Source organism: Colletotrichum graminicola, assembly GCF_000149035.1.
Source record: "Colletotrichum graminicola M1.001 genomic scaffold supercont1.27, whole genome shotgun sequence".
Lineage (NCBI taxonomy): Eukaryota > Fungi > Ascomycota > Sordariomycetes > Glomerellales > Glomerellaceae > Colletotrichum > Colletotrichum graminicola.
In genome coordinates this window covers 132,524-267,300 of record NW_007361031.1, presented here as the reverse complement: position 1 = coordinate 267,300, position 134,777 = coordinate 132,524, and the positions used below count along the sequence as shown (strand labels likewise).

General features: G+C 54.7%; 33 protein-coding genes across 33 annotated transcripts in view; 14 read left to right on the top strand and 19 right to left on the bottom strand.

The window, feature by feature from the left end:
- The window catches only part of GLRG_06709 (endoribonuclease L-PSP), a gene marked incomplete at both ends in the record, with an annotated part of 665 nt that extends 346 nt beyond the window's left edge, over positions 1-319 (top strand). The window contains 2 exons of the mRNA XM_008097563.1: positions 1-131; positions 224-319. The exon at positions 1-131 is cut by the window's left edge and continues 22 nt beyond it. Of these exons, the coding sequence (XP_008095754.1) occupies positions 1-131; positions 224-319 (227 nt within the window). The remainder of the gene's footprint in view (positions 132-223) is intronic.
- A 326-nt stretch (positions 320-645) lies between these two features.
- On the bottom strand, positions 646-3,366 carry GLRG_06708 (RNA recognition domain-containing protein; the record flags this gene model as incomplete). Its single annotated transcript, XM_008097562.1, has 3 exons — positions 646-1,844; positions 1,899-2,078; positions 2,133-3,366. 3 exons carry the CDS (start codon positions 3,364-3,366, stop codon positions 646-648), a joined length of 2,613 nt encoding a protein of 870 aa, XP_008095753.1.
- Positions 3,367-4,586: 1,220 nt separating this feature from the next.
- GLRG_06707 (peptidyl-tRNA hydrolase domain-containing protein) lies at positions 4,587-5,271 on the top strand (the record flags this gene model as incomplete). Its single annotated transcript, XM_008097561.1, has 3 exons — positions 4,587-4,819; positions 4,869-5,129; positions 5,187-5,271. The coding sequence occupies 3 exons, from the start codon at positions 4,587-4,589 to the stop codon at positions 5,269-5,271; spliced, it is 579 nt and encodes a 192-aa protein (XP_008095752.1).
- A 1,954-nt stretch (positions 5,272-7,225) lies between these two features.
- Positions 7,226-8,581, top strand: GLRG_06706 (uncharacterized protein; the record flags this gene model as incomplete). The annotated part of the gene is made up of 2 exons (XM_008097560.1): positions 7,226-7,411; positions 7,493-8,581. 2 exons carry the CDS (start codon positions 7,226-7,228, stop codon positions 8,579-8,581), a joined length of 1,275 nt encoding a protein of 424 aa, XP_008095751.1.
- An 835-nt stretch (positions 8,582-9,416) lies between these two features.
- On the bottom strand, positions 9,417-10,939 carry GLRG_06705 (acyltransferase; the record flags this gene model as incomplete). The annotated part of the gene is made up of 2 exons (XM_008097559.1): positions 9,417-10,520; positions 10,589-10,939. 2 exons carry the CDS (start codon positions 10,937-10,939, stop codon positions 9,417-9,419), a joined length of 1,455 nt encoding a protein of 484 aa, XP_008095750.1.
- A 1,419-nt stretch (positions 10,940-12,358) lies between these two features.
- Positions 12,359-14,896, bottom strand: GLRG_06704 (peptidase family M3; the record flags this gene model as incomplete). The annotated part of the gene is made up of 5 exons (XM_008097558.1): positions 12,359-12,605; positions 12,725-12,922; positions 13,011-13,314; positions 13,419-13,542; positions 13,598-14,896. 5 exons carry the CDS (start codon positions 14,894-14,896, stop codon positions 12,359-12,361), a joined length of 2,172 nt encoding a protein of 723 aa, XP_008095749.1.
- A 10,155-nt stretch (positions 14,897-25,051) lies between these two features.
- GLRG_06703 (PAP2 superfamily protein) lies at positions 25,052-26,473 on the top strand (the record flags this gene model as incomplete). Its single annotated transcript, XM_008097557.1, has 2 exons — positions 25,052-25,473; positions 25,528-26,473. The coding sequence occupies 2 exons, from the start codon at positions 25,052-25,054 to the stop codon at positions 26,471-26,473; spliced, it is 1,368 nt and encodes a 455-aa protein (XP_008095748.1).
- Positions 26,474-28,242: 1,769 nt separating this feature from the next.
- GLRG_06702 (WD domain-containing protein) lies at positions 28,243-29,842 on the bottom strand (the record flags this gene model as incomplete). Its single annotated transcript, XM_008097556.1, has 3 exons — positions 28,243-28,958; positions 29,023-29,785; positions 29,837-29,842. The coding sequence occupies 3 exons, from the start codon at positions 29,840-29,842 to the stop codon at positions 28,243-28,245; spliced, it is 1,485 nt and encodes a 494-aa protein (XP_008095747.1).
- Positions 29,843-30,552: 710 nt separating this feature from the next.
- GLRG_06701 (NACHT domain-containing protein) lies at positions 30,553-31,894 on the bottom strand (the record flags this gene model as incomplete). The annotated part of the gene is made up of 3 exons (XM_008097555.1): positions 30,553-31,355; positions 31,404-31,505; positions 31,855-31,894. The coding sequence occupies 3 exons, from the start codon at positions 31,892-31,894 to the stop codon at positions 30,553-30,555; spliced, it is 945 nt and encodes a 314-aa protein (XP_008095746.1).
- A 109-nt stretch (positions 31,895-32,003) lies between these two features.
- GLRG_06700 (pfs domain-containing protein) lies at positions 32,004-33,101 on the top strand (the record flags this gene model as incomplete). The annotated part of the gene is made up of 2 exons (XM_008097554.1): positions 32,004-32,206; positions 32,309-33,101. 2 exons carry the CDS (start codon positions 32,004-32,006, stop codon positions 33,099-33,101), a joined length of 996 nt encoding a protein of 331 aa, XP_008095745.1.
- A 374-nt stretch (positions 33,102-33,475) lies between these two features.
- Positions 33,476-33,820, bottom strand: GLRG_06699 (uncharacterized protein; the record flags this gene model as incomplete). The annotated part of the gene is made up of 1 exon (XM_008097553.1): positions 33,476-33,820. One exon carries the CDS (start codon positions 33,818-33,820, stop codon positions 33,476-33,478), a length of 345 nt encoding a protein of 114 aa, XP_008095744.1.
- Positions 33,821-33,930: 110 nt separating this feature from the next.
- GLRG_06698 (DNA-directed RNA polymerase I subunit) lies at positions 33,931-36,516 on the bottom strand (the record flags this gene model as incomplete). The annotated part of the gene is made up of 2 exons (XM_008097552.1): positions 33,931-34,985; positions 35,037-36,516. The coding sequence occupies 2 exons, from the start codon at positions 36,514-36,516 to the stop codon at positions 33,931-33,933; spliced, it is 2,535 nt and encodes an 844-aa protein (XP_008095743.1).
- Positions 36,517-37,019: 503 nt separating this feature from the next.
- Positions 37,020-39,495, top strand: GLRG_06697 (uncharacterized protein; the record flags this gene model as incomplete). The annotated part of the gene is made up of 5 exons (XM_008097551.1): positions 37,020-37,068; positions 37,138-37,420; positions 37,499-37,604; positions 37,653-37,940; positions 37,993-39,495. The coding sequence occupies 5 exons, from the start codon at positions 37,020-37,022 to the stop codon at positions 39,493-39,495; spliced, it is 2,229 nt and encodes a 742-aa protein (XP_008095742.1).
- A 692-nt stretch (positions 39,496-40,187) lies between these two features.
- GLRG_06696 (FAD binding domain-containing protein) lies at positions 40,188-42,610 on the top strand (the record flags this gene model as incomplete). The annotated part of the gene is made up of 8 exons (XM_008097550.1): positions 40,188-40,339; positions 40,393-40,472; positions 40,532-41,039; positions 41,096-41,130; positions 41,180-41,393; positions 41,449-41,522; positions 41,580-41,860; positions 41,915-42,610. 8 exons carry the CDS (start codon positions 40,188-40,190, stop codon positions 42,608-42,610), a joined length of 2,040 nt encoding a protein of 679 aa, XP_008095741.1.
- Positions 42,611-45,878: 3,268 nt separating this feature from the next.
- On the bottom strand, positions 45,879-46,527 carry GLRG_06695 (uncharacterized protein; the record flags this gene model as incomplete). Its single annotated transcript, XM_008097549.1, has 2 exons — positions 45,879-46,155; positions 46,454-46,527. The coding sequence occupies 2 exons, from the start codon at positions 46,525-46,527 to the stop codon at positions 45,879-45,881; spliced, it is 351 nt and encodes a 116-aa protein (XP_008095740.1).
- A 3,244-nt stretch (positions 46,528-49,771) lies between these two features.
- GLRG_06694 (uncharacterized protein) lies at positions 49,772-50,185 on the bottom strand (the record flags this gene model as incomplete). Its single annotated transcript, XM_008097548.1, has 2 exons — positions 49,772-50,045; positions 50,148-50,185. 2 exons carry the CDS (start codon positions 50,183-50,185, stop codon positions 49,772-49,774), a joined length of 312 nt encoding a protein of 103 aa, XP_008095739.1.
- A 5,092-nt stretch (positions 50,186-55,277) lies between these two features.
- GLRG_06693 (uncharacterized protein) lies at positions 55,278-55,511 on the top strand (the record flags this gene model as incomplete). The annotated part of the gene is made up of 1 exon (XM_008097547.1): positions 55,278-55,511. One exon carries the CDS (start codon positions 55,278-55,280, stop codon positions 55,509-55,511), a length of 234 nt encoding a protein of 77 aa, XP_008095738.1.
- Positions 55,512-58,204: 2,693 nt separating this feature from the next.
- GLRG_06692 (uncharacterized protein) lies at positions 58,205-58,644 on the bottom strand (the record flags this gene model as incomplete). Its single annotated transcript, XM_008097546.1, has 2 exons — positions 58,205-58,341; positions 58,539-58,644. 2 exons carry the CDS (start codon positions 58,642-58,644, stop codon positions 58,205-58,207), a joined length of 243 nt encoding a protein of 80 aa, XP_008095737.1.
- Positions 58,645-63,530: 4,886 nt separating this feature from the next.
- GLRG_06691 (uncharacterized protein) lies at positions 63,531-63,859 on the bottom strand (the record flags this gene model as incomplete). Its single annotated transcript, XM_008097545.1, has 2 exons — positions 63,531-63,726; positions 63,813-63,859. The coding sequence occupies 2 exons, from the start codon at positions 63,857-63,859 to the stop codon at positions 63,531-63,533; spliced, it is 243 nt and encodes an 80-aa protein (XP_008095736.1).
- Positions 63,860-68,372: 4,513 nt separating this feature from the next.
- GLRG_06690 (uncharacterized protein) lies at positions 68,373-68,939 on the top strand (the record flags this gene model as incomplete). The annotated part of the gene is made up of 1 exon (XM_008097544.1): positions 68,373-68,939. One exon carries the CDS (start codon positions 68,373-68,375, stop codon positions 68,937-68,939), a length of 567 nt encoding a protein of 188 aa, XP_008095735.1.
- A 3,003-nt stretch (positions 68,940-71,942) lies between these two features.
- On the bottom strand, positions 71,943-75,060 carry GLRG_06689 (uncharacterized protein; the record flags this gene model as incomplete). Its single annotated transcript, XM_008097543.1, has 3 exons — positions 71,943-72,685; positions 72,743-74,841; positions 74,942-75,060. The coding sequence occupies 3 exons, from the start codon at positions 75,058-75,060 to the stop codon at positions 71,943-71,945; spliced, it is 2,961 nt and encodes a 986-aa protein (XP_008095734.1).
- A 518-nt stretch (positions 75,061-75,578) lies between these two features.
- GLRG_06688 (H+ symporter) lies at positions 75,579-77,604 on the bottom strand (the record flags this gene model as incomplete). The annotated part of the gene is made up of 5 exons (XM_008097542.1): positions 75,579-75,654; positions 75,721-76,892; positions 76,948-77,058; positions 77,118-77,288; positions 77,347-77,604. 5 exons carry the CDS (start codon positions 77,602-77,604, stop codon positions 75,579-75,581), a joined length of 1,788 nt encoding a protein of 595 aa, XP_008095733.1.
- A 5,133-nt stretch (positions 77,605-82,737) lies between these two features.
- Positions 82,738-83,376, bottom strand: GLRG_06687 (uncharacterized protein; the record flags this gene model as incomplete). Its single annotated transcript, XM_008097541.1, has 2 exons — positions 82,738-83,008; positions 83,135-83,376. The coding sequence occupies 2 exons, from the start codon at positions 83,374-83,376 to the stop codon at positions 82,738-82,740; spliced, it is 513 nt and encodes a 170-aa protein (XP_008095732.1).
- A 4,449-nt stretch (positions 83,377-87,825) lies between these two features.
- GLRG_06686 (uncharacterized protein) lies at positions 87,826-90,035 on the top strand (the record flags this gene model as incomplete). The annotated part of the gene is made up of 2 exons (XM_008097540.1): positions 87,826-87,958; positions 88,480-90,035. 2 exons carry the CDS (start codon positions 87,826-87,828, stop codon positions 90,033-90,035), a joined length of 1,689 nt encoding a protein of 562 aa, XP_008095731.1.
- A 1,838-nt stretch (positions 90,036-91,873) lies between these two features.
- Positions 91,874-94,742, bottom strand: GLRG_06685 (UDP-galactose transporter; the record flags this gene model as incomplete). The annotated part of the gene is made up of 4 exons (XM_008097539.1): positions 91,874-93,561; positions 93,613-93,943; positions 94,000-94,140; positions 94,200-94,742. 4 exons carry the CDS (start codon positions 94,740-94,742, stop codon positions 91,874-91,876), a joined length of 2,703 nt encoding a protein of 900 aa, XP_008095730.1.
- A 6,721-nt stretch (positions 94,743-101,463) lies between these two features.
- On the top strand, positions 101,464-104,121 carry GLRG_06684 (capsule biosynthesis phosphatase; the record flags this gene model as incomplete). Its single annotated transcript, XM_008097538.1, has 4 exons — positions 101,464-101,799; positions 101,912-102,105; positions 102,182-102,644; positions 102,715-104,121. The coding sequence occupies 4 exons, from the start codon at positions 101,464-101,466 to the stop codon at positions 104,119-104,121; spliced, it is 2,400 nt and encodes a 799-aa protein (XP_008095729.1).
- Positions 104,122-105,694: 1,573 nt separating this feature from the next.
- On the bottom strand, positions 105,695-108,660 carry GLRG_06683 (piwi domain-containing protein; the record flags this gene model as incomplete). The annotated part of the gene is made up of 2 exons (XM_008097537.1): positions 105,695-108,185; positions 108,245-108,660. 2 exons carry the CDS (start codon positions 108,658-108,660, stop codon positions 105,695-105,697), a joined length of 2,907 nt encoding a protein of 968 aa, XP_008095728.1.
- Positions 108,661-109,272: 612 nt separating this feature from the next.
- On the bottom strand, positions 109,273-109,537 carry GLRG_06682 (uncharacterized protein; the record flags this gene model as incomplete). Its single annotated transcript, XM_008097536.1, has 2 exons — positions 109,273-109,458; positions 109,523-109,537. The coding sequence occupies 2 exons, from the start codon at positions 109,535-109,537 to the stop codon at positions 109,273-109,275; spliced, it is 201 nt and encodes a 66-aa protein (XP_008095727.1).
- A 1,133-nt stretch (positions 109,538-110,670) lies between these two features.
- On the bottom strand, positions 110,671-113,998 carry GLRG_06681 (mRNA 3'-end-processing protein RNA14; the record flags this gene model as incomplete). Its single annotated transcript, XM_008097535.1, has 4 exons — positions 110,671-111,683; positions 111,733-112,750; positions 112,803-113,234; positions 113,291-113,998. 4 exons carry the CDS (start codon positions 113,996-113,998, stop codon positions 110,671-110,673), a joined length of 3,171 nt encoding a protein of 1,056 aa, XP_008095726.1.
- Positions 113,999-115,262: 1,264 nt separating this feature from the next.
- Positions 115,263-116,315, top strand: GLRG_06680 (ASF1 like histone chaperone; the record flags this gene model as incomplete). Its single annotated transcript, XM_008097534.1, has 4 exons — positions 115,263-115,371; positions 115,465-115,504; positions 115,561-115,869; positions 115,934-116,315. The coding sequence occupies 4 exons, from the start codon at positions 115,263-115,265 to the stop codon at positions 116,313-116,315; spliced, it is 840 nt and encodes a 279-aa protein (XP_008095725.1).
- A 1,344-nt stretch (positions 116,316-117,659) lies between these two features.
- GLRG_06679 (uncharacterized protein) lies at positions 117,660-120,006 on the top strand (the record flags this gene model as incomplete). Its single annotated transcript, XM_008097533.1, has 2 exons — positions 117,660-119,504; positions 119,581-120,006. The coding sequence occupies 2 exons, from the start codon at positions 117,660-117,662 to the stop codon at positions 120,004-120,006; spliced, it is 2,271 nt and encodes a 756-aa protein (XP_008095724.1).
- Positions 120,007-122,654: 2,648 nt separating this feature from the next.
- Positions 122,655-125,161, bottom strand: GLRG_06678 (GTPase-activator protein for Ras-like GTPase; the record flags this gene model as incomplete). Its single annotated transcript, XM_008097532.1, has 4 exons — positions 122,655-122,815; positions 122,869-124,462; positions 124,519-124,901; positions 124,960-125,161. The coding sequence occupies 4 exons, from the start codon at positions 125,159-125,161 to the stop codon at positions 122,655-122,657; spliced, it is 2,340 nt and encodes a 779-aa protein (XP_008095723.1).
- Positions 125,162-132,784: 7,623 nt separating this feature from the next.
- Positions 132,785-133,519, top strand: GLRG_06677 (uncharacterized protein; the record flags this gene model as incomplete). The annotated part of the gene is made up of 2 exons (XM_008097531.1): positions 132,785-132,803; positions 133,380-133,519. The coding sequence occupies 2 exons, from the start codon at positions 132,785-132,787 to the stop codon at positions 133,517-133,519; spliced, it is 159 nt and encodes a 52-aa protein (XP_008095722.1).
- Positions 133,520-134,777: the final 1,258 nt, after the last annotated feature.

The window sequence follows — 134,777 nt, the reverse complement described above, 5'->3', positions numbered from 1 at the left end:
CCGCCGTCCTCGAGGCCTCGGGGAGCAGTCTCCGCAACGTCGTCAAGGTCAACGTCTACATCACCAAGATGGCCGACTTCGCCACCATGAACGAGGCGTACGACGAGTTCTTCACTTTTGACCCCAAGCCCGTAAGTCTTCTTTTATGTAGCCCCTGCCACGCTCGTCAGTCTGTGGTGGTACCCTCCGCGGGTTTCCGAAAGCAAGCTGACCTCGGGGGCAGGCCCGGACGTGCGTCGCCGTGTACCAGCTTCCGCTGGGCACCGACGTCGAGATCGAGTGCACGGCGTTCCTCAACAAACCTGCCGAGAAGCTGTAAGGCTTCTGCCAGATTTTCAAAGCCTTGCTGAGTTACTTGTTTTATTCAAGAGGTCTGAGAGAAAAGTGTCATGTACACCTGTATTTATGTAATCAGCCCCCCCCACACGTAGAGTGCATGGGAGACGACTCGCCTCAAGTGGGCTGAAACAAAAGCATTTGCGAAAGTCTAGAACACCATTTTGCCCACCTTCCTCGTGCAACCGATGCAAGAACCCCCACATTCCACGTAACGCCGGGTAGTAAATACAAATGAACCCTCCCCACGTCGTCGTGTCTTCGTCAAGCCTCTTCAACCCCTTGGATAGACACCTCATCCGGCGGGCATCACTGTCGATATCTAGCAAGCTGTGCCATTATGTTCTCAACCTGCGCGGCTGAATCACCTGTGCCGACTGGTGCGGGGTGACCACTTGTCGGCGGCTGGCCGTTGGGAGCATAAGCCTGCCCCCCGTACGAGGCAGGCTGAGTCTGTGCCCCAGGCGGTGCCGTCTGCATACCTCCCATGAGGGCATGGAACTGCGCGCTTGCAGCTCCGGCGGCGCTGTTCGCGGCGACCGAGCCAGCGCCTTGGGAGCTCATGCTAGCCAGCAGCCGCTGGAGGGTCGCATTATCGATGCCGCTCATCAAGCTGGCGAGATCCGCCGGGTTGACGGCTGGCTGCTGAGCGGGAGGCGGACCACGCGGAGGACCTTGGGCTCCAGGGTAGGTAGGCGCATGAGGCGGTACAGACTGTCCATACGGCTGGCCGTATCCTTGGTACTGCGGCTGAGGAGGCGGCGCATTTTGATAAGGCGCTGCCGCCGGAATCGCCTGCGACTTGGCTCGGAGGACGAGTTCTGCCGCGATAGGGGGGTCGATGTCACGGTAATCGTCATACCGGGCACTAACGCCGCCTGAGCGGTCGAAGACTCGGATCGGGATCTTGCCTATATTCTGCGCGTGCACGTCGAGGTCCACAATGGCGTGGACGCCCTCAATCACCTGTCTTTGGATGATTGCCTCACGAGGGAAGCTCGGGTGAAGGAACATAACATCCACCTTCAAGCCTCGATCGGTGAAGCCACGCTGAACCCAGGCAATGAAGTCACGGCTGAGCTCCTGGAGGAGCAGGAACTGGACATCGGGAACTTGGTTCCCGTACCGGCGTGGAATGTCAAGGCGGTCATCCGCTGCAGCAGCTCGGTTGAAGGCGGGCGGACTGGGGGTGCGTCTGCGGTAGCCGTCCTTCTGACGGCCGTAACCGTGGGGAGAACGAGATCGGCCACGCGACCGGTCAAGGGCGTCGTGCTGATACCGATCGCGGCCGCCGTGACTGTCTTCGCGGGCGTGGCCACCGTTGCGTCTGGGAGGCGAGGAACGTCCCGGTCGGTAGTCGTCACGGTTGCGGCGATTGTCATGGTGCGAATTGGCCCCATCCTGACGTTCTTGACGTCCTGCCTGTCGGCCCCCGCGACCACCGCGCTCTGGTGAACGGTTACGTTCGTTGCCGTCCTTCTTCTTCTGAGCCCGCGAGATTTCCAGATCTAGTCCATAGTCAGCACTCTTTGCCCCGTCGTGTTCGATACCACGCCACTTACGAATCTTGCGACCCTTGATCTCGATGCCCTGCAGGTTGTCCATGGCAGCCTGGGCGTCCTCCAGGTTGTGGTACTGGACGAAACCGTAGGCCGACTTGAGCGAGATCTGGGCGAGGCGGCCGTACTTGTGGAAGATGTCAAATACATCGCGTTTCGAGACTCGTTCGCTCGACAAATTGCCTGAAAAGAAGTCAATGGCGCCGTCAGGCCTGCCTGATGAGAGAGAGCGCGAACCAATGAAGATGCGTGAGCCATCGGGGAATCTATCCCACTTGGCATCTGCCATGTAGCGACGCTCGTCGTTGACAAATGTTTCCCAATGCTTCTGGCGGTCAGTAGTCTCATCCGGCTGGTAAGCTGCATGGCCGACATTGTTCGGGTGCGGAGGCGCAGTCATGGATGTGATCGGGACAGTCGCATTCAGGCCGGTCGCGGGAGGAGGAGGAAGGCCGCCAAAGGCGTCGGACGTAGTGCCAGGGGCACCTGGAGCACCCGCAGACACATAGGTAGAGGGCTGTCCCGGCGTGGGCGGGGCGATCATGCTGGAGGGGGCCTGAGGGGCGCCATTCTGCTGGTGGAAGGCCCGATAGTCTTCAGGAGGGAACGTGGAAGCCGTCTGCTGGGGCATTGGAGGTCTGGGAGGAAGAGTAGCAGACGCGGAGGGGGTCAAGTTGGACGATGACTGGGCATCATGGTTCTGGGTAGAGCCGGCAGGGCTTTGGCCGGCGCTGGACTCGCTCGTCTGGCCGGTCATCTCAGCGACGAGGCGAGAGATGTCAACGGCGTGATCATCCTCGGGGGCATTGTCATTGCGTGCGTTGGACTCGGCGATGCTGGCAGTCGAGTTGTGCGCGCTCGAATCAGCTCCTGGGTGGGCGGTAGCTGTCGTGGAAGGCGCGGGATTGGTGGGAGATTGGTCTGCAGCAACAGGAGCAGCGCGGGCCGACGAGGAATCAGCGACAGGCGGAGGGACCCCTTGGGCAGGGCTTGTCAGAGAAGCAGAAGCGGCGGAATAGTGCATGGATTCTGGTGCCTTTGATACATCATCCTGATCAGCGCCATCCTCATCCGCATCCCGAGGAGGAGAGTCGAAGATCTTGAGATAGTCATCCTCGCCGGCGTCTGGTTCCACCTGTTGTTCCTGCACCTTGACCGTGTCTGTCTCCTCTTCCTCTCCGTAGGCATCATCCAGACTGTCGACGTCGTCATTGTCGCCATTTGCATCGCCAGGTTCGGCGAAGGCGTACGGGTCGGTCGGGGCAGACTCGACTACAGGAGCGGGTGCAAAAGCGTCTACGCCACCGTGGGCAACTCCATTAGTTTGGGCGGACATTGCATCAAGGATATCGGCAGTGTCCTGGAGAGCAGGCACGACAGCTGGAGCGGCGGAGTGGAGGGGAGATGGGCAGTGGGGCGAGAGGTCGGCGGCAGTAGCCTCGAACTCCGGGGTGGCTTCTGGCTCTGGCATCAAATTGTTGGAAGAGGGCGCACGTTTGTTTGTTTGGTGATGACGATAGGCGAGCAGTGCGGCGATAGTTTGGAGCCTTGCTGGTGCCGACGGCGAGGCTGGCGCAAAGAGGCAGAGAAGCAAGCTTGGGAGAGAGGAGACAGAGAGAGAGAGAGAGAGAGAGAGAGAGAGAGAGTAGCTGCTTATTGAAGAGGGAGAAAGGCTGCGAGGCGGAAGTTGGGCTTTAAGTCAGGCTGGGAGAGACTGATGGACAAGGCAACCGGACGCCTTGTTTGTTCTCTGCAAGTTCAGTTGAGCAGCAGGGAGTTGCCATACGAGGGCGCGCAAAAGGCAAGGCGATGGTGAGGGTGAAGCAAGCAAGATTGGCTGTGATTGGGCTGAGAACCAAACGCGGGAGGAAAGTGGGAGGAAGGTGGGGGTGGGAAGACAGCAGGCGCGGCGCGAGAGTGTTAAAAACGAGAGGGAAAAAAAGGAAGAGAAAAAAGTAGGTCGCGGATACGGGGAGTTTCCGATGGAATGGACGATGAGTGCGCGCGGAGAAGAGCTTTTCGCGAAGCTGCACAAAAGTTTGCTTCAAAAGAAGTAAAGGCAGGTCAGAAATTTCTCAGAGCTTATTCTCTTGAGCTGCGTAGGTGACTGATTGGACAGGACGAGGTCGGAGACTGTCGGGCCTTGAAGCCATGGGCGCGAGGTGTCGTTGCGGGCGGAGTGTCGGTGTGTCGCGCGAAAGTGTGTGTGCGGTAGGGAAAAAGGTTAAAAGGTTCGGAGAGCTCGAGGACCCAAGACTGAGGGAAAGGACTGTGTACCGGTAGGTGCCCACCTACTTCTTCGCATTGTGGCCAAGTTGATCTCGGGAAAACGGGTTTTCGATCCACATTAAACGCTAGCCGTATATGGCAAAGGAAGTACGTAGCTGACGCAGCGTGTACTGTATCAATAGACAGTAAAAGCCGTCAATCGGCACGGCCCTTCGTCTGCTCCGGAAAGCCCCACTTCCACTTCTGTTGCTCATCAAGGAGCAGGCAGTCAGTCTGTCTGAGTCTGAGCATGGCAGCGACGTGAAGACCTGGACACGAAAGCTCATTGCACCGGTGCTTATTCAACGACCAACACCCCCAATGATTCTATAATACTCTTTAGCCAAGGTTCATCGCCGTCAGAACTGGCTTAGTCCAAACCTTCAAACTGTCGACACCGGGTTGATACTTCGGTTCTGCACGATGAAGCTGACTACAGGCTTTCTAAAGGCCGTACGGCCAACCCTGAGAAATCCTCTCATACGGGCCCTGCAGCCTATTCGCTGGGTGAGGTATCAAGCGTTCGAGTCCGATTTCGACCCCGAAGAGCTCGACAGGGCGAGGTCATGGCACAAGACTTTTGATGGCAGCCAGCTTCCCAGGGGTCAGACAACCTACGCACGCTCAAGCGGCCCGGGTGGACAGCACGTCAACAAGTAGGTGCTGGCCAGCTATCAAGCGAGCTTACTGCTAACCTCTCCTCAGGACTGAAAGCAAAGCCGTCACTGTGTGGCCTGTGAAAGATCTTCTGCCGGTCCTGCCGAAACTGTTGCATCGGAGCATTAGAGAATCCAAGTATTACACGGCCAGGTCGGATGCTCTGACGTTGCAGGCCCAGACGCACCGGCATAGAGAGGCCAATGTGGAAGAGAATCACCAAAAGCTCATTGACGAAGTCAAGAGGATATACCAGGAGGCCGTCCCCGGCGAGACGAGCCCGGAAAAGAAGAAGAAGCATGCGGAAATGTGAGTTGATATGCACAAGTCTGCGACGCCAAGTCAGAGGTTGACGTGTTTGCACAGAGCAAAGTCATTTAACGAGGGGCGACTCAAGCAGAAGAAGCATCTGAGTTCCAAGAAGCAGAGCCGAAGGCCATCGTTCGACTGAGCGGTTGAGAGGAGATGGCATGGTGACGTGCGTTGCACGAGCCATCGATATCCATCAAAAGGCGCGAGTAATGAACTATCCAGCCCAAAGGTTGATGCTGCACTGCGGCATCAAAACTTGTTGCTCAAACTTTTTTTTTCCCTTCTTTTTTCGCCCACTTGGCTCAACTCAGCAAACTTGATTGGGACATGCAGCCCGGTACCAGGCCAGCCTGCTGTGAATGGACGCCGAGAAGAAAAAGGGAAGAGGTGGGCAGGGTCCATACTCTGGAATCCAAGCCAAGCGCGGCAGGCCGGCAAACGGGGGCGACCCTGCCTGGACCCTGAACTTTGACTCGGGAAATGGTACTTGGGCTGCAGGGCTGGAAAACATGGTCTTGGCGTTTTCCAACGGGAACCGCCTCCAAGATGGTTAAGTTCAGGAGACGGCAAGGATTCGCGGAGACGGTTGCTGGGGCATCAAAAAGATGCACGACGAGGGGCAGAGAAAAGCCTGAGGCAGAGAGAGAATGGAGGAAAACGATATATGCTGGTGTAAGATATGTATACGCATGAACAACTGTTGTACCTATACGAGTACCTTGGGTAGATGAACACAGATGCCCTGTGCAGCCCGATGCATTGTCCAAAAGCAGCCGCCAGTCAGGCCGGCCGCTCTTGATGAAGGAAACCCACGACTTCTTTGCCATCGTTGGCCCGTGTGCGTGTCTATATCTGGACGGCAAGAGGCAGCCTGGAGGACGAGGCTTGAGCTGACTGCCGAGTGTCAAAGAATGGAACGGACGAAGAGGAACGGGGCTGGTGGGCGGCGCCTTTGAGTGCATGGAACCGGTGGGGGGTCGGGGACTGCGGGAATCTCACGTGGGACTCCTGGTTTGGGCCGGCGGCTTTGTAAGGCCGTCGACATGCTCATTTCCCTTGCTCAAAACTCCGTCACCATTGGGCTGTCATTGTCTGAAGGAACTTGGTAGGCGAATAAAGGGGTAGAAGGGGCAGATATCTCGATGATGAAGCGGGGAACAATCCTTAGATAAGCAGCGGGGGGTGGGGGAAGAAACCGCGGAACACGAGGTCGAGATGGGTCTGTCTCCCCCTTAATCCCTAATGTGTCCAGCTGAAAGGCCCGGCTGGAACTCATCAGTGCCTCCAACCGAACCCACTTAGTTGTTCGTCTCTCCTCCGTCCATTCCTGTTCAATCCTCGTCTTCTCTGTCTGTCTTTGTTCATTCTCCCATCATTGTCCGTCATCATCTCTGTGTCTATATACCCTCCATCGCGTGCCCGACGACGTCTTGACCCAGCGGGATCTGCGAACCAGTGTCATATTGACAGCGCATCATCCCCCCCCCCCCCCTTCATCTATCAGTTGGGACTCTTATGCCCGTCTGATCCCTGCCTCACTCACACTGGTCCCGCGGGACCCCTCAATCACCTCCACCTCCAACCAAAGGGTAAAATCGGCTCGCACAGGGACCGTCGATCATCAAGTCGACCCAAAAAAATCAATCCAGGCATTTGCCGTGCCCACTTTGTCAGCTGCTCGCTCTTCTGAAGCCGTCTTTGCCAGAATATCCGATTGAGAGCCTCATTTCATTGCTCTTTTCTTTCCTAACCGGGAACATTATTGCTCTCCGTTTGCGACCTCCTGCTGCAGTCGCACACTGACTGCCCTGTCTCTTTGCGACCAAACTACCTGGTCATCATCCGAACCAACGACGATATCGCCCCCACCTCCTGGCCATCACCAAAATACCGACTTTCGCTGCCTGCTTACCCCGCCAACCTCACTCAATCTTTGGAAGTCGCGACCACCACCACCACCACCACCAACAACCACCCAACCGACTTTTCCCCTTTGGACAATCGCCAAAACCTTGACAGGAGGGCGACATTTGCGGCATCGATCCCCCCCCCGCGTCCCCAACATCGTCCTTAAGACCTGTTGCGCCGCAGCCATGTCTTCCACTGGCTCCAACGGGGCCTCCCAGCAACCTCAGGTCCAGCCCTGCAGGTACAAGGTCGGCAAGACGCTGGGTGCCGGATCGTACTCCGTCGTCAAAGAATGCGTCCACATCGATACTGGTCGCTACTACGCCGCAAAGGTCATCAACAAGCGATTGATGGCCGGCAGAGAACACATGGTGCGCCCTTTCTCGGTCTATACTGGTAGACCAATCGAGCAGCCGAGCTGACCAAGCCTCTTCCTCCCCCCCCCTCTGCAGGTTCGTAACGAGATCGCAGTGCTGAAAAAGGTCTCGATGGGCCACCAGAATATCCTAACCCTCGTCGACTACTTCGAGACCATGAACAACCTCTACCTCGTCACCGACTTGGCTCTCGGCGGTGAGCTCTTCGACCGAATCTGCCGTAAAGGTAGCTATTACGAGTCCGACGCTGCCGACCTCATCCGCGCCACCCTCTCCGCAGTAGCTTACCTGCACGACCACGGCATCGTTCACCGTGACCTGAAGCCCGAGAACCTCCTTTTCCGCACACCAGAGGACAATGCAGACCTCCTGATTGCCGACTTCGGCCTGAGCCGCATCATGGACGAGGAGCAGTTCCACGTCCTGACCACGACATGTGGTACCCCTGGCTATATGGCCCCTGAAATCTTCAAGAAGGTTGGCCACGGGAAGCCCGTCGATATCTGGGCCCTCGGCGTCATCACCTACTTCCTTCTGTGCGGTTACACGCCGTTCGACCGAGACAGCGACTTCGAGGAGATGCAAGCCATCCTAAACGCCGACTACTGCTTCGAACCCTTCGAATACTGGCGTGGGGTCTCCGACCATGCCAAGGACTTCATCCGTCTCTGCCTCACCATCGACCCGAAGAAGCGCATGACGGCGCATGACGCCCTGCAGCACCCTTTCGTCGCCGGCTACCTCAATAGCGGCGAAGGCGAGGGCCAGAACCTACTGCCAAACGTCAAGAAGAACTTCAACGCGCGCAGGACGCTACACGCTGCAATCGATACCGTGCGCGCCATCAACAAGCTCCGCGAGGGTCAGGCCAACCTGATGGATGGCGCCAGATCGCGCGAGCCTGCCCGGGGCGCCGCGGCTATGAAGGCTCAACCCAACTTGAGGAAAGACGACAGCGCCATCAGCGTGGGCAGCCAGCGCGATAAGGATTCGGGCTATGGCACACAACCTAAGGCTGACGCTGACAGCCAGAATGATGTCGTAATGACAGATGCCGGACCCACGCCGAGCAGTGTGCCAGCAAGCCTGCGGCCAGGCAACGAGCAGAACAAGGTGATCGAGACGAGCAAGGGGCTCTGGAGTGGTCCCGCGTTGCGACGATAGTCTCGTCCAAGTAGTGTACCGAGCGTAAAAGTCACGGTTTTCCAGGACACTATGCACAGTGTTGGCGAAAGTCCCCCTTGTGCATCACTGGAGCTAGCTGAAGGGCTACGCCTTCTCACCCTCGACAGTCTGAGGAAGGAGAATCTGAGGGGTGCCTTCACGCATATGCGAGGAGGTCGGGCAGCAAAATTTGGAGAAGTCAAGGTAACGGCGACGGTTTTCCCTCTGCCGCGCAGTAGCATTGTACCCAGTGGTACAGACCTGTGTGCAGAGAGCACGGTCGGGGAGATGAAGCATGCAGGAGCGAGAGAGACGGTAGGAGAACAAGATACCTTGGGTTGATGCCCACGGCCTGGCTCCGTCATTGGGTGGCATACACACGTACTCGAATAACGGGTCGGGCTGATTCGTGGCATCATCACCCTTTCTTTGCGGTTTTTTATATACGTTCGGGCGAGTTTCCTACAGTCATATAAGAACAGGCCTACGACAACACAGCCCTTTTAGTAGATCGATACAAGACATACAGCCAGCCGTCCTAGAGTAATACCCAGTGGGACACATTCACGTTTCATGGGCGTGAGTCTGTTGTCGACGTATAAAAGAGCAATAGGAAATACTTGTGCCCTCTGATTCGGGGACATGCAAGTCGCCGCAGGTTGTTGGCTTTGAGTAATATATGGCTGGGCCGTCGATGAATCGTCTTGGTCAATTTGGTTATTCTCTGGCGGGTACGGGCGCTTACTAGGATTTTTTCAAAGCATCTCAAGCCATCTGGAAGTAAGTATATTGGCTAACGATGAAACCCTAATGCTAAAGATGTATGGTCCGATTTCTATATGCCAAGCTTCTTGCTCAGCCAGTGTGAGAATCGCACCGATTTCTTGTCGACCAGCCTCCAGTTTACGTCTCCAAGCCAGATGGAGAACACCAACATCATGACAAAGGTGACAGTCCAGGCGCAGCTCATGCTGTAGCCCGCCTGCAACATCCGGTGCTTGAGGCTACAGGTGAAACTTCTGCTGACAAGCCAATGCACCAGGTACATACCAAAACTGATCTCCCCCAGGTACAACATGCTGTGCGAAGAAAGGCCCCGTTGTAGGACGGGCAGGTTTTCCAGCGCCACGACAAGCCCTACAGCCGCGACAGATGGAAAGAAGTGCTTGGGTTCCATGCCGAAAACGGGCACCCAGACGAGCCACGAATACCCGACGGCCGTGTAGCCGTTACCATCCAACGGCCAGCCGCCCACGAAGAGGCAGACCACGAGCAGCATCCACGAGGCGGCGCTGGCGGCTTTGCGCTTCAGCCCCTTGAGAGGCGGAAGCTTCTGCCGCATCTGCCGGATGTCGCCGATGATCATGCCCGCCAGAAAGAGGCAGAATTGCCAGTTGGCTTGATGGAGGAAAAAGGCCAAGAGCGCGAGCACGCAGAGGATACGCACCAGGGCCGGTATCCGCGCAAAGACCAAGCAGCACGTGAAGACGAGCAGCGATCCTTGAAACTCGGTCGACAGCGTCCAGGCCGGCGGTATTATGGTATTGATGCTGCTGGTCGTGATGATGGCAACCAGCGAGCCCCAAACGAACAGGACTTGGGACCAGACACCGCCTGCCACGGGCCCCACGAGGCTGATGCCGTTGTGCTGGTAGAATCCCTGGTGCTGGATCGCTACGGTTGTCGCGACTAGGGTGGGGATGACAGGCATGAAGAGCCGGAACGGGCGGCGGAACACGCTGGACGGGAGACTGGCGATGGCGTCGGCGCTCTGTCCGACGTGGCACTTCTTCAGCGGGCTATACGTGAGCGCGAAGCCGCTCAGGACGAAGAAGACGCAGACCATGAAGACGCCGCTGTAAACGAGCCGCACAAACGGGAGCTGCGCCAGGTGATAGTCGGCGGGCGTCTGTCCCCAGCTGCGGTTGACCCACATGTGCTGCAACGCACGCGGATCTCGTTAGTTGACGGGTAACATTCCACTTTGATGAACGCCGGGGGACTCACATCGCTCATGTAGTGGGAGATTGCGACGAGCAACGCTGCGAGGCCGCGCAGACCGTTCAAGTACGAAGTCGAAGTGGCCGCGGGGATTGCCGCGTCCTCGTCGACGTGCCCGAGCTTGCGGGCCAGGAACGACGGCAACAGGAACAACAACGCACGCCGTATGACGTATTTGGAATACCGTCCGGCGCCGTAGCCCCGCGCGCGAAGCGACGACAGCGTCGCTCCATTCTCATTGATTGGCAGCTCCGCCGAATCGTATCGCTCATCGTCTCCGGCCAGGGCGATGTACGATACGTCCGAACGCGGCCACGAGAGCTGGCCGCGGATGGCCTCCAGCGACTCCTTGTACATCGTCAGAACCGTCACCCAGGGATCAGAACCCTTCGCCACGTTCGTCCGGGCTCTTGTCTGGTAGCCGGCCGGCGGTCGATTCTGATGTTGTCTTTGCCAGCGGAGAGCCGATTTCGTCTCGGGGGGGGGGGGGGGCGAGCCAGACGGACGACTTTCTCCAGATCCTTCGGTCGGGGAGAAGCAATCACCAACGAGCGCAGGAGGTGAAGCAGTGTGAAGTACCGAGCAAACTGGTAGCCAGAACAGGCACAAACTCTGTACTGATGATAGGCATCCTGTGAAACCGTTCCGTAGTTGGGAATATCTCTGGTTTATATGACAAGCTGATACGTGCCGAAAGCAGCCGTAGCCGTAGGCTATGAGCACGGAGAGATACCCCCGCTCAGAGAAGGTCAACCGTGAACCCAGGTAAGCAGCTTGGACTGTTCTTCGTCCGTATCTTCACTTGTCCCTTATTCGGCTTGTTTCGCTGCTTGCTTCACTGTTCTGCGTACAGCGTCATTGGGCGACGTAGGTGGGCGCCCCGACCGGTCCCCATCACAGTCCGTTACAGCCTATCACATCCGTTAGATCGATCATGACTGACAGGGCAGCCGTGTCGATACGTGGTGATCGTACTTCAAGGGCTCATCTGGGTTCCGAAAACAGAACATAGCGATATATATGTGTGTGTAACAGTAAGGTCTCTCTGCAATGGACTATTCAGCCAAGAGCTCCGCTAGGGCCGACACTCCTGAAGGTGCTGCTTTCAACCTTATTTGCCTTGGCTGATCGGGCACTTCCGTCCGGCCCGGGAGTGCTCTGGGCATGCCGATTGACTGGCATGCTGCTGAGTTGCCCAATAGCAATTTGAAATCTGGGGCTTGGCTGGACCAGCAGCGGGAATCTAAGGTTGTCTAAGCCTCTTTGGCTAGTAGGTATCCAAGTGACACACTCACACACTCTACTTTTAGCGGCTGGTCTGAATCTGACAGATGAGATCGGCTGCGATGGTGGCCCGGCTATCGCACGAAGGCAGAGACCTCGGGACGATGCCGACGTTGGGTTGAACGCGTTGGTATCTAGTCTGGCTGCCCAGCCGACGCTAGTGAGGAAGGGGAAAGGATCCTGGGAGAGGAATGGATCGCTGACGACATTCATTTTCGGCCCGAGAAACGCTGAAGTCGGACAGCCTTTATCGGGCGCCGGTTTAGGTGTGTGTGTTGTCCTGTACACGGCCTTGGTCGAACCTCGCTGTTTTCTGTATACCGGTAGATGAGCATTCAGTGCGCATCTGCCGACGGGGCGCGATCGATCAGTCAAGTGCTATTAGCCCGACCGGCGGGCTGTGTCTGCGCCCTCCGGCGAGCACAGGCTACCACGAACTCCCTAGAGAACTAAAACCATGTGATTTCGTAACTTGGCCGGCCTAATCATAGATTATTTACCAGGTCTCGGGGCCCAACTCTTCGCACCCAAGGAGTTCCGGTCTCCCTTCGTCAAGCTGAGACTCCGCAACAGCGCATCCGGGCCAGTCTCTCTACCGAGAAACTCCGTCATCATCCCCATCGCGTCCCTGCTCCCGCCGTACTCCAGAATGCCATGCCGGTATCGATCCCACGCCTCCGGGTCGCGAGGGTCCCTCGCGAAATACGTCTCGAAGAAGTCCGCCGCGAAGGCGTGGGCGCTGAGGAGAATGTAGGTCAGCTTCCGAGCAGACGGACACAAAAAGAACCGAGTCGTATGACTATCGGAACAGAAGTCATAAGAGGAGGAAGAGGAGTAGTAAGGCCACTTGACACATACCTCAAATAAGCGTAGTATCCAGCATCGTACAGCTCAATAAAGTGTGTGGAGTGGACGTATCCATAGCCCCGTTTGTCCGGGTTAGGCCTCAGGTTGAGAGAGTCCTGAAGATCGTTGAACAACCCGACCTCGTCCAGATCCCTCAGTGCCTGCGTGGACTCTTGCTTGTTGACGGTGATGTCAAACGTCGCGAAGACCCTGTCTGCCGTCAGCACCCCGCCAGGTAGTTGTCTTGTCCAGGAGGCTATCAAGTGCACTTTGACGACTCTTAGGACGAAGAACTCACAATTGGCGCAGAAACCACAGCCCTCGATTCAGCTCCCGGCTCTCAACCAGCTTCCTTACGACCTCCTCCGGCATCCTTTCCGGCGGCGGCTCCTCGCCGGCAGGATGGGCCTCGCGCCACTTGGACATGTACGCCGGGACCACCCGCGTGTAGTGCCGGCCCATCTTGATCAGCTCTGTCGGCATCCAGCACCAATTCTCCAGCATCGTGCTGGGCGTCTCGCCGAAATCAGCCGCCACCCGCGTGCCGTGAAAGCGCGTGTGTTTCGTCCGGCTGATGAGGTCGTGGAGGCCGTGGCCAAGCTCTGGGTCATGTTTAGCCAGTTTCCAGAGCGGGTTGTTAGGGGGCAAAGGTGGTCTAATGGTGGCCGACGGTGGGACGAGGGGCGGAAAGGGGTCCAAAACTTGCCGTGGAACAAGGTCACGACCTCGTGGTGCTTCAACAGCGCACAAGATGCCTCCGTCGGAGGCCGGAAGGCACACATGAGGACCGTGGCGGGGTACACTCTGCTCCCGCCCCCCTTGGCATACCCCTGATGACCAGTCAGCACAGCTTCCGTCTTTACCTCTCCGCGCGGGCCGACTTACACATTGCAAATTGACGTTGCACGCAGTGCGGTATTTGCCCTCCCTCCAGAGAATGTCGGCATAGAGGTAGCCCACGAACTCACCCTTCCTCTCCCCTCTCCCCTCCCAGACGCCCCAAACCTCCACCTCCTGATCCCAGACCTTGCCCACCAAGTCTTCCCTGGGCACCGGCACGAACTCGAGGCCCAAGAAGTCGGTAAAGAGACCCAACATGGCGGACAGTGTGTGTCCCAAGGGGAAGTACCCCGAGATGCTCTCGTGGTCGACCTCGGCCTCCTCCTCGAGGAGGCGGGTATAGAAGGCACAGTCCCACGGCAAGATCTTCTCCCAGTCCCCCGAATCCTCGGTTCCGACAGAAAGCCCCTGCAGGTGTTCCCTCTTTTTCCTCCCGAGCCTCCTCATCTCCTCCTGCCCCCTGGGCATCAGGTCCGCCCTCAGCCGCGCCAAGAAGCCTTCCACCCACTCCGCCGACGGCGCAACCTTTCTCTGCATCCGGAACTCGGCGTGGCTCTTATAACCCAACGACCTGGCGTTCTCGTCCCTCAACACCAGCATCTCCTTGAACAGCGGCACGTTCTCCGGGAACCTGTTGTCGGACGCAACGTATACCCGCCTCCGTGCCTCCGGGTCACGGGCATGTCGCAGAACAGCGTCATAGTCCGCCCGTTCCAGTGTCACGAACCTCTTCCCCTTCTCCTCCGGCACGTCCTCCCTCCCCGTCTTCCACCTCTCCATCTCTGATGCCGGAACCCCCTCCAACTCTGCTTCCTCGAGCCACACCCCGTCGCCCCCTTTGCGCAGATTCTTCCGAAACTCCTCCTTCAGCTCCTCGATCCTTTCCCTCCTCTCCAGATAGGCCGCGATCCCCTCCCCGTCAAGAACCCCGTGCCCGGCCCCGCGGTAGTCCAGCCACAAGTCCTCCACTATCTTCCTCTCCTCGCGCCCCAGCGCCTCGCCCTTCTCCCTGACAGCACTCACGAGCTCGTAGACCCCCTCCAATCGCAACCTCTCCGCCGTCGACGCGGACCAGAGCCTCACCCCCTCCTCGATGGCCTCTCGCGTGGCCTTGTCCGGCCCGCTGAAGCGGAGCAGGCCAAAGACGCCCGCCTCGCCCTGCGTGGTGTCGTCAGCCTCGAGGAACGGAGCGATGACGTTGGCGAAGCTGGCCTCGGAGGGGGAGACGGTCGCGACGGCGCGTTCGCGGGCGACGCGCTGGACCGCGAGGATGCGCTTGACCATGGGGACGATCTCGTCGGCCTTGGGGATGGTGGGAAGCGGCTGCGGTGGTTTCCGAGACATGATTTTGCGGCGCTGGCTTCGTTTGGGGGATCCCTCAGTTGATTGCTGCGGAATGACTACAGGTTGATTATGAGACACGGCTACAATTGTACAAATCATCTCGACGAGGAGCTGGCCGGGCTAGACTTATATAGACGAAAAGAGTCACTCTCCTTGTGCTGACATCGTCAACTCATTGCTAGCCCCTTTACGGCAGGTCAACATTCATTCTCCCTTCCCAGTTCCCGCCGACTGCCCATTGCCACCACGTGCCACACTCATCCAGCCAAGCTCGTCACATCAAGGCCTCCCAAGTCCGTCATAAAAAAATAACTAAAAAAAAAAAAAAAAAAGCCTCATCACGAGGGTTACAATCGCTGCATCCATCACCTGTCGCCCTGAACCCGAGAAGCTGTGATAGGCCACAATTCAGGCCCGCGCCGCATGCCCGCGTCCCCGCCCCTCGCCGGCCCCGCCCGCCGACATGACCCGCAGCGGCACTCGGCAGCGGCACCAACCCCCTAGCTCCACCCACACATCCCCCATGCACCGGTCATTGGCCGGCCGGGACCGGTCACGCGCGCCCGACTTGCAGGAGACAGGGCCGGGGAGGTAGAAGAGGGTGCCGACATTGCCTATCCTGCCGTCCTTTTCCCCTGACAGAACTTTACAATTATCCCAGACGCCTTATCCCACGACAAAAAACGCAGAACCACGATCCGAACAAGAGTCCCTTTCCTCGCCCACCCCGCCCCCCTAAGGAGCCTCGCGCCCCTTTAGGTTGAGAACACTTTGACCAACATCGCCCACATGAAGCAGCGTCCCGGGCCATGCGGTTCATGCGCCACCGGCTCTGGCTTTCGGAAACCAGACCACAGCCCCCTCTCTGAAAAGGTTGTTTCTTTTCTCTCCCCCCTTTCCCACTGTTGCATCCCGACCCGAACTGGACACCGCCGGGGCCGTCTGCGAACTGAGCATTCCAGTCTTCCCCCCAGTTCACGATACTGAAGGGGCGAGAGCTTCACGCTTCGGCGGCATAAGAAAGCTGGCCTGGGCATAGTGTTCTCCCAGCGGCGAGGCGACCCACTGCTTCACAATGCGATGTCGCCCCTCCTTTGTACCCCTCATATTTCCAGTCTCACCAGGTTTCTGGATTTTGCCCTTGTGCCGTCTTCCTAATTATAGATGGTACTGTACCAGCCTCAGATTCGCATGGAGCGACGGTGTGCCGCCGACCACTGCGCCAAAGAGGCAACGCCTTGCGTTCCTACCTGTCCGTCCGAGAGGTGTCCGGCATCCCCTCCCCCCCCCGAGCACTAACTGCTTTCTTTTTGGCTAATAGAGGTATTGAAGAAGGCTTGCGCCTTCGGAATCGACTCTAGACGGCCGTCGACGACCGCCGCCCTCGGAGGCGTGCCGAAGTCGGCCGTTGACAACCAAAGCGAAGTTTGAACCTCGCCGAGCCGCCCGAACAGCCATCCAGGACCAGCAAACTTTTCTCGGCTTATCCCGCTGTCCACCCCGGGAAGGCGAGCGAGAGATCTCGATAGTCCCCCTCTAACCCCTTCCCAGTCTCCCGATGCTCCCCGCGTCTCGGAGGCCTTGCCGAGCGTGCAAGGCTACAGATAGCCGTCGAAAGCCCCCAACACGAGCAAACACTCCGTCCAACGGCGTTGTCTTCTGAATCTCCGGGATCAAGCTCCCAGAGCTATAAGCCTCAGCCGTTTTACGCTCACATACTTTCCAATCTCCTTCCTACCCGCCCCACCCACACCCACGAACATTACCTTAAATCGGCAGTGAGGTGGCCACGACAGACCAAAGCCTCTCTATTTTCTCCTTTCCATCAAAACCTGGACCTGACCAGGTACCAACCCTATCCGCTTCTTGACACCCTCACTCCCCTCCTCCTCCTCCTCTTCCCCGGAAGTTCCCTGAACCCAATAAGAAAACAAACAGTAAATCTGTTTTTGGCCACCCATCATGCGAAACACACCTCCCTCGCGTCAGAAGACTCTAGATCATCTCAACATTTGCCTCTCCGGTACCAGCGCCGAGAGCACGCCAAGAAACGTTGTTAAGAAACTCGGACCGCGAGTCGGTTGCTCCCTCTCCACGCCCCCCCCCCCTCTTCGTTCTTCGGGTATGCATGAGGTCCAAGGCCCAAGCCTACGCGGGGACGAATTCCCTGTGCAGATGTCTGGGTTGACGAGACACGGCAATGAGGGAGACAGGACTTGGCACGAAGCCGTGTATTCTATTGCCCATTGCGACTTGTGTATATGTGAGAACAATCGCAGCCGTTGGAGCATGTTCCGACACTGGAGAGACGTGTGTACTCGGCCCATACGGGCTCTCTATCATCCACCCGCCTCCCGCCTCTAGACTTATGAGCGGACAAAGGAGCGAATGCTATCAATAGAACAAAAGGTAACGAAGCGGTCCGAAGTTCAAACAACGCAATTTGTATTCCCAGGCAAGAGGGACAGGCCCGGCTGGGATGGGGGGAGGTAGAAACGGAAGGGGGAGGGAAGTGAGAAAGTAAATAGACCTCATGCCACAACCCAAGCATCGTACGGCCCGACGATTCCCATAGCACATACCACGCCCAAAGGGAACAGCAGCGTTATGCGCCATGATGCCACTATGCCGACTCCCTTCTTCCCCCGGGCCCAGGGTGTTTCTCATTCAATATTGCCTATCCTCCTTCCTCAGGTTACCCGGAGAACGGCGCGAGTTCAGCTAAGGTTGAATCCGCGGGTGACCTCCAACAGCGACGGCCCGACCGGACGGTCCCGTCTGAAAGCCCACTTTGAAACATCGGTCCGATGTCGTGCAAATGCGCGCGTCTCAACGTGGGCACTTGCATGTTTCCCCCCTCGTTTCCCTTTGGTGCCAAGACTGGTCGAAACCGCATTCCTCTGCCATTGCGGTAAAGCTTCACGCGACTTGACGCAGGAAAGAAAAAGGCTCCGTGGCAACTTCAATGGGGTTTCCCGATATGGAACCTCTCTGGTCGCCGTGCCGGACGGTGGACAGTTGAGGAGTGGGGAGGGCGGAGTTCGACTTGGCGCGTCCGCGGTTGCAATGCCCATCGGCTCCGGGCCTAACACCGAATGCCGGGACTGGCCCGACGATTAGCCAGGTCCGGAATAACGTGTGGACTGATGCGGAAAGGTGCTTGCACAACGTCGGACGAAAACCTGTGAACCATGGCCACCAGCGGGGTGATCCTGTCCTGCGGTGAACCATCGATTTCGGCTGGTCTGGCCTTGACCCATGATGGAAGCAAGCAGGCAAATGCCAGTTTGCAAGGCCACCCACCCACCCACTATCCGTACCGCCAGGCGCAATACCAGGAGGGCTGTGACAATTTCATGCGCTTGGAAATCAGTACTGTAGTAAGCGATGCTGGTAAGAGGCATCCCCGTCCGTGTCCTGACTGTAGGAGCCACGTCGCGGTTCTGGCGTCCATGCCAGTCTTCAATTGGAGCAGACGGTATGTACAAGTCAGAGGGAGTCAGAGGGAGTCGACAAGTGCATAAGCATGCCTCATTTCGAGAGCGGTAATCTCATGTGGTTGGCCCGTCGAGCGGCTCTACCTACAGGAGAGGGTGCGTGCGGCATGCATGGATGATGTGAGACACAGCAGTAGCGAAAACAGCCCACAGCAGCGGTCGCCTTTATCGATAGGCAGTACCACAACAGAAGGAATGGTGGCGGGGATCACCGTTGAGCTACTCCTACGGGTAGGTTGGCGGGCTGATAAGCTGACCCGTGAAGCTGCGAGCTTATTCTCACCGACACCTCTGGCAATGTGGTGAGTCTCTCGCTGGCGCAAAAACCAATCAGGACAGCTATAACAGCTGCGGTATCACGGGTTCTGGTTGGTCTTGGCGCCCGGATCGCTCGGAGATGGTGCACGTCGGCGGCTGCGCGTGTCTCTCAACTGTGTCTGTCTGCCCAAGACAGGGCTTCCCTTTAGGCTCTTCCTGGGCAGGCCCCGAGGCCCCGCTGTGGAGGCGAGGAGTTGGAAGAATCTTTTTAGTATTTTGACAAAGGAGATCTCATTTCGGCGAGCATCGCCAACGAGTCCCGCCGGAAAGATTCCGAGATGGAAATGGAACGGAGGAAGAGTGGGAAATCTCCGCTCCGCCGCGAGCCATGCAAGTATACTCGGTAGTAGTCTAAGACTCGCTCCACCAAAATCTTGGTTGCGCAGGCTCGCAATCTCGAGTAGGTAGTGCCGAGAGAGCACCTGGGTAGTGACTCTTAGGATATCTGTCTGTCTGATCACTCCAACCTGGCACGGGATTGGATTCTCTCTCTACTCCCTTCCCCGGCAAGGTTGCTCATATCAGAGGGGTCCCAACGCAAACGCAGCGCAACGCATGCACACGCGATATGCAAACGCCCAGACATGGCTGCCTGTCATGTTGGTGGTCGAGTGATGTAGCAGAAACGGTGTCAGACTGCCAAGCCGCCAAGTGCGCTGGAGCCTCGCAGTAATAATGATGGTAGTAACTCCCTACTCAGCTGAGCTGGCACAGAGGACGTGCTGTTAGCGGCTCTGCGGTGAGGCAGAGTGACACGGTGCTGAACATGTGAGATGGACATGGTGCGAACACATTCCTTGGTGTGTTGGTTTTGTTCTGGATAGAGAAAGCAGCTCTCGTACGCGATGGGAGAGGCCGTCTGCCGAGAACTTCACACTCGACAGGCGGTTCCACGCAGGAACTTGGAATGATTGACTTTCTCTCATGTTAACAAACTCGGACCTCGTGGCGGTTTCGAGTTCACAGAGCGCTCTCCCCCTGATGGCCACTGCTACGATGGTTGACTTTGACGTTGGCCTGAGTACTCGGCAAGGAAATGCGACGGCCGCCCGGATACTTTTTCGAAATCATAGTAGATCGTAGTCACTACCTGGCTCAAGGGGTGATCCATGATGCCGACTTTTTGTGATGTGTGGTAGGGAACAATGCTGGCGCCGTCTGAGTGGTTGCTAGTAGTCAACGGGAGCGCTGCCTTTGGTCGCTAGTCTCTGCGGATTGCACTAGAAAAACCACCATTCTTTTGCCAAGACAGGGCGGCGGGCTGGGGGGGGGGGGGGGGGATTTGTCCATGTGGCGGATATTGGGTCGTCGGGGTCGGAATCACCCAAGGCCGCGAAGCTACCAGTGTGTGGCTTCGGCTCACAAATCAACGACACGGCAGCAACTGCAGTTTCCCGTTGGTCCGGCATGTTTGCTTGATGCTGTGGAAGCAAGCTCTTGGAGTCCTCCCACCACTCAAGCTACCGACGATTAGCGTGTCGCACGCGTGACTTGATGTGGTAACTATCGCAACCATATCCTGCCAAGGTCGTCCCCACCCCCGTTCGCCGCCTCGGGGCTAGTAACCACCCATGCTTGGCGCGATTTGCATCTCGGAGCAGAAACCAGATGATGTGGGCCTGTCGTATCGGTTTCGGCCGTCTTCCGCGCGTTGAACATGAGAAGGGCAAACGGCATCGATTGGCAGGACTGCATGCAGGCGGAAACAAGCTCTAGCTAAAACCAATACTCCATAGTAGGGGCTGGTAATGCGCGATGTACCTCTCTGGGCTTTGTGTGAGGAGCCTGAATTTGTCGAGGTATGGTACGGCATGGGGGAACAGGTATGTAGCGGCGTGTCTGGTCTGGTTCAGAGAAAGTCGAGGCACGCATTTCTCGGTCGCAGCTCCTCAGGCGCGGAGCGTTTCGCTGTAGTCATAGTTGGGAAACGAATTCCGTTGCATGTGTGATGCACCACGACCTTTCGATACTACTCCACACACGCGTGTACGGATGGAGAGACCATCGTCCGATCCAACGACGGCCGTGACTGTCCGTGTACACAGCGCATTCGGGTCCCGGTATCCGTAATCGAGGCCACAAGATGTCACAGGCAGGATTGTCGGTAATCCAACGGTACAAGCGAGATGAATGGGATAAGGAAAAGCGCAGACGGGATGCGGAGGTTTGGTCAAGGCCGATGGCCGACTCCTTGGGGTGGAGAGCGGCGTACTGCTCGATAGGCGGCGGGAATCAAATGGACCCCGGGATTAAGCGAATGGATGAAAAATTGCGCATCTTGCGTAAGCATGCTGGATGACAAAGGAAGGGGGGAAGGAGAAGGAAGGAAAACTGGAATAATGACGACAGTGAGTACCTGCCTAGCTTCTATGATGTACTACCTGGCTGGCCTTAGGAGGGGGCTGGGCCCTAGGAACAATGGCCGCCAAGTGGGGACATCACAGAAGAAAATGAAGTCAACAGCTGTTGCTGCTCCTGCTTCTCCCTGGCGAGAGGTGGAGCAGGAGGGAGGTACGTAATGGACCAAGTACCGGTACTTGCGACACCGAACAACCTGTGTGCGTATCCGTACTGGGGCAACCTTGCCCAACCTCGCGTCACCATCACCCCTTACACTACTCATTGTGGTCACATTCTCACTTTCCCTTGTGTACTACCCGGTGGTAGTAGGTAGTGTAGGTACCCTAGGTGCCTGTGGTGGCTTACGACCCTACTGCTAGCTGCAAGCTCCTGCTCGGTTTCGTTGGCTATCTACCGCTGGCCAACTTTCAACCTCATTGCCAGCGGGCGTGCGGACTCGCTTATTCCCCGCTGGTGCAATGGGGCACTCGGCCCCCTACTGACCTCTGGGCGCCAAGACAAGCAGTGAGTTGTCGTCAGCACAATCCGCCATCATTTCGCGTCTAGCCGTGTTACTCTGAACCGACCCGCTTGCCTTTCTGGCTTTTCTGTTTGTGTTTGTGCGTGAAAGAGAGAGAGAGAGAGAGAGAGAGAGAGAGAGAGAGAGTGGGGGCTACAGAGAAGGGGCAGGGAGAGAGACGAAGCGCCGGCGCTTGCCAACTCGAAACGGAGAACCTTTGCCTTTCTGACAGAATTGGCATCCTGATGTGGGCTGGGGCTGGGCTGCATGTACAGCTTACACTACAATTCTCTTGGTCCGAGTCGTTGTCAAGTTGAGATGGCATTCGTCTTGGCGCTTATTTCGGCAGTAATCAAGGGTGATGCCGCTTTTGCAGAGCCCCGATTATGCTGGCACAATAGCGTCAGTTCGGCTCTCGCTGACCGGCCGGGACGGAGTTAATGGCATGCAGAATACCCCTTAGTTCGCATCGTTGGAGGGGGCTTGATGGCGGAACCATAGATTAGATAAGCATCGGTCGGCATTGGAAGGCACGACCAGGACAGTAGCCCGATTCACTACTGTATGTTGCATGCATGCGTCGACCGGGATTGGTGTCGAAGCCATTTGCAAGCCATTTGCAAGCCACCGATTGCAAGTCCCGTTTTGACAGTGACGGTCCCTAACGCCTTGCGTCAGACCACAAAAACCGAATCGACAACGTTGGGCGGTCAGCGGTCAGCGGTCAGGCCAGCCCGATGCACCGACCTTTGCGACTCTGTGGTCTTCACCGATGGCGCCGATCGTGTCGGCCCAACGACGAGATGGCTCTTCCGGTACTTACTACACTGCACGATCCAAGTACCTACACTACTGGTTGCTCATGTGTGGGCTGTCTGTGTAGTCACGATGACATCCTTTCTTCCAGGCTTGCCGAGCAAGCGAGGCAAGTAGGCGAGTGACATGTTTTCGGCAAGGGCCAACCTCCCCCCCGTTGCGCACTTGCTGAGACAGTCAACGATAACAGCCGCGACACCGGGTGAGGAGCAGCAGTTTGTTTCACTTAAATGTATTGATTGAATACAAGAGGAGGGGGGAGGGAGGGTCAGCAAAGAGACACGTCAATGTGACACTTCGCTATTGCATCTCCTCCTACGATGCAACGCGAGAAGGAGCTCGAACGGGTAGGTATGTATCGTTGGGACGGGGGTGCGATTCATCATCAGCCCTGTTAACCAGTCGTCGACTCGAGTACGCACGCGACACACACACACCACACATTCTTTCTTTCTGTGACTGGCTTGGATGCAGGTGACGCGCGCCTGCAGGGCCAGGTCAGGTTCGAGTATGACAAGTACGATGCGCCAATTTGTCGCATCGGGAACAGGAGACGGGGGACGGACGGGCTTTGCTGGCCATCAATAGCGGTGCATTCATTCTTCGAGGCAAAGGACCAGGACCACATGGAAAGATGCGGGCTGGAATCCAAAGTACCTAGCTTGTACAAGTAAATGATGGAAGGAAATCACAAACAGACGGCAGCTTCTAGACCATCACTAATCGAATCCACCACGGACATGTTCGGTCGTGGTCGTGACGGAGCAGAAAATTCGAAGCGAAAAATGGACCCCAGCGTCAAGTAATTAGTGTAGGTATCCGAAGTGGTATGCAAGCCAGCATCATCACATAAGGAAAGCGGACTTGGAATTAGTAAATACGTACATCCCGGTGCAGGGAGCGAACGTGCATCGCTGATGTTTCTCCAAGATAAGCCCGTGCGTGGCCCATTACCTAGAACGGTGGATTACCCACAAGCACTCGTGACTCTTGCTGCGGTACGTACCCCGAGACTCTGTTCTATCAGGCATGTACCTGTACCCGAGCCGCAGCCTCCGAGCGGCTCTCACATTCTGGTCGTGTGTGGTTTTTTCCCTTTCCCCCCTCCTACCAAATAGGTTTGTTCACTACAGACCGAAATGGTCCCAGTTTGTCAGTCACTCACCGCAGTCCCTCATCGTCGTTAGGTAATCTGACCGGCACGCGACTACCGGTACGGATACATAGGCAGTCACTCTCCAGCCCCCACCCTCCCCCCGGGAGGATCACCATGAGACCTCTAAAGCGACGGCGCCGAGCTTGACCAGCCTTCCAATGGCAATCATGACATGTCTATCCGGAGGGAGCGGGAACATGGCAGGGCTCCAATTGACACCCGCGCGGCTCGTCCTTCCTCTTTCTTGTGCATGGGAGACGAGGCGTACGGAAGCGAAACCCGACACTCGGACAGAACAGCGCAATCCTGAGTACCCGATACGCAGACAGAGACGCCAAGAGAGGCATGTCAAGGAACCCCAGGGTCTCGGAATGAAGCAGCAGAGCACCGTAGCTCCCTCATGATTCGATTCAGCGTCCTCAGTTTTGTCAGTACATTACACTGCTGTGAGTGTATGCCTGTACATTACCCAGTGGCCCACGCGCTGCACCGAACCACTTACCGCCCGGGGCCCCTGGCCATGGCCAGCTGTGTATCCGTAGGGACGGGAGACTCGCAACCTACCACAGGCAAAAAAAAAAAGGTGAAAAAAGGTACGTGTATCCATGGTACGTACCGGTACAAGTCGCGATACTTTGGGCTGTCCGCGAAGAAAGAACAGACGGGGGCACCCACACATTCATACAGGTACTCACTCACACTCACACCACACACACACACACACACACACACAAACATCCATTCTACTCCGCTGTTGGCCTCTGACAAGCACCCTGGTCCCCGCCGCTTCCGTAGGCCGGCTTGGGTTCACTTGGTACCTTTCCGCTCTGCCGTGGGCGACCTGGGTACCTCTGGGCTCTTACAAACCGTGGGCTCCGGTAGAATCCAAACCTCGGCCTCATCTCTTTGGGAGGGACAAAAAAAAAACCCTGGGACTTGGGACCTTGGACCTTGTTTGGTCCGGTCTCCGGTTCTCTCTATCCCTTCTGCCTTACCTTAACCTACTTTGCCCTCCCCTGCCGCTTTGCCCCGTCCGTTCCGCGGCCTCGCCATACATATCAGTCTAGTCATCCACACTTTCCGCAGCATTGCTACCTGTCCCATTCCTCTTGATCTCTTGCTCCCTTTCCTCTCCAAGTCCTCCCCTCCTACTCAAGACTCTCTCCGTCGCCTGTTGATTATTCACCCGTCTTCTCCCTTGGGCGGCCTCCATCCACTCACAGGACACCAACCCGAGGATTTGGCAAGTTTTGGGAATTACAGGAGCCTTGTTCACCGGGACATGACGTAGCTGGCCCATCGAGAGACACAACCAAACATAACGACAAAGAACCCTACCGGATGTTTTGGTTTTAGTCAGACACGGACAAGTTGACGCATCCCGGAAGAAGACCTTGTCGTCTTCAGAGGTCCTCCTCACCGTCACCTACTACCGCCTCTCGCCCCGCCGCGCGCGTTGCCTTGCAATCCTTCAATACTGCCTTCTGCTCCGAGCGCGTCCAGCAACCATGCGTGACCTCCCCAGTCTCATCCGGGCGAAGCCGAAGCTACCGTCGCTCTTGACAGGCAACATCAACTTCGCCAAGCTCAACCCGATCCCGTACCGATACCGACCAAGCCGAGGAAAGAGGCATCAGAAGAAGAGCGACACCTACACCGACGCTCACGATATCACATCGCTCCAAAAGTCGTTCAACCCTCTCGTCACAATACGGAGACTGCGAGCACACAAGTGGAGGCTTCTCGACTTACAGTACACGATATTGGTCGCCCTAATCATCTTGTCGCTTTGCATTACGCCATCGGCACCCTTAATCAAGACTCTTGCTGTCGCAGGCGGTCTCCTGCTTCTGACCGTTCCCGCCACCAGCCAGTTCTTCTTCCCAGGGCTGAGTATATGGGCCTACCTCATTTATTTCTTTTGCAGTCGGTAAGTCGCTTACATTCTCTGGGCATCGCGGTCAGGAGCCTGACTGGATCATAGCTTCATCGATGCGAAATACCGCCCTCACATCTGGGTTCGCGTCCTGCCAGCCCTCGAGAACGTCCTTTACGGCGCCAACCTCTCTAATATCCTGTCCGCTCACACCCACCCGGTCCTCGACATTCTCGCTTGGATCCCATACGGCTTGGGCCACTTTGGCGCCCCGTTCGTCTGCGCCGGCTTCCTGTTCCTCTTTGCCGCGCCCAAGACGCTCCCCGTCTTCGCCAAGTGCTTTGGATGGCTGAATGTGCTCGGTGTGACCATCCAGCTCCTCTTCCCCTGCACTCCTCCGTGGTACGAAAACGAGCATGGCCTGGCACCTGCTGCCTATGGCATGCAGGGGTCCCCGGCCGGCCTGGCCCGTATTGATGCCATTCTCGGTATCGACATGTACACGACGAGCTTCACCACTGCCCCTGTGCCTTTCGGCGCCTTTCCATCGCTGCACGCCGCCGACGCCGTCATGGAGGCTCTCATCTTGAGCCATTGCTTCCCGCGCTTCCGCCCTCTCTTCGTAATTTACGTCGGATGGATCTGGTGGGCGACCATGTACCTCAACCACCACTATGCGGTCGACCTGGTCGGTGGGTCCCTTCTCTCCGCCGGCATCTTCTACTATGCCAAGGCTCGGTACCTGCCTCAACAGCAGGCCGACAAGAAGACGCGCTGGGAGTACGACTACGTTGAGATTGGCGAGCAGACCAAGATCTTTGACGAGGAGTACGGACGGTTGTACAACATGGGATACCTCCAGCGACGCGGCAGCTCGTCCAGCGACGAGTGGACGGTCGGCAGCAGTTCCAGCTACAGTACATCGAGCCGGGGCAGTGGGAGTCTGAGCCCCGCGCTCTCGGAAGAATCCGGCCGCAGCCTCTTCAGCATCGAGATCCGATCCGACCACGAACGACACGAGATTCCTCAGCTTACCGAGGTGGCCGTCCGGTAGATTGGGGGGTTCTATCTTTCACAGCACGCGCATTCCAACATGGACTCGGCATAATATAAGCGAGGACTATTCACGAGCTGGGTGGGCCATAATGCCGGCACAGCCCCGCAGAGCGTACTCGGAGCCCTCGAAGAAGAAGGATTCCGCCCTTGACCAATACCCTTTTGTTCGGTCCTCATCATCAGCAATCTTCACTCAACACGGATACCAATTTGGACTATCTGCACCATTCGCATCATAAGGAGCACAGCAACGGCGCAATTGCGGTGCTTTATTTTATCATTATCATTATTTTTTATTTTTTTTCATGTTGCAGACGAAATCACTAGCCGGCGACGCGAGACTCTCGCCAGGCATGGGAGTAACGGCCTCATGGATGACCATAACGGCAGAGAAAGACCAAGGGAATTGGCCTAAGAGAGGTACACGGAATGGGGACATGAAGATATAGACCCCCGGTACATTTAATGTGTTCAATGTTGAGGACTCAGATGTCTTCCCACTCTGGCGCAGTGTGTCGGACGTGGGGAGGACAAGATTGAGCCTCAGGCGTCCGACCAGCGAGGAAGGCGGACCCGATGTAATGCGGAGGAGGAGAGCCAAAGTATACCACGAGCACAGGTAGAGCAGTCGCTACTGAAGTAGTTGATGAACATGAAGAATAAAGACGAGAAACAATATCTCAACACAGGACGTTTCCACCCGTTGGGCGCACCATCATGACCTGCTCAGTAAGCCCCGTTCAGATTGTCGTCGCATCAGCAAATGTGGCTGAGTTGAGGGCGATTAGTATCGTGTCGTTGAATAACCTTCCGGGGGGAGAGTGGGTGTTTGTGGAAGAGGGGTTATAATTACCGTACCTAGCCAGCTCTTCTTTGGTTGCGAGCGCAGGCGGCGAAGAAACGACTGGGCAAGGAGGGCGGGGGGCCGGAAACGACGCTAAGCCAAGACCCGAGCGATCGGGACCGCCTCCCGTCACGACCAGACCGGGGGGGGGGGGGGGGGGGGGGGCATTGGGCGCTTACAAATGATCGCTGGCCCACATCGAAAAAGGGTACCGGACAAGGGTTTGTCTTTTTGTCTGTCTGTCTGGGGTCTTTGCGGTTTGGGCCTCCATTGTTCCTCTTCTCTCTGGTTATATCGCTCTCCCCTTTTCTTTAGGTCCCAGGGATGACGAGGCAGATGCAAGTGCCGGGCGGGGGGTTGGGGGGCCTGTTGGGCTTGGGCGGACGAGGTATATGTCAGTGAGCCCAGACATTTTACACATGACTGTATAGCTAATTTCCCCGAGGAAAGGGGGCAAAGAAGGGGATAATAGGTGGTTAGACAGGGAAAAGGGGCCCGAATTGACGATGCGGGTCCGTCGCGTGGCATGAGCATGAATTTCCATGTTGGATGTAATGCCCGATGGCGGCTCCCTCCGGTCTCGATTCTCCTTTTCCCATGCCGGGCGTCGAGAAACACCAGCTCCCCCCCCCCAACAAGCAACAACAACTTCTTCGGGTTCGGCTAGGATTTGCCTGTGCGCGGCGGCATTTCGTCACCCTCTTCATCGGCAGGTTGCCGGTCGACCTTGACATCGAGTGGCATGGCTGCAGTGACTGGTCACTTGGTGCGACGGAATGATGGCGAATGGAGATGTTAGAGTTGAGCAGCACCCTAAAAGAATTCGTTTGCAACCCTTTCTTCTGCACGGTGTGCTAGAGGAAAGAAAGATACGATCCGAACTGACGACACATATACATCTAAGAGGGGAAGCGTACGGGTCGCTACAAGATTGGGTCGTCCTCTGAAAATCCCAAAACTATGAGCCCGCCTCCGTCGCAGCCGGGGGCCATCGTGGAACCACTCACGGTCGTGCACCTCGGCCTGTACTCCGGCGGCAACCACAGCACGTTCTCTGAGTCTCGTGTGATCCAGACATTGTCGTGACTGAAAGCATAGCCGCAGAAGGTTACCACTTCCACCGCATTGGCCCGCGGCCGCGACGTCGGACCGGTGCCAGGTCTCAGATCTATGGCGCCTTTATCCGCGTAGAGCTGCAGGTCGGTTTCTGAAAAGAAGATTTGGCTAAAGTAACCGAGGTCGGCCGTTCGAATCGTACATCGACTCTGGCCGGTAGATATGTCCCAGATCATAATGGTATCACCTGATGACAATGCCGGCTGCGTGCCGTTGTTCGAGAAGGCTACTGAACATGGCCATCCATCGTGACCCAGTGTCTGGAGACACTTTCCTGTAGCTACATCCCAGATCCTAGCCGTTCCGTCTCTTGATATCGATGCCAGCTGTGTGCCGTCGCTTGAGAAGGCAACCGCGCCGCTATATTTCTTGTGACCATGAAGTGTATGGAGACACTGGCCTGTAGCTATATCCCATACTTTGATAGTCTTGTCAACCGAGGCTGATGCCAGAAGTATGGAATCCACAGAGGAGTATGAAGGCCGGCGATCTCTTTGGTCCTTCCGCGTTTGTAAACACCGCCCTATGGCACTGTCTGTAACCACGTTCCCTTGGTTAGCACTTAAACTAATTATACCGGTAATTACCTGTAATGGAGATTGACGTAACGCGGCCTCGATGGCCTTCGAGAGTCTTCAGGCAGCGGCCTGTTGCCTTGTCCCAGATCTTAGCAGAGCTACCATCAGAGTATGATGCCACTTTTGTATTGTTTCCAAGAAGGCTGCCAAGGGTAGTAGCTTTGGTATGGCCCTTAAGCGAACCAAAATACCAGCCTGTACTGTCCCAGATCTGAACAGTTCCGTCATCTGACGTTGATACCAATTGTGTGTTGTCGCCCGAGAAAGTTACTGAGGCAAAAGCGCTGATGTGATGTTTATGCGTTTGGAGACGCTGGCTTGTGGCCAGGTCCCAGATCTTAATGGTTTTATCTGCTGATGCAAGATACTTGCTATCACTTGACAAGGCGACTGAATAGACCTCGTTGGTATGACCCAGAAGTGTCTGGATACACTGGCCTGTAGCAATATCCCAGACCTTAACCGTGCGGTCCCATGAACCTGACACCAGCTGCATGCTGTTACTACAGAAGACCACTGAGGAAACGCCAGATGCATGACCTTCAAGCGTCTGCAAGCATGCGCTCCAATTGTCTTCCACAGCTGGCTTTGTAGTGATCCGATGAGGCTCCTCGTCACCAAACAGCATCCTGATCGTACTGAGTTTCGGGGAGAATATAAGTGCAGAAGTATAAACCTGAAGAAGACTGAGTTCAATACCAGCTCGATTAGCTCGAATGAATCTTAATGCGTCCCGGGCTAGTTCTGTAAGTTCAGGGCTTTCTGGTGAGAGCTATACCCTATCAGTATCTCGTAAGAACTTTAAAGGTATTTCGAGACGTACCTGCATCAGATTTGCCAGCTTGGATGCCTTAAGGATACCCTCTGACAGACCCCCAAGAAGACTGAGCGCCTCCGGCCAGTGGAGGAGATGCTTCTCCAAGAATGTATGGACAGGTCCGCCGTCACATAACTCTCGACCCATTGACTCTGTTCATGACAACCCTCCGCTAGATGGCTGACCCAATAGACAGAGGAATATCGGACAGACGCCAGTAGATCGGGGTCGGGTGGCTTGACTCGGCTGATTGGGAATCCCGGCTTACGAAGTTCATACATGTCGCGTCCAAGTGTTTCCGACATGGCCTGGATCGATCGTGAGGCGACGATGTTGTGCACCGCTGCCAGGCCAGACCGAAATTCCGCAATGTGCTTGGCTAGGAAATCCTTTGCTGACTGGTGGATGATGTAAACGACATTGTCTCTTATTGTGAGAAAAGACCCGCTTTGTCCTGCAATTGCCGCGATGTTCTGTCGCGTGGCGGGAACTCTTGACGGCAAATCGACAAGAACCTGCAGCTCTTCCAAGTGAAGCGGGCGATGGGCGGCAGTGACAGTCGAAAGAAGCTTCTAGTATTGATTGGGTCTGCCGCGCCCTTGACACTTGATCTGCTATATTATTTGCTTGTACAATTTGTCCAAGCCGGCCGGGATATTGTTGATGATGTCCATGACTTCCCAAACCTCTGCCTGGTGAAGCTCTTGGATGACGAGAGAGACCTATAGGAATGTCCCATCGGCCTTTTGCTGTATTTTGCTTCGGATTTGATCCTTTAGCAAAACGTCTCCCTCCAGTACCGCCAGCTGCGAGATACATTGAGAGATGTATGTGTTGACTGCGCGGGACACAAGCTCTGCGTTTTCCTTCAGCTCTAGACTCAACCTAGTCTGGGACTCCCTGGGCCGTATGACTTGCTCAATATCGCGCCTGTTACAGCTGGAAAGTAGCCACTTTGCCTGGGTTGTAGAGGAGGCCTGAATAATGAGGTAAAGAAGCTGGCTGAGACCCGTCTCGCACTCGTCAAGTGCGTCAATGACTAGGTAGGTCGTTTGTGAGCCTAGGTCTTGTAAGATAAAGAGGAGAGTTCTTGACAAGACATCCCAGCTGTTTACGTCCTCAACATGGTCGTACTTCTTTCGCAATCGCTTAATCAAGGATGGTTGTTGGTCAAGCAGTAGGTATACGAGGCCGCGCAGGACGGCGGTCGCGTTGTTCAAACGCACATCTGTGGCTTGGCATAGGAAATAGGACAGAACAGTGTCTACAGGCCGCTTCTCCAGCTCGGTTATGATGCCGCAGAGAAGGATTGTTTTGCCTTTGTCTGGATCGCCCTTGACCCAAAGCATACGACTCTGCCCATCGTCCTGCCATCGGCGGAAGTCGTCATGATAGAGGACCCAGCGGAAAGAGTCCAACACCAGGCCTCCTTTAGTGCGCTCGATGCGTTGCTTGTCGTCGCGGGGGTCGCTGATACGCAAGTCCCTAAGAAGCTCACGCTCAAGCTCGTTGTCGGATGTTGGGCCTTCCTCATTGGTTAGTTAGGCTTTTTAACGCTCGAAAGAGAGTCTACCAATGTAAATTTCGCGGGCAGTAAATTTTCCTGACCCTGCGTGTTGAATACCAGTGCCATAGAGTTCCGAGTGAGCACCAGGCTCCTGTAAGATTTGAGAGACTGTGCTATTGTCGTCATTCCGAGGTATGGTCTTCTTTCACTTTCGGGGGTTATCCGAGTCGGAGTCTTTCCCACGCCGTGTCCCTCTGGATTCGCGTTCCATCGTGTAGCCTCTCGCTGTTTGTAAGGCCAAAAATTGTAAAAGGCAGCGTTGTAATCAAGCCTGTTCCATCAGGCTGTGCAAATAACGGCAGTCAGCTGAGCAGGAGTTGGCCAACATGCGCAGGCATCATTGGTTGGTACACGGGGTTTGGGCGGTTAAATAACAAGGCGCAGGAAACCCCGGTAGAAACGTGAACTGCCAAGTCCTGTAATCAAGACGTACCTAAGATAACCGCCGAGTACTTACAGAGATTCTGGATGTGTAAGGCTGCCACTCCGTACTTCATATTGCTCCGCAGCCATATATAAGAGCCGAAATCCACGGACAGAGCGTCGGTAACTGTCATAAGAATAACGACGACCTGATAGGACAACCTCGCTGGAGTCTGAAGCGTCATGTGTGATGAAGCCAGAACACCCGAGACGCACGAGGAATACACCCTCGTGGTGGTGTGTGCCATGAGCTTCGAGATGAGTGCTGTTCGCTTCATGCTGGACCGGCAGCATCCCCGTCTGCGGGCGAAGGACGGGGACTCTAACATGTACGTCGTCGGCGAGCTCAGCGGCCACAACGTCGTCCTCGCATGCCTCCCCGGCAAGTAGGGGAAAGGGGCCGCCGCGACAGTCGCCACCAACCTAGACCGCACATCCCCTTGCATCAAATGGCGGTTCCTCGTGGGCATCGCGGGAGGCGTCCCCAGCGACAGGCACGACATCCGCCTGGGCGATGTTGTCGTGAGCATGCCCGAGGGGCAGTCTGGCGGTGTCGTGCAGTGCGATCTGGGCAAGGACACCGACGCCGGGTTCGTGCTCAAGGGTTCGTTGTGGCCGCCGCCGTCTCTGTTAAGGAGCGCCGTGGAGATGATGCGGTCCGACCATCTGGTCAGCGACAACAAGATCCAAGACTTTGTGACGGCGATGCTCCAAAAGGGACCACGTCTCGCCGCCTACCAACGACCATCCCATGAATCCGACATCCTGTTCAGCGAAGACTATATACACGACACCAGCAGCGCTTCATGTGCGAGCTGTGACAGATCTAATGTAGTAGAGAGAGCACCGCGTCAGCCAGAGGGCTCCGTGATCCACTACGGCCTGATTGCCTCGGGCGACAGCGTGCTGAAAAGCTCGGCAAAGAGGAGTGTGGCTGTGCGCAGCTTGGGTGACGTGCTCTGCTTCGAGATGGAGGCCGCGGGGATCATGTCCGAGTTCTCCTGCATTGTCATCCGCGGCATCTCCGATTACGCGGATTCCCACAAGAACGACGCCTGGCACTACTTCGCCGCCGCTGCCGCCGCCGCTTGCACCAAGGAACTGCTCACTTACGTGGATTCTTCGAAGGCACCGTCGATGTCCGCCGTGCCGACACCTTCCGTCAACGAAGCATCGAATCTCAGTAGAGGGACCGGCGGTGGCCATCGTTTCTATGGCACAGGCATCCAGCATTCCGGCTCCGGGAACTTCTCAGTCGGGAACGATCTGCACATTAGGTGATGCCCAAAGACTGGGGATCCGGGTGGGAGCCGTCTGAAAGACGTTCACGGCATAGATAGGCTTTTGAAACAGCTGGTGGTGCTTACAGGTTCGACTTCCGGAATGGGAAGACTAGTACGGAGTATACACCGCTGAGCTTGTTTCTTGCTTGACATATGTCTTGGTCAAGTTTGCCTCTGGTGTATAAGGACTACGCCGGGCAGGCCATCCAAGTACTCTCCAGTAGTTGATCGTTCGTCATCGTTATGACTAGCTACCTAGCTGACAAACATGTGGCTCCTCCACTCGAGCCGAACTTCCTCCTCCGTCTTCCCGATCCCCATGGAGACATCGTACAAGAGGGGTGTGCATTAGGTATCCATCCTTCCAACGCCTCAAGAAAGAAAGCAAAGTCCAAGGTGATTCGTTCCCCGACACATCCCGAGCTCGTCGAGCCCGTCTTCATACAAGGCGAAAGTGGCTCTTGCGAAAACCAGAGGGGCCATCGTAGAAAGAGCCATTGCGTCCTTGCAACGAAGCAAGCCAGACGGCATAGAGCAGGGTGTGAAGCGAGATATGAGGCTAACTCTCAAGCCCATAGTGTACTTTTCCATCCGGTACCATGCAAGAAAAGAAAACAAAAAGGGAAAAAAAGAAGCCAGGTGGACCAGCTGTAAACCCCCCAAGCTGGCTCGCGGGCCAAGATTTTCAACGGAGCAAGTCGTGCTTGCGGCTTGCATTTTTTATATACTCTGTCAGGGGTATGGGCAGCTCGTCTTGTACGAGTGAAATGTTGAGCTCAAAAGCCAGGCCGAAATATATGGTTTGACTTTCCGAAACTCTTGGTCTTCTAGACCTTAGGCGCTGGAATGGGCGTTTCCTTCTTGGCAGATTTGGGCTCTTCGGTCTTTTCCGACTTTCTTCGCTTGTGCTTTTCCTTCTTGGGCGTCTCCTCAGCTGCAGGAGAGGACTGGAAAGGGACCTGAGGGAGGGGTACGGCGGACTCGCGGCGAACACTTGTAGGCTGGATAGGCGTTTCTTTGCGAGCAGAGGCGGTCTGGGAGCTGCTGCGAATGGCCAGCTCGTCACTCTTGGACTTCTTGGAGCTCTTCGACTTGGACTTCGGCAGAGGGGTCGAGGTCTGAGGGGTAGGACTGGAACCGGGAGGGATGTTGGAGAAAGAGTAGCTAGCCGTCGGGATAGTCGGTGGAGGAATGGCCGTAACCTTCTTGGCAGAAGCCTGGCCGGCCCCCAGAGCAGAGCTATCGGCGTCGCGCTTGGGCTTCTTGGCCTTCTTCTCGGCAGAGGCAGCCTCCTTCGCCAGCTGAGCAGAAGCGTCTTCCTCGTCTGCAGGCACCTTGCGCTTCGATGCCTTCTTGGATTGATCGGGAGTAGCGGCAGCAACCTTCTGTCCCTTCAGGAGCGCCGACTTGGGGTTGGAACCCACACTCGAGATCGACTCGAAGCTATCGCGTCGCTTCTTGCTCTTCTTGTCCTTCTTAGAGGTCAGAGGCTGCGAGTTGGGGACTTCAATGTCAGTTGACTGTGAGTTCTGAACGGGGTCTCGGACGGTCTTGGACTTCTTGTCCTTCTTTGTGGCCTTGGAGGTAGGCTCGTCGATGTCCATGGCGTCGCCCTGAGTAGACGCGCGCTTGGACTTCTTGGAGCTGGACGGCAAGGCAGGAGCCGGCGCCATATCGACGTCCTCGTCGTTGTCGGGTGAGGCATCCAAACCAATCGAGCCCAGCGGGGTATCATCAGAGACACCGATAGGGCGGAAACGAGCTTTCAAACCCGGAGGCTGAGGGCGTGCAGCGTTCGGCTGGTTGGGTCTAGGGGCACGGGGCTCGCCGACCAATTGGGTTACACGCTTGACGTGCAAGACCTTGTCGACCTTCTGGGAGGCTGGAAGTAGTTAGAATATTGCACTACGGGAGTCTGAGACGTTCTGCTTACCTTGTTCGTAGCGAGTGCCCTTCTTGTTGGGTATGAGGAGCTGCACAGCAGTGGATCCGACGTCGAAGCCAACGGTATAGTCCTCAGAGTGGTGCTTGAAAATGGCATCGCCGTTCTGGGCCTTGTCCATCGGAATTTGAAGCTTTTCGACGACGTTGATGGGAATGGATGCCGGGACGGTGAAGTACCAGAGCTGCTTGCCGTCGAGCTTGGCCTTGGCGAAGAAGTCGCTCATGTCCTTTCCATCCTCATCGCCTTGGGCCTTTCTCAGGACGAAGTCCTTGCCGACGAAACCAGGAACGGTGAGGTCATTGCTATTGCGTCTGGCAGTAACAGCAACGGCATTGTCATCGGACTCCTCATCGGAGCTAGCCTCCTCGTTTCTAGATCCGTCATCATCATCTTCGTCTTCTTCTTCTTCGTCACCGCTCTCTTCCTCGCTGGAGCTGGCCTCGCTAGAGCTGGTCGAGGGCTCGACCACCTTAGTGCCATTAACCGTAGGCTTAGCCGCGGACCTTGTGCGCTTTGCGGCCTCGTCTTCCGATTCGCTCTCTGATCCGCTCGAAGAGGTGGTGGATGCGCCATTGGTGGGTGCCACCTTCACAGGAACCTTCGGCGCCGGTTTCTTGTTGGACTCGCTTTCGCTCTCGCTGCTGCTATCGCTGGAGTCGGACGCTTCCGCTTCCGCTTCGGAATCCGAGGACTCTTCAGATGAGCTTTCGGGCTTGACAGGAGTTTTCTTGGTAGTGGAAGCGGGCTTCGCGGACGAGGTCTTGCGTTCGACATCGCTATCGGAGACTTCGTCTTCCTTGGCGCGCTTAGCCTTCTTGAGTGGTGTACCAGCAGGTTTGCTCGACGAAGTCTGGCCATTGAGCTTGTTCACAGCGCTGGGAACTGCCGGAGTATCACCATCACTATCGTCGCTGCTGCTGGTGTCTTCCTCCTCATCGGTATCGTCAGCGCGAGGGTCGAACTTCTTCTCGACCTTGGCCTTGGATTGAGAGCCCCGGGCAAATTTGCTTTTCGATTGGCTGAGAGCCGGCTCCTGGGATTGTTTCTCCAACAGAGCGCTCAGTGAGTGAACGCCATCTAGCTTGCGTGACGACATCGTGTCTGGGATGTATTTGGGAGGAAGACGCGAGACGGAAGTGGCGTGGACTGAGGGCGTCGTGATGGTGGAATTGGCTGCGGCAGGAAATTTTCGAGGGTCTCGCGGAGATCCAGCAGAGCTTGCCAGGGTTGCACGGACCATTGGTGGGGTGGCCGCGGCAGCAGCTACCGCGACGCGCAGAGTGCTAGGCGTGGCGGGCGTGGCGGGCGGCACAGACGGCGCTGCGACGGGAGTGCTGGGTCGCTTCAGCGAGGGCATGGTGGGGGCTCGGCCGCGCATGAAGGATTTTCCACCATTGTTTTTCGGTGTATGCATTTCGCTTCGGAAACTCGCAGAGCGACGCCGTCCGCCGTCGGATTTTCCAGACATCTTGAGATTGCGGACAATATCGAATACCTTGGGCTTGGTGTGGCTTGTGGCAAGATTCTAAAGAAGGAAAAGAAAAGGCTGTGTGTGAGTTCGGCAGGCAGAAGTTGTGTTGCAGAGAAGAAAAGTCGCTGACCTTTCGCAGTCGGCAAGGTCTGTGAGGTCTGTGAGTGAGAAAGAGAGAGAGAGATAGGGAAAGAACGCAAGATAGATATCCTCAGAAGAAGGTGCCGGCCGTGGCTGCCTCTTTAAGTGCTGAGTACGTACCGGCCACATTAAGAGGAAGGAGTAGGACATCACGTCTCTCCCCCCCCGAGTGTGAACTGAACGAGAGCCGTTCATCACACCTCACTTTCTCTCAGACGGGCATCTTGGCTTTGCCGTCACTGGTAAGGGCAGCTTTATTGCTTTCGTCCACCAATAGAGGGAAAGAGCCAAAGGGGATTCTTTGCTATAATCTCTCTTAAGCCATTTATTCATTGTTTGGAAGGCGGTCTCAATCCAGCATGGCGACGCCAAAGCGACGCAAGGTTGAGACGTCTGAGGGCTCAAGACGTGAGTTGGTCCCTTGAGCTTTTACGCTGAGCTCTCTTGAGCCCAAGTGCCTGCTAATATCTTGCAAAGCAATGAGCGCTTTTGCTTTGAGGCAACAGCTACTTTCAGCCGGTCCGTCTTTGTCGCCAGCGCCTCAGCCTGATTCTCAATCAGCCCAAGAGTCCCAAGCATCAGCGCCGAAGCCCACCTCCAAGAGGCAGCCCCCCGTAAAGACAAGATCATCAAAAAGGCTTGCAGACACCGAGAAGGCGTCAGAACCTCTCCAAGAAGCAGCCATTTCAAGCTTCAGTCATAGTAAAATCTCAGACAGTCAAAATGTAACGCAGGCAGTAGATATGACCACCGCGCTAAAGTGAGAGAGTCTTCCGATGTGCCTACCGCTCGCTGACACTTGTGACAGTAGTCCAACGGTAGATCTTGAAGATGTAAGATCAGGAAAGTCTGGCCCTCAACAATTCTCGACTTTCAGGCCAACAAAAAGCAACTCCCGCAAGATCGCCGGCGGGATTCTGGAACTCAGGCTCCATGACAGCGAGGTAAGCGATACATAGATCATCACGCATTACCATGCTGACAGGGTTAAGCGTTTTTTGGTGCTCGGAAGCTACGGGATCCGGGTAGCTGACGGCGAGGTTACCATCGCGGGTGCGAGCATCCGGCCTAGCGATGGCATCAAATGGGTACATGCACCTCACTGCCATGCGATCCCTGTGCTGCGGTGTATGGAAGAGACAAGGCTGGAGCTTCATCCGCATCCGCAAGGAGCCAGTCTCCGAAAACTCGAGCGACTTTCGCCCCTCTTTCGAAGTTTGTGGCACGACCCGGAGCCAAAGACGAGCAAGCAAGCCGCTAAGAGAGATACATACAAAATTGTGGGAGAGCTCCTCCGAGACGCAGAAAGTATGGTTAACTGACTGCATGTAGATATGCACCACGGAAGATGCGCCGAAGCGGGCCTTGGTTCAGGACCTGCGCTCTCCTCCCGCCTGGAATAAGAAGCTGGCGGGCTTGACGAAAGCAAGGCAGCCGGACCAACCGCCTTTGAGCGTGATGCTCTGTGGCCCCAAATCATCTGGCAAGTCCACGTTTGGTCGGATACTGGGAAACCGCCTTCTTACTGGCGCTGGCCAGCAGACGCGAAATAGGAAAACGCCCCTATCGGTGGTTGTGCTAGATCTTGATCCCGGACAACCGGAATACACTCCCGCGGGCACTATCGCATTGGTCCACGTAAGAGAACCAAACCTGGGGCCGTCCTTTACCCATATAGCGGCAGGGGAGCAGCACGTATCTGTGGTTAGATGCCACTCAATCGCCTCGGTTTCTCCCGCCTCGGATCCAGAGCTGTATTTGGAATGCGCATTGGATCTATACCACCGTTACCAAAGCACGTGCCAGGGGCTACCCTTGATCATCAACACCCCAGGTTGGGTTCTGGGGACCGGACTCGATCTTTTGACCGAGCTGGTGTCAAACATCAAACCCACCGAAGTCATATACATGTCCGAAGACGGGCCTAAGGAGACTGTCGAGGGCCTGCAGACGGCTTGTAAGGAGACTTTCACACTTCTGCCTTCTCAGCAGTCGGAGTTTACCTCGAGAACGGCGGCACACTTGCGCTCGATGCAGGCGCTCGCGTATTTCCATACTGTTAAGGATCCTTCAAACAGACTGACATGGAACCCGACGCCGTTGTCGTCGTCACCACCATTGACGGTTGGCTACAAGGGCAAGAACCGCGGTGTTTTGGGTATCATCAGTTACGAGTACCAGCCACCGGCAGAGTTGCTTGCGGAAACGATCAACGGTTCGATCCTGTGTCTGGTCGAAGCCGAGGACATCAAGGCGTTTGACCGCCTCGCTAAGGAGAGTGAGGGAGTCATGACACGTGCACCAGGCCCTGATGCGATGGACGTTGACGGAAGTGCATCGAACTTGGACAGGATCATCTCGAAGACGCCAGAGGGTATCCCCTACATCCCAAACTCTGACGCTCAAACCTTGGACCCTCGATACTCGCAAACACTCGGCATGGTGCTGCTTCGCGGCATCGACACCAAAAATGGCGTCCTACAAATCCTCACCCCGATTCCTTTGGAACGCATCGTGGCTGCAAAAGAGGCAGGCCACCACTTGGTGTTGATCCACGGCAAGCTCGACTCACCCGGCTGGGCGTACACCGAAGACCTGTACTACCAGTCTTTCAACGGCACCGAAGGTGACGTTAGGGATGGCACGGTGGAGGTCATGGACGAGGACACGGAGAGTGATAGGTCAGACGAGGAGCCCGAGAACCTCGAGCTGGCCAGCGACGTCAGTGACACACCGTGGATCGAGGTGCTGCAAGGCCACGAGAAGCGGCCGGTGGGATCGCGTGTATGGAGAGTACGGCGGGATTTAGGGCGGGCCGGGCCGGGAGCTGAATGAGAGATGAATGAAGTGGAAGTAGATGCCGAATGGGGTGGGCTGGAGAAAGCCAAGGTGCATACCGCACCGCCACCACCACCACCAGCATCAGATACGTAGTACTATTGTAAGGCGCCTGCAAGGGCGGATCCGTGCCACTCCCGTCTAACGTCTCACATCTTGCATTGTAACGTACATACACAGAGCATGCTGCTGCATTGCTGGACTCGCATGCTTTCTCCCACTATTGTGCTGAGGCTTTGTCTGCTACACGCAGCCAGTTAAAACTGCCCAGGAAAAATACAGCGTACATCATTATCCGAGCCCCCCCTTCATCTCTCCCCCCACATCCTATGACGTTTAGGACCCGGTTTAAGGAATGCCCAATTCCCCAATGATACCCCTCCTTTCGGCCCCTCCATTTGGCCTCTCCACAGTTCCACCCTTTGTCATGCTTTCTCATTGCTTATCTCCCCGATAACCTAAGAACACCAACGCGGCAGTTCACTGCTGACTACGCGAAATTCCCCGACGGAGTGGTATTCCGAGGACTTGCCGGTGGGATCAATCCGTCGGTGGCATGGATGCTTTAAAGCTGCGATGAATTTGTAACGAAAAAAGTCTTTATTTGCCAGCTTGAGCTCTCATCAACGCCTTGGAATATTCTCGCTTCCCAACTTCACTCGTTTCTTCGTTTGACAGATACCCCGAATATGACGGCTCTTCCCGACAGCGAAGTCGATGTTCTCATCATCGGCGCCGGCCCAGCGGGGCTGATGCTCGCGTTGTGGTTATCTAGACTTGGTGTCAAGACGCGCATCGTAGACAAGAGGACCTCCAGAATCTACTCGGGACAGGCAGACGGGTGAGTAGCTCTCGTCATTCACGATGAAACTCGAATCCTTACATAGCATGCAGCTTCCAAGTGAGGACTCTCGAGATCCTAGACAGCTTTGGTGTCGGAGAGCGCGTATGGAAAGAAGCAAACCGCATGCTAGGTTGGTCAAGCCACGCCTGGATAAACAATCATGCACTCAACCAACTCACACCCCTGCAGAGGTTTCCTTTTGGAACCCGGACAAGAGCGGCAAAATCGCACGCAGCGCTCACGTCGCAAACACCATCCCCGGTCTCTCTCGCTTCACTGAGTCTGTGCTACACCAGGGCCGCATCGAGCAGTTTTTCCTTGAAGCCATCCGCGCCTCCTACGCCTCTGCCGCGGACGCCCTGCACGTTGAGCGCATGGTGATTCCCACGTCACTCGAGATCGACGAGAGCAAGGCCGAGGACCCGGACGCGCACCCCGTGACGGTGACGCTGAGGCATCTGACTGAGGAGGAGGCGACGCCGACGCAGATGCTGAGCAACCTCAACGACGGCCTCTTTAGGAGCAACCTCGCAGACGACGACGTGGGTGAAATGCTGGACCGCTCCAAGGGGCGGGAGGCGAGGGACGAGATTGTGAGAGCGAAGTATGTCGTCGGGTGCGATGGGGCGCATTCTTGGACGCGGAAGACGCTCGGGGAGGGGTTCGAGATGAAGGGCGAGACGACGGATGCTATTTGGTGCGTATTGGCGAGACGAAACGTCGGGAAGGTCGAAGCTGACGGATGCGATCTAGGGGCGTGATGGACATCGTTCCCATCACAGACTTTCGTGAGTGTGAACTCCGGGCGACGCAGTGTATCGGCTAATGAATCAACAGCCGATATCCGATTCCGGACCATAATCAACAGCACCTCGGGCGCAGTCATGGTCATCCCGCGCGAGAACAGAATCGTCCGTCTCTACATCCAGCTCAAGGAGGTCACAGCCGGCGGCGGCCGCGTCGACAGATCCCAAATCACGCCGGACTTCATCTTCAAGTCAGCACAACAGATCTTCAACCCGTACAAGCTCGAATATCACTACTGCGATTGGTGAGCTCAAGTCTTGTCACCAGGCCACGGGGGCCAACTGCTGACAGCGACACAGGTGGACGGCATACCAGATCGGTCAGCGGACGGGTGACAACTTCAGCAAGCTCAACCGCGTCTTCCTCGCGGGAGGTAAGTAGCCCTTGTTTCAACAACCCCGAAGTCAGCAGCTCACCGGCCCCCCCTCAGATGCTGTACACACGCACTCCCCCAAGGCGGGCCAGGGCATGAACGTTTCGATGCAGGACAGCTACAACCTCGGCTGGAAGATCGGCCTGGCCTGCAAAAACATCCTCCCCCGCCACGCCCTTGCGACGTACGAGCTCGAGCGCAAGAAGATCGCCAAGGACCTCATCGCGTTCGACGGCAAATTCTCCAAGCTGTTCACGGGCCGCCCTGCCAAGGACATCCAAAACGAGACGGGCGTCACCGACGACGAGCTGCAGCAGGCGTTCCACAAGAGCCGAATGGTATGCGCGATTTCCTAGCGCGGAATACGTGCGAGACGGCTGACATGCAAGCAGTTCACGAGCGGCGTCGGTGTAGACTACCAGCCCACCGTCTTCGTCGCCAAAGAGGCCGAAGAAACCGACCAGGACTCCGGACTGCGGAAGAGCGCCGCGGAGAGCACGCCGTCCCTCGCCGCCAACTGCAAGCTCGGCCAGCGCTTCCCGTCGCACAAGGTCATTAGCCAGTCCGACGCCCGCCTGTGGGAGCTGCACCACAAGATACCCTCCGACGGGCGCTTCCGCCTCGTCGTCTTCGGCGGTGACATCTCACGGGGGCCCCAGCGCGACAGCGTCAACGCCCTCGGCGCATGGCTGTCGTCGTACCTGCCTGGGCTGCCTACGATCGGCCTTTCGCCCTCGTCGGACCCGCATGGCGGGTCGATGAAGTTCAAGACGGACGCGGACCCGTCCATCGTGGACGTTCTGCTCGTGCACACGGCGCCGCGGGACGAGGTCGAAGTGCTGAGGGACGTGCACGAGGCGTACCACCCGTTCGACAGCAAGCTCGGCTGGGACTACGACAAGATCTTCGTGGACGGGGAGACGATGTACGAGGAGCCCCAGAAGGCGTACGAGAAGTACGGCATCGACCGGGTCAAGGGGGCCGTCGTTGGGCTACGTCCGGATGGTTATGTCGGGCTCGTCACCTCGGTGGACCATGGCGGCCAGGAGCAGATCCAGAAATGGCTTGACGGCGTCTTCCATGGCTGATGAGGATGGTCTCACCCCTCAGAAAAACAAAACGATCTCCTTCATAGAAGAAAGACCCAATCGCCGACGTTTGGTGTATTGTATTCAAAGCGCTTGATAGAATGCGACTCAGTCGATGCAATCTCATGATCACGGATTGTTGAGGTACACGTGTGTCTTTTCAGGGAAAACAATCAGCGTAAGCAGGAAGAGCCCATCGAGGTACACACAGGTGGAAACCGGTTGGCCCGATCCAATGGGGAGGGGTAGCTCTGTCATTGGCCAGAGGACAACCAACCCCTCTTACTGCGAGATGATAAGAAGATGAAATCTTCAAACCCGGGGAAAAGTGTGGTAGGGAAAAATGAACCAGTCGACTCTATACAGCAATGCCCCCGTCTAATTACCACGGCGTTATTCGTCGTTTGTTGTGAGGAGGAAGGGAACAAGGTATATAAAAAAAACCCCGCTAATTTCCAGCGTCATTGCTCCGTGAACCGTTCCGTTATCACGCATGACACAGAAGCGCGCCGAGCCGTTGAACCAACTACGCAGAGCGTGCACCGTTTGGGGGCGGAGCGCTCGGCCGGTTCATCCCAAGTGGAATATCCCGAGGCAGGGGTCTCCTCTGCTGCAACACACCGGTGGTGGTGATCTGGGAGGGGTGCACAGTTCGGTAGGGGGTATTCCAGCTTCGGGGGTGGGTATCGGAAAAGTGGAGCGGAGTTCGGAAGGGGGTTAAAACCCTAGTCACAGTGTAAATTAAAAAAAGGTAACTAAAATTATCCCAGCATATGCTCAGCATATCCTTTAAAATATAGCGCTTACCTTCTATAACTATAGAAGACTTAGCTACTTTAGTTCTTACTAAGTCTTCTATAGTTATAGAAGGTAAGTGCTATATTCTGAAGGATATGTTAAGCATATACTAAGTCTATACCTTAGAATATAGTACTTACCTCTTATAACTATAGAGGATTTAGTAAAAACCAAGATAACTAAGTCCTCTATAGTTATAGAAGGTAAGTGCTATATTGTAGAGGATATGCTAAGCATATGCTGAGTCTATACCTAGGACTCTTGCACTCTTCACACTCTACGCTAAGCCTAAATAAGCCTACGGAGGTCTTTTTACCCTCCCCTGAACTTCGATCCACTGGCCGGATACCCCCCCTGAAGCTGGAATACCCCCTACCGAACTGGATCCCCATCTGGGAGATGGTCGTGTCCAGGGAAAACCCGGCTAAGGGATCACCAAGGATCCCCAACCGCCGCCACCCCTGTCATGGGAAACCATGCCACATAGCAGAGCCATTATCACGTAGTGCCGGGCACGGGAATTTGAGCACACGCCGTTGGCTGCGGCGGATATCGCGACCGGTCAACAACCGCCTCTAGCGGGGGCGTAGCATCGGAGAATTGACCGCCGACGGCCTCGAAAGGTCTGCTCGTCCAGTGTGGTACAAGTATCAAGACGTCGAGAAATGCGAGCTGCTGCTCATTCTGCCGTATGAGAAAGATGTACGAGTTGACGGGTGAGGTGTTTGTTATTGTCATAGCAAGGATGTGCCATGGGGGGGGGGGGGGGGGGGGGGGGGTGGGATAAATGTCAGGCTCCACTTCCAGGTTAGGCTTACAGCAGTGATTTCATCGTGAGCAATGTACGGTTTGGGTGAGGTTCAGCAATCGCCGCACCGGCCAGTCAAAGATATTCCTGCTTAAATGGTACGCGCGCCTAGATGCTTTTGCTGACCTCACGGAGCTGATTATGTGCAAGTAACAAAAGGCATCATAATTTAAAATGTATCGTAATCCGCGAATATACAGGGACGAGGCCTACAGGAATGAGTATGGCGGCATTGTGAGAATGGTCTCTAGAGACCTATCGGGTACCCAGGCTAGCGGTGCCGCAACCCCTGCAGGAGTGTCGCCAGTACTAACTGGTGTTGTTTTGGGCTCTGGGTATTCCACGTATATTTGCATATGCATAGAACGATTGGCCGACAGCTGCTACATTGTCCGTCCACCGGTATATTTACGAGCAGCACCTCTCTCCCTCCCTCTAGAGTTCTCCATCTGATCCACCGTATAGGTTTTGAGATGAGGGCTCTCCTCCCTGCGAGGCGGGTACCCTGCAGAAGCCGACGACTCCCGGTTCCAGCCGAAGAGTCTAGATAGGTACCTACCCCCCTCCCGCAGACGACGGCCTGAAGTTAGGCCGAGGAGGATTCCGTCGATCGCGGACATGATACGGGGAAGGTGGAACGATTATCCAGCTGGAAGTGTTTACGATATTACGAGCGTGCCCACACACTCAATTTGTCGATATTCATCAGCACCCGTCTGTTAGCCAAACCGATAAGCCCATAATCTCGATTTGTACAATACCCTAAGATGTCACCACTTTCCCCGGGCTTTTTATTTGATTTTATACTTGTCCTCCTAGTTTCCCATCACCCTTCTCTTATTCTCTGTGGTAGTTTGGCGTAATGTCGCTCTCATCACGTTAGGCTTGATTACCGGACGCGGAACAGAGGATTAGATTACGTGTCATTAGTCAAAGCCCCAGCCCCCCGATTAATCAACAAAGGACATCTCATGCTGCACCGAAACTCTCCGCTCTTCATCACATCATTCCTCTCCCATTATATATACGTGGTCACCGTATATTCCCTCAGCATCATCGTCTAGCATCCGACCGCGCCTGGGCCGAAGTCCTGATGACAGTTGAGTCAATACTCGATGCACATGGCGAAGAGACAAACCCAAGCACAGAAGTTGCGACGTGAACGAATGGACCCAGCTCAGGAAAGAAAACAAAAGTAAAGACATGGAAAAAACAAGGAAACTCCGTCCATATCGCCAGATACCGACCGACCCGAAATGCCTTTTTTCTTACGACGCTTTTCCCAGTCGCTTCAGACGCCTTTGCGTGTATGCTCGAAGAAATCATGAACAGCAAACTCATCGAGACTTCCCAAAGAAAAGGACTCATTGTCATTCTCCCCGATTCATCACACGCAGACGCTTCTTCAAAGCGCCTGCGCAAGTCCAGGACTTCAGATACCAGCCGGCTCAAGAAGCCTTGTTGACGTGGCCGCATGTGAGGGGAATGCGCAAGCTGATACCGCGGGAATACTGGGATGACGTATCCCATACATTCCCGAATTCGGAGGTGGATCCGGCCAATCGCCAACACCCCCACTGATAGCTGAGAATGTGCTATTCATCGCAACAAGTGTTGCGGTCGCTTGCTGAATGACTGACTGAATCTAGGACAACGTTGCCACTACTCGTCGAATTGCTTGCCGATGCCTTGAAGATCCATGGGCAAGTTGTCATCGGCCTGGCCGTCGGTGGGTTCACTACCTGCTTTCTTGGGAAGGAGCTCGTCGATAGCAGTGACTGCGTCCAAGATACGCCGAGTCCGAGCATCTTGGTGCTCGACAGTGCCGGCATGATCGCTGCTGCGACCCTGGAGGGCTGTGTCCGCAAGGAACAGGTCGAGGCGCGCGCGCTTCTCCGCCGAGTTCTGCTCGACCGTGTTGGGCCCACGCGAGTTACCACTAGAAACCAGCGTCGTCAGTCGGACCGAAAGCGAAACCATCGAATCAATACCATACAGGGAGGGGTACGGGTGGAAGAGCGGGTTCGGAAAAGGAGGGCTCAGCTTGTGGCATATTCTTGGGCTGACGAGGTTCCGCACTTGCGGTTGTTTAGCTCGTCCTCTTCGATGACATCCTGTCTGGGTAGCCATCTCAAGACGACGCATGAGCTACCAAGACACATGCTTGAAGCAGACTTCATGGACGGACTCTTGCGTAGGCGAGCGATGGTGCCTCATGGGCCGTGTTGCTCACGTACCTGTAGGCGGAGCCCTGCTCGGCAACGTTGGAGGCAGCGTCGGCATTGCCGTTCTGCTGTGGAGAGGCTTCCATGCTGGCGTTTTGGGAACAGCAGAGGCTAAGGGAATGGAGCAACGATTCCGTTCAGGTGTCTGTGCGGTGGGTTGCTCCGGTCGTCTGCGGGAGGTGAATGTTGTATAGTTTTGAGGAGAGGTTGGCGGCGGAAGGGGAAAGACAGGTGGGTTTGGGGGAGCAGGGCGGCAGGAAAGGTTCGTCGAGTGAGGAGCAAAGCAAGGTGTGAAGTAGAATAGGGGGAGTAAATAAATACGATACACTTTTGCATGACCAAGGACACTTGCGATCTGGGGACTATGCAAAGGAGAAGGAAGCTCCTGGGGGGGAGAAGAGGGTAGCTTTTTTTTTTCTTCGCGGGTGCAGAGGGTCGAGACGCGCACAATTGTGGTGCAAGTTGAGATCGTGTTTATGAGCGGAAGGTGGGGGAGGAGTAAGGAGCGAGGCGAGGACTCAGTATGTAGTGTGGAGGGGCTTTGAGTGACAGTTCCTTTATCAGGTACCCAAGTAGACGGACAGGGATTACAGCTCGGGTAGCCGATCTCGCTTTGGGACGAGGTCGCGAAACCCTTTTGTCGGCGGGCATGGGGAAACATTTTTTAGCTGTTAATCCAGTCGTAAAGCTCATCTGGGGGTCCCAGAAGAGAGTCCTTGTCCACATGATGATGCTCCCCGGTGAATATGATCCGCAAGTGTAGTGCAGCGCAGCGCAGCAGCAGGTGCCAGCATTCTGCATCGTTCAAAGTACCTGGGACGGAACGGTTTGGTCTGGTCCAGCCTGGAGTGCCGCGCACATACGCACACCCGCATACCCACACAAGCCCCTGTGCCTCCACCCTTTTCCTACCGTTCTGATCATCCACGGGCTGCCGTCTGACCAAGAAGCGTAATGGCAGGCAGCCTCCATAATCGGGTGCTCGGAAATGGAGGAGGATGAGGGTTAATCGCACAAGTGGCACGCCCCTCTTCTTCTCACCACCGACGCTCCAATCCCAGATCCACTTTGCTTCCGCGATGCAGGCAACGTAATGTGTTCATGATACGGTACGGTCCCGCCTCCGCCTCTGCCGCCTCCTCTCTGGTCAGCCCTGATCAACCGCTTACCATTAGAATCCCTGCCTTTCCGACCTACGTCGGCCGCTACTTCGCATGAGCACTCCAAAAAACAAGTTGATGAGCCATGCGGACGGTGCTTCCCGTGTCTTGCCCCCTTTTGCTTTCACTCGCTCACCCGGGCATCTTTCCTTTTCCCCCCCACCGTTTCCCCAGCCGTCTAATCGAACTGGCGCACAACTCACCTCGTTCATCTCATTGCTTATCCCCCGTCCGACTTCCTCACCATGGGCTGCCTCAGCCACAATGCTTGCTTACCATTACACCGATACTGTCGCCAATTAAACGCTCCAGCCAGGAGCTACCAATCGACTGCCGAGAAAGAAATGTAAAAATCTGCAGTGATGCTGGCAAGGTGCTTGCCACGCTACGCTCTTGCCCTGGAGAAATGGAGAGAGTTACGCGTGGCTTGGAATGACCCAGTTGCCCACCCACAGCATTCTCCCCACCCCTCTCTCTCCACACCAGAAACGGCGATCCTCTGTAACGTTCTGCGACATTCAGTTTCTGCACACCCAGAGGGCCGGTGCTGCAACGTGCCAATTGAAAGAAGGCTTCTTTTTGAAACAGAACCTAGTGACACTGGTTGGCGCTCGATTTGAAGCAAACCTCGCGGGCGCAGATGGATAAAAATGCAAACGCGTGAACGCATCGCTCGAGATGGGCGACTGGCCATTTGATTTGGCACCGTACAGCCTCCGTAGGCGACTTGGGGGTGCCGGGCGAGAGTCACGTGGTCGGCCTCGAAGCAATTGCTGACATCATGGACCCTGTGGTTGGCGCGAGTCCCAACGGCCCAGCACGCACATTAATCAGGCGTCACGTTTCTCCGTCGTGGACTAACTAGGTAGTGGGAAAGAAGCAGTTGTACCAACAACCCCAAAATGTAACGCCGATAGGATTCGAACCTAACTGACTACAAGTACTCCCATTTGCCACGGTCGGTGGCAGCCACCCAGTCGGTTTACACACCGTCTGACGGGATTTTTGCTAGGCCGTTTTCTATCCTTTTTTCTTTTACCTCCCCCCACTGTTCATGCTCTAGGTAGAGTGTGGGGGTTCGCCCACACTCACCAAAAGGGTTCGCATGCCTCGCCCCACTATCTTCATGCTGGCTGCCTGCCGTTTGGTCGCCCTACATGGTATATACTAACCGAGTGTAGACTAGCTGGCTTCTTGATCACGGCAGTTGCCGCCGGCCTGGAAGGAAGCGGCCATCGTGGTGCTCAACTCAATGTGGCGACCAAGGAACCGTTGAACTGAGAGATCAAAAACAACAAAGAAATAAGAATGGTTGCAGTTGAAATAGAGTTCGGACGAACAGAACAGCAGGGTCCAGGCCACTTGGACTCCAAAGACTGTGTGTGCAATGACCATGTGGGAACCGGCCATAGCGGCCCCGCTGTCATGGGTCTACCTGGTAGGTACTCAAGGATAGCCCACCGAGACAGAATGCTTGAAATCTGGGTCGTGTAGCGAGAACCAAGTCTCCATCAAGGACTGATTGTTTGCAAATCAAATTGCGATGAACAAGTTGTTTGTGAAACAAAGTGACAAAAAAAACCTCCCCCACACGAACCCGAGGGAAAGGTCCGACTGTCGTACCTGACAGGTCCAAGTCCTGCAGCCACCCCTGGCACCAGTCCCGTCCCACACACCGATGCAACGTGCTTTGAGAGGACGAAAGCGAATGATTTACACTACACTACATAGTACCCAAGTACACGTACGCCAACGCCGTCGCACATGACGATTGTGCGCCCAGCCCATGACAAAAACCTCTGGAGCAATTGCGGCGTGACGAACCCATGCAGGAACAGGCAAGCTAGAATTGCACTCTTGGCTGTTGCCCACAAGTGTCGGAGATCGTTTCCAGAGAGCGCACATAAATAGAGAGCTTGACATACAAGTCTAAATAAAAAATTGTCTAAGAAACTAGGCTCAGACAACGTCAGCGTTGAACTTCTGAGCTTGTGGGGATGGGATGCTGCTGGACCTACAACGCCAGGTGCCATGGGGGGCATGTCTGTCTGGAACCCATGCAGAAGCTTTCGTAGCACTTGGTGAAGCCTTTCATTCCACAGCCACGGAAGGTGTGGCGCTCTCATTATGTCCGACTTCTTGGTACGTTTTGGTAGTGCCTCTAGGTATCTTACTTCTCGAACTGTGATCCGGTTCCGCGCAACGCTAAAGGCACAGCGTCGACGGACTTCCCGGTAGCGCAGCCGGCCCCGGCGCCATTGGAGCTTAGACCGAGTTGATCGATGCTGGCAACGGCAGCAGCCGCCGGCGACGACGAGCGCTGTTGAGTCGCGACGGTCCCGTGAACAAGACGAAGGGACTGGTCCGAGAGGAATGTCTGGATTCGCGCGTCTCTCTGGGCGCAGGCTTCACTAGAGGTTTCTGTATTCGCAGCCAAAGGATTGCTGCAATGTCGGGTATCATCAGCATGGCACGACACGACTCAGCAGCTCCGCAGAAGAAAGGGCAAAGAGAAGGGCGGGGAGAGGCTCATCTGAGAAACATACGTGCTGACCGAGCCTTGCTGTGGAATGTTGGAAGACATGCTTGGGAGGCGACGGGAGGGAGAGAGGAGCGGCCCGGGAAAAAGAAGGGACCTTTTGGCTGGTTGTTTGGGTTGGGGCTGCTGTTTCTCTGCCGCTGTGATGGGAAAATTGAGAGGAATGAGGGTAGACGGCCTGTGTACTTCTTTGGAATGTAGGGAAACAAACATAGTTGTAGTCGGCGGGCCACCTCGGTTATATATGTGGGATGAGAAGGAAGAGTCGGGGGTTGCGCTTTCCGTAGCTGATTTTTCGCTTTTCCTTTTGTTGCTTTCCTTGACAAGATAGGGGAAGTGAGATTGAGAACGAGGAAACCAGACAGGCAGCCGTGCTCAGGTACAAACCTCTCTACACCATGGCCCCGGTGCCCGTCGGCTTGTGGCTTCCAGGCTGAATCTGCCTCCCCCTGACCACGGTCGGCAAGGTGAGACATTTCTGCTCGGAGAGGGAAGAGATGAACGAGAGACGCTCGTTTCTCGAGGTACGCTAGAGTCTGAAGTGGTCTGGTCTGGTCTGGTCTGGAGGTACGTTGCTTTGGTGATTGAGGAAGCCCTCCCCCAGGACCACCATCGGAAAGGTGAGCTGCAAGCAAGACGCTGAGATGAAGACCCGAACAGTCGGGAATAGAATAGGAATAGGGTGAGAGGGCGGAAGGCTAAGGGCGAGAGGAGTGGGGAAGGGGAAGGGCGCGGAGCAAGTGCTTGTCTGTCTGTCTGTTCCTGTAGAAAAGCAGAGAGTCGACGAACATGGAGGTAGGATGGGACGGAGGGACTGGGACTGGGGACCACCCAGGGGGCCGACCCTCCCGTCGCCAGCAAGCGTCGTTGTCATTGTCTTGGGCGGAAAAAGCCTGTCAGGTACCCGGCGGCTGCGGAGAGGGGGCCGCACATTATAGGAGGGTGGGAGGTGAAGCGAGGGAAAATGTCACTACGAAAACATGGTAGGTCTTTCAATCGCCAAGTATCCCCCCAACCCCCCTCCCACACCTTGCCAATAATACGTCAAGAGACGGAGCACAACAAGCACTTGGAGCTTGCTCATCAGTCTGCTGCGTGTGATCCGAAATCTCTGCTTTGGTTGACAGGGGATGTTTGGCTACGAGATTCGATCGTACTATGTTTCTGGGCGTGGTACCTGTCTCTCCCCCCCGACTTTGTTGGACCATTGGCGTGTACTTGCGCGACCTTACGAGGGACTGCCGTGTGAGAGTACATACCTCGGTCTGCTACGTGTGCGCAGTACCTAGGTATGTGGGTGTTTGCGACCAAAGACCAACAGCTCTACCCCCCTTGTCCAAGTCGACGACTAGGTAGGCCAGTCAAAACCAGGGGGCGGGGATTCCCGGAAGCCCATCGCTCGAATGAAAGACTTCACCGACATGATGTGCGCTCGAAATCAAGGTTGGGGGTTCGTCACCAACTGCCTCAGTGGGACGGCAGGAGAGACGTGTGAAAGATCAGAAGGACCTTGATCCCGGGCGAGCTCAGAGCCGCTAAATTGGAGAAGCAAAGCAGACGAACGCTCACCCCTAAGGGGTTCGAGAGAGACCACCCAGCCAAGATTACAAAACTAAAAAATATCTCTCCTTCCCGGAAATCAGTTGGGACGAAAATAACTGAAATGTCTTCAATCGACGATGTATACTTTAAGAATATCACCCCAAGCACTGATAGCGAAGCTTTTCTGTTTACTTTGGGTCGGAGCACATCTGCTGGCAGTTCACACACGTCAAAATGCCCACCAAGAGTCGAATTGGTCCACCACCCTGAATGGTGTATGATACCACAAAGTCCTTCGGTTGGAGGGTTCAAGCTTTCGGTTGTTGTTTCCGTGCATGGTTGGAGACGCAGCGTTCTAGCGATGAACGAGCTTCGTCAAGCCTCGGCCATGTCGCCCTTCACTTTTGCGAGCGCCTGTCATGACCAACTGGCGTTCTTAGCTTCTCTAGGATGATTTCAAGCGGAGCTATCTCACATATGTATATGGCATACACGTGAGCTTTTCCGTCAGCGGCCGCGTCGGTTCAGCAACCGACAGCATGTGCCCTCCGAGTGACACAATCAAGTCTCGACTCGTGACGTGACGCGAATGCAGGTCCGAAGGCACACCTTTGAGAGTATTTTGCCACTTCAGCTCCCCGGCCGTTCCCATGACATCCGTCTGGACCGGGATCAAGGTGCTCGAAGGACCATCTTTTTGCGTTTCTGCTCTAGTCTCCAGACCACGGCGTCTCGTCATCAAACCCCGTCCACTCACGGCAGCTTTGCATTTACCCATATCTCGTTCTCGGGCGAGGCTCGACCAAATGGGCGCGTCCCTCTCTCGCCTGCACACTGCACCGACTGTTCCCACTCATGCAATCATCAGTCGCAATTGCGATGAGTACCGGCGTTGCCGCTAGTTCTGCTATCTTTGCACCCAATCCAATTGGTATCCCATCCGCCTTATGCTGACCAGACTCGCATTAGTCGAGGGCATTTCAAACCACTACGTCCCCCGGGAGATTGCGGTTGCCTCTTATTAATGTGAGCCAGAAGCGCCTCTCTGAGACCCATCGGGTCCTGTAACAAAGTGACACAAGTTGTATGCTAATCCGACTAGTACTTGTTGGTTGCTTCCCGGAACCCGCTGGTGAGGTGTTGCTTGTCGTCTGGCTCATTTTCCCCCAGCGGCGCTGATTTGCCCTCTCGTGACGAACAGGGCGACATGTGTCTCAAAATCACATGCTAACCCCCCCCCCCCTCTGGATTCAGGTCCGCGGAGCGCTCTGTGACCGGCTTGACACCCCCAGAACCCAGCGGTGTCGAACAACAAACACTCACCGTCGCCCTTTGGGATCGTGGGATTAAACGGCTAGGGTCAAGCCATGTCGCGCAAGGCCGATCAACCTTGTCAGCCATGGGTATCTTTGCGAGCCTTGGCCATGCTGCGCAAAAGGTATCCATTTACGTGCCTCGTTGGCGTGCATAATGTCTAGCAGCCTAAATTTCCAGAGACCCGTTGTAGGCGTCATACCTTCGTCGTGTCTCTCTCACCTCTCTCATCTCTCAAATGTGATCATCAGTAAGATAGCACAGGAAAAAAGAAGAAGAAGAAAATAAGAAGGGAAAAAAAAAAAAAAAGGTTGGATCAGCTGAATGATGATGGTCGTAGATGAGGCTGAGACCCTTAAAGTAGCTAGCTATTTTAGTCCACGGATGGGAGTTCGGCAGGGCATCCCCGGCCATAGCGTCTGCTCGGGTACGTACCTGGCAGCCCGGGCACATATGTACGGGGTGGCAGGGATAAGTTAATTACCCCTATGATGTCACACCCCCTCCCCCCCCCCCACAACTGATAACATAATAGAGGGGGAATATTCACCAAAAGTGAAGTCCTGTAGTAGGGGGTGAACATTAGTCACCTAACAGGGGTAATTAACTTCGGCCTGGTAGTTCAAGGTCCTGTAGGTACCTACCTACCCAAGGTATCCATCTACTTCCAGCCCCATCCACAGCCACAGTTCAAAGAGCCTGCCACTGTTCGGGGTTCAGTATTGAAAGCGAAAGTGCAGTCTATGAGTACACGGCCTTTTCTATTGAATCCCTCACCTTGGAATTCTAATCAATTGCTGACATTACTGTTTCTATTGAATTGCGCTTATGGTATCGGCAGCGCTGCAGTCACTCCGCCATCACCCTATTCGAATTGCTTCCCAACCCCCTTCAGATCTTGCTCCATATCCAGTCTCAATGATGCTGTTGCACTTGATGTGTCTCGTCACGACTCGAAGGGCTTCCGAGGCGTTGCAATTTCCCGCCGACCTCTCCGTGAGCGCGAGCGAAATGAGCGTGTGGTACGCACCAAATGAATGGCATGTGATGTGAATAGAACTCGAGAAAACATGTAAAGAAACAGGGTATATGCCTTTTGAGAGGGACAATCCCACCTTATACTGTCGCTTCTCATGATTATTGAATGCGTAGCAGGGACTTTGGGCACCGTTGAGACGGCTCAGATCAGGTGCAATGGGTTGCTGGCCGCGGCGGGACCTCTTTGGGAGAGGCTGCTTGTGCAAATGTACCGAATACAGTGAATGAGAAGTAGAACTGGTGCCAGACAGGGGAAGACACATGAATCCATGATGAGCAGGAAGAGAAAATCTAAGAATAACGAGACAAGAAGCCCACTGCGTCCAGTCTGGTCAGCATGCGAGCGTACTGGCGAGGCGCATTCGTGCTGGCGTTTCAAGAAAACCGTGACAAGCTGGGGCGATCTGGAAGACAAAGCCCGGCAAGTACCATGGACATATCTTATATCGAATCATTCCCTAGGTCCTTAAAGCCTGAGGACTTAGGAAAGCCGTTATCTGCCACCGGTTCTCAGTATGGTGCAGGCTCTTGTCTCATGGTCGGGTTCGAGATTGGCTCAGCAGCGCAAGACCTGCATGGTCTACCGGCCGTAACTTCAGTCAATTTTAGAATACTGCGATGTTTGGTTCAGCCATCCCTGTCTCCAAGACATCAACGGGCTTTACCTCGAAAATCCCCGTGTGGCTATCACTTCAGGTGTTCCACACATGGCCCAAACAGCCGAGGCTACTGACACCCGTTCATAATGCGCATGGCGATGGTGTAAGCATTAGCCGTTAACAGGGAGCTGTCAAGTCCTGTCGGCTCACGCAAGCAGCAGGGTTCACTACGACTACAGATTAGAGCTATAGCTTGACTTGGTGCGCTGATGGCAGTTTTTAGGTTGAACGTACATGCTTCGTATCGTTTTATAAAACATAAGAATTACACGGCATCGACTTCTCCATCCATGACCAAACCACCATCCCGCATCGCGGTGGTCTATGCCCAGATTGGTTAGGCAGTTACCCCGCGGCCGAAATAGGCAGGTGGGGGCGGGTCTCAGTCGCAACTGGGGATGGACAACGGCAAGGAGCAAGAACGGGTACGTTGAGATGGTGGGTTTCTCTTTCCCCCGATGCATCACACCCTTCGCGACTTCCGTTCCGGGCCAAATACCACACAACGGAATTACGTGTTGGCGACAAAGGACGGCGAGTATCGATATATTGCCAAAGCCCGTCTCCAAGAGTCTCGGTAGGTGATGCAACCCCAGTCATCGGCCCGCCCAAAACTGAGCCCTGACCCCCGCCAAATCGGCGTTTACGCTGTAGACCCCCCGTCACCTGGCGTCTGCTCCGACGGTGGGCGAAAACCGCTGCAGATTCCTGGCGATGATGTTGATCTCCGTCGCGAGTCTATCGTTGCGGCGCTGAGCATCTTCAGCGTTCCCGACGCAGGCGGTCGGGATATTGGCGGCGGCATGCGTGTCGATTGAAGCGGTGCCCGGTCGAGCCACCCGAGGAGCTTCTGCCTCCAGCTCTGATCCTCTGGCTAACAGATTAGCTCAAGTGCCCGACGGACGGCAGACACACGATGAAGGTGGGGAGGGGGGAGGGGGGGGGGGTGCTGTGATTTGCCGCGGGGTGTGTCAGCAGTAAAGGTGCTCCGGTATAGTCTTGGCAGATCTAAGCACAGAGGCGATAATGGTTAAGGAGTCAGGATTTACCTTGTAGCACTACCGTTCAGGGCTATAGTGGAGGCCATCGCTATCTTATCCCAGCCAGCACGGGGAACTAATACTTTCGACGCGTTTTCCCAGATGGAAACTCGGGGCCACCTTGTGGGAAGTTTCTTTTCTCTTTGAGAAAGACACTATAGACTGGGTTACTCGAGGAGACTTCGTGGTAAGTTACCGAGGGGGTATAGAAGAAGTATGGAAGAGGAGTGATACTGGATGAGCTCGGCAAGGGCTCGACACCAACGAGCTTTCCGAGCTGCCTGTAAGAAACGAACCCTTGTCCAAGGTATAGCGTACTTAATTGAGACAGCTAGATGTTCCTGGTTGATGCGGCCATAAGAGTAGGATGATCGGGTGGAAAACCAATGGAGGGGATAGCGCCGTATAAGTATGAGAGTAAGTACTGGTCGTCGTTGAACAGCACCTCGAGCAAGGGTTTCGACCTTGCCGATTTAACAAGAGACGTTCCGTACCGAGGCTCATGTCGGCCAGAGATGAGTGTACGTCGTCGTCGTCGTACAAGATAAAGACGTATGCCGCCCAATCCAGACATTGGCATGTATACCAAGAGGTACGTATAGAGTTGAGGATGGGAGGGGGGGGGGGACGGCAGGGGACAGAGATTTTTAGAGCTACCGCTGCCCGGGCTCGAACAAAGCTCTGTGGTTTAGGATCTGCTACGTAGTAGGTTAGGATTCACGTGGGATTGGTTCGGCGGGCGGCGGTGGGGTTGTTTACCAAGAGCAGAGTGCAGGTCCAGCACAGGGGGTAAGAACAGGGGTCATCAGCCACGGCCGAAGCTAGACCTTCAATACCAACACCAACACTAACTTCAAACAACAGCACATGGGCTGGTTTGATTGAACTGCAGAAGTGGAGCATGCGTGGGAGAGCCAGATCTGGCGAACAGGCGTCGCGTGCCTCGGCTTCTGTGTCGCCTTGCTTATACAGTATGCAGTGTGCGTCATCCCATTTATTGTCCCTGTTGGCGTCAAGGTTAGGGGTGGTTTCATTTGCGGGTGCCGTTTGTGCCAACACCAACACAGGTGAGTTTAAGCAGACATAAACGGTACGTACTCGTCAGCCGTCATCTGAAACTGACCAATCATGTTACACTGTTGAGGCTCCATCACCATTAATCAAAGTCCGACATGGACATCGGCGAGAGGCCGACTCTGTCATTTGTATGTACTTGAAACCTCGGCATGATTTTTTATCGTTTGAAAAGGTTATTCCATCACGACCATACCAAGTCGGCCTTTGTGATACTCGTATACTCCCTTTTTATTCACCTACTGACTGGAGATCGCACCGAAGACGTCTGACAAGAGAATAATCATGGTGCATATAGCTAGAAAGAAACGCTGATGCGCCTCGATTGCATTCATATTCGGCAGAAATTCTTATACCGTCCAGCGCATTCGAAATAGTAAGCTCGTTGCATGCCGCCGGTTGGTAGCCGCATCGGCTGTAGGTTATGAGAAATCTGCACCTACCTACATATGCATGGGGTCTGCCGGAGTCTTTGAAAGTCTGTGGGGTAAACCACAGGCAGATGGGTCTGGGAGTGTTCTTAAATTTGCAAGTGTCTGAAGAACAGACATAAGATAAAGATGAACTTTTTGCATAAACCGTCTTCATGTTTGGATGGGACGATGAAATGGACTTCTGTCGGTTGATGGAAAGATTAGGAAATCTTCTCGCGTTGACTCTCGACCATTCGCAGGCGTGTCAATTTCTGCAAGGTGTGTATATGTAAGTACAGCGGGCCTCCTTGATTGATAACGCTACATAACTAAATCCGGTACCGCTGTCAGATCCTGCCGCTGTTCCCGCAGTATCTGGCCTGCGTCTGCGTCGGCAAGAGCAGGGTACTAGCAAAGAAGATGAGCAGCTCAATCCGAGTAGCGGGGTGACTTCGGATAAACCGGACATTTTACCATGTGTGTTTCCGCAGGATGAGACTTCACGACATGGAAGATCCAGCTGCTATAGCATCACTCCATCTTGGAGTTGCAAGCCAAGAGAGAGGATCAATCGTGGCACATGGGCTACCTTTACTGCATTTTGTTCAAATCTTTTTTGGTCAGGCTGTAATCAAGAAAACACAAATTAAGTATATGTAGCAGCTCATAGTAATGTGTCGGCCCCCCTCCATGACCATTGTGGTCGATGTGCAGACAGCAATGGTATCGAGGAAAAGACGGCTCATGGACCCCCCTGAATTGGACATAAGAGACAAAAGCAATGCGACCCAACCAATCATTCCGTCTTCCTGCTCGTATGTCTTTGCACAGATTGTGCGGTACGTAGTTATCGTCGACGGGCATCCTGTCTCCGTTCGCACCTTCCCAGTCACTGCGTTCCCTCCCTTATTAGACTTGAGCATTATGAAACGTCTCCTGAGAGGAAGTCCTCTAAAGCCTTTCAGCTTCCTTGAGACTAGACAACTATTCTTGCCTCATGCTGACGAAGTAGGTGCGCTTTGAGGCCGGAAGCGCTTGCTTGTGGTATCGGGCCTTCTCGGTGAAGGAAACCGCTTGCAGTCCAGTCCACCAAGACTTGAAACCTTGTCGACCATCCAGGCCTCCATCCTACATCGTCTGAATCATCAAAGATCTCGACCCCGGTCTGAAAAGAAAGATGCGTACAGTGATCGTCGTCTTCACGAAGGTGTGGGCCCTGATAAGCGACATGGGGAACGAACTCCAGCACAGCACAAAGTCTTCGGCCATCATTTTATCTTCGGTCTCAGCTTATCATCAGCTTTCCGAGAGGCATCACTGGCACGAGCTTGGTGCGCCTTGACTCTATCGTGCTCCTCCTTGTCGGTGTGGAGGCGCTCGTAGAGGTCTCGATGCTCCGCCAGGTAATTGGCAACACAGGACATTGTCTCGGCGGCATGGGACTGTTGATCCGAGCTCGACCTGGTATACAGTGAGAATTTTAATCGTTATTGCATCTAGTTCCAATGAATTCACTGACCTTTTCATAGATTTACCGTTCACTACGACCGACGCTTGAGAAGTCGACATCTGGTATTGAAATGAGACGGCTGTTTGGCGAATGCTTGTCGACGAAGTGAATTGCGAGACTTTATACGTCGTCCAAAAATATATATTCAAGCTCAGTTTCCGGATTAGAGAAACGAACGAGTACGTGGCTGCGGGCCGATAGTTACGACTACTTATGGGCGCGGAGGGCTCGTGAAGCCACCTGCCGCACCCCTTCCTCCAGCGCAATCTTGACCGACACCCCACGACGAGAAGCTTGCAGTCACACAAAATCCTATGGTATCAACTGCAATCAACTACGCCCTGATGTGTTCTCTTTCTGGCTCCAAAGATAAAGGTGCCGAGGGACTCGAAGGCGGCACAGTTCCCATTGGATGTTCGGCCGAGTTGACGAGCCTCCCGCCCATGACCATGTACAGGGAAGCGCGTATAGGATCTCTGCGAAATTTCTCGCTGTGAAGTACTACTGGGCTTCTGTCTCACCGAAAACGACCGGCAGGGCTCATAGGAGGGTGGCTCGGCGTGATCGCCTCTCACACTGGGTAGCCGACCAGTTGGGGCTTGCCTGACTATGCCGATGTTCTCTACTTATGGCTGTCTCACAAGGATCCATGTTCTGCCAGCGTTCCAGCTCCTTGGCCACGAACAGAGCGGAGCAGCCCTTGTCAAAAGTGCTCACACAGTCTCTACCAAGCTTCCGGGGAAGTCAGGAATAGCTTCCGACACCCGGTATATTGGGCATTTGACGACCAACCAAGCCGCCTCCTATGCATTCGGCCTCGCCTTGCATTGGCAGAACCAATGCCAGTGGATCGGCCCATGCCGAGAGGCCACGCTCTGCCTCGGGGTAAGATGCTCGCTGTGGCTGCGCCGCACTTACCCTTCCTGTGTCGCGCGTGTGGGAGAACAGCATAATCAGTTGGATGCACGGAAATGCGACTCAGAGGAGAGAGCATGCATATACATGGCCAATCACCCGCCGGCTCCGAGCGAATCTATTTCCCATTGGTGTCGGCAATCAGAAGCCAAGGATGGCCCTTTCGTCCACCGCCCTTTACTCTCGTAAGCGTCTCTTCGCAAGCATGGAGTATGATGCCTTGGCTGTCTGCTTCCTTGACCGACATGGTGTCACCGCGGTGATATTGTCAATGTGCCGGTCGAAATCTAGAGCCTTGCGGTCATAGAACAGCAACATGCCCAAATGAAGACCGAAACCGACGAAAGAGCTATGAGAAAATATCAGCATCTTGTTAGAAAAAAGAGTTATCTATCCAAGTCGGATTTGAGCCATTTAGCAACGCACTTCTGTACCGAAGCACAATAGTAAGCAACGCGTCATTTTGTCACTACCCTATGTTGGGAGGACATGGCATGACGAGCACAGCATTGAAGCCCGTACCACACCCCTGGCGACACGTCGATCGAAAAGGGAAACGACTTCAGGGCAGTATTACGGCCGAGGAGGATAATTCCGGAAGAACAGGCTACCCGTACCCATTGCATAGCGTTCTTGTTTGCTCCATAGGGACGGTGTGTGGCACAGGGGCATTGTACTACCGACGGAATCCCTCGACCAGTCTCCCCGTGTATAACCCAACGAATATGACTGGCGCCTCCGCGCAAAGCGCGCCTCGACCTTTCTGCTTGTGCGACCGGCTCAGGTGTTTGCCTCCTGCGAGCCGACCCCAGAGATTGAGGTCTCCGAAAGCCGTTGATGGCCGATGCTCTCCGGGATCTGGGATTCCCTAGCGTCTTGCGGATTCGTCTGTTTCCCACGAAGTTCCGGCTCACCCACGTCATGACGGCTGCGTTAGCGGATTCTAACCTTGTCACGCCTCGTCGACATTGGATGACAGGCACCTACTTCACACCCAGACCCACGATAAGATTTGTCCACAGACTATCCTTCGCGCAGTCTGCCCTTCCACCACGTCCCGGTGAGATGGCGTATGTCGGTGAGGCGACACCTGTTTGCCGATGTGGCACAGCCTTCTCGCTTTGCAACCGGATGGTGTGCAACAAGATTGCGCGCCTACGGGTTCTGTATCTAGCTGCGCTCTCTCATAGGCGGAGTTGACACATACGCACGTATGAGGCCCTTGAAAGGGCCGAATTGCATATAAGCCGGCAGGGTCATGTCGTGATGTCAGATTTCACATCAGGGCATGTCCCTCGGTGTTTTGCTTCGCGTCGATCCTCGAGCAAACACTGCTCCTCCTCCGCCTCCACCTGCATTGCAGCAACTATTGCCGATCTTCCGCTCAGTATCAACACGATGAACCTCACTATGGAATTCTGCAGGCTGTTGAGCGAAAAGACGATGTTTGCGACACCAATCATTGCTTAGATCAAGGAGTTTACCGCCCGGCATCGCGCTGAATCGAACCCGGTGGTGGTTCTTTTTTATTTTTAATTTTTTTTATACCTGTTTTCTCGGTCAACGCCGTGCCGTCCTGATCTGGACTCATGCAGATATCTAGGATAGAGGCGCAAGAGCCGAGTGCGCCTGCTGGACACAAACGTCCGTCTGAGTGTCTGGATTGGACCTCATCCTGGCGCTGTACCCCAGGCTAAAGCAAATGTCCGGAATATCGTTTCCTTCGGCGCCTGCGATCGTAGGTGGGATTGGGCAAGGTCAAGCTCGGCACCGAGCAGAACGCATGGATCCAGACGATCCTATGCTGCAGCCCAGGGGTACACTCCATCGCCGTCACTTCGTCAAGTGACAGGGCCCCATCGTTGACGCCCAACTTTATTGTGGACGCCGTGTTGGTGACCTCGCATCCTGACGATCTCTGTGTGGAGCCCAGTCATGGCCAGCAAGTAGTATCCAGCTCTCCCCGGATCGCCGCCGCTCGTCAGCCACACGTCTCCGGCCGTGGAGAGCCGAAGCTTTGCTGCTACAAATGAACGAGACGAGTCCCAAGGCCGAGTAACAACGAAACAACGAAAAAAGGAATAGAGCAGTCAGACTATTGTAAACAAGTTGAGAAGAAGCATTTCGTCATCCTCTTCGCTCGAGAACCATCGGTCTTTTTTTTCTCGGCAAGGGAGGCACTGGCGTCGTTGGAATTACAGTTGTTGGTCGGACACATGTTTGTGTTTTCCCGCCCGGTCCTAAGAGGACATGCTTCAAGCTTTATGTTGCCGCCGCTGGCCTGGCAATGCGAGGTTCCGCCGGCGGGACCAGCAGACAAGAGGTCGGGGCTGAATGCGAAGATGGCCGTCTTTACTGCTTTTTTTTTTGTCTTTTTCTTTTTTCTTTCTTTGTATTTTCTCTTAAAGAGAGACGGCTGCGCCCCGGCAGCGGGCGGGACTAAGGGACGGTCTCAAATAGACTCTCGCTTGTGGCGTTACCGATCCAACCCGCACGCCCACAACCTCGTGGCTTCGAGACGCCCAGAGCACCCTCAGACCTCGACCGCTCGGCCCGGCCTTCAAAGCTGATTCTCATACGTTCAACGGTGCCGTTCCAGATGGCTGGTATGGCGCGTTCCCTTCCGCATCGTCCGTGAGGTCACACAGACGCGGCGGGCCGTGGGTCAGCCCGTCGGTGGTCGGCGGCCCAGCCTCTGGAAGAAGACCAACTACACGGCCGAGGCGTCCAGGCCAGATTGACCAATTAAGAACTACCAGTCCAGCCATCCTCTCCGTCTAAGAGAAGCAGGCAAATCATTCCGAGGAGGGTCTCTTTTTTTCTTGTTCTTTTTCCGTCGACAGCGCCGGAAACTCCTGGTTTCCATCTTCGAGCGCAGCTGATTGGGGGGAGGATTGAGCATATTGCATTGCTACGCGACGGCTGGGAAGGTGAGTGTTATCTTCATGGGTTCAAACACTCGCCAGGTGAGTTGACACATTGCTTGGACTATATCGACTAGCCCAGGCCCAGTTGACGGCAGCCGGACTCCAGACCGGGAGATGCGTTTCGGAGGCTCCTCCCCACTGACCATGGTGTACCGGCCCCCTTATTCGGTCTCACTACACTACCACATGCCAACCCGTGCCGCCCGCCCTACCAGACGTGCAGGGAGGCAGCCCACTAGCAGCTGTCCACTTTGTCGGGTTCGCAGGGACGCCTTGGGTTGTTCCTTGCACGCACACACATACACTAACTCCCGCCCCCTGTAATCCCTCCACTAGTTTCTTTACCTTGCACTTGGCAGAAAACTGTGGGGAGAAGTTCGGCCCCCTAGGGGAGAGGGAGCCCACGAACTGGATCGCTTCGGGGGGGGGGGGGGGGCCTGTCCTCGATGCTGGCGGTCCCCCCCCCAGTCACCCCGCGATCCCACCTGAGGTACCCAAAGTAGACAAAAAATCCAGCGCCAGTTACTGAGTTTTGGCGGATGCTCGACCAATGACGCGTCATTTACCCTGCAATAGAGCTGGATCGTGACGACGTTGAGCGATGACGAAGTAGAGACGCAGAAGCCCATAGCAAAGAACCGTCGGCCAGATGTTCGGTGTTACATCATGAGTTGTGCGAAGATTACGGACAGTGATGAAGAACCGAATATCATGCATTTGTGCTGAGTGCCGCCTACCGAAACCAGTGGCTAAACGCTTGACATAATTCTTCCGCCACTGACCTACAAAAATTGACACCTTTTCTTTTTCTATATCCATGACCAAATGTGTAAAGAAGAATCCCTAAAAGACAGAGTTTTGTAACAGGGTAATGATGATACAGTGTCGTCGAAGAAGGAGGAGTTGTAACCCGTATTGTACACAGCTGCGGATGCAGGAGAGGAGAGCCGTCGAAGCGTCAATTCCCGTTCGTGGTCGTCTGCGGTAGATTGTTGAGGTGTTGGCCAAGCATTTCGTCCAGTGAAGAAGGCCGTTGTTCGCCCGAATGAACTCGATGGGCGAGGTCGTAGTCCTTGTCGCTCTTGAACTTGTCAAGGCGGACGTCTCTCGAGGGCTTCTCGTCAGGTGCAGGCCGACTGGCAGACCAGCTGCCCCTTGTTCTATATTAGCAATTAATCAGAAGTGCTGTATGGCTTTCCGCAGTGGGGAGGGGAGGGGAGATAATAATGGAAAGACTTACTGGCTGCCGGTGTTGTTATCCATAGAGGAGGTGTGGCTGGCTGGCATGGCGAAGTATGAAGGGTATCGTAGGTAAAGTAAAGAAAGAAGTAATGTTGTGCAAAGAATATCTGGGAACGGCCGAGGTGTCGTTTTTCAAAGAAGCGAGCAAATACTACAAGGTGGAGGGTCTTGATCCAAGCAACGACTGCTGGGACGATGAGATGGAAAGAAAGGAGATGGATGGGGACAGGTCCATGAGTCGGTATGGTTCATGAGGTCCCTTTTTAGTAGAAGAGGCCGAAGAAGGAGACGACGAACACATAGAATATGCGAACCAGATGCTGGACGCCTGATCGGGTCGCGTTGGAAATCTCATCAAGGCGTGGTGGTAAGTAAATCGGTGGTGAAGGAAACCCCCGGGGTGTGCCTTGGCAATTCAATGTCGTCGGATCACCTGGGTTGGGACATCTAGGGTACAGATGATCGCCAAGAAGACGACCAGGTAAAAGTGCAACCCCGAGTCACTGCGTCGAGTCTAAAGTTAGCCTCACTTCTTCCTCCGTACCGAAGATAATTCAGCCGTCACTACACCTATCTGCAACAATCACAATCTCTTTTCTATCAGAAGGCGGCCCCACAGGAACAAGAATAGGGCCAGAAACAGGGGATACAAGGGAAAAGGGTGGTAGGTTCCAAGAGCAAAGTCTGTCTCATGCATCAGTCAGACTCTAAATCGTTTCTCAGTATTGGGCCAGTGTAAAGGGCGGCGGGGCATTGGAAGATGAAGAAGCAGGCTGGAGAAGGGCGGGAGGGAAGATTCGGAGCTAAAAGAGTATTAGGGAGTTGCGTGGGTGACAACAAGATTGCATGAAAAAGGCCCCCAAAGCGACCATGAATGACCAAGAAAAGTTTTGGCCAACTTCGTAAGCATCATGGCGGCGGGCGACCTAACGTGTGGTGACAATCACGAAACCTTCGAAGGAGGGGAACAGGACAGGCTGGCTGGCCTGTCTCGGAAAGCAGACGCGTCCATGCAGCTCAAAAGGGTGAACAGGGTGTGGAGATGACAGAAAACAGAACTTCACACACGCGGAATCGAGCTATTGGGACGAGTCGCAAAGTGTGGGACCATCGTAGAAGATGGAAAAGGGCGTAGTCTCGGCCAAGGGCCAATTTTGCGGTGTGAAGTGTGTGTTTTGGTGCCCCGGCTTGAGCGACATGCGCTCGTCCATAGGCCAATGGCTGCCACGAGGGGGTTGTGACGTCCTGCTTGACTGGTTGGCTTAAGCACTATCTCGAGGTAGGTGTGAAGACCGGAGGGTCTCAGAAACCGCAAAGGAGAACCGGACGGAGAAGGAGGCAAGTGGCGGCCGGCAGGAGAAACGAGCAAGCGTGGCTGGAAGGACATGAATACCTGTTATCGAGACTTGGATATGAGGGGATGAACAACTCACGAACACATGAAACAGTGGTGGGGTGTGGTTGGAAGCTCGAAGGACTTTTAGCGTCGACTCTAGTAGTCGTGGCGATGACGGGCGTGGATCATGGAGAGAAAGGTGCCCAGGTGTTCGTACTCTGCAGCTGTCGCAGTGTGCGCCGGGGAAGCAATGGCGTCCGACGAAATTTGCTGAGGAAATGCTGTCGGGGAGGCGTGTACAGGAAGAGGGCGCCCATCATCGTCAATCGTGTCGGGCCAAGTTGGGACTTGGAAAAGAAGGGCGGAAGTGATTGTGGGAGATGGCGGTGAGCAAGTAGTAGTAGGCAACTGAGGAGGTAGGTGTAGGTATGTATGTATGTAACGAAGGGGAGGTGGGCTGATAGCTCTTTCCCGTCATTTCCTTTCGCTTGGCCTGGGAAGGAAGGAGGGGGGAGAGGGGCAAAGGATACAAAGTGTATTTACCCATGTTGAAGTGATGGGCAGGGAAAGACCGGATCAGGTACATGACAAGCAGGCTCGATCCCTGCTTCTTCTTTTGGCCCCTGTCAGAACCATGCCAGAACCCTCGTCAGCAAGTACGTACCCCGTACACTACTGCCTGTTCCGATGGCGATGCGATGTCGACACCTAATCTCCGCCCTCAGCTAAACTACCAGGTAGTGTAAGTGTACACCCTGTAACTCTACGCCGGGTCCAACCACATCCACCTTACACTACGGCACTTGGCTGAGTATCTCAAATAACAGACAGGGGATCCTGTCCTGCTTCCCCAAAGAGGAGAGAGAATGTTGCCAGTCATCCGAGGAAAAGTACCATGCAGTACACCTGTGCATTCCTTTGCCGGGCCGGCGACTAGCCCTGTCATGCCCCTCATCATCTGACGTACCTACACTGATCGAGCGGTAGAAGCAGCAAGGGCCATAGCCTGCTATAGCGGCATGGTAGATCATGATTGATTTCATGTCCCTCATACCCTGCTCACCTCCATCCTCACCCCATGTCTGACTTGCTTTGCAGCGTTTCTATTGCCAGAACATGAGATGAACGGCTGCGTCCCTCCCGAAGACTACGGTGGAGTTGTTCCGAGACTCTAGCTTCTTTCTTTTCAAGACGCACATCGGACGTGAAGATTGACATGAGGTGACAGCATGCAGCTAGTCGATAGCCAACGTATCCCCAGCATAGAGCCTCTTGCCACAAATAAACACCCTTGGCAACCGCGAGCATCGGGTCAATCTTTCACATCACGTTTTCCATGACATCTGGCAGCTTCTTTGGTGCATCTTCATCTATCCTCTCCCGATATGGAGCACCGTAATGCTCTTCGCACAGATATTCAACAGCCAAAGCCGCCCATTGTGAGTGGCTTACGAACCACTGACATGCTGTCAAGTATGTACTCCGTCCAACATTATGTGTTAGGACAAATACTTGTGGGGGGGCTCAAGGCAGTCGGGGAATACAGCTTCAGCCCATCGAAAGGTGATACTATGGCCATTGATGGAACCTGGGTTTGGCGTGCCGGCTTGGCGCGACAATCCATGCTGGTGAATACCAGAGTTGACACCAGGACGCCTCGTTCGTCGAAATGCAAATCATTGCCAAGTCACCTTCTTTACGCCCGCAACCCTCGACATCCTTTACCCTAACTACCAAATCGGTTTTGAAAATACCTCGTTGAATTTGAAAACGACCCACTGCTTAACGCATTCCGGTCAACCAAAGTGCTATCAACTGTGCATCGCATATCATATTTATTAGCAAGCCTGTACTGAGACTTGGGTCATGCAACATGTGGCCGCTCCAACATGATGAAGGGGTTCGTATCTCGGAGGCCACGGCGGTGAAGAGACGCAGCCTTATGTCTCTTCTGCAGCATGCTTGTTTCGGGCCACATCATATACACTCGCAGATCGACAGCCGGCCTCCGTGTTCTTTTCTTTTTTTTTCTTTTTTTTTTCTTTGTACATAGGGTGGACGTTTTTTTCTCTATAGACACCCCAGGAACTCACTCATGCCACGGACAATAAGAGCAGACTAATTCCCAAAAGGTACACACCATGTGTGGGCATGCTGATCTTTTTTTCTGCCCCATAGTTATGTTTAGAAGACCATGCTGACGAAGAAGAAATCGTGACACCAGGTCGACGCTGAACACCAAAAGCACATCATACATGCAGACACCCATAGTCCTAAACCACCTTTCTCAGCCCCTGACTTTTCCTGTGACTTGTATCACTAAGGGAAAGGTGCAGGATCGGGTAGGCAAACATCACAAATGTACGGGAGGGCCGCCTCCCGACGGCACAGCTATCGATGAACCAGTCACTTAAAATGCGCAACCCAAATACATTTGGTGACGTTCCAGTCCAATGCCCCATGCACACTTCCCCAGAAGGGTGTGCAACGTTTTTTTCATGGCGAATAACATTGCTTTTGTCTGTTGATGTGCTGTCAGGGGGGGGGGGGGGGCTAGATGGTGTTCACTCCAAATCCCAGACCGAGTTAATTGCATGCATTATTTGCTTTTCTTTCCTTCAACGGCAAGTAATATCCTTCAGCAAAGGTTCTGACCGCCTTTGTGCGCTCTCGATACCGGCTGCCTTGATTCACTGCCCAGGAAGATCAACGCTGCAGCGCTGCCAGATTCTGCACCAACGACCCAATCAAGAAACCCTGATTAGGAACACAGCTGTCTGACTGACTCGTTAGGGAGCCTCATCATCAAAGATTTTCGGGGTCATGGCAGTCCGCAGTCTTACAGGTCTTTGTTCGTGGCACGCCGTTCTCTTCTCGTCGTCGAGTATGCTTTGAACAAGTCAATCCTCGGGCTCACAATTGCTTTGTGTACCTTGTCGTCGCCAGAGCCTTTCATGCAGACAAATGCCATTTTCCTGTCAAGACGCAGGCATGTTGTTCACCAGTTCCCATGAACAATGCGTTGTTACCCCGTTGTTCGAACGCTTGGGGTCCTCATGGATTTTCCATATCAAGGGACGGCTCCCCGTCTCTCTTTTATTCGCTTATTCCCAAGACATCCAACATAACATACGCACATCAAACCTCAAAAATTACAAAGAAACGGTAACGTACAAGCCTTGGCCAGCCCCCTCCACTAACAACCGCTAGACGAACTTCGCAATGCCTCTCTACGAAGCCCTTTCTCCCCGTTACTCCAAAAGTGATGATTCGCCCTATAGTTACCTGGCGGCCTTCTCAGTCGGGTTAAGTATTCCCCTCTTATTGACCTGCTTACTCGTCATTGTGGCCTGGCGCAGGGATGTTTCCAAGGCCAAGTCGGAAAAAAAGGAGATCCTCAACTCGCTCACACTGACCAAGCAGAAGCTCGCGGAGGCGATCGAACTACATGAAAAGCAGCGCAAGGACATCCAGCGGCTGCACAGGATTGGTTCGCGATATGTCCTCGAGCACGGACCGCTCCAGATTACAGCGGAGGTCGAGCAAGTGCCGGAGGATGGGGACCGAGTGCCGGAGGGCAACCCGCCACCCGAGGACGGGGACGCGTTCGTCGTCAGCGATGAAGAGGAATGGGATAGCGATACGCCGGCCCGGCACTCGCTCGTCTCGGCCGCTAGCACGGTCGAGACGGACCCGGCTGCGCCGAGGATCGCAACCACCGGTGTTATGCCCACCGCTGCCCACCTGTCCGGGGAGGCTGCAAGGTCCGGAGCCGGAACGGCTGCATGAGCTTCCGAAAGCACGATCACAGACCCTAGATAGAGCTTCAATATTGAGCGTACATTAAACATCAAGAAATACGCAACTGAAGACTTGAGTATGAGGAGCATGCGATGAATGTTTCTCTACGGAATGATACTCGTAACAACCAGTACATCTCCGGTCACGTTGTCGAGGGGTGCAACGTCTTGACCGCCATTGTTGAATACCAAGCAGCAATAAGTGTCATCAAACGGATTCAGCGGAGACGATCTCGGTCTCCCGGTAATAGAAAATCGTGTTAGTTAACTCTACCGAAACGCAACGCCGTCGCCTCGGCCGTGGCTGTAGACAGAGAGACCTGTAACCGTATGTATGGCAGAGAACTCCGGCAGTTGTATTAGTATTCGAGTCCTGCCGCGTCTCTTTGCTATTCCAACACCGCAAGAGTCCAAGTAAGCCGGCATTCTGAGTATGAAGAGCCAGTCGTTCAACGTGGTAGAATGGGTACTGTTGCTACTGCTGTCTCAGTTGGTACAACTGGAATGATACTAAAGGAAATTGATTGATGTTGTTAGATGCAATGTCGAAGCACACCCTCCACTTCCTCACTATACCACATCCGCCGCGCTGCTCTGAACCCCCCCCTTCCCCAGATCCCAACGACCCTCGTGATTAAAGCTTTCAGCCTGGTCGACGTGACTCTAAATGTTGATTAAAGCTTGCATACTACCGTGAGCCGATAAAGCAGCTGTCCCTTGCAGTATATCATTCATTCCGGCGCTGGTGCATCGTCCCTCCCTCTCCGATAGTATTTCCTGATGACCATGTTCTAGACGACGGAAAGCATCGAGTGTCGAGTTTCCTCGACTAACTCTCGACCATACCGAGTTCCTGGGTTTTTCCATGCTCGGAGATCAAAGAAATACATGTCATTGTTTACCGATGTTCGTCCTGATTCGCAGCCACTTTGCCAAAACAAAGCGATTCATCCATGTTATTTGACGGGCAGCCTGTATGTACATCGGACCACCTGCCGCGTCGCTCAATAATCCATGGCAGTGTAGAGCCTAATCGAACAGACTCTGCTACATATACATCGCGGTTGTCTTCGACCTTGTCTCGAGTTCCTTGTAGCTCGATTCATTGGCAAGGCTCGCCGAGTTTTCTTTCAGGCATACAGGCCGAGTATCTTGTTGACTGCCATTTGAAGAAAGAGGCCCAAGCGGCCGCTTTCAGGAACCAAGAACAACGGGCCGAACCCGAAAAGGGCCAATTGGCAGGCTTGGTCCATTGAAATAAATAGAAACCGCACAATGGGGAACCACTGCCTCGACGGGATTTTGGTACAAGGCCCTTCTTTCAGGTGCGACCGATGACTCGGTCTCTGCAAGCCCTTGCCTCCTTTGACGAAACAAAGCGGTCTCCTGTCCAGCCACAGCCCATGGACAAAGTCACCGAAAAGACGAGACAACCTCGAGGGTTGTGCTCTAGACGAAGGGTCTATATATCCCGTGCCACAGGTCTATCCAGATGCCAATCTTCGTCTCAAGCCAGGCGCTATCTTTCCCGACGACTTCCTTTTCTCCCCTTGGTGAGTTCCAAACATTCGTCATGTGTGCTAACGACTGGTGTTGCAAGGTGCGAGACTCATATTTGCTAGAAGCCGGAGCTTTCAACTGTCCGCAGGTGCCTGTTCCTCATCCCTCCAAAGGTAAGCCCCCGCCGCCCGCTAATACGCTGACGAAATTCAGTATCTCGGATGTAAAGATGTCTTGAACATACCACACTGGAACCCGTCGTAAGTCTCCTCTTCCCTCTTCCCTAACTGACCGATGACAGCAACTCCAAGGGCCCTATACACCATTGACCTCACCTCCGGAACCAAGGTAAGTGCCATTCCTTCTTCACTAAATTAGTTTGAGTAGGCAATCTGGTCCGTTTAGAACACCCCAAAGCAGCTGTCTTTCAGGCCTTTGGTGGGGCTTCCAATCCTGTCGTGGGACGCTGACAACAAGTTCCCCTGAATCAGCGTAACGCATGCTGCTGAATTGCTGTGAGTGATCTCTTGTATTCATTCTACTGACGTGGACAGAAAACCGAATCATTGCAGCACCATGTGACGGAACCTTTCACTTTGATCTGTAAGTCCCCCTTGTTTGACGCAAATGGCTGATTCCAGGAACATATCTCTCCTATGAAGTTATGTCCTACCTATGTGAGCAGCTTTCTCGCCCTCTTTGGGTGGCTGATAACAGGCGCACACACCGTATGCTCACACAGCCAGGCACGACGTACAAGTTCTCTTTGTGAGTTACCCACTCGTACGACCTCTTTTTCTCATCATGTAGCCAGCCCTCTCTGCTTTTGAGCAGCCCGCAAAAGAGACGCAAATGGCGCGCCCAAGGTAGGTGCTCCCCTCCACAATCCTCACAGAGCATTGAAGCTAGGACTCGGAAAGACCCATCGGCCTGGCCGCGGTGCGCGAGCCACCTCGGAACCATCTCTGTCGAAGCTCTTCGGAGAAGCCAGGCAAGTACTCCCCATGCTTTTTACCTTGGGCTGACGCGATAGGGACTTGAACGGCTCCGTTTGAACTCCAGCGAACCGTCAATTCGATCCGAGAACCGCCCCCTCCACCTCCCCAACGCGTCATGGTGAAGGCCACATACCGACCGCCACAAATATGCGGACCGAAGTGAAGATCGCACACTATGAAGAGTTGGTGCTTGATATCGATAGAGATCAGCACGGTGGATCGATCCAAGAGGGACAGGGTGGGGGTCATTGATGCAGACAGCATGACAGGGAGACGAAGTCGAGACAGACAAGCCGGACGATGAACGCAAGACAGAACTCACAAATGACAAATAATGATATTCAACTGCAGTGATTTTCTTTTCTGAAACTAGACCGAATTTTCAACCCATAGTAGTCCTAATTGATGAACAAACGCCCTAATCGTAGGAAAAGCCCGCCGGAAACATATCCGCTCTCGGCCGTCGCAGCCATTACTCGTTTCGTAACACATGTCTAGAAGAACTTGCTCTTGAGGCCGCCAAGAACGACATTCCTTTTCTGTTTGTTGAGGTACTTGCCCACATCGTCTGCCCACCCCTGGCTCTGGTTTTGCAGGTTATCCATATTGTCACTCATGATATTGAGTTTCTCGGTGCGCTCGTTGAGCTGTCTAGTCAAATAATCGCCCCAACCCTCGTTACTGCCGGCAGCAGCGCCGCCGGCGCTGCTGGAGCCCGCTTGTCCACCAGCCCGTGCAGCCCTCGCCTCTGCCGCCGCCGCTGCGATCATCCGTTTGCTGGGAGGACGGTTGGGGTCGATGAGCAAGTCGAGGTCGGTTGGGGAGACGTGCTGCGTTCCGGAAAGCCATTGCATGTTCGAGATAGTAGGGCGTGGCGGCGTCACAATCTCTGGGTTGATGAGAACATCCGCGCTGACCGGAAGGTCCTTACCAGTTCCCCATACGGAGAGGATGGCAATCTCACTAGGCCCGGTCCAGCCGAAGATATCACCAGTCTGCGTCACCACTGATGAGATGCTACGGCTGCTATCGAGCATGGGAAGTGATGCTTTCCCAATCTCTTTGAGGCCGGGGATAGAGAACGCACGGGTCGTGCGGTCGCCAAACACGCCGACGATGGCGACACCGTGAAGCTCAAACTCGGTGACATTTGCTGAATCGTACAGCATATCGTCGAATGTCTTGGATGCGCCCTTGGAGCTTGCAGGCTTAAAGATTCGGATCTCGGTTTGTGTCACTGGGTTATGTCAATCTCAAAATTACAAACAGTCCCATACGAGTACAAAGAACTTACCAGCAACCAAAACGCCATTGACCTGTTGGCCGTTTCTGAGCCCTGCCACAATGGGTCCCGTGGCGTATGCAGGCTTGCCAGTGTCAGCTTGGATGGGGCAAAGGGCCACGACCTTGCCGTCGAACTGCTGGGCACCAGCAAGCTTGACGGTGTAGCTGTTTCCAGAGGGCAGGATCTTGAAGGTGGCTACTCGTCCCAGATTGGTGCCCACAAAACAGCAGATGCTGGAGTAGTTATCGCCCTCAAGTGTCATGACACTGAATTCAATACCTACCGGCCACTCTTTTCCTTGGCTAGCGTTATGCGATCCCTTGAGGAAGGACGACCTCTTTTCGTGTTTGGCGAACTCCGACATGGAGGTCTGGAAGATGACCGAAGGACCCCGCAGGTCAATGACGCTGAAAAAGCCGCCTTCCGAGCCGACGCCCACAAATCCAACATCCGAGACGCAAATGGCTGAGATGGGTCCCTGCATCATCTCATACAACTGCCATGGCTGCAGGCCTTCCTTAAGACCGGGCTCTGCCCTTGAACTAATGTCCGTGAGAGACCCTGGGTTTGACGGAAGGTCCTCGTGGTGATCTTTGCCGAAAAATCTGTTGCCGGCCCATTTGTAGAGGACTACCTCACCAGTGCGAGTCCCCACTGCGAACTCACCCGTGTTCGGCGCCAGATGCATCGCCGTGATATCAACATCCTCGTAGCGGTCAAGCGATCTTGCAACGTCGACCTGCAACATGGTCGGGTTCTCGATTTCATCGGCATGGCCAGCATCCCATAACCGCACCGTGCTGTCGCCATGGGCTATCTGGAAGATGGTGCGACCCTCGTATCTACGCTTCGGCTTCGCCGCCTCGGCACCGCCCTTCAAAAGCGGTTCGCCATGGTTTCTGGTTTCCACCATGCCGAGCCAACGCCCACGGTCTAGGGTTTGCACAGCGAACCTGTTGACATACGGGTGAACAAAGGAGACGGACGGGTGCAGTTGATTCGTCGGGCTGATGGGGTATCCCGAGGGAAAGCTCATGGTCAGAAGCTCGCCGGAAGAGAGGAGTGTCATTACAGCAATGGGGTCCTGTGCGCCCGCGAAGTAGGGCGAGGAGCGAGGAATAAGCAGAAAGTCGACGACCTGAGCACCCGGCGGTGTCGGCAAGGTGATCTGGCGTTTTCCCTGTAAGTGATCTTGGAGGACTTGCCATGATGAAGTGGCATAGATGGGAGTTTGTCCAAGCTCGATGAAGGTGAGCCCCTTTTGAGGAGCATCAGGACTGAGGCCGCCAGCGATCAGCAACCCAGTGTCGTCAGGATTGTCTTTACAGCACCAAGCGATGCGTGCGTATGGCTCCGTGTAGCCGACATGGCCTGCGTTCGGTGATGGCTGGTCGACCTTCATCTCGTTTATAGTTCTGGCCATGATCATGCGGCCATCCTTGGGGTCCCAGAACACCATGCTGCCGTCGTCGTGGGCCGTCATGATAAAGGTGCCCGTGGGGTGCCACAGGGCGTGCGAAAGCCTTGGTCGGCGAACAGTGTCCGGGGACTCTCCTCCTCCGCCGGGTGCGCCGGGTTGCAGGACATACTCGAAGAACTTGATTGGTTTGTTCTGCTTGAATGAGTAGATGACGGCGCCCGTCGTGTACGCGATGAGCATCTGCCCAATGTCTCTAGGGTGCAGCGCGATGCTCACCAGCCCAACGACACGAGCGTTGGGATCCTTCTCTTTCCAAAAGTTTGGTAACCGGAATGACCTTGTGATATTCTCCCTGTCCAGGTCATAGGCCAAGACCTCTCCGGTGGCTAGGCCAAGGAAGGCCCAGTCAAGCATGGGGTCCGTGAGGAGGCAGGCAACATGACCAGGGCAGACGAGGCCGGCGATGCGTTTTGCAGTGTCGAGATCCCATATTCCCAGCTCGTTCTTGGCGTCAAGGGAGACGAGTCGGTTGGCGGCGAAGTGGAGCGAGCGAAAAGATGTGCGCCTTGGCGGCTCGATGACCTTGTGGACTCTGCTCTGGCCGAAAACGAAGATCTTGCCAGGGCCAAATTTAGATTCGTTGGTCGCGATTGCGAGAAGCGACTGGATCGGATCGTAGGCTAAGCAGCTGCAGCGTTTCCCGTCAGTATGAGTCTTCAGAGTGCGATACACATTGCGGAATGCCCTGAATTCGACGCGCGTCCACGTGGGGTAGCTCGAGTACTGACCTAACCTGCGAGTTGATGCCGTATGTGGACTGGTAGTCGGGCGCAAAGAGGTCGGGAATAATGGAAGCAGACAGGTCCTTTTGCAGGCCTGTCTGCTTTTGTCGAAGAAAGGCGGCCATGGCTTGAGAGGAAGAGGGAGAGAGCGGTGTAAGTTGGATCTGGAGATGTTGTTTGAGGAAGACTGGGAGAGCTTGGGGTGGTCCCGCAACTTACTTTTAGGGCGGTCCAAGGTCCGCTTGGCGGGGTGACACTGGCTCAGTGGGTAATGATCCAAGACCCTGCAGCGCACCAACGTCATGGAGGCTACCGCCGGGCCCGTGTGCCGCCGCCCCAAAGTTAAGGTCGGTCGCATGTGGTCCAAGCTCCTTCATGCACGTGAACGATGGGCGCATTATGTAATACGCACAGTCTGCGTCCTCCTGAACTGAACACTCACTCACTCACTCATCATAGCAAACTTAATCCAATAGTGTCCAAAGGAACAGATGCTATATATTAAGTATGTAAAACACCTACTATGAAAGGATTTCCCTTCATCTTATTCATTTAATTTCATGTTCTTGCACCATGGGTATCGATCGCTCTCCGAACCAGAATGCCCACGCAAGCTCATTTCCCTACTTCAAAATCACCAGACTCAGGCAGATCCGGCGGTGCCCTCCTCAACTCGCTTCTCCTCGTTATGGCCATGGACAGGGACGAAACTGGTGGCACTACGAAGGTTGTCAGCAAAATGTCAAAGGAAAACATTGTTCACCATCGAAATAGGAAATACTCACAGGTCGTCCTCGCCAGAAAGCTCCTCCAGCGTCTTCCTCGCCGTCTCGGGAATCAGCAAACTTGTAAAGAAACCGCAAAGCATGAAAAGGGCAAAGATCTGCATGATGTGGTTGAGCCACGGCGTGCTCCATCTGGGGTCAGTCTTGGCCCGGCTGCTGTCGGCTCCGATGGTCCTGAGCGGCCCGAACACAACCTGCGCGATGATGGCACCAATCTTGCCCGAGGCAGCTGAAACTCCGTGGGAAGTGGACCTGTACCTAGTCGGGAAGCACTCGCCAGGGACAATAAACGTGGTTGAGTTGGGCCCGGCGTTGAAGAAGAACTGTGCGAGGGTGTACAGGGCCATCAGAGCAGATCCGGACAGGTTCCAGTAGTCGAAGCCGATAACGCAGAAGAGGAGGGTAAGGGCGAAGAAGCCAAAGAGCTGGATGGGCTTGCGGCCGATTGTGTCAACGAGTGCGGCGGAAACCCAGTATCCTGGGACAGCGCCAGCGAGGACGAGGATCAGGTTGCCAACAGCCGTCTTGTAGAAGATGTGGTACACATCCTTACCGCCGGACCATCCGATGGCATTGAGAATGATGGCGTTGTTCAGACCGAGACCATAGAAGGCAACATCGAGGAAGAACCAAGAACCAGCGGTACCGATAAGGACCTTGGCGTTCTTCCAGACGCTATAGTGGCGGAAGAAGTCACTCCAAGAAGCCTTGGGTACTTCGAGCTGCGTCTCGGCCTCTTGGCGGGCGATGACGCGAGCAGCCTCATCAACCTGGGCCTCGCCCCACTTGCCCTTCTTATAGAAGTCGACGTCGCCCTCGGCCTTCTGCACATCATTTTCGATGTCGAAAGTGTATCGAGGGGTCTCCGGAATGGTGAGGCGGAAGTACAAGGCGATGCATCCGGGGACGGCGCCGAAGCCGATCATGGTCCTCCACATCTTGTCAACGGCCATCAGGCAAGGCTCGGTGGCAGAGCATGCAGCAGGCTTGGCGGCAGTCTCGAGGGACCCCTTGAAGCCGGATGTGACGATGAGGAGCATAATGCCACCAGCAAGCTGGCCAAACCCTTGGTTGGCAAACACGGCATTCATCATGAAGCCTCTCCACTTGGTCGTGGCGAACTCGGAGGTAATGATTGCAGAAAGCGGGTAATCACCGCCGATGCCAATACCCTAATGCTTTTGTTAGCGGCAAGAAGATCACCACTACCATCGATCCATCACTCACCATGATGATACGCCAGAAAACAATGAGGCCGACGATGGAAACCGAAGGAGAGGAAGACGAGAGGGCCTGGGCGAGGGTGGCGATAATGATGATGATGAGCTCTACACCGTACTATCGTTTCGTTTGTCAGTTGTGTGTATCGAGGGTTTGTCCGTTATCGGGCGGCCTACCATCTTCTTGCGACCGACAATGTCTGCAAGAATACCGAATCCAACTTGGCCAACGACGGTGCCGGCGGAGGTGGCAACCTTGATGGCAGTGTCGTGTTCCGCAGGCAGGGTTCCACCAAAGTACACAATACCCAACATGGAAGTGACGAGGCCGATGGTAAAGATATCGTACTGTGGTGCGATCGAGTCAGCTTTGGCCATAGAGGTAGGGTTCCAAGCAACAACATACCGAGTCGGTGAAGAAGCCGATACCAGCAACGATGATGGCACGGACATGGTACCAGCCGAAAGGCGCCTTGTCGATCTCGGCCAGAGCCAGGCGGCGACGCTCGTTGGCATCAGCAACATGGGCGAAGTCGTTGTTGAAGTTGTGGAAAGCGGCGTTTCCGCCGGCCGTCTTGTTGAGCTTGACCTCGGCAGAGGTGAGCTCGCGCTCGGTGTTGGCGTTCGAGCCTGCCGCTTCGGACGGCTGCATGACGCTGGCCATGATGTCTACTCTGAGCCCGGGAAGAAAAGAACGACGAAAGGTCGAAACCCGAGAGATTGGGAGCAGAAACCGGTGGCCTTGGGTTCCTGTTCGGTAGCTTGGGGAGCGCGACGACAACCAAAGCCAACGTGTAGGCAATCGGGAGGGGTCCGTCTTATATGCCAAACAGAAGCAACAGGTAGGAGATTAACTTGCGGGCGCCATCTAAGTCAAGCATGGGAACGGTGGGGGTACTGGCAGGGGAGTGGAAGAGATGCGACGACCGAGGACACGAAGGGAACATGGCTCGAGATCAGCATCCAACTCGAAGACTACGTACTGTCGCGATGGACGGACGGAATACGACGGGGGGTGTCATTGTACCCAGGCGAGGCGATTGACATTCGACCAAGTTGCGCGAAGGTAGCAAGCAGTAGGTGCTTTTTCTTTTTTTCTTTTTTAAGCTAACGCCGTTACGGAACCGAGACCTTGACTATGGATCAAAGGGCCACAAGAAGAGGGTACAAGCAAGCAACTCACTGTCGGAACGACATCGTCGGCAAGGAAGAGACGTCTTCCGATGGGTCGTATGCAACAGGGGTGCCTCCTAGGCAAAGCCGGCCGGGTGTGGCTGGGTGGAGCCGTGCTCGGCGACGAATCCGGGATGGCGCGCAATTTCACTTTCTTCTCAGACTCTATTTCTCGTCTCTACTTAGACTAAAGATCAGATAGCCCCTCTCGACTAGCTGCCCTTCGTTTTCGCTTTTTCGCTCTTACATCGGCATCTGTAGGCTCAAACGGGACGTGGCACGGCTTCATCGGACTCTTTACCCCCTAAAGATGCCGCTGGTACGCCTCCTACGACAGTACGGGCTGACGCGACACGAGCTGGGTCGTGATTCAAGATGAGAGTAGCAGCGGCCCGTTCGTGTCAAAGTTAACCGGGAACCAATTGGATTACTCAGTGTGAAAATATGGACACGGAGAAGCATGGATGATGGTATCTAATACTACATAGTAGTACCACTAATCAAGTCAAAAGTCCGAGGCCCACAACCCATGCAGTGTTTGCTTCCCATGTCTGGGACAGTCTTATAAGATGTTGAGTGGGGGGGGTTACCGCGTCGATAGCTACCCAACATGAATCCGATCAAGCTTTGCGGACGCATCAAGCAGGATTACCAGCTACAGCAACGTTTAATTAGTAGCTTGACACTCGGGTAGCCGTTCAAGATACCACAATGACATCAACAAGCTTTGTGGACCACACTAAGCACCCGTCCAAGCCACGCGTGACCCCAATCCCTTGAGAGGTGGTTCGAGGGCCGGGGACCGTTGGCTCACCGAGCGGCCACACTCTGCTGGCATATCGTTGCAGCACGTTGGCTCGAGAAACAAAGGGTGTCATCGATGGCCGGCCGGTGTTGTAGCCGCTTTCGGCTACCGAGCGCCTGGGACCAGGCCGATCCATCCCAGCAATGATTACTGGTACCGCGAGTCCCCATGGCCGACATGTCCTCTCGCGCAAAAGGTACTTGTTTTCTATATTGAACGAGTGTCAGCCTAGGGGCTGCCGATCCCACCCGTCTCACTCCGAGGAGAAGTCGTCAATATTCTCCCCATCAGAGCCCGCCAATCAGAATGCGGCATTGGAGCACGTTGCGAATGCGCCACTTGGTCCGGCAACGACCAGTATCAGGCGGTGCAGTTCCCTTTTCCTCATGGGGGGGGAAAAGCTCCCCAGCTTCGAATGGCCTTAGCTGGCGCTGCTCCGAGCGCAAGATGATGATATGTCGTTGATGACTTGTCGCAGTGCGGCTCTTGGGGTCGTCAAGCCTCCTGGGCATCCCGCTGCTTGGCACTTGGCAAGGACTACGATTCTCCGTCAGACTGAGCTGCGCGATGCCACAGCCAAGAAGGTAGCCAAGACCGGGGCGACGCCCGACTGGCATGTCGAGATTTGCATAGAGCAGCTGTCGCGTGCTCGATGCCTTCTTAGAGACGGACGGTCTCCCTTCGCGGTTGATTCGGAGACGCCGCCCACGTGCTCATGTCGACGTTTCCTGTTGGTAAGCCCAAATACCATTTTATCATCATTAAGGGTAGGAGGATGGCGATAGCGCGCTCTCTCGCGCGCACTGCGCGTTGGTTTATGAGTGCCCGTCCCGGCCATTTGGTACTTTGATACCATTGAAAGAGGAGGTGTTCGTTAGTGACCGACCGTCCGATCTGTCATCGGCCCCATCATCCCGTCATGATTTACACTCATCGAGCGTATCCGAATCACCAGTTGCGCATCTTTCTCATCGCCGTTTCTTGAACCGAACATGCAGGTTGACCTGACCTTCTCTGATACACCATCTCGCCTGTGCGAAGTGCCATGGCTCTCCTCACCTCCAATGTCTCCCTCGCTACCGCAAGCCGGATTAAGGAGCTTCTCGAGCATCCGAACTAGGTTTAACATGCTGGGCGAGGATCCAAGGGGGGGAATGCGCAGGGACGGGTAGCTGCCTCTGGGGTGTGATCCGGAATGGGGTCTTCCCATCGGAGCCAATGGATCCCCGGATTTCGCACACGTGGGCGAAACCACTCGCTGCCCTTCGTCGGAACGGCCTCCTGCACGCGGCGAAGCTCGGCAGCAATTCTAGAGGAGGATGGTTGGTTTTCGTCGCCCGGGCCGATGGAGAGAAGAAGTCCATATCAACGAACAGACAATAATCATTGCCGGCCTGGCTTCCCAGGCTTGCCCACCGGCAGGGTCATTGTAGATGAGGGTCTCCATCCTGGCAACAGCGATATAGACATCACTAGTCAGTTGCCGCTTCAGGAGTCTTCTCCGGCCGCTAACTCTGTCGAATGCAGGCAACTAGCTATGCCGAGTCATGACGCAGCAGCCGGTGCTGGTTTCTACGGATCGAACCGAGTATAGCTTCAACACATCAACGACGACCCCGATCTTTGATCAGGCCTTGCGGGTTTCACATGCCTCTCGACGTGGAGGAACTCGGACATCCCAGTCACCAGGCATAATTGGATTGCGAGACAAGAAAAAGAACCAAAACAATGTCAGCAGACCACGGCAGAATGTTGTAAATCCCCATTCGTGCCACAGAGACAATGCAAGCAGCAACAAAAAAGATATTTCCACATGCCACGATGCGTCCCTTTGGCTGGTAGCTTTTTCTTCACCTGTGCCACGCGTATGCGGCTTCCCGTCCGGAAACCCGCGCGATTATCAAAAAAAGATTCCGCCTCGAGCGCGCGACCGCAACACATACCCGCGCATAACGCCGTGGCGGCGTCTAACGTCATGACGCACAAAGACTTGGCGGCGCTCCATGTCCAACACGAATGAGGGGGGGGGGGGATGAGCAAGCAAGCACGACATTTGCCAATGCCTTGGAGGTTTGAAGTTGGCGCCGATCCCACTCATCGCCAGTTCAGGAAGTCGCACGAATCGTTCACGGTCTCTGCTGTGTTTGCCTATATAATGTGCCGCCAATTGAAAGGCCCAAGTCACCTTCCCGGCCGAACCGGCCTTCCCTTCGTAGCCGGTTCAACTAAAGCCGGCGCCGTAGGTTCACGCGCAGATGGGCCCTGCAAGAGCCCGTGGCGCCGCTAGTGTTTCCTATTTCAACGTTACACGTTCGGGCAAAAGTCTGAATCACCCGAACCCTTCCCTCCATCGCTCGAGAACGTCCGAGTCAAGGTTCTGAGACTGACTCCGATCGAGACGGGAAAGAATATTAATCAAAAAAATCGAACCGAGGCGCGTTGAGGACCGCGCCAACTCGCTCCCCGGCACTCCCCCATATCCCGCATGCCTTCCTTCACGCCGAAAAGGCACATGTCATCTAATGCCCAGTGCCACGTGGGGACTGCGCGGGAGCCGGACGGCATATCGTGGTTCAAACCCAGAGCAGTCTGGCCGGCGATGAGGAGATCGTGCCGGAAATTTTTATCAAATCGCGTCTCGGTTATGGTGTTTTCGCAAGATGGCCAAGCCATGCACGCCCGGGATACCGAGGGAGACTCGCTGTATACGGGCGTCCTCAAGAATGCCACTTCGGAGGGGGAACCTGGGAGGCTTCACGTGCCGAAAACATGAATCAGTCCGCGCCGAACTGAACCGGCCGACGTTTCCTGAACTTTCAGCAAGGTCGAACTTGAGCCGGAAAGCTTGAGACAGGTTTGGGATTCGACCTGTGTCGTCATCCCGCCAGGCGCATTAACCATGGTTCGCCGGGGTCCTTTCCGTGCGCGGTCCTATGGAAGAGCACCACGGCGCGTTCAGTCTCCGACCCCGGACGGCGGGACGGGGAATCTCCGCTAGGCGGGCGGTCCCCCCCGGACAAACAACCCGGGAGACATTCCCCTCTCACATAATGAAGAGGGCGCGATTACGACTAAGAGTAGGATTGCATCGAGGCCATTCATTCCATTGTTGCGATACCTAGTCTCCGGCTCAAAGCTCTAGCGTCTCCCGGAACGCAAGATGTGCATCTCATTTACAAAAGATTCGTAAGACAAACAGTAGAGTTCGACAAACTTTTCTGTATCAGCACGGTTCCTGCCCCTCCAAAAAACACGCATTCGTACTGGCCGCCGTAGAATCCTTCGAGCTCCCCCAAGAAGTTCAGCAGCCGTCGATTCATAAGTTGTCCATGTTCCATCATCAGGCATCGATAATGCCCAGAAAAGACAAAGATACGTAGTAAAAACGTACCACCGGCCCGCCAAGTCATTGTTTGGTTGACACAACGGTAACAAGAAAAAGAGAACAGGCGTAGCTGTCCCAAGTCGTATCATTTCCCCTTTTGCCGATAGATAGAGCCCGAACCTATCCCAAAGGTTGCTCGACCACCTCGAACGGAGTTGGTAAACGTTCCATAGACCCGGCCGAGTAAAAAGGCTCAAAATAAATCCAACGTTGCCTGGTTTTGAAGCACGCTCGCGTCAATAGACGTGGAATTAAAATAGGAAAAAAAAAACAAAATAAAAAAGTCGCCGTCGTCCTCCTCGTTACACACCCCTGCCTCACGAATCATCGTGTACGTTGAGGTTTCAGAGGCAGAAGAATCCCAAGGCTTGGCGGCAGAGCGTAAAATACTGGAAGAAGCGCGTTGGGGACCGAAATATTGAAAGCTGTACATTTCAGTACGTCATGTCATATTCCTCCCGGACATCGAAGTCCATCCCCACGTGCTTGGTCCGAAGATGGCGAACAAAGTTGTCGCGACGGTTGTACACGTGTCCGGTCTTTGCCTTTCGACACCCAGGAACACGGCAGCGGTACCCAGAGCTGTCGCCATCGAGCGTCTCGTGCGTCTTCTTGTGCCGCCTAAGGTCCTTCATGGTCGCGAAGGCCTTGTCGCAGCCCACCTCGTCGCATATGTACTCCTTGATATGGTACCTTTCGTGCTTGCTGAATTGGTTCAGAGTCAGTCGACGGTTCTCACCAAACACTGAAAGACGTAGTAGTCGAGGCAATATTTCAGCCTCGCCAAGAGAAGAAGGATTCGAGACAGAAGGAAAGTGAAGTGAGATTTACGTCAAATCACTGGGTCTGCGGAAGACCTTGGCGCAGTTCTGCCAACGGCATTCAAAACGCATGCGCGATATGTCGAGACCGACGGCGGCGGCGGGAGTCGCAATTCCGTTGCTGAAGCCGCTGTCGCTAGCCTTATCGCTTTCATTTTCGTTCTCGGGGTTTAAGGGGCTTGGAGTCGGACTCGTGATTCCCGAAGAACAAGAGGGGGTGTCGAGTGGACACGCCATGACACCAAGTGCCATAGGTGATCTCCATGGCGGCAAGCCGATAGGAGGTGGGTCGTCGACGGAGTCGAGTTTGAGAGAAGTAGTCGTGTTGTCGGAGTAGTACTCGCAATAGCAAATGGCGTTTCCAAGTAACACACAATAACAAGAATCAACGAGGTTGGGTTGTCTACTGGTGTCTAGGTAAAACGCCACCTTGGAAAAATAAAGGGGTTCCTGGGAATGATTGGAAGCCTGATGCGGTGATCAGGAGAGGCCCGTCTGAAGGGGCGCAACGCAACGTATGGGTGTGGAAAGCGGGTGAAAATTCCAGAGGCAACAGCGAGCCCTGACGGAAAGGGTGCTTTGACCGAGTCAAAGAGTAGGCGGGGAAATTCCCCGCATGCGGTTCTCAGAATGGACGATGATTCTCCGGGGAGTTTACCAGAAAGGTAATGGTGTTTGGTAACGGATGGTTGAGATTGAGGTGTGGTGATGCTATCGGGCCATTCCGAGACGGATGTGAAGCTGAGAGAATATCCTTGGGAGCGGGGTGCCCAGAGAGTTGGTTACGGTAGGTGGTGAGGACCGAATCGGACAATTGGGCAAGCGGCAGTGAGTCGAAACACACAGGGTCAGACAGAGTATCTGATTGAGGTCGATTTTCGGGATATTGGAATGAGATAAGCTTCTCGGATGAGGCTGATGTTCGGCGCGGGGTGGCTGGATTTGATTGTCCGGGCTTCTCGGGATTGGACAGGAAAGCGGAGAGTCGAGACCCTTTTTTCTAAAAAAAAAAATTTGATTTGTTTTTTTGCTGCTCACGGACAACGAACTTGGGCCGTTGCGTTACTTAAGTAAAGTTGAGCGCGGATTTGACGTGCTGGATCTGGCGGGGCGGTGCTTCGGAAGGGGGGGGGCCTCAAAAGCCAAAGGCTAGCAATTGATAGCATTGGTCTGATAATGCAGGACGGGCGAGTGTGGGAGTGTACCAGTAGATAGGCCAATTGAATGTCATCGAGGCGTCGAATATGGGGTCCGCGGGTTATCGATTTGGGCAACCTGCATGAATGCCCAGCACCAACGTGTTGGGCTCCGCACAACCTTTGGGCTTCGAGCCTCGTTATTCGCCCAGCCCGTCCCCGGGCGTCATGATGCCAAGCTGTGTCGGTGGGCACGAGACCAGACCAGAGCAGACCTTCCAAGAGCCGCAGAAAGCAATCTGAAAATGCTGGAGGTGGAAGCTTGGTGACACAAGGACACAAGGCGGCGGCGGCGGCGGCGGGAACTCCAAGACTGGCAGGCGAGGTTGAAGAAACCGACTGCGGAAACCAGGCACCGCTAAACACTGAGTTTCCATCTCGACCGTCTTGCTGGTTCTTCCGTGCACCGCCACTGGTTGCTGCCCGATAGCACCTCACCTTTTTTCCTTGCTTCCCTTCCCCAATGCTCAGCCACGTTTAGCCCTGTCAGGAACAGACCTCAATGGCCGCTGGCTTTGCCCGGTTCCTGGGCATGTAACAAGCTCATCCAATATGGATATCTGACGAGGCCCCACCACACCATCCGTCGATTGCTTCTGGAAGCAAGGCTCCGCCTCGCCTTCTATGCTCGACATCTTTCGGCGATAGAGTTGGCTCGCGATGGATATCAATCTACTCGAGAAAGTGGCTCCGTCAAAATTCTTCATGGCACGATAACGCACCTCGTCGACACCATAAGCTTGCTTGCTTGGCACCCTTCACTTGGACTTTGCGCTGAGCGCGGGAATGCTGAAGGGGCGCCAGGTTAGGTTAGGTCGGACGTTGCACCGATGCCGACCCAACTGCCATGGTCTCGTGACAATGCGCTGCACGATGCTGTGAAAGAGGCAATGGTCACTCGCACTGCTGGATGCGGAAGGCGATGGTAGGGTACAGAAAAGGCGGGCATGAAATCATGGTTGCTCGTGGCCCGAAGCAAACTTGCAACACATCGATCAAGTAACGTAAGACCAGGTGTCTGGGACTGGTGACCAAGGCATCATGACTCGGATGATGGTTTTTTGTTTCTTTTAGGGAGACGAGAAGGTGGCCATGGCTCCGGCTCGTTCCCCCTTCTCCCGGGAGGTCTGCACCGCCAACAAGCTGGTAGGTGCCCCGCCAGGTGGGAGAAGTCTGGTGGTGAGACGACGCGGATCCGAAACTGTTGGAGATGTTTCGGTCTGGCCGTTCATATGAAGTGAGTCAGTCAGGTAGAGATGCGGCGGAAAGATGTAGTTGGCCGAGTTGATGAAGCTGTGGCTTTGTTGTTGTCGGAAACAAACGCTCGCAGGCAGGTCGCGGCAAGAGGAAACGACCCCCCCGCCCCTCTTCCCCTTCCTTTGGAAAACAAAGCATTCCATCGGTAGGTAGGTAGGTACCTAGGCAGTACCTTCTTTGCCGTGGGCTAGGCAGGCTGATCTGCAAGCGGGTGAGTGACGGGGCCTTGTTTCCCTTTCCTTGCCGTGTTTGTCTTTGTACCCACTTCGGCAGGTGCGGATGAGGGGCACGCACGCCTTCCACGTTAAGGGGGGTCCACTTGTGTACCTACCGGTAGCCCCGCCAGTGTCTCAAAGGGCCCAGGCAAGGCAAACTAAACCACCACCTACCTACCTGCGTAGGTAAAAGGTACCTAGGTGTAGTAGGTAAGTATCCGTAGAATACTTTCTCATGGGCTTCATTACTTACGTAGGTACTCGGTGTCCAACGTACTCAGTGTCTAACGCAGGTAGGTGGTGTAAGAAGAATGAAATAAAGAGTAACAGAAAAAGGTTAGGAGGGGAATGACCCCAGTTCAGCCAACCGGTGTAAAAACAATGTTTCCCCTCCTTTCTGGTCATTCTTCTCATTCGTCTCTCTCTTTCCGTCTTGATCCATCTCAATTCCAGGTCACTTGTTTCTTTTCCTTTCTACCTACCGGTAGTAGTCAGGTCAGCTAGCGTACCTAGGTCGGGTACTCCGTACTTACGTACCTAGCTCCCTTGCTAGCTGACCACCAAAGACAACGTTAGGTACCGTCCAAGTCAAAACAGACCCGCTCACATGGCTAGGTATTGCTTATTGTCCCTTTTGTTACTCTCCAAGTTCCAGTTCCGTCGAAACCCCGCACCAGTTCCCCAGAAACACGGCTCCATCCTGGAATGTTTCGCTGCAATCACACCGAACCAACAACCACAACCCTAGCCACCTTTTGGCAGTTCAAACCACCGCCCATCGTCAAGCACATGGCTGTGCTGTTCTCTGCTGTTCTCTGCTGTTTTGTTTTGTTTTGTTTTGTTTTGTTTTGTTTTGCCTTGTCTTGTCTGGGGGTGTGCGTGTGTGTGTGTGTGTGTGTGTGTGTGTGTGCCTACCCACCTCAAGTTTCTGCTGCACTTGGCCCAACCGCAGCAATACCTACTTGCCTACCTACCTGCCTGCCTGCCTGCCCGATGAGAGAAAAGTGCCGCCTACTGATGTTACTGCAACAACTTGGCGCGGGGCCCAAGTGCACACCGTGGTTGCGAATGCAGAAAAAAGGAGGCCACGAGAACTAACCACCTGCCAACCAGGCCGAGAGTCATGCGGCCCGTCTTGGACGCATGGTGTGCGATTGATCGTCCTCCCCCCGCTGCTTCAACCCGTTTCCACCTTTGGCCCACGATGTATCGCCCTCGTCTATGAGAGCCACGCCGAGATGCATCATGGCATGACCTTGGCTTCTCTCATCCGTAGAGCGAGGTTCGCAGGCCAAGCCCAGCCCATGTCACCACATCTATCTGGCTAGTCATCGAAATTTCCCTCCCTTCTGCTTGCTTCGCCAGCCCGGCCCGCCGTCATGGCCGCATCATGTTTCGAGGGACTTGTCCAAGCTTGATACGCCTTTCTTTTCATCATTTTGATTAAATACCCGCCGTCTTCTCTCTCTCTCTCTCTATTTGAAGCCCGTCATCTCCTCGCTCTCCTAGCTTATCGGCTGACAAAACATACCATATCTTGTCTTGAACCATACGGTTCTCGGTCTTGTACGTGTGTGTGTATGTGTGTGTTTTTTTTCTAGCTTGAACCAACTACGCAATCATCTCGCTTCTCGAAAGCTTCTTTACACGCACGCAGCCTTTGCTTGGGCCCAAAGTCATCTCAAACTTTCTTTGCACAGGCGCTTCGTCCCGAGATCGCTTTACCTCTGCGCTGACACGCTGCGCCGCTACATCCCATCCCAAGTCCGTCCGTCGATCAGGGACGGCGTTGGCGTGCCCCGGCCCCCCAGCCGCCACACCGTTTGCCCCTAGAGTTTGACACTGGTTCGCTTCGCTCTTAAGGAACGGGGAGCCGGACTCTTTCAGCCATGAGACAGACTCTCTTCTACACCTCGCTCCTGTCGACACTGCTCACGGCACCGGCATCAGCTCTCTCAGCTTTCTCTTCCGCCCCAGAACGGGCCCCGCATTATTACCGACCGGATCTCAGACGCTCAGAAACAGCAGCACACATGGCCAGACAAGCAGCCGATAGAAGCGGCCGCTGGCGGCCCCAGATCCATTTCTCACCACCCTCCGAATGGCTCAACGATCCAAACGGCCTCTTTATTGATTCTGAAGGCGTGTGGCACATGTATTACCAATGTGAGTTCATTTTCTGCTCGTCTTGTCCCTTTCCCTCCCCCCCCCCCGGTCTCCTCCTACCTTTGCCTTCCCTGAAATTCTGTTCCATCTTCCCCTCTTCAGCCCAGTTCATTTTGAGTTGTGCGACGCAATGTGCTGCTTGGGTTCCGGACAAGCGGTTACCTACACGTTTGCCAGTGCGCTGTGACTCGCGCATTACTGTCCGTCTCATTGGGTCTGTGTTCTGCACCCGTGCTAGTTCCCGTCGGCGTAGTGGTTGCGTCTCTGCCAAAGACGGGAAGCATCACATGCGCAATGATGAATGAGCGTTGTAGTCTCACCCCGCATTCTCGGGCGGAAAACGAGGCAGTGCATTCATTCCGCACTCACATTGGCATTTGTCTCGTGTGTCACTGCATCGATGAGGCTATACCAAATTTGGCCTGGCCCGTGGTCCCAAATGTGACTGGGGGAAGCCCTTTTTTTCTTATTGTTTTTTTCTCTATTTCGTTCCATCATTACTTTTACTGATCCGGTGATAGATGCCGATAATGTCGCCGGCGACGGTGTCAAGAATTGGGGCCACACCTCGGCTACCAATTTCTACGACTGGGTTGACCACCCTATCGCCATCCCGGCCACCGCACGCGACGGTTCCATATGGTCAGGAAGCGTCGTCGTCGACCGCAACAATTCATCGGGCTTCTTTCCTTCCAACAAGACCAGCGGGAATGATAACATCATTGCCTACTACACCTCGTGGGAGCCGGATCAACAGTCCCAGCACGTGGCCTGGTCCTACGACGGCGGCCAAACGTTCAATCAGTATGCGGGTAACCCCATCATCTCGCTCAACAGGCACGGGTTCCGCGACCCCAAGGTCTCCTTCCACCACGAGACAAACACGTGGGTCATGGTTTTGTCCCTTGAGAACGAGGTCGCCTTCTACACCTCCAAGGATCTGGTCAAGTGGGATCAGTCGTCCATCTGGAACCCGCAACGCAACATCGGCCTCATCGAGTGCCCCCAGTTCCTGCAGATCCCGCGGAAGGACAAGTCCGGCAGCGTCGTAGGCGCCAAGTGGGTTCTGACGCTCAGCTTGGGAGGAGGCGGCCCCGGCGGTAGCGCCGCCGTCAAGTACCTCACTGGCGAGTTTGACGGCACCGCCTTCACGCCCGACGCGCCCTCCGGCCGCGCCGCGGGGAGGGACATCCACGCGCGCCAGGACACCTTCACCCTGTACGACTTCGACTTCGGCCCCGACAAGTACGCCACCGCCTTCTTCTACTCCCAGAAACTCAATGACGCCGCCGAGGATGCATACTCCGTCACCTGGGCCGTTGACGCGAGCCAGTACGGCTGCTGCACGCCGACCGCCTCAGAGGGCTGGCGTCACTGCATGGGCGGTGTGCGCCGCCACTGGCTCGACGCCAGCACCAACAGGCTCATGTCGGCGCCGGCAGGCGACCTCTCCAAGCTCCAGACGACGAAGCCCGGCTGGAACCCCATCGTCGAGGAGAAGGGCGTCCCGGGCCTCGAAGGCAGCAGCGCCGTCATCCGGGACTACAACCCCGCCGTCGAGTGGACGCTGACCGTGCGCATGGCCAAGTCCCTGCTGAAGGAGGGCTCGACCGCTTCAGCCCAGCTAGTGTTCAAGGCCTCCCAGTCTACGGGCAACGAGTCCGTCTCTCTCGGCCTCCAGTTCGTCGGCAGCTCTGGCAGCGGCGTCCCCTCGGCGAGCGTCAACATCGGCCGCGTGAGCACGGCATGGGACCGGACCGGCACATTTGCCGTCTCCGGCGTCCAGGTCCTTGACGCCGCGTCGGAGGAGGGCGCCGACGCCAAGGTCGAGTTCACGCTGCACGGCATCCTCGACCGCTCCCTCCTCGAGGTCTACGTCAACGGCGGCGTCGAGGCCGGCACCATGCTCTACTTCACCGACAAACCTCTCGACAGCATCGCTCTCACCCGCGGCTCCGGCCCCAGCGACCAGGGCATCACCTTCGACTTCAAGGCTGTTGCGCTCAACAGCTCGTGGGGCACGTACGAGGAGAAGACCGTCTCCCAGCAGGACAAGTGGATCACGGAGGAGCTGTAAGGAGCGGCCCTGATTCCGATAGCACGCTGTGGTCCGCAGTGCTGGACAGGCTTGATGACGGCGGTCTCCTTCACGGATTTTTGTGGGGGGCTCATGAGACCGCTTCTGAGCCCCTTGGTGACAGAGGAGTATATTCTTTTTCTTTTTCTATCACGAGCCTTGACGCCCATTTTTATGAGGCATGATACAAGGCACATAAGATGAGATCCCTCGAGCGTGAAGGGAGATTTTTTTATTTATCCGAGTACATACTCCCCCATATTGCTAGCTGGCATCCATACAATTTAATCATTCTCGTTTATCCCCATACCGCATCTTACATCCAATGCAAACGGGCTCTTCTCCGTGATTACCAGATATCAGAAGCCCGGGAAGCTCCGCAGCGATATACCAAGTGCCCGTTTTTTGAGCTCACCTGCAGATACGGTTGTCATGGTCGGGGGGATTAGGGGGGATGAGGGAGGAGTTGCTCTCCGCCCACCCTTATACAATTGCTTTTACCATGGGATTTCGTTGAGGACCTCCCCGGCTTGATTCCCGCTTTGAAGCCATCGGGTTTCCAATCATATGAAGGTCCGAGATCACACAAGTAGGAGAGGTCCTACATCGCCACGTTGGCCTCCACCCCGGCCACTTTTACCAGCAGCTCAGCTGTTCCTCCAAAGACGTCGCCGAGCCCTTGTAACAACAACATGGACGACATCGACGACAGCCCGCCACTCGCTCGCCTTTCCAGATAAATCTTTCATCTCGCATTCTCGTCCCATATCACGCCTGTTTCAAACCATCGTCCTACACGTAACAAAGGGGGGCGGAGAGTCCCGCAACCTCAAATCCGGGTTGGTTTCACGTCCCTGTTGGCCGCCCCCTCGCCAGTGCGTAGAAAGACTATACAGCACGAACCTTTATACGCAAGACTCAAGCCACCCGAACAGCATGGCAGACCACCTTCCATATATACGGTCAGGATAAAATCGAAGAAGACGAAGAACAAAAGAAAAAAAAAGAGAGAGAGACCAGAACACCGGGCCCCGTCGTCCCGACGGGGGGCACTCTCATCCGACCTCGCTTGTCCAATCTCCCGCCCCTCCCTCGAGAAACAGTCGGCCGCGTCTTGCGATGCCAAGAAAGTGTAACCAGCGACGCCCAAAAGCTCGCATGAAAAACGTCCTCGTCCACATCAGAGCTGGGCCTGACGCCCAATCCGACGTGTCGGTGAGCATTACGCTTTCCGCAATGCCAAGGCTCGGTTTCTTGGCCCGTGGAACATTCCATGTAGGCCTGGCCGCGCCCACTCATCTCATCGCCAGGAAAGGTTGTCAAGGATGAAACAGCTTCCTTTTATTACACTTGTATATATGTATCTTGAGCTCAATAAACCAATTCTCAAGTCCAGGCGCCTGAACCTCGGCTCAAACCATGTTAACCGCAAGAGCGTGTTTCCCATCTCTGTACGCCGAAAAGAACAACCGCCCCATTCCGTAACTATGTCCAACACGTCTATATCGTACCAAATCCGGGAAAGAGATGATATACATGTATGCCAGAAGGGAGCGAGGAAAAGCCATGCACTCAATCGCCCATCTGCCGGCCGCTTCCGCTGTCAAAACAATTATTTACTAACCGGCCCATCAGCACCGCTCCTGGTGTCATGTCTCGTGTCCTGTGCCCATCCCGACTGAGCCGGAAAAGTTGCCGAGCCCGCCGGAGCCGTGGGTTGATTCTGGCTTCAAACCCGCCTTCTCTCACTGAATACGCTTTGTGATAGACAAGGGAAAGCATCGACAGGTAGAAATAAAGAGTAAAATGAGGGAAAGGTAAAGGGTATATGAGGGTATCTAATAGCCGAATCCAGCGACGGCAGCCACGATCTCCCGCCGGAATCTCCGCTTCACGTCACCATCGCGGTCGGCTTCTCTGAGAGCATCGTTAGGGTCGACCTTCTTGTCGCCCCCCTTCTTTCCTCCTTCCTTCGCGGCGCCCTCCTTGTCGTCTTTCGGCTTCGGGGTATGCTCGCCGGACGGGGGCGGGGGAGGGACCTTAGAAGGGTCGGCCTTAGGGTCACCAGGCTTTCCTGTCTTGTCGATCGGTGCATGCTCATCCTTCAGCTTTCCTTTTTCCTGCTTGATCTTTTCGGCCGCCAGCTTATCCGCTCGCAGGTCGTCTTCCAAAGCGTCGTCTTTGGCGGGCGCGACTTTATTTGCTTCGCCATTGTTGATGCTCGCCAGTGCAGCGCTGTCGAAAATGTGAGCGGCATCGCCGCTCGTCATAGCGTATTTGGTTGAGTTGAGCGTCTGACCGAGGAAATTCGCCTGGGCGTCGAGCTTGTCGTAGAATGCATTGATGATCCCCTCCTCTAGGTAATTGAGGCGGTGACCGCATCGAGCACCGAGCACGTCGCGAATCTTGGGGTTGGAGCTGCAGCAGTTGCCCCAGCAGTCGCTGATATGATCAACGATGGACCGGTACGGGTTGCGGCGGCGGCTCTGGTCGATGATGTGCACGATCGTAGGAATGGCAACCTCGTGGAAGACACCAAAGCCAGCAAAGATCTCGGACATGAAGATGTAATCGGCAAAGAACCGTCGGGGAATGTAGTAGATGTCACTCCACCCAACGCAAAACTCGTCCCGGCGAATCTTGTACTCAAGGCCAAAGTTGTCCACCACTGACGCCGCAGCCATGGCGGTGCGGTGGAAGTCCTGTCCCCATCCCCACCAGTTGTAGTTCTTGGTGTCCGTCAGACACATGTATTCGGGTCCACCCTGGGATGGCGGGGCAGTGTCAATGACGGAGGGGAAATGGATGTTGTAGGGATTCATGCCAGTCCAGCCGAGCGGGTCGACCCAGGCATCGAAGTGGTAATACATGAGCCCGTCGATCTCGGGCTGAGTGTCCAGGATAAGTTTCATGGTGCGGGACACCTGCTTGTAAATGGTGAAGGTACCGGGGAACTGGTCATGGGTCAAGTTGTGGAATTCAGGGTCCTCGCCCTGGAACATGTTCGGCATGGAGATGTGCACGGTGTGGAAGAACGGCTCGTACTTCTGCAACAAGGGGATGCGTTCAGGGCGTGCAGAGTTCCATCGGATCATGGCCATGGTGTTCTTGAAAGGCGACTCGACCGTGCTCTCGCTGCCGGTAACGGGCTTGGGTCCGGACGACACCGACGCTGACGGCGCCGAGCCTCCCTCCTTGGCGAAGTCGGGCATCCTGGCTTCCGACATGGTGAGGAACGCCACGATGAGAACTGTGACAAAGGTAGCGACAGCGAGGAAGATCTTATTGAACATTCTTGCAACAGCTGCCATCTTGCTGAACAAGGACAGTTTTTGGGGCTCATTGGTCGGAGGGTTGGGGTCCTTGGGAGGCGGGTTGTCCATGTAGAGCCAAGAGGCAACGAAGACGACCACAGTACCAGGCAGAACGAGGAAGCTGAGCTTGGTGCCGAACAGAACGGGCGAGACGTAAAGTAGAATGCCGGTCGCGACTGCCGTGGCGAAGCACTTGATGACGGCGTCGGCGTCTGGTCGGAGTTAGCAGGTGGGCAGCGGCGAACTGTGTGGCAGCAACTCACACTTGTAGACAGCAGTAATCGCAAGGCCGATGAAGACGTTGCTGACAATGACCATGATAGCACCGAAGCTGTTGTAGCCCTCAAAGAAGCCCGGCTCGTCGGCCTTCAGGGTCTTGATGACCAGGTGGCAGAGTAAATTCATAGATGCACCAGCGCCGTAGAGAATCATGTTGTCGGCGTGCAAGCTCGAGTCGTCCGTCTTGAGAAGCGCCTGGTTATACACACCCGAGGACGCGCTCAAGAAGACCTGGAAGAGCAGAATGAAGTAGGTGCTAAACGGGTATGTCGTGCCCGTCTGGGGGTTGTACTGGGTCACCATCAAACCGCAAATCTACACCGTGTTAGAAGTGAGACCAGGCCGTCAAGTGTCAAGGCGGTGGCACTCACCTGCATCAGAATGGCGATCCATTGGACCTTGGAGATTTTGGTGTTCAGGGTTGCAATCATGACCAGGGCGGTGATAAAGGTGACACCGCTCTTGGTCAACTGAATCGTACCGGGATCGGCCATCTTGTAGCTGACGAAGATCTGGGCATGTTAGTTGAGGGTCAACATGATGGAAGGGTCGGTCAGCCGGCACTGCATACCGAGTTGTTGATGAGCACGTAGAATAAGGCCAAATTGCAGAAGCCGTATCTGACGTCTTTGGTCACTTCCCCGCGAACATAGCGCCAATAGGTTCTGAAGTCGAGCGGGGGGAGCGGGCGGTTGTGCTTGTCGACGCCATTGGCATTACTCGATGAGCTGGCGCTACCGTTCGGCGCGTCTTCTTCCCGTTTCTCTTCCAAACTGCTCCGCTCGGTCAAAGGTAGTTCTGACGTGGCGAGAGAGGCGTAGCCGCTACCGCCTCCACGGGTCGACGGGAGGACGCCGTCGGCGGCTCTACGCTTGCATTCGTTCCAGAAGAAGATGGTGGACAAAACCATCTTGAAGAACTCGGAGATGGTAACGGACGCCGAGGGGGAGAAGGAGTAAGAACCGCCGGTCTGGGAGATCTTCATGATGATGCCGATGCCGACCTGGATCGCGACCAAGCCGAGGGCGGCGGCATAAGCGGCTTGTTGAGGGCCACCTGGAATCCATCCTAGAGGCTTTAGGAAGAACCCCAATACGCTAGCGTGTCGTAACATGATGACGACTACCAGCCGCTGAGTGGCGGTTCAGTCAGAGTCGGGTCGGCTGCTCAGTATGGGTCGAGAGATGGCTTCGATCGAGGTGCGGCGAGGATGGTGAATGGCGAGCTTCGATGAATTGGCAACGGACAGGAGAAGAAGAGCAGCGGTTCGGGAACAACGCAGTAGCTGGCAGTGACTTCTGGCGACTATGGCAATGGTGCTGCGGCGGTGCAGGAAAAGAAGGCCTTGATTGCCTTTAAGTTTCCCGAGGGCGGGGGAATGACACTCGCTGAGCCGTCGTGTTCGTTACGCGCATCGAGACTCTATGTGTTCGCCGACCGACTCGCACGCAGTGGTTTCGAGTGATCCAACGCAGTCGACGCAGTATCCGTCTTCGTGGGCGATGTGTCCAGGATCGCAGGGTGGAAGAGTGTCGCTGGGTTTGGTTCGGAGGGAAAGGAAAGAAAATCACGGGAGGACGGGACGGGGGAGGGAGCAAGAAGCAGAGTCCACAGTCGAAGCAAGGGAAGGGATGTGTTAAGGGGGGGGGGGGGGGGGGGGGGGGGGGACCGTAGTACAGTACAGTAGAGGCGGATCCCGGCAGGTGCCTGGTCGAGGTGCTGACTACCATAGTACACAAATACCTAGATGGTGACTTTCCCATCCTGGTCAACGTACAGTGTCAGCAGTCTTTGCTCAGAATGTACTTTCTGAGCGGCACCAGCTCCCTCTCTCTTTTTTTTTTTTTTTTTTCCTTAGATGGGGGGGCAAGGAGCATTGGCGAACAGCCAAGCGGTTCCAGCAGAAGGGGAAAAGTCCGGGTGCATATGGGGCCTCTTGGAGACAATAGGACCGCCTTTCATTGGCTGGATCGACAGGCAGAGGGCCACTAAATCACTGTTAGGGCCCCTTTCGAAGGCGCCCCCCCCCTCAATCTGTGAACTGTCTACGGAGTACCTAGGTACCTGTAGTGTCCAGGGACCATGAGGGGGCCACGGGGGGCCCAAGGGTGCCATGGACGGGCTAGCCCATAAGCATGGCTGTGCGTTTTCTTTCAAGAAGATGACTGGAGGCGCCGCACTGTGTCCGTATTTTAAGGTGGCCGCCGATCTCTGACATCGGCACGACCGACGTCAGGCAAGGTCGGGTATCGTCTGGTCTGGGCTTCTATGCACTGGACACTGATACCTTGTAAGGCTCGGTTGGACACGCCATGCCATACAAAGATCCGACGAATCTACCGCGGGGCCCCAGAAGACGTGGTGGCACGGAGTTTGGGAGGTGGTGATTGCCTTGCTAGCTTTCTCCCGATAAATGGCATGGCTTGCTGATGTTAGTTAGGACAGGTCTGCCCGGCTCGTCCTGACTGGTTCTTCGCTGCGCTCTGCAACGGAAGCCGTAGCTAACCAAACCTTGCTTCGAGAACAATTACAATTGTGCTCTGACAGCCAAGAGTGACTGGGGCACAGCAAGCCCTTCTGGGCCATTGTCACAAACCAATGCCAGGCATCGCTGTTCCAGTCTGAAGCGAGTATGTCAATGGTCACCCAGCACCTGTACCTAGGTACACCACGGTACGGAAACAAACCCCATGATTCGATGTAAGGGTTCGTGTGTGGCTGGCCCATTTCAATCCTGCTAGGTACCGTCTCGTAAAGTGGCTGCCTATGGTGACGGCTGGGAAAAGACGACGGTACGGATACGTTGCCACAGATTCGGAAGCTTCCGCCCTGCAGCAGCTTCTTTCTTTTGTCCCCCAACGGATGGATGGATGGATGAATGACTAGGTAGGTATGTCTTTGATGCGCTGTCTCAGGCCCCTTCGGTCTCTTCTTACACGTAGCGGATGGCTGATAACCAGTTCCCCTTGAGGTTCGCGCGCGTTCCCACATACTGTGAGGTGGGTCCACACTCCGCCACCAAGGTACAGCACAGGGTGCGCTCTATAATCGATCCTCCGCACGGTGGGGCCTGTCGAAGGGCATCTAGATCACTCAGCTTCAGGCTCGTACCGTTGTAGAAGGAGCAACCAGCAACACATATGCCCCATTTGGCATGACCTTCATTGCTCACCTTGGAGGGGAATCGACCCTTCTGAGTAGTAGTACATGTCATCGTCTTGGAACACGGCTTCGACGAACTGTCTCAGTGAGGCCGAAACCGAGACTCGAGGATCACGGCGCATTGGTTCGCGTAGAACAGCCCGAGATGCTTATCTCGCCAATGCTTGTACAGAGGGCCCACCCGCTTGTCTCCGGATGCTCTGGCTCGATCAGACGCACACCAAAAAAGCCAAGTCAGACAGCGTCGATTCGATGTAGCCAAGCGATTGAAGAATTGCTCCTCTTGTTTCGCTGGGCAGACATATTCAGCAATGATTGGCGACAAAAAAAAAAGGACGGGGCGAAAAGGGGTGTCACAGCGACGCAAATCTCGATTGACGGACTCCATGTAGGAACTCGTAACTCTTATCGGCTTTCTCGATATGTGAGCCGATAGTGGGTAGGTTCTCATTCCCAATAATTCATACTTTCCGTGCTATCCGTAATGTTTCTCGCTCTGCAGCCTCTTGGCTCATCTGCGGCCGAAGGATGTCCAAGAAGGCCTCCCTCTCGTATCCGGGCACTAGGGTGCCTTACGCAGCGCCATCCCTGCCACGCATGCACACACTCACACATATACACACACACGCACGCATGCACCCTTCTGTCGCGTGGAAACAAAAAATTGCTTGGATCGTCAGGACATGCTCACCAAACGGTTCCAGTACACTGGAGTCGATGCCATGGAGAAAGCAAATACTCGGCGTCGTCAGCTCACAGCCCTGCCGTGTGTGGGCATGACCTCATAAGTGCCATGGCGTTTCCAGTGGTCCTTGAGCTAATCGATGGTATGCGCCCATCATCGGCCAGCCAGAACATAGCCTCTTTCGGCGCAAGGTAAAAGAGATTCGGCCGCCTCGTTCGTCTTCCCTTTTCTCCGGCCCTTACGGATACCTTGCCCCAGATTATAGGCCACGCCGTCTCCTCCCGGCACTCATCAGCTTGCTCACCCTTGACGCGCATCCAGCACAACATACAGGTACGTGGTACGGGCCTTGACAAGGGGGGAAAGTGAGGCAGGAGGGACAACCTCGGGGCATGAAACAGCAGGGAACTTTATCTGAAAAGTACGACTCCCCGAGTTTTCCAAGCATCTTCCCTCGATCAGACACCCTTCGCTCGGTAGCTTCGGGGTCAATCAGACGTATCAACGGTGGCCCATTCCCATTTTATAGAGTCTATCCGTCTATCCACCTGTCAGTGTGTCACTGTGTCCTTGGCGATGATCGCCAAACGCGCCCCGACGAGTCAAGCACGCTGTTTCAGGATAGGTGACGCCGGCATCTGACACAATGTCGTGGGCGATTTCCCGCTACCCTACCACGCCTTCACACGCTCTTTCTCGCATCCTGCCCGTCTGGCTGATGTGATGTACTCGTTGCATAGCATCTCCCCCAGCTATCCCATCTAGTACAGACCCACCCCCACCCCGTTGCGCCCGGCAGCGGCAGCGTGCAGTTGCCAAAATAGCCATCGGCCTACGGATACGGCACAGTACAGTATCATAATCCATTTTGTTCGTCTGGCTTTGCATCCCCCCTTACAAAGGTACCTTGGGTGGTTCAGGATTGTATTTGAGGCTGCGGATCGATCCCATCGACTAGTGTGCGATGTACCGTACATCACTTGGTATACCCTATTGTGTTGAGTACCTTTGGTTGATAGTATGTACACCGTACCTCCGCGAGCTCAAGAAGCGCCACCTCGTATCAGTACCTTGGTACATCACTCGGTATCCAAGGTCAAACAAGACATGGTGACATGCTGCTTCATCCCTCCGTGGCAGTAAAGTCTACGACGGATTCGCCACGGCCAAGTCAAGGACCAACCCTCGATGTACAAACCTTGTATTTCGCTATTTGTTATTTTTATTTTGTTTTTATCTCTACTCAGTATCCGTACCTATTTTCAAGCGGCTGCAAGCCGAAATGAGCAGCCCCAGACGCTCTGCCAGCCAATCCCAGACACCGTGTGGCTCGTCCATCGTCAGCTCATTAGCACGCGCCAATTTCGGCCACCCACAGCACAGCTGATTGATTGATTTGATTCCCATTGCTCTGAATGCGCTACCCCTTCAGATGTGCCGCCAATCAACGCCACAGCCTTGTCGTACACGCACATGAACAAATCCCTGTTCCCCGTGTCGATTGCCCCTGCCCCTGCGTCTCCACCAATCCCACGCAAGGCTGATGATAGCATGAGCAGGTCTGGGCAGGTCCGATTACCAGTACCTACCGCACTAGGCGCCTTAGTGTAAGACATCTGTACACTTCTGGACACCATAGCCCCCCTGATGACCTTTGCCTAGGTTCCTACCTACCTAGCTAGCTAGGTACTACACTGTAGTGTAAGTATGTTGTGTTGTCGCCCGCAGCGCAGGACTGACCCGTCAACAAACTTACGGATAGAGTTCCGTGGTATCCAAACCATGACCACGAGGTAAGACAGCAGCACAGTCTGGCATCGAACCCCGAATTTGAGACGTGCTCACTATCTACGGCAGGGAGAGCGAGTACTTTTATCTGATCTTGTACAATCGGTGATGTCATATTCATCAGAGGTCCGTACTTTGTCATAGCGCTCGGGCTGTTTGAAAAGAGCGTTTTCCTTGCGCAAAATCACACCACGCCGCCATCCATCCAGTCAGCAATCCGATTGCAATCACACGTGTCCATCTTTGCCCTGGCAGAGAAGACCAAAAAAAAAAAAAAAAAAAAAAAAAAAAAAAAAAAAAGGTTCGTTTAGGGCCAACGGCCGCCAACAAGCCTTGGCCGAGGAACCAAACTCATCCCTGGCTCTGCCCAGCCATTTATTCATCTTCATTTCCATCTTCATTGTTTATTTCTTTGTTTTCTTTGGCGGAAATATGCGTGGCTCTTTGAGCGGAGAGGCGCCTCCTCTTGATTACGGTACACACCTGCGCACCAGGGAAGGAGCTTCGTTGCGGACATTAATCTGGCTGGACGGGAAGGATGGCGTAAGCAGCACATTAAAGGGAGAGGCAAGAGACGAGAAAAGCTACGGTCGTGGCCTGATGATTCAACTTGGGATTCAGCATCGTATCCAAATGAGAATAGACCTCGTGTGGGGAAGAGAGGCTTGGGGGGGGACATGGGGATCGATATTCTGGGTGTCTGCTCTGGGCAGGGGTTCGCAGTACAGTGCCAATCTGCACCGTGCCAACTCTGCCGGAACGCTCGACCGGCTCCATTACTACAGTACAATCCATCACTACGCCCCAGAACGCTGTTCCCCGGGTCGGTGCCTATTTGACAGCTGGCGCCACCATTGGCAGAGCCCGCAGACCGAGTTGATCCACTATTAGTGATGCGGCACATAAGGGACCCTTACTCCCTCCCTGTCCATCAACCACATATCACCTGGTACTTTTACCCGGGCCACGGCTGTCACCCCCGTTGAACTCATGAACGGAGCAACGATTGATGATTGAGGAGAGGGAGAAATGCTACCGTATAGACGTGAGGAAGAAGAAAAGGGTCCCTAAGACGACGGAAATGGCATGTTTCCATGCAATACGAGCCGGGGAGGGTACACTAGCTAAGGTAGTGAACAGTAGTCTAGGAGGACAGGGAAGAAGACCGAGGCTGAGACTACACTAGAAAGAGGCGTCAAGTGGGCGGGAGTGTCCTTTGTCGGTCCCCTAATGGGATGGGCCCACTGCCGCACCGCAGCTAACCATTTGTTCGTAGTTCAGGGAAAAAGCAAAAAAGGGACAAAAAAAATTCTACGCCGGCTTTCATGGTAACCGCTTCATGAGCATCTCCCTTTTCTGCATCTAGTATAACCCTGTCATCCCACTATGAATCAATGATACTCCTATATCTCAGCTATCCATCTTTCCATCTCACGCGTACTATCTGGTCTCCTCCAAGTACCTGTCTTCCCTTGAGAATGTCTTGCTGTGTTTTCCGACTGGGTTTGGGTGTATCATTTGTACCTGTGCGACCTTTACGGGAACCGCCTTGGCTACGTATCTACTGTATCTCGACTTCCAGAGGACCCGACCGAGGTGCTTGCTTACCGCTTTGGGGGGCGAGATCGCATCCACTCACCAAGTAATTACCATTTATCTATCCGTACAGATAGGTGCTTACTGTTGCTTGTCTCCACGCTGCTACCAGGATATGGACCCTAGGATCCTAACATTACCATCCGTCCCTTGCCTTACTGTGTACGTATCTTTTTTCTTTGGGTGGGTGGGTACCTTAAGGTCTTGAGGTGGGAGAGAGGGACACCTACCCCCCCTCGTCAGCCGGGTCATTTCTCTTGAGCTCTTCAAACTCACAACTCCTCTCCTTGGGCTTCCCTTCTTTCTCTACCTTGAAGTCTTGGGTCGGAAACCCGTAGTGTCGCATTCTGCCCGTCTTCATCTCACTTTTGCTGGAAATAGAAAGCACATCACCGGTGCTTTATCCGTCGCGTAACCACAGTTGCGCCGTCACGCAGCTTCTACCCCAAGGGTCTAGTGATATTTCCATCGTTCGCGACTATCTGCCATTCCCGCGCCGTCTTGGACTCTGCAACACATTCCAAGCCCATCCCGCCAATCTTCTTTTCCAAACGACCAACATCACCTTCACACAGAACGCCATCGTTGACTCTTTTCTGTCACAATGGCTCCATCAACGGCAGCCGCCAACGGCGCTGCCGCCAACGGCGACATCAACCGTGAGCCCATCAACGTCATTATTCCCATCGGCGGCATTGGCTCTCGCTTCGCAAAGGAGGGTTACCGCTACCCGAAGCCGCTGATCAACATTGTCGGCCGGCCTATGCTGCTGTGGCTTATTGACAACCTGAGCCTTAAGCCTGGCGACACCCTGTGGATGGCCATCAACGAGGAGGTCGACGACGAGTTCAGAATCGGTCAGCTCGTGAGCAAGACCTTCTCCAAGATCGACTTCAGACTGCTGCGCTTGCGTCACCAGACCAAGGGCGCTAGTGAGACGGTAAGCCTCTTCACCTGGCCCTCGCGAGCTTCCCCGTCGCACGGAGCGGCCACAGGGGGGGGTAGGGGAGCAAGATGGGGTGTGCGTTGCTAACGGATTTCCGCTCCCGTAGCTCTTCATCGTGACCCAGAGTATGACCAAGAAGCACCTCGAGCGCAGGACCGTCTCCCTCGACTGCGACACCATTTACTGGGCCGACATCCTTGAGGACATCCGTAACATGCCCAAGGGACATGGCGGCTGCTTCTACTTCCCCGACCTTGGTGACAAGCCCATTTTCTCTTACATTAAGACGGAACCCACCAAGTAAGTGAAACCCGGTTGCGCGGCGCAGGAAGCTTCCTGCTTCTCCAACGACATGTCTAACAGAGCACCTCCGCAGGGACGGCTTGGAGCGCATCATCGATATTCAGGAGAAGAAGGCCATTTCCAATAAGGCGAATACGGGCGCGTATGTCTTCCCGTCTGCTGCCCAGCTCAAGTCGTGGGCTGCCGAGAACCTTGACATGAAGAGGCCCGACGGCTCCGAAGTGGGCGAGTACTACACCTCGCAGATGATCGCCCTCATGATCCAGAACGGCGTTCCCTACCTGGGCATGCCCGTCAGCACCAAGGACTTCAGCGTTGTCGGCACGCCCGAGCAGCTCAAGGACCTCCTGAAGCTGCTCAAGACCGACACCTCCAACCTCCCCATCAAGCTGAAGAAGCGTCGTTTCTGCTTCGACCTCGACATGACCCTGGTCGGTGTGCCTGCCGTGGCCGGAGACTATTCCACCTGCCCTCCGATTGAGAAGAACATTCGCCTCGTGCAGCAGCTGTATAACGCGGGCCACTACATAATCATTGTAAGTCGAGTTCGGGTGCCTGACGTAAACCATGGTTGCATTCTGGATACCCTCGCTAAGACCTCAACAGCAAACGGCGCGTCGCATGCGGACACATCACGGAAATCTGGGCTCGGTCCTCGCGGATGTCGGCCCGGTTACCTTTGCCCAATTGGCCAAGTACGAGATTCCCTACCACGATATTCATTTCGGCAAGCCTTACGCCGATGTCTACGTCGATGACCTGGCGGTCAATGCCAACTTGGATACTATGCGGGAGATCGGTTGGCTTCTGGACGAGCAGGACCCAGCTGCGCTGATCGGGCAAGATGCGGGCACTGCAGAGGATGCAAAGAAGGCCGGCATGATCGCCGCTCGCGATTTCAACACCATCCAGATCATTGGTGATAAGGTGATCAAGTCAAGCAAGTCGGAGAACATCCTCGGCGAGCTCTTCTTCTACTCCCATATGCCCGCCGAAATCGCACACATCTTTCCGACTGTGTACAACGTCGACTACATCCCCGACACCACCACCTACAACATCACCATGGAAAACCGCCGTGGCTTGACCTTCTCTCACCTTCTAGTCGGACGCTCAATTACCAAGGGCCGCCTCATCTCCTTGCTGAAGGCTCTCCACTCTGTCCACACCACAGCCAGCACCGACAAGGCCACTCTCAACATTCCCAGTGCTCTGGAAAAGAAGTTTGAAGAGCACTCCCTTGCGCGGGCGAACAACCGCGTCAATATTTACGCAAACTACGGCTCGAAGCTGCGTAGCCGGTACTACCAGAACCAGAAGAAGTACGATGCACTTGGTCCCCTGGCCGCGTCTCTTTTCGCCCGGATTAACGAGTTCCTCGATACCTACGAGGCCGAGGAGAAAGGTGTTCACGCGCAAGTCATCCACGGTGACCCCGTCTTCAGCAATGCCATCCTATCCAAGGACGAGAAGCTCGTCAGCTTCATCGATGTGCGCTGCCAGCTTGAGAACACCTTGACCCCCGAGGGCGACATCCACTACGATCTCGGCAAGGTTTTGCAATCCCTTTGCGGCTACGACCACATCCTCTTTATGAGCGCCAACAACCACGACCTGCGCGGCGCTCTCGACAGCGACCAGCCCCTTCTTGACGAGGCCGACTCGGACCTCCTCTCGAGTCTACAAGAGCACTTTTTCACCTTCCTCGAAGAGACGTACTCCGTACGCCTGCACCGCAAGACCCTCTTCCGCATCACCGCCTCTCTCTTCTTCAGCCTCATTCCCCTGCACCGACCGGAGCTGGGCGCCGTCTTCCTGCGCATGTGCAAGGAGACTCTTGACAAGGCGAGCAACATCAACTACGGCCCCGGCACGCGATCCACGGCAGGCGCCACGCTTAGCCGGCGGGCCAGCTCCAACTTTGGCGGAGAGGAGAAGGCCCGTGAGATGCCCATCGTTTCTGGCAAGGGAGAGAATCTCTCCATTCCCAATGTCGTCGTCACGGCGAAATAGGCGAGAGGCGAAAGATGTCATAAGGTGTAGATAATTGTCGGGGTGTGGCCGGGGCATGCGTAATGCGCCGAGCTGTCGGAAAGGTGGGTTTCGATGGCGGGGGTGGGGTTGCGTCGATATCATGGGCGCAGAGCTCCCGGAAGGGAAAGCGGAGAGCTTGTGTGGAGTCCCATCGCATCGGAACTCGTCCGTGTTGACGGGAGAATTATTTGCTACGTTTCACGTGCTTTTTGTTGGAAAAATGAAAGCGTTTCGTCGGTCCTTGGGTTCTTTCTACTTTCAAGTCTACGAGTATCATGTATGACTATACCAAGATATCACATATTATTGAAAAGTGCATTCCATGTGTTACTGCCGTTGGTGAGCTTAAAGGCGGGCATCGCTGAAAGTGTGCTGACTCACTCACCATTCGTCAACCCTCCTCGACCGCATTGTCTGTGTTCTTATTTTCCTAGGCAGAGTCTCGTGGCCGCGCGTTCTTTGACTTTTTTCCCCCTCTTTTTCTTATTTCTTCTTTTCTTTTTCTGTGTCTCACTCGCTGTCCCGGGTGGGTTTGTGCCGGTGCCTCGCCAACGTCAAACCGCTGTAGCTCTATGTTGCATTTACTCCGTTATTCGTAGGTGTTGTCCGATGTGTATGGGTAGCAGTAGCAGTAACAACAACAAGAGCTTTATTTTTTTCTTGGGTGCTTTTACTGCGACTGTTCGGGGCGTACGGATGTCCTCCCCCTTTGGATCGATGACGAGGTCTATCTGGCCTTGCAGTGTGTTGGAAGAGGAAGGGTTAAAGAGTGTGTTCCCCACCCCCTCCTCCGGAAGCCAACAGAACAGACGGCGGATGAGGAACCTGGAGGCGGCGGTGTCGGCGGGGACGGCGAGGCACGGCCGATAAAGAGCAAGGGGGGGCGCTCCGGGAGCAGAGCCTCCTTGACGTCAGGCGAACCTTTTGCGCTCGTATCTTTCCTGAGAACCTCGATTACCCATCCCCCTTCCCCTCATATCAGATTAATATTTGAAATCGGTATCTCATTGAGCCTTTTCACATGTCGTAACCAATTAGATTCATTTTACAACCTTTCTAGCTGGTCCGGGCATCCATCCCAAGGGTCGCTGGAAGAAACGTGGATGCATCATATTGTCAAATCTGGGAAATGACCATGACCTCCCTGAGACGAAGCCAAATTCGTGATTTCCCTCAGAAGAAGCCGATGTTGCGTCTTCTGTCTTCTGACCTCACGAATCATCACGTCACATGGAGCAAGGAAGAAGACAGTTGGAGGAAAGGCAACGTTCGCTATCTAATTGGGACCGGCTGCAGCCACTGCCGCCGTGCTACAACGATTGAGGCCTTGTTAACCAAGACCCGGAACTAGTAAACCTTTTCCATCCTCCCCTGAGACATGAGCCATCTGTCGTTCCTATCTCTCACCTCGGTCAACTTCTCGCCATCGCCACGCTCATCACTTCTTTCGCTCGCTCCGAATGCCATCTCTCCCTGTTCACAGCTCATGCTTCATTCACTTCATCCCTCGTCCGTCGAACCTTGGTCGTTGATAATCCATCGTGTTGCTTGCTTAGATGTACCACATAGTGCCCTTGAACATCTCGGTCGCCTGAGGATCGGAATCAGGGCCGCCACCGCCCAAAGGCAAGAGCTGCATAGCCTCGGTCGGTCGGTCATTCTCGAACATGGACTGGCCGCGAGCACCGTACTCCTCGACCATTTCTGCAGCCTTGGGGCCAGAACGGAAGCCTTGAGACGTAGCAATGTTCTCGTGCGCACGAGCGCGACCACAAGCAAGATCCGCGTAGTAGATGGCGGGATGGAGCGAGACTGGAGTCGTTGAGCGGGCGTACGAGTAGCACTGACCGTAGAGCATGCGCTGAAGGTCGTTGGGCTTCATATTGGCCTCGTCAATCAGAACAGTGTAGTGAACAGGGCGAGCAGTGCCCTGAATGGCGACGTGGGAGCAGAGGTAGAAGTCCCACCAGAACGGGTGACAGACCTCCCGCTCCAGGAGAGTACCGGGCAATGGGTTGCCATTCTTGTCGCCCTGTTGGGGGAAGAAGCGAACATGGTGACGCTTGGTAGCCACAATGACAGTCCACTTGGGCTGCTTCTGTCCCTGGTACTTTTGCTCCATCAGACGCTTCATCGTCCCAACCTCATACTCAAGGACTTGGGCGTACTGCCCCTCGGATACACCGTCACGGAGGTAGATGATGTGCGGCGGCGGCGCCGGGTGGTTCATGCGCTTGTGCCAGGTGGGCATCAGGCGGGCAAGGAAGTTTTTGGCGTTGATTGGAGACAGCATTTCAACGCGGTAGCCATTGGTCTCAACGGCTGCTGAGTAGAAAGTGGCATCCTGATCCATAGACATGGTCATCGAGGCGGTAGAAGGAGCATCGATACCGGGCGTGGCGTGAGACACGTCAACGCCAATCATCATGGTGACTTCTTTGAAGAAGGCAGGAGCCTTCGTGGCAGGGCCGGAAGGGTGGGGAATACGACAGGTAATACCCCCGAGCTTGGCGTTGACCTTCATGGCCACATTAGAGTGGTACTGTCCCTGGTTCTTTTCCACATGACGTGCAAGAACGCACTGAGTCAGCAGACCAAAGCGGCAGTCGCCTGACTTCTTGATGCGTTCATAGGAGCCAGCGTTGTTGAATCTCAACACGCAGAAGAGAAGCTGAGGGATAGCCTTTGTCTGGGCCTTGATTTGTGCATAGGCCTTCGCGACGGCATCGGCAACATTGGGATTCCGGGCTTCACTGTCGATGATGATGGCGTCTTTGGCCACCTTGCCTCCATGGCCAGTGTATGTCTGCTTGAAGGTCTGCGCAAAAGCTTGGGCAGTGGCCCTGTTGCATGCATTCTCTAGAATCAGAAGACCCCAAGATTGAAGAGGTTGACGATTAGGGACCCAGAACTTCTTGCCGCGCAAGTCCCAGCGGCCAGCGAACATGGGGCTCGTGACATTGTTTGCAAACTGGATCTTGGGAGGCTCAAGCAGGGAGCCCTGTGTCCGAGCCATCTGATCATCGAAGACAACACCGTACTGACGAAGGTACGGGTCCTCCTTCCATGCCAACTGATTCTTCGCGTCAATGATATCAGCCTTGCGCTGGTTGGGCCGAGTGACGGCGGCCTTGATCATGGCCGAAGTCTGATCGGGATCAAGCTTATAGAGGTAGCGCTGCATGGCCTTGATGATGCAAACCTCCATGGGGAAAAAGCCGGACTTTGCAGTCTCAACGACGGGCCAATTGGGAAACATGACCTGGACACCGTACGTCTTTTGAAAGTACTGGGCAATGGTCATCTCCTCGCCATTGTTGGTGAATCTAATGTTGTCTGCGGTGGCACCCTTCTCACCGTACTGCTGACCGAAAGCGAAGGACTTGATGGTGTACGTCTTGTCCCAACTCTCCTTGCCACGATGCTTGGGGGAGAAATGAAGCTTGACCAGCTTGCGGAGATGCTTGAAGGCCTCCGACATGGCGAAGACGGTACGGCCGGTCTGGTCCTTCTGTCGAACCGGCTTGAGGAGATCGGCGATATCATTGGGCTTCATACCCTGCCATCTGCGGTCACAAGTGCCCAGAAAGTCCCGAACAAGCATGTGAAGCGGGACGTTCCCCTTCCAGAATGCTGTGTTGGCAACATCGACGTTCAGACCGAGTCCGCGGCCAATCTTGTCCATAACAGACTGGTTCATTCGAACCGAAGAGTAAACACCCTTCACAGCCTCCAAGCAGGGACCGAGGTCACTGGTCTTCTTGTTGCGCTCATTGTAGAAGTTTCTCTTGATAGATAAGAGACGCTCGCTGGGGTACTGCCGGACCAGGTGATCCAAGAAGTTGAGGCATTCGAGAACGGAATTGTCCCAGTCCATCTTGCCTGTGAGATAGGCATCCAAAGCCGCCAGGTTGATCTTCTTTGTTTCTTTCATGACGAAGAAGAACGAATTGTCTCGGGGCTTAGAGTTGGGGCGAGCGGGCTTGCCCTCGTCGAGGTCGATTTTAAGACGCTCCTCGCCACGCTGGATGGGGACCGAGGACCTGTGAGCGTGTTAGAAAAGTGTTTTGGAAAAGAACCAATAAGAACCAATAAAACATACCAAGCGAGCTTGCGTCCATCTTGCAGCCAAAGACACTTGTATTTCTTCAGCATCTGCTGAACCGCCGGAGACTCCCAGCACTTCCTGAAGACGACGTTGTACTTCAGAGGGGGAGGTGAGATGGAGACATCATATTGGTAGATCGTCACATTGTCATTCCACTGCTTGACGCGGAACTGGTTGACCTCCAGGTTCACGGGCTTGCCGGCGGTGTTGAAGCCGGGTCTCTTGATGAAAGGAGACATGCCCGGGTTGAGAAAAGACTCAGGGGGCGGGTCGATGCGGGTATTCTGGCGGTCCTTCTCGGGACCGCTCTCGGGCTTGGCTGGGTCGAAACCCATGGACGGACCGAAGGGGTTTTGAGCTCTGGACTCAGAAGCGTGAGAGCCGGAGCGGGATCGACCGGTGGCAGACATATTGTAGATGAATCGAAGCCGATGAGTCTCACTGGCGCTTTGTTGGTCTCGTTGCATATGAATCCGGAAAGTACTGGTGTTGCTGTTGAAGAAGTTAATATATGGTTGGGTGTGAAAGAGATAAGGTGGATGGGTTGCTGAAGAAGAGAAGGCGTATTTTGGTAGGGGAGGAAAAGAGGGAAAGAGGTGCAGGTGAAAGGAAAGAAGCAAGGCTGGGAAGGCACCACAGTCTTATGTGATTAGGGTGGATGGGTATGTGGTTGACCTACCTGATGTTGACTGACGTTGGTTGGTTGATTGCGTGTGTGTGTGTGTGAAGGAAGAAGAAGAAGAAAATATTTTGATCGAGGGAAAGTTGGCTTTATATAGAGAGGAGTAGGAAGGAGGCTTTCCGATGGGGTGAAGGCCTTGCTGTCGATTCAAAGGAAGGTGCGAACGTGAGGCAGGTATGAAAGCCAGGCGAAGGAAAGAGCCACCAAGGCAGCTGCGAACAAGACACAAAACTGATCCTTTGAAAGAGCACCCTGTTATCCTCACTATGGGTTTTGATCGGAGATCATTTAAATGTTGCATATATACAGCTGTTATTGGCTGTACTATCAGCAGTTCTGTCTATGTGCAAACGCCCTCATTTTGGCAAGCGCAGATGCCTGAGGAGAACTGCAACTCCTCCAGATTGAGCTGCACGAGACCCACAGTCGACGTGATACGGACAATAGCGCTTTGCGTATTCTCAACAGTCTGCATTGTGGCCATGCAGATAATGGCAGAGCCGGAGAGTTCCAGACCAGTTCTTGCCTGTAGCTGTTGGAGAGAAGAAGCTGGCGATCTGGAGAGTTAGAGAGGAATCGTTGCCACCCACGGCATCAACCTGCATCTTGGCCTCGTCACCACCTCTTTCTGCATATTCAACCGCAATAGATTCATCTGCCTTTTTCTTGAACTGGAAAGGACTCAGCGCTGCAGTGGAAGACGGTGCAATCCCTTAGACAATACCCCGATATCATTTTCATGGGTGGCACCATCTTCCCTTAACAGGACGACTTCACTATATCGAACATGACTAGCTGAGATGTTGTCATGTCGCTGAAGTCAACGTTGACCGTGTCGAAGATGGAATACCGGAGGAGGTGCAGCCGCAGAGCCTGCGCCAGCTCATTGTATCGTGCCACATACGTCTCTTCAAGTTGCTCCTCATCAATCACCTCTTCTGAAATAGAAGGAGGCCACGTCTATCTCTATGTTGCTTGCACTTTACCTCTGTCTTCAATCTCATACTCACGCTCGTCTGAAGTTTAATCTCCCCGCTGGCATCCATTTGCTTTTCAGATGACCAACCAGACCATGCCGTTTGCGACCTGTCATTTCGGTATCGATGACTGAAGTGGCCCGAAATACGTAGTTGACCACATTGGCACTGCACTGCATCGTCAAATATCACGAAACGCACGTATTTCCAATATCGTCTGCTTCTTGTACTCAAGCCTCTGGCTAACCTAGGTGAGCACACGACACCTTCCGTACAAGCACTCCACCCGCCTGCTTGTCCACTTTCGATCCTCTTGCATGCCGCCAATGAGCTACTGATGCAACTCTATGTTCTTGCCGATGAAAATAAGTATGTTACTGCCATGACGGCCGCACGTGTAAAGTGTCCCCCACCCTGAACGCCCCATCGATGCGGAACCCCCTAACTTTTGATATTATACAGAATACTGCCGGTCATTTCTGTTCGGAGATGGGAGAGACCAAAAGGGTGCCCTGCCTTGAGTTCGCAAACGCAAAATGAGGAAGTCAATGGCCCAACAGGGAAACAGTTCGGTTCAGAGGGATGGGGTCAAGCATAGTGTGTTGAACTCTGCTTTGTAGACCGACCTCCCAAAGGAAAATGACTGGAAGAAGAAAGTGGTATTTGGTGGGAAATCAGTGAGTTCTAGTGTCGAACTTCACTCTTAAGCCCAACCCCTTCGGAAACCGGCCCCTGGATGTCCATTTGTCAGCTCTTCAAGATCAATACTGGTATTTCCCATATTGCTGTGCCGGTGCTTGAAAGTAGCCGGCAGGCTGTAGTGCCCTGGAGCTATTTCCATCGTACGGACCCGCTGGCAGGTAGTTTCCCTGCTGCGTCGCATCCTGTCGGTATGCTGCTGCTTCGGGATTTCCGCCACTGGAACCAGGCCGTAGAGGGGAGCTCCGATATCCGGAAGGCGCCAAGCGCCAACCGCTGGCATCAAACGAACTAAGAGCCCTGTGCGGCAAATTTCGTCCACCGTGTCCGTACCCAGAGTAATCACCAGATGCCTGCCGGCCATGGGAAGGGGGCTGCATACCGTTGTTTTGTCGAGCACCGAGCTCTTGCTGTGCTTTCCAGGCGCTGTAGTCCGGCACAGGGGTCTCTCTTAGGAGACCGACGAGGTTGGGAGCGCTCAGGCGGAATGCGCCGGGCGAATGCGCGTAAGCGTGAGACGGGGGCAAGATACCCAGCAAAAAGGTGATGTCTCGAGAAAGAGGCGCTCCTTGGTTCCGTCTCTGCTGGTCGAGACGGCGACCAGCGGCACCTTTCAGGGGCGACTCTCCTCTGGCAAGCTTTCGCGGCCGGTTGAGTTCTTCGTACTCATCGCCCGCGAACGGTCTCTTAGGCGAGTTTGTGTTGCCAATGTACTGAGGACCTGGGCTGGCCGTCTGACGGATCGGCAGCGGTGGCATCGGAGTCTGTCGCACTGAAGTCGGTTGTTCAATAGCCGGGATCAACATCTTTGGCCGCAGTTGGACAGCCGGTGAGATAATGAGGCGATAAGAAATCGGATCAAATGTCTCGACCGAGAAACGGTTCGCAAAGTGTGTGAGTTTAGGGTCAGTCGGCCAGAGCTCCGAGATGCGCTTCTCAAGCTCGGAAATAGAGGAAAGCTCGCCAAATTGTGATTCGTACTTGTGGAAGTAGGAATACAACTGCTTGGCCTGATCCTTCTTGTCATCTTTCTGTGTGAGACGGTTGACGCATGTCTCGAACACCACGCGAGCGTCTAGGCAAGGATTAGCACAAAGCAAAGGACTCGAAATATTGGCACTTACTTGTTGTATCGCCCTTCGAGTGCAAGAACTTGAGATACTCCAACATGAAGCTAGCGTCTTCCGGAAACAGCTTGGCACCGCGATCGAAGATCTTACCACCGGCAGGATCATTGTAGATGAGGGCCTCCATCTTGGCAACAGCGATATAGACATCACTGGTCAGTTGGCCCCGACCGCGAGCCTCGATGAATACCTGTCTGAGACCTGAAGTCGTGTTGCCTTTGCCTTGTGTTCTCCGTGCAGCTCGGCAAAGCGCAATCCACACGAACGAAATAGTACGTTTGAGCATGTCCGCTTGTACCGAAAAGCCGTGCTTGACAGCCTTGATACGCTCCTCTCTTCCGAGATCGGCTGGTCTGTTGTTTTCACTATCGGGTTCCTCGTCGTTGTTTTCGATCGAATCTTTGACATTCGGGTCGCGCGCCGCAGCTTCCTCAATCTTGCGAACTTCCCGCTCCTCCCGTTCCTTGATCTTCTTGGACATGGCGTACAACGTGTCGAGGACCCGGCTGTAGGGCTCGCGAATGGCCTTCGCGCGGGCAGCCTTGCTCGCTTCGTCGTCTCCGGCTTGATAAGTCGACTCCACGCGATCGCCATGCTTCAGCGCCAGCAAAACGCTCTCAGGGTTGGCCTCGATGCCGTCAGTCAGGAAGGAAAGGCCTAGCTCTTTGCCATCCTTGGTGATGTTATTGGCGAAGCACCACTCCGCAGCATCAACCCAGATCTCAGGCCAGAATCGAAGGGCCATCAAAGCTTGCCTGTAGCAGTATAAGATACGTGCTTTGTAGGCTTCGGGTTCCTCGTCGAGAAGAACCAGCGGGTCGTCCTTTTCCCACTGAATCCACTTCTTCCAGATCTCAACCTGTTCCAGAAACTCCTGATCACCATCAAAGCCAGGAGCAGGTGGAAGCCGTGGGAGAGACGTTCGCTGAAGTCTAGGAATCAGTCGGTCAAGCTGGGAGTTCGCTGCCTTAGCTGTCATATATGCCGGCGAGCGCTTCTGGATGAACTGGCGACCCTGTTGGTAGCTATTAGTATTCGCCATCTAGTTATGCCCAAAGGGGACTTACAGTTGTCTTGTTGAGGCTCATCTCGAACTGATCATAGTCCTTCCACAAGTCCGTGAGTGCGGACATGGGAACCGTGATCGCGCGATGGTAGGCCTTGCGCAGCTGATCCATCTTCTGCTGATCTTGCCAACCACTGCCTCCAACCTGACCTGGACCACTCTTGATAAACTGAATGTAGTCCTTCCACAGTTGACCCGAGTCACGATCAATGCCGACCGAGCCAATCACGAAGTCGTATGACATGCTGAGAATTCGGCGAGCCTCACCATTGGGGTCGTTTGTGAGGTCATATCTTCTGCGGATGTAGTTGAGGTATACTGTCCAGAGCTTAACGTTCGGTACGTTGACCAGAGATCGGTTGAATAGTGCTTCGGCGTCCTGGAACCGGTTGGAACTCAGCTCAAGCTGGGCCCAATCTGCCCAGATGTCTGCCTGTTGATATGTCAGCTGTAGATCTTGCTAATGACGGATTAAAACATTGGACTTACAGCTTGAGGGAAGACTTGGACGAAACGCTCGTACACTGCACGGAGCTCGTCTAGCTGGTCATAGCGGCGGTGTTCGGCGATCAACGCAAGCCAGGCTTCCATATCGCCCCGCGGATCCTCCTTCACACGATCCTCCAGGATGCCAAAGGTGTCATTGGGGTCTCTGCTGGGTAGAGGCTGCACAGTCGGAGGGGCAGGCGCGTGCGCGGCACTGGGCGCTCTTACTGCAGTCCCATTGTTTGGCTGCTCTGGAGTAGCGCTGACTTGAGTCTGAACTGGAGTAGATACAGTGAGGGGAGGGTGGTTCTGTGTGACGGGGGGTTGCGCAGCATCTGGAACAACGGCGGTAGTGGAAGCTGGAGTGGGCACATCCTCCTCATCGTCAGAGTCTCCCACTAAGAAGCCCCCTTGTGTTTTAGGCTTGCCAGATTTCGGCTTCGCCGATGTGGACGTGGTAGGAGTAGGGGCGGGGGTAGAATCGGTTGGGGGCTTGGATTCTGAGGTCTCTGGAACTGAGGTTATCGTGACCGACTCTGGGTCATATTCGCCAGCATCTTCTGAGTCACCATTCGCAGCTTGGGCAAGTGGGAAGGCAGGATCTTGACTTTGTTGGTCGCTATGCTGTATATCATTTGCTTCTTCATATCCCTCTTCTCCCCAAGACGCACCCTCGAAGTGTTCGCCGCTCTGCGGGAGTTCGGGATCCATTGCGCCGGTGGGCTCAACGAGCGTGTCGAGAAGCTACACGGGAGGTACGGGAGGTTTCTTTCAGCCGACCGATCGAAGTCCCAATGGAATTCGCGAAGAGGCACAGGTCGAAGGAGCTATGAGCTGATAGGATGGCCCAGAGCGCAAATGCGCTGTTGGTCCTGGTCACAAGGCGTAAATAGGCTGGTGGATCGAGGGTGGATGGTCGCCAAGCAAACAATCGTCGGTACAACTGGCCGAATCGCTGCTCTCGATTGTCGCGGATGGCTGAGGTGAGCCAGCGAAGCTGAGGATGTTGACAAGGAAAGCAATTGGATGTAAAACTGGAAGGCTGAAACCTGGCAGAGTGAAAGATTGGAGGGTGAGCAAGGACCGAAATCAGGCTAGCGTAGTTTGGCGGTCACCTGGATAAATTCCGGTACTTGGAAGTGGGGAGTCGGATTAGATAAGCGGATATCGTTAGCAAGAGGGAGGCCGATACTTCACTTAGGCCTCATCGAAGAAGCTTTTTCGTTATAACGTTCTCTATGCATTATGCTCGTCCTTGACTTTTAGAATTTTCTATCAATTATTAAATTTTGTAAACGTCTTCCATATGTAGGGAAAGTCAGCTGCGTGTGCATCTTCAGTCATCAGTAGCTGCATAATGAGCTTGACAGCAAGGCTCTATTAGTTTCTTTTGTTCAAGATGCCGCTCGTTACTGGGCCACTCAGAGATTGCTATGTGTGCCAAGACATAAGGTAGAGAAAAAAGTAGTAGATCATGTACATGGACCTGTATTCTCGTCGTCTGCTTGTCTTACGCTTCAAACCCCCAAATCTGAAGTTGTTGTTCAATGAGGCAATGAGGAGGAAATGACGAGTACCTAACAGCAACTCAGTAAGAGCAAGGTTAGTGTGGTGTGGCTGGGGCCTTGCCAGGCTGGTGCGCGCGAAGACCCAAAGAGGCTAGCGCCAAGAAACGTATCCCACTTTACGCGAAATTCGCGGTCAGGAGGCAGACGCGTCCCATGTTCCACCGTCCACGTCGTTGTCCCGTCGCAACTGACGAGCCTATGCTGGAGCCATCTCCTTTCATCTCTGCCCGCAGCAAAACAATTCTGTGCCTCCCCAAAACACCATACAAACCCACCATCCCGGCCAACTTCGTCCCCCTCGACCTCAATTTCACTTCCTCGCCGCTAAGGTCTAAGTGACTTTTTCCACCCATCTTTCATCCCCCTTTTCGCAAGCCGATCAAGGTTGCTGCCGCCTACTCTTCACGATGTCGATCGTCTCGCTCTTGGGTGTTCAGGTCCTGAACAACCCCGCCAAGTTCACGGACAAATACGAGTTCGAGATCACCTTTGAGTGTCTTGAATCCTTGGAGAAGGGTACGCGACCCTTTTTTTCTCACAATTTTTCTTCTTTTCTTTTTGCAATGCCTTGACTAAAACTTTTTTCCGACTGACATTTATTTCTCCTAGACCTTGAGTGGAAGTTGACCTACGTTGGCTCGGCTACCAGGTCAGTCGGAGTGAATTTTTCGCATACACCGCATTCCTCTAACTTTCATGAAATAGCGACCAGTATGACCAGGAGCTCGACAGCCTGCTGGTAGGACCTGTCCCTGTCGGCGTCAACAAGTTCATCTTCGAGGCCGATGCGCCTAACACGTCCCGAATCCCCGACGCCGACATTCTCGGCGTCACTGTGATCCTTCTGACCTGCGCCTACGACGGTCGTGAGTTCGTTCGCGTCGGCTACTATGTCAACAACGAATACGACTCGGAGGAACTCAACGCGGAGCCCCCTTCGAAGCCCATCATTGAGCGCGTCAAGCGCAACGTCCTTGCCGAGAAGCCCCGTGTGACCCGTTTCGCCATCAAGTGGTATGTTTTTAACCCTACCGATGAAAATGCAAAGCAATAGTGGAGCTAACCAAATGTTGATCAGGGACAACGAGGCTTCCGCCCCCGCCGAGTTCCCTCCTGAGCAGCCCGAGGCTGACCTTGTCGCCGATGAGGAAGAGTATGGCGCTGATGAACGTGAGGAAGAGGAGGCCGATGTCGCTCTCGACAGCGGTGCCAACGGCGAGAAGCCCGCTGGCGAGGATGCCGAAATGGCTGGCGTTGAGAACGGTGAGGGCGAAGCTGCCCCAGTTGAGGAGGACGAGATGTCAGACGACGGCAGCGTCGACATTGAGGGCGAGAGCGAGGACGAGCTGGAGGAAGAGGTTGAGGGCGAGGCTGTCGATGACGATGCAATGGACGTTGACACCTCGGCCGACAAGCCTGCCAACTCGGCCAGCAAGGCCACGGAGGTCGCTTCCCACTAGAATGCCACCTTGGACAGTTGTTTTGACGCTTTTACCCATACCCCCATTGTTTTTGCCAACCTCGAGAATATTCCACAAGAATATGCGCAGGATGGCGGTTTACACGAAGAATACGACCTGGACGATGATTGCATAAGGTATTCGAGCCATTGACTATAGACGAAGTGGCCTGAGAAGAAAGAAAGAGGACGAGCCAAGTGCCGCCGAGATAGCCTTGGTTTCTGTAATTAGATGCAAATGATACATTTTTCTGTGGACGCGGGTCCTTACGACGGCAGGCTGGGAAGTGTGACTGCGAGGAAGCTAGGTATCCTCAGGATCTGAGCCTTGGGCCAAAGCCAGTGACTGCTCGGTGAAGGAGAACGGACGCATGCAAAGCTCCACACGGCGAAGCAATGCAATACCTAGCGCGTTCCTTTGCATCGTGTGATTGAGACATTTTCAAACAAACAAACGGCGGCGGACTCGTCCACTGCCTAAACTAGGTACCCCAACACGACAACCCCCCCCCCCCTCCAGTTTCTTGACTTGGACAAAATAACGGCGTGGCGCAGCACCATCTTCGACCGCCAAGGCAGCCATCACGGCCATTATAAGTCCTGAGCCGCGCAAAGCCGCCCCGATGACCGGCACTACGTACACGACAGCCTTATTTTCTCTCTTTCTGGCGGTGATCGCTGGTCAACTCCGACATTGACCCCTCTCGCTCACTCGGTCACCTCATCCCACCTTGGTCTCGGCGTCTTTAGCCCAACGCCCCGCGCGCTGGAATCCTGCACCCACTCCGCTGCCCTGCATCGCAACTCACATTCGGGACGTGCGGATGTGCATACGCGGCATGCATCCGTGCTTACAACTCCAGCCAAGTGGCCGAAAGCTTGGTTTCGGTGTCGTTGGCCGATCATCGCAACTCTCATGCTGCCGAGGAGTCATATCAGTGACAGCCATCCGTCAGCTATCGACCTAGTTAGGACCATTGCATTTCGCGCTCCTCATTGCCTCCCGCGGAGACCCCCATGCTCAAGTCCAGCACTCTGATACTGACGAGCTCAGCCGCATTTGAAATTGAAAAATTGATTTGATCTAATCTTCCGGAAGCAGGATGGGCCTTCAAAGATGCCTAGCGGTATCGGTGTCTTGCTGCTGGTCGCCTTGTTAGTTGTCTTGTGGGCTGTGCAAATGAGTATTAGAAAAGGTCTGCTGTCCAAGGGGCGGACTGCCCGTTTTTCTCATGTCTCTTCACTTCATCTTGCTCGGCCAGACTTCTTAGGGACCATTTCCGTTGCACTTGAACTGGTTCCGATAATTGCCCTGAACCCTGGACCTTCTTGCATTTCGCTCACCATGTCAACGCAGACTCCCGAAGAGCTTCTCAGGGCCGTCGAGGCAAGCCACGAGCAATACCTCCGCAGCTTACGAAGCCTTCACGAGTCCCTCGCCAGCGTCGTGCGAGAAAGACCAGAACAACGAACAGCTAGTGGCACGTTGTCGCCATCGCCCCGTCCCTCTCACAGTCCGTATCAGAGCCCTTTCCAGAGCCCGGTGTTCCCAACTGAGGCCACATTCCCGGCAACCACCCATCGTAGCCGTCGCTCGACCCTCTCCGAAAAAATCGAAAAGCGACCACTTTCCAACGATGCCGAGACGAACCACATTCCGGCCTCGATCCACTCGGAGCTTGACGTCGAGTACCTCCCTTTGCTGGACGTCACAGTCCCTCGCGGCGCATCCAGCCCTGACGGGAGTCTCACTTCCTCCGTCTCGAAGTTCATCAAACGAGTAGCTTGGACGGACAACCAGCTCCTCCGTCATCTCAAGTACTTCGACTTCACCGGTGGCGCCGCTATTGGCCTGGCAGACGTGATCAAGCGACAGCTCGAAATTGACGTGAACGCAGACTTTGCAAGCTTTGCCGCCTACGAAAGCCAGGGATACGTCAGTTCCACCTTCGAGCTGTATGATGTTGATAAGGATGGCTTCCCTCGCCCCGTGGGCAAGCAGCTCGACGACCAGCGCCGAGGCGCTGCGTCCGACGTAGTCCTGTCGCTGAGCCAGATCGTCGACGCGCCGACGGTGTGGAACGCCCTCAAGGGCATCCACGCGGACGGTCAAGCTGTCGGGCTCGTGACAATCATCCAAGAGCCTTCGCCCCTCATGCTCGGCGCCCTGCACATGACCATGGCCCCGTACTTCGACATGACTGAGCTCTTCAACCACTTCATCACGGACCGCGGTAACAATGGCAAGACGACCGCCCGCGTCCACCGCGCCTTCGCCCGTGACCCGTCTCCGCGGCACTTGCGGCAACGCAGCTTCTTCTTCGTCTTCAAGTACTACACCATCGTCGGCGACGGCCTCGAGCCCGCCCCCTACCAGAAGTACGACAAGCGCCCCGCCGACCGCCGAGCGCGGGACCACATCGACATCGCCGAGTGCAGCTCCATCCTCGCTCTCTCGCTCTCCGGCTCCCCACGCCAATCCGTGAAGCAGACCCGCCGTCGCGAGGGCCCGCAAGAAGGGTTCCTCTTCGATACCTTTGCGCCGTGGCACCTCCTCTCGATTCAGTCTTTCCCGGATGACGAGCACACCCTCCGGGGCGGCGATGCCGAGGCGCGCAAGAACTTCCCCTCGGGACCGTACGCATTCCTGGACGCCCTGGTGACCGAGTACCGCGACGCGACGAAGAGGACCCTCGCCCTCCACGCCCGCATTGCTAAGCTCATCACCCCGCCCACGGACTTTATTTTCGACGCTAAACTTAGAGACAAACTCCTCTTCGAAGATAAAGGCTATACTTATATCCGACGGTACTTCTGGGCCTACAACACGCTAGGCGTCGTCAACGAGGGCCTGCGCGCCATGCTCGCCGCTTACCGGGACACCTTTCCCGACGACTTCTGGGAGGGCCGGCACCAGACGCTGTGGCCACACCCGTCGCCGGACAGCCCCGAGGGCCGGGCGTACCGGGACAAGATGGCGCCGCTGCGGTCGGACCTGGAGAGGGCGTGCCGGGACCTGGAGACAGTGCACGCCAAGAACGCTGCGACGCGCAAAGAGATTGAGAGCCTGAGGGACCAGCTCTTCACCGGGAGCTCAATCAAGGAGTCGAGGAGGGCGATCGAGCAGGGCGACAACATCAAGGTGCTGACTCTTGGGTCCATGGTGTTCCTCCCCCTGACGTTTGTGACTGTACGTAGCCCCCCCCCCCCCCCCCCCCTTTCAACTATGATCCGTCTCCGTCCACAATCTAACGTTAACATCTCAGTCCGTCTTCGGCATTACGGAATTTACAATCCCGCCCCAAGACTGGCGGTTCGCAGTGACCATGGTCTGCGTCTGCGTGCCCTTCATCCTGGCCCTCATCCTTCTGCAGACGCGGGCGGGGTACTCGCTGGCGAGGCACTCCCTGGCCGCCCTCGCGTGGCCGTTCCGCCGGTTCATGGACGACGGGAGCGGGGGCAGGCCTCCGCCGGCGGTCGCCATACCTGCGACAGAGGTGAGACCGAGCAGGAAGAGGCGGCTTACGATCCGAAAACCGCCGCAGCCGCAGCCGCCGGCTCAGGAGAAACACCAGGAAGGGCGCCTAGGGTTGTGGTTGGGCTGGAGACCGTCGCTGTATAATGGCAACATGAAGGCAGGTAAGGTCAAGGTGGCCGAGGAGGGTAATACAATGGTTTTCGGTCATGTTTGATGTCTGGGTTTGATAGATTTTGGCTTGCTTTTCTGAGATACGCATCCAATCTTTACTACGACTGCAAAAAGATGTTCGCTTGTATTGAAAAAGCGTAAACCGATAAGTATATGATGGTCCAAGACTTGACCTTTATACTCCATCTACTTGGTCTGGGGCCGCCAATCAGGTCTCCATACCGGCTAATCCAGGCTGTTGCGTTTAGGCTTTGGCCAACAGGAATAAGATGAAGCCTGTCTGTAGCTACCGCAACGAACATACAGGCTTCGCGATAAGCATCACTCTAGCTTGGGCTGTATTTCCCAGCCTCAACAAGAAGCCGTTCTGGTTGGCTCGGATGAGTTTGTTGGAAGCTCCAAAAATGCCAACCGATGGATGAACTACCAGTATACACACTCCTTACCCATGGAGAAGGTTTACTTGCCCCCCCCCCCCCCCCCCCTCCGAATCTTCTTATTACCCAACGGCGTTCGGCCTGCCTGCACACACATCCGCAGACGTGGCAAATCACACCCTACGGGGCCACGTAAGAGAGTTCATAGCACGAACTTTACCGTCCGCAGTCGGAAATTTATTTGTCAAGACGTCTTTTGAAGGGGTATCTTACGCATTATCCGATAGGTGCCACCACTCCATGGCACCATCTATTCTTTTTGAGGTTCGTCGACTTCGCACGTATCTAGTATTTGACGGGGATTGCCCCGCAAAGAAACGGCCGGCGGGACTCTCGTCTTCCCTCATCCAGGCTGACTAATCCAGTGTCGACCCCCGGGCCCGGCAGACTGGAACCGGGGGGGGGGGGGGGGGGACCATGGAGAATCTGTGCCACTCCCAACCCGACGCCGTCGATCCCGGCCGCTGCTTATCCTCCCAGGCTCGGCACTGAGGCGGCCTGGAAACCAGCCCACAACAACACGGTCATGTTCGCCGTCCGATACAGCCAACCCCCCTATTCGGGAGAGCCTCGCAAGGGGAAAGGGGAAGCGGCTCTCGTCTTTTAGAAACACGCAGGGCCGGTAGAGCACCCCGTTACATCTCTGTCCTCTCCCCCAACCCAGCCCACGGCCTCTAGTATCTAGTCGTAGACGTTCCAATCTTCACTGTCGCCAGTCGCACAACGTCTATAGCGTCTATAACGCGACCGAGTCTCCGACCTCCGTAGCTGCGTACCCCTTTGCCTCACCTGCAGACAAAATAAACACCAGCGTTTTTTGGTGGGGGGGAGGGAGAGCGTACAAGGATGACAAGACGAGGAACGCGGACGGAACACGCAAGCTAAACCCAAACACAACCCCAGAAACTCTACATCTGCCGACTGCTCGATACCACCGAAAAAATGAGAGAGTACCTACCACCAACGATAACCAGACCACACCCACTGACAACACAACTGCCAACCGGCCACCCCCCTGGCATACCTCTTGCTCTGCAGTCCGCCCCGCGAAATCGCCGGCCTCACTGACACACACACACACACATCGGCCTACCCACCCGTTCACACTAGTCCCAAACCCAAACTCCAACCAACTGGCTGCCGCCGTCGACTTGCAACCTCTGCCGCCGTAACACACAAAAAAAAGGCGCGCTGGTGGGGGTAATGTAACGGTGTCATGCCATATATCTATCCCCCCTCCAATCCCACTGCTGAACACCGAACATCAGATGGGGCAAAAGCTTCCCGAACAGTCCGGACTCTTTCTTGTGTGCGTCTCAAGACACGGCATGCCCATCATCACGCCACTGGATAAAGCCTAATAGCCGGTTTCAGCAATGAGGCAAAAAAAACAGGCATCAAATGTGAGTGGCTCCTGCCAGTCTATCGCTGATGAGCAAATGGTCCCAGTACGAAGACCCAAGTATACGAAAGTGTTATCACAGGGCGGCAACGAGAGCTAAGCGTCGAAAGTTGACAATCATCCACTTCATGCCATTTCGCATCGTCCATCTTCTCTAGCGTATCGTTCAAACATGAAGTAAACTGGGGAAAAAAAGGGGACATACAATAGAGCAGCCGGACCAGCCGAACACACCTACGCCGTCATCGCGCATCATGACGTGGACTAGAAAACAGAGAAAACGAGACAGTAACACAGACCAAAACCCGCAACAATAAGCATAAATCATCTGAATCTCTCGGCTTCGGCCACACGAGGGCAATTAAAATAACGTAGCAGGTATCTCGAGAGAAAGCCTCCAAGCCGGACCATCGCTTCGGCTGTACAGTGCAAGACAAAAAGCCGAAAAAAAAAAAAAAACCAAGCTCCCATATCCACGGTTGTAGTCTTATACGCGACCTGGTCCGGATTTTGTCGTTTTGAAACGTAATCGCACTCGGACGAATGCAAAAGAAGCAGGTGCAGAACGCCAGTGTGAGTAGGGATACCGAATAACATCGTAACGAAGTGAATTAGACAGCCGTGGCGGGAGGACATTTATAACACCGGGTTCGGAGAGGGAGTAAAGAAGCATTGGTGGATACAAATGCTAGTACGGAAAGTCGAGGGCGATGCGACGACGGAGACGAAAACGTCGTGGTATCAGGTTTCAAAGAAATGCCGAGAACGCCTAATTCCATGAAAAGCCAGTTAAGGGTATCTCCGGGAAGGAAAGTTGTACAGTCGAAAGTTGGGAGACCCGTGTGCTGGCGTTTACCACCCCTTCTTTCTTGCGAATCGCTTGTTCAACAGAGTTAGGACCTTGGTCACATTGAATTGGACGTATTCAAGGTCCAAGTCGTCCTGGCCGTCCTTCTGCATTTCAAGCAAGTCGTCAAGCTTGAGGTCCAATTCGAGTAGACCACGATTCCGTCCTGTATCATGGTCAGCCAAACGTGTATGGCCCCAAGTCATCGCATCGACTTACCCTTGTAGTGGAGAGAAATAACAAACGTTCCCGGCAGGGGGCTCGTGAAGTTGAAGTAAATGTTGGCCCTCCGGTTATCCGGGACGTTGCTCTTCTGGATGACACCCTCCTTTTCCAGTTGCTGGTGGGTGAACTTGTAGGGGCCGAGGACCTGCTGCTTCTGCTGCTTTCGTTTCGTTCCCTCGCTCTGCGACCGCACATTGTGGAGGTAGCTCTTGTACGTTTCCAGTTGGCCCACGAGGTATGTGTTGTGGTCGCGAATAGTCTTGTAAACCTCCTCCAACTTGCTCGTCTCCTGGATGACACCGTCTTTGAGGGACCCAAGATGCTGCAGCTCCTGCTCAACCTCATCACGCAGCAGCCCAAACTGATCGTTCTTGTCAATAACCTTCAGTTCCTGCAGTTGAGACAACAACTCCATGGCCCTGATACCCTTGCGAACCATGACCGCGTCGTTTCGGCTCGTAGCCGCCGCGTCAGCGACTCTTTCCAGTCGCAAGGGCCGCCGCGCGACACTGCTGTTGGACGGGATCGACCGCATAATCTGCACAAAGATGGACTTGGCTTCCATAAAGTACACTTCCTCTTGCGTGATGTCGAGCGCCGCAGTCAGGTCGTCAATTGCCGTCTCCCACCTACTGAAGAGAGGAAGGTTGATGACGCGGTTCTCCTTGCGAGGAACCTGCGGGGGTGCGCCTCCAAGCTCCGACATGATGATGCCCAGGTGCGAGTTGTCGTCCTTGCAGAGCTCTTTGTTGTGCTTCTCAATCAGAGCATGCATGGCATAGATTTCGTTTAATGTGATGGAGAGCTCCAGGTCCTTCTTCGAGAGGGCGACGTAGTTGTCCATCTCCAGGCTCTCATAGAAATCTCCGACTTCGCACAGGTCGAGCATGAACTTGTTGATACGCTCTTTGTTTTGTTGAATGAACGGCTGCAGCTTAGCCATATACGGCTCCTTGGCGTACGAGGGTTTGTTGGCCAAGTTCTGCAGCATTTTTGCAATCAACGTCAGTGTCCTTCTTGGCCGCTCGGCCGGCTGACCGTCGATGAGCATGTACGACTTTGGTGTAACGATGGCGGGATTGATGAATCGCAAGAAGAAAAAGCCGCCGATCAGGGTGCAAATAACCTGGTCGTTAGCATCGGGGTACTTGCGCTTTGTCAGGCTTCGGATCTGTTTGCAAATCCACCGAATGCCGTACGGAGCCTCCTCGAGGCCGTCAATGATGGTCGTCAAGAAGCCATTAGCAATCTCGGTGAGCATTGTCAGACGCGGCTCAATAATAGCCTGGACCTGGGGATTCTCGGCGGCCTGCTCGGCCGTGATACCCTTAGGAAGCGAAGGGGGGAGCGTGCCGGTATCCTCCTCGATCTGCTCAATCATGCGTTCGTAAACTTTGAGTGGGTTGATCTCTAGATCGAGGTCCTTCAGCTCGATCAGACTGTTGATTCTATCAGCCAGGACCGACTTGAGGAAACTCTGACCCGGTCCTCTACGCGTGTACGTCGTCATCATTCGCGAAACTGGAGTGTTGGCGCGTAGAAGGGACGAGTACTCGGGGGTGTTGTCGAATTGGTACGTCAGAACAGACTGACAGTCTAGATTAGCGAGGTATCTTGTGGGACGATCTTTCCGTTACGACGAACCTGAAACATGGTCAAGAGCAGATGCTCTTCGCGACTCTCGTATTGGTTTCCGTAGATGGTGAACATGACAGTTTGCAGCAGAGAGTCGATTTCTGACATGGATACCAATCGGCACAAGTGCGCAATGTGCCTTGGCTCGGACTGAAGCAGAAACATCAGATTGCCGTACTTCTGCGTCTTGTCGTCGTTGGGGAACGCGCCCTCTTGCATATCGGTAGCGTCTTCAAGGTGGCTAGCCACCTCGTTCTGTTCTTCCAACGCCATGCGGTTCTGGATAAGAAGAGCGATTCGAGAATCGAGGTATCGCACGTCTTTTTCGAGAACGAAATTCTTCTTTGACTGCGAGGAGATTTTGGATTTCAATTCGCGAAGGATTTTTTGGGCTGTGAAATAAGGGTCAGCGGGCGACAGCCTTGTCGCTGAGGGGGCGGCTCTGCGTACCTTTGGCCAGTTCATCCTCAATCTCCAGGTCAGTCTCGTTCGCTGACATGGACATGTACAGGGCGGACATGGAGTACCGCTTCGATTGGCGGGCGGACCGCGATCCATCGTAAGAGGACATGGTGTTTTGGCGGGAAAGGGGTTGGAAGGACGAGGAGGAAGCGGTCGAGGCTCGAGAAGGTGTTTGTAACATCACGGACATGTTGAGGGTCGCCCAAGCGAGCCCCTGTGGTGGATAGGGTCTCGACGTCGTCTACGATGGGGTTACGACAACTGCTGGTGATGAATCGGTCTGCGGCTGGATGATAAAGATGCGGTGCAGCTGTGGTTGAGACGGATGGCGGGGCGACTCGAGGGGATCCGGCATGAATTGATGGAGAAGGTTCCGATCGGAATCCAAACCCGAAATTCTCGTTCCAGGACCGCAGCGACGCGATTGAGAGAAAAGGAGAGCGGTTCGCACGACGACGTGGCTGCAAAGTGGAGGTGGAGGGGTGCGGCAGAATGAGGGGAAGGTTTGCGATGAACGAGAGAGCCGAGTGGAAGCGAGTCGTGGGTGTCGTGCGGGAACTCGTTTGGTTAGAGTGTGAACAGCTGCTACGAATGTATGTGTGCGTGTGTGTGTGTAGGCGCGGGTGGGTAGGTGTTTGTGTTGTGCGTGTACAGGCACAATTGGTAGTCGTCCAGCGAACGCCACGAAACACTGATTGATGTGCGAACCACCCAGAACGAGAAAGGAGCCTGCAAATGTGGGATGAGTCGGTCTCGGAAAGAGGGGACAGAGAGAGAATAGCAGGAGCCAAAGATGGCAGACTTCGAGAATGTGGTGTTGGTTTTTTGTGGTGTTTCGAGCGGAAGCTTCGTTGGGGGAGTCAGGCCGAAGGATATCGTCTTTGGTGGACTTGATAGGGCGCGGCGAGAAAGCAGGGCGCTGTTTTAGCTTTGCCAGGCGCGGTCGCAAATGTGTGGGCGCTGGTGATTAAATTAAAATCAAGCCTAGGAGCGCGGCGAGGTTCCAGATCCAGTCAGATAACCGGGGACTCGTGCTGCTTTTTGGGGGGGGGGGGGGGGGGGGGGCGGGCGGGCGTTGACGGCGGTGGTGGTAGTGGTGAGAGCCCTCTTCTTCTGGGTCGGGTTGAGATGAAGTCCCTTGAGATTTGTTTGAGGCGCAAAGCCAGCGACTGTGACTAGATGAGTGTAATGGCGACTGCAGGAAGCCAGAACAAGGGAGAGGAGGGGAGAGGGTTTAAAACAGAGCAGAAGCGAGCCGACTATCAGGCGAGGAAGAGAGAATCTGTGAGTGAGTGAATGAGTGAGTGTGCGCTGTGTGTAGTGTATGTGTGTGCGTGAGGAGTGTTGAGTGCGTGCTGGCTCTGTGTGGAATGAGGATGGAGTCTTCTGGGGGTAAGGTAGTCCCAAGTAGTACGGATAGTGCAGCAGAGAGATAGGAAGCCGCCTCGAAAGGAAAGGAGGGTCGGACTGCGTAAGGCGGCGGTTTGGAACGTGCGAAAAGAAAAGGATGGACAAGAGAAAGTGTGCGCGGTGGAGGGGAAGTGATGGGGAGGGGGGGCGTGTGTGTTGTGTGGTGTACCTACCTTAGTGCGGTATAGGTAGGATGGATACGTACCTTGTACGAACGGACAGAGCAGGCAGGTGACGGTAGGTAGACAGACAGTTTAGGTCGGTACCATAGCGAGGCAGATGCAAGAGAAAATTAAGGTACGGACGAATAATGCTGTAGGTAGTTTGGGTCGGAAGAATAAAGGGGGTGGGTCGATTAGGACCAGCACACGTCGCCCATCAGCTAGGAGCGATCAATCATCTATTTTCAAGGCATAGCGAGAGGGTTCCCTCATGTAGGTACCTCGATTTCCATGCAGCATTTGCGCGTACGAGTGCTGAAAGAGACAGAGGTGGACGTAGGATTGACTTTATTGGAGGGTGAGAATCAGTTGGGTAGTGTATCCGTACACTACCTAGGTACCTACCTAGGTGGATGTACAGTAGTTTACGATGGATGGGGTGTGAAGATTCCGGGACGAGGAGGACGGGAGTTCCTGGTCGGGGTGTCTGATTGATGGTTTAGTTGTCGCAAAATTCGGGCCATGTTTGTTTCCAAAGACCGGCTGCAGCCAGACGCGAAATCGTGTCAAATGTGGGAGCATCAAGTCGAGAGGCGTCAAAGAAACGGAGCAGAGTGAGTATACGCGTATTCAATGTGACGGTACAAGTACGAGTGAGTGAGCGACTGATGATGATTGAACAGGTAGGTGGTGGTGTAGATGGCAGTGTATCCGTACCTAGTGTAGAATGGAGTGGTGGAGTGTGGGGCAAGGATGCGGTGGAAGGGCACGCCAGGCAGGGGTGGAAAGGAGGGGGGAGAGCGAGCCCCTTGCCTCGTGCGTGCGATGTGGAGCGGTTCCTGGCTTCAGGCGATGGGGGGCAAAAGCGATCATGTCAGCCAGGTACGTACCGGAGCAACGGACATACACGTACCTAGACGACTATCTACAGCCTACAGGTAGGTAGGTAGGTAGGTAGGTAGGTACCTATTCAAGGTGCCGGGGGGGGGGGGGGGGGGGGGGGGGGCACAAAGTTGGATAGATAAGCTGGCTAAAGAAGCTCTGTGTCTTCAGCTGCTGCCCCAAGGGGGCAACAGCATTTGCGGGGAGCGCGATCCTTGTAGAATCCCCCTCTCTCTCTCTGGACTGTAAAATGCTGCATCTGGTCAAGACAGGAGGAGACAGGAGAAGACGAGTGCAAATACCCAAGCCCGCAAGGGCGACAGAGCGGTTTCTTTGGCAACCCAGTCTTTGACTGGAAGACACGCAAAGTTTGACAGCTTCATCCAAGTGGCTCGAAAATGAGAACTCGGGGCTATAGTGTAGACATGTCCTCCAACCGAATATGTCTCTTGCGGTGTCTTGGAAATGAGCATGTACACTAGGAGGTGGACAGTAGGCAGTGTAACGTCCGTCCGAGCTGGTCATCCTGAACGATGAGTCGGAACCAAATCTTGCGTACCTAGGGAGGAGGGGTGCCTCGGCCGTGTAATTACGCTATGTATCCGTACATAGATAGTATATGTATCCGTACGGTGATGGAATTCTCGCTCATTGTAGGTAATCAATCTTATCTACTTGGGTAGGAAGGATTGGCTCACAGATTCGCTTGATGCGCGCTCGTCCATGTGCACGCACTTCTGGGCCAGAATTGCAGAATGACGCCTGTACCAGCAGCTGCATGCATGCATCCAGCCAGAAAGAAATTCGACAGAAGCCGACGGGAAAGATGGATGGATGCAAGTGCGTGAGATGGGACGACGATGACTGGTCCTGCCCTGCTGCAATGCCAGAAATGTGTTTGAGACTGCTGCAGGGGTTCCATCTCTCCTGCTCATACGGATAATGCGTGTCAACTGCCACATGCACTACTCATGCCGCGACCGCCCTAGCAATATTACGCTGCTGCAGAGAAAAAAGAAAGAGGGTCGTCACGTATCTGCTCCGCTGCTGCACCTGCCTATCCCCACTCCAGTGACGGGATCATCCACCCATCCCGCAGTCGCACCTTCTTCCCACCTCGACCTGCAGGTACGTATCCTCAGCTAAGTATCCCCCTACACTGCCTACCTACCTACCTAGTTTGGCGCCAAGGACAACACTGCGTACATAGTAAGGTTGGCGCCTACCTAGTGTAGGTAGGGAAATGGGTGCTGAATGAATCGGACCAAAACAAAAGGTCAATTTGATTGTGGCCAATGATGATGCAGAGGGGAAAACATCACCTCAGTGCTGACGCTTAGGTCCTGTTTTTATGACCTATTAGTACGTACCCGTACCTTCCAGGTAGGTAGCTGGGTAGGTAGGCAGGTAGGTCACCACGGCCCATCGCCGCTGGCAGTGAACGACCGCCAGGGGAGAAAAGTAAAAAGAGAGGGGGGGCAAGAGCGATAGCATTTCGATATTGTTGTTGGTGTTCATGCTGATGTCGAAATTCACAGTCATGACGCGCTCTGCTCTGCTTCCCAGCCATCATCAGCTCCCAGCCCCGGCCATGAGCAGCACAGTAATCGGCAGAGCGTACCGCTGGTCTCCGTTGCAGCAAGGCATTCGCTCACACCTCACTTTTCTGACCACCACCACCACCACCACCATCACCAGGGCATCAGGCCACGAGATTCCTCACAACGTTCAACTACCTATGTTCGCCTCTAGCTGCTACACACCGAGTCTCCCGTAGCGGAACACAAACACCGCCTGGTGGAGATGCATACGTGCATCTACCTATCGGCAACGTGGCACTAATCCCACTCGCTAACCTCTCGAGGAGGAAGATGCAATCCCATTCGCCTGGTTTCGGTCCTCCCATCTCGGCTTGACTGGGAATTTCCCTTGCCAGTCATTCAAGACACTTGCTCTCGTCTCTTCCATTAGTGCGTTGGCCTCGTCATTCCCAATTGAACAGACTCACTCATTCGTTGGCCAGCAACATCAACGGACGGCGTCTTAACATCCCGAGTCCCAACACACCGGATCGTCTTGTACTCTGCACACCTTGCCTTACGTACCGGCTCACCTAACCGTTGAGACGGCGGGTTAAGAGAACCACTAACAACGGCCAAAGAACCCGCTTCCCAGCACTCGAGCGTCACACTAACAATCTCCCGGGAAAGATCATCGTTGACGATGATCGTGCCATGCGACTTCTTCTAACGTGACGCATTGTCGGTGGCGACATCTGCACCGATGCGCCACCAAGTAATCCTGCCAGAGAAGGGGAATAGGTCAACAACACAACTCAGCAGCATTCGACCTTTCGCCCTACTCGAGCCTCCACACAGGCATCTACCTTTCTGGAGAGACCTTCCAGCGATGTACAATTGCCGAGAGTGGACGGTAGATCAAAACAGTTCTCTGGCAGCAGACTGTACAAGTTTCAAGGAACCGCTGCCCACGGGTTCGGGACCGGATCTCTGACTTCTTTTTCTTTTAAAAGAACGGATGGACGAGCCGCCAAACATGCAACCACGGGGCTATGTACCGGCGTCAGACACTCAGTTCGAAAATTGGCCTCTGCTGCCGTCACTGCTTGGATCTTTGGTCGCGAAAAGTACCAGCCAGACAAGAGAAGAAACCAGCGTGACGCCCCCGTTCTTCATGCATATCGCATGCGCAGGGAGCCTTGAAACGGCTGCTTCTCAGCTGGGTAGGTATCTCGAGCTAGCGTCCGTTACACCAACTGCTGAAGAGAAAGAAAGAGAATAAAACTCCCCGAACAAGAAAAAGGAAAATAGCCCCGACGGTCAAACGTGCAGCAGACATGCTGCCACCAGGCACTAACCATGTCCTCCTAGTCTCACAGGCGTTCTTCACTGCAGAATACGAACGGTGGAGCCGTCTTTGGACCGACCCAATTCACCTTTCGGAGGATCTGTAACACGATGAATCGACACGGTTCATGCGAACCAGATTTGACCAACTGACCGGCCGAGCCGTAGATGAGCCGGCCGGCGGCCCGTGAGTTCATAAATGTTTGGTGCCGTTGACGACAAACAGTGGCATGTCAGAAAGCGTCGCGATTCCCATTTCCCCATGCCCTCTGTACTAGGTAGACTGAGATGGTCAAAGTCAACCCGGTCGTGGTAGAGATCAAAGCGGGAGTCGGACACACTTGACCAGATCGGGTAGGTCTCCATGTCTTCGAGAGGGCGGTTGAGCGGGAAGTGGAAAGGGGGGAAGCTTATGGAACAACCCAAGAATCTTTTGTCGGAGCGGGCGCCCCGGCTCGTCGAGGAACTATTACCGGGCAGGTCCCTCCAACCAGTACTGCCAATGCTCCAAGATGATTGCTACCTTTCGGCTTCGGGCGCGGACAATACAGCGTGGTGGTCCTTCGACCCCTGCAAAGTTCTAAGCCAACCAGCAACTCGTCATCCTCCTTTACTGACAGTGAAATTCGTCCATCACATACGACCATTTTGGTGAGCTGCCGTGTTTCAAACGTCGAATACGAATCGAAGCCTCTTCTCCATGAGAAAACATATCGCCGCTTAAGAGAGCCCTAACACGCCCGACGAGAACAACCCCAGCTATTTCACCACCACCCCCTTCCCTCACCCGAAGCAAGGCGTGCCAGAAATTGTGGAAAGAGCACCCCGGCCGTCATCGCAGCGGCCCGTCCGCGTTATTGGAGGATTGCTACGTCCGGATCTCGTCTCGGAGCCGGTGGCTAAATAGCCACACTTCTACCCTGCCATCTGTCGCCAGGCTGAACTGAAATGCGCCTTCGTCAAGCATCCCACGTCGTGGTCACTGTTGACCTGGTGACGCTCATCGGTTCCCTGTGTCTCACATAAACTGGGAAATACATTGGCTCAGATGCCAGGGACCGTGTTAGTCTGGTATGCTGTTTGTCTGTCAGTATCACATCACAGACAGGCCATACAATGATAGCTAACAGCCAGCCTCAGTGACAGGTAATATCTTCTCGGCCCAGGGGTCATCCTGGCGGCCTGCCCGCGCGCTGTTGGCAAAAGGGGGCTCTCACAGCCACCGACGAGATGATACTTCTGCTAAACAACTTTGGGGCTGATGACAAGGCCATTACAACGTGGCTTTCTCTCGAGGCTTACCGTACCAAACCGCGCTTCCAAAGAAGCCGGGAAGGGAACAAAAGGCAATATCCGTAAAGTCTCCCCCTCATTGCACCGCCCTTAGCTAGCCCATGCTCTTTCATTTCCACATGCCCGCGACACGTGGAAGGACAGGATGCGATTTCATAAGGATCACCCACCTTGGCAGTTGCGGTAGCCCCTAGCATCAAGCTCGTCTTGTTCCTGGCCTTGTCCAAAGAGTACTTAGGATCGTCTCCAAGAAAGTTGGAGACTAGACACGCCGCGGGAGACGGTTCAGAACCGCTCCGCCAATGTTCAAAAGCCTTTTGTCTGCTCCGCCTGCGCGTGTTGTGTGCAAGAAATACACTAGAGTACGCGTCGCGCAACACTTCGATGCAACCTTCTCTCTAAAGCGACGGTGAGCCCAGGGCCTGCATCATACCCATGGGCTTGTCGTCGTCGTCGTCGCCGCCGCCACCGCCGCTATTCCTAATAGCGACTTGAACTCCGTTCTCCTTAGGATGCCGCGAGATTTCAAACCCCTGTTCTTTAGCCTCTTGGACCCATGGCACCGATTCCGACTTAAGCCCTCACAGAAAGCCTAAGCTGGTGAACATGTCGCCGGTGATGAGCCAATCAAAGTGAATACAGCTGTGCCCTTGCCGATGATCTTCTACTGCTGCGGTGCAGTCTATGCGAATCGAGGAGATGCGCAGAACATCTTCCCATACAACACGAATCACAGCACCGAATCGAGACTCTGCACCCGATGCTAGAGGTGGCCGCAGCCGCTTGTAGCCAATCAATGACTACCACACGGGATTCCCAGAGTGAAACCAACAATCTCCCATCCAAGCGGCTTGGAAAGGGCGTCGCGCACCCCCTTCTAGGTCAGGCCATCGCGATGCTGTCCAAGATACCTTATCGCCCGAACGGCGCACATATCGCCAACGGATACCTTTGGGGGTGGGGTCCATGTCAACAACATACCTAGCTTATGATAGCTACACAAGTCTGAGTGGAGCTTACGCGATATCAGGCCTTACTGTCCGAATCGATGATATTGAAGGTGGCGGATGAGTTCTTTCTCAATGTGGCAGTTTGCAACAAACGCCCGTCGTCTTTGCCCCCAGCAGCCTCGTGTCCCTTCGCTTGTGCTAGGTATCACGCCGTTTCCGCGCGCACACGGAACGAAACGAACTTTGAACGATGTCGGACGAGGCCATCAGTATGTCCCAGATCTGCTTGCCAGAGCTACACGAACATTTCCCTCTTTTGAGACGGGACGCAGAAACACAGAAAACGCCACATCCAGGGAGCACACATCCTGCAGGTGTCCGACGTCAAAGCTCTCGTCAACAGCTGTCACTGTCCGCGTCCCGTGGACCCTGCAGGAGGCGCCTCCCTTAATCTCCGCGGCCGATCTTGCGCCTGCCGTTGGCCAGGTTGCGTCTTACCCTGGAGAACAAGGCATTGTCGCCTGTATCTCATCAGGTCATGGGAAGAGAAATAGAGAGAAAGAGAGAGAGCTGAGTCTTGCGCTTTGACGCTCAATCAATGTGACCCGTGATGATTAACACGAGGTGGCTAGGGGCCGGTTCCTCCACCTCACTGAGGCAAACCCGAGGTTCTGCAGCCCTTTCGGTCGGTACCTCAACTGAGAAGGGAAATCGTACGTCATATGCTCTTGGTGGAGAACGGAAGTTCAAGGCGCTGTGCCGGTAGATCTCACCCGCACCGCTGCATCTCCCTGACTGGTCGCTGTCTACCGCAGTGGAGAGAGGTTATCGCTAGCTCCTCCCAGACCCCGGTGACTGCGGACTGCGGGCTGCGGGCTGCGGGCTGCGGGCGTCGAAGAACCGGTGGAGAGCCGACTTGGCAGTCTGCCCCGAGCAGCTCGTCAACGATAACGATGTTGAAATGACGATGATCGCGATTTTGTGACGTGTGCCAGGCCCCTGGGCTGATCGGCAAGGCTGATCCAGTCGAAGCAACGGCCCAACATCGAGATAGAGTAAAGGAGGACAGCCGTTGCTTTGGGTTGTAAAGCTTGCGCAGTTTTTTTGCTTCTTTTCCTTCATGCTAGGCTCTCGTGTCACTTGGCCTTTTTTTTGTCTCTCCTGTGGCTCGTCATGGGCCACTGCGCGCAAAACGATTGGCAAGCGAGTGCTCACCGCCATCACTACCCAGTCAAAAGCACACATCCTCCTACTTCCAGCGTTTCTTAGAAAACAAAAAAGGGTTACAGCGGGGGGGGGGGTTCTCCATGGAAGCACCGGCGAACTCATACTTGTCCCACAGGAATGAAGACAGACCGAGACAGGGCCGGGGGGGGCTTCTCGACGGGCATCGCTGTCGCGAGAGCAAGATCCGTGCGACTGCTGAGATGGATCAGATCCAAACCGATGTCTGCGACCTGAGGGCCGGTTCACAGGCACCGGGCAAGGGAAACTGCGGGTCCTCTGGTCCGACCGAAGCTCGAGTCGGCTCGCCAAAGTCGATCCGAAAGACGGGGGCTTGAGGCCTTTAGACCTGGCGTCGGCGGAGAGCGTCGGCGGTCTCGGTACATGTCGGTTTTCGAAACAGGAGGTCTAAGGTATGAGGTCTTGTGTGCTTGGCTACGGAGTGACCGAGTTCGACGGACTCGCGAGGCCAAGAAGAAAGGACGGGGCGTTGGCGTTTTGGTCTGGTGTAAACAGCCAAGCGTCATGCGAGTCCTCGAGCTCTGCTTCCGTCGAACCCAGTTGCTCTCGTGATATCGGTTCGTTGTTGAGACACGCAGTGGAGGGAGCTTGGTCGTCCGCATCTCCTCTGCGCGGGCCATCTCGCCTGTCTGTGTGTTTCAGTATGCTCGTCTAGAGTGAGCTGAGCTGAGATACTATGATGATTATACTGTGTTCATCCGACTGTGTTAAGACTACCATTGCGTGCCTGTGCGACTTCGAGAGGGAAGGCCTTGAAGACGTATCTCGGCTGAGCTGAGATACGTTACCAACGCGGTCGCATGTAAGGTGAAGTGAGTTGAACGTGGTTCACTGCCAAATCTTGGGATATGGGTATTTTTCTTCTTTTTTTTCTTTTTTTTCTTTCTTCTTCTCTTGTTTAGCCTTAATGCAATACCAACCTCAGCCACAATTCCTCTTACTCTTATCGTCTCGAACGTCTAGATAGAGCTGTCTTTCCTCCCGCAGATGAAAGTTGT